This window comes from Ochotona curzoniae, unplaced genomic scaffold (assembly GCF_017591425.1).
Source record: "Ochotona curzoniae isolate NIBS_2020 unplaced genomic scaffold, NIBS_Ocur_1.0 contig_4612, whole genome shotgun sequence".
Lineage (NCBI taxonomy): Eukaryota > Metazoa > Chordata > Mammalia > Lagomorpha > Ochotonidae > Ochotona > Ochotona curzoniae.
The window spans coordinates 14,077,783-14,199,678 of NW_024466343.1; the positions used below are offsets into that span (position 1 = coordinate 14,077,783).

Consider the following 121,896-nt stretch of genomic DNA (forward strand, 5'->3'; position numbering starts at 1 on the left):
CAGTTCAAATCCAGTCAAGATTCTTTCATTGCACGCATATACCGAGCGTAGAGTCCATCCAGCATCTTATTGTCCAGATACATTGAACGGTTTCTGGGGGAGACCATTTCTGGTCTGAAGGCAGAGCTGGCAGAATATCATCCCGGCCAATTAAAAGCTCCAACATAACATCAACAACAATTTACAACATTATGGAGTTCATTGACATGGTATTGAGTAACCAATATATTTAAAAAGGCAGTTTCTTAACCACATCCTGTGACTTCATTGACATTTCAGTTTCAGTTTATAAACAACCGGCTTCTATACACTTTAAAATGGCTATAGGGAACTATTCAGCTGTCTCGTGTCTATTTTCATTTTAATATTTGGCAGTTTATAGTTTTGAGGCATAATTTTTATTGAACTTGGCAGATTTTAGGGTAGTCCAAACTGGCTTATAACTCTAACAAGGCATATGTTAACAGTTGAGGTGCAGAACAGTTTTAGGAGGGGTGTGCAGAGAAATCTCCAATGCTTTAGTGGGGAGTAACTTACCTTCATGTCCTGCCTAGTAATGTATATGTGAGTCCACGCTGTTTCCTGTCTGGATCCAAGCTTTCCTCGTTGTTCTCTATCTATCTATTCTAATTTTTAAATTTTATTTTATTTTATTTTATTTGGGGGGGGGTCCAGAGCGACCCTGATGGTCCTTGCAGGAGGGCGGGGGGTTCCAAAGTTGGAGCTAAGTAAGGACCAGAGAAAGCTCCTCTCCCAAGTCCTGAAGGAAGTTTACTGTTCTGTTTCTGCAGACCACTCAGGGCTCCTGGCTGTTGTTCTGATGACCTTGGATCCTGCGAGGAAGGATTTGGGCTTCTTCCATCCCATGTGGTAGATCCAAATGGGAGTGGATGACCTCAGAGTTCTTGACCTCTGAAAGCAGTCCAATTCCCTGTGGTCTTCTTGGCAGTTGGGATACAGTCCTTGGTGCCCGTACTGATGGTCCTTGGTGAGGATCTGGGAGTCACCAGGGTTAGGATACAAGCCTCCTCCTGTCCTCTTGTAGAGCTTTGTTTTTACTACAGTGTTCATTTTACTAAATTTTATGCTGTCTCTAGGAAATGAGGTTAGGCCCCCACTGAGTCTACCAAGTCACCGCTATCCCAGCCAGGTTGTGATCACCGAGTTTAGGAGTAGCTCTTTCTGGTGAGGTAGAAGCAGCCGCAGTGGCAGAAAAGTGTGTCCTTGGCTGTACCCGCCCTTCCCCTCCCATTGTAGGATGTGTGAAAGGAGCAGAGGGGTATGGCAGAAGCTGAGCTGCAGCCCACTTCTCGGCCGCCTCCAGGACCGTGACTCTCATTGGGGTCCTCTCTGCCAGGAATATCAATGCCTTTTTTGGTCCAAGACCCAGCTTGCATGCTGTAACACTTTCCTTTAGTCTCCTCTGGTGAGTGACATCCTGTCTTCCTAGTCTTCCACCCCCCTTAGCACCTTGGTAGAGCACAGCTCAGCTTTGTCTGAGGAACTCTCAAGTAGCACATGCAGGACATTTCCTCGTGATCAGTGATGGCAAAGGAAATTGTTCCACCTCCTGTCACTGGGGGGAGCACTTTCAGAAAGCTTAGTTGCAGTTAGGGTTTGGATGTGGCTGTCCCAGCAAAAGTTCCTGTGTTGGAAGGTTGATCCCCAAGGTAATAGATGGTATTGAGGCAGCAGACTCTTTAGAAGCCAGAGCCTTATGGGAAATGAGTAGGTCATGGAGGCATCATCCCTACAAGGGATTTATGCCTGTCTGAAGTGTGACTGGATTGGTTCTTGGAAGCACCAGTAGTGAGGCCACTCCATGTGCTTGATCCCTTCTGCATGTAGCTGAGTCACTTCCAGCGTCTCCACTATGTAGTGGCGTCACTAGGCACTAGGCGGTCTGAGCATCCCAAACACCAAATCATGAACCAAATGGATGTTCTACTTTACAAGTTACTCAGGTATCCCCAGAATCCCTCAGGGAGCAGGATCCTAGCATCACACAATGGACTGTGCACCCTACCCCATTTTGTACCATCTGATGTGCCAACCTTGGTAGCTGTTGTTTGAGATCTGGCGAGAGCTGGCTCTCTAGACCGTGCACTGTACCAGGTATCTACACCAGGCAGGATGTTTCATGTTGCTGTGCTCTATTTTGCTGGCCATAAAATGATAGGTCTGAATTCGATGACTTTTAAGACCCTATCCTGCTTTGAAATCCTTACAAGCTTCAAATTCCTTTCCAGAAGTTCCCTGCTAGGGTGGCCAGACCAGCTGCAGTCTCATTGATGGATCTCTTGTGCCACCTAGAGGCTACCTCAGAGGTTGCTTTCTGCCTAAAATGCTGCCAATTCAATTGGAGCAGAACAAAGTCAAAGTGCGGCCAGCCCTTTCTTTGCAGGAGGGAAACCAACTGCCAGACCTGATCTGGGAAGAGAGCAGGCTTAGCTCACTTCCCAAGAAGAAGTGCTGTGTGAGCACACACCAAAGGCCTTGGTGAGGGTGCCATGTGGACACAAAGCCAGACTTCTGGAGTCAAGTAAGATGACCCAGAGTTGTGCTCGGGTTTCTGGTTGCATGCTCATCTTTCACACGCTAGAACCTCATGCTTTCAGCTGTTCCCCGCATTTGCATTCCGTAAGCGTGCATGAAGCAAGAGAGCCAGGAGGACTTTTTGGGTCTCGTGTCGACCTGGAACAGCCCTTCATCATAGAGGAGATCATGATAGGATTCCTGGCCCTAATAGGGCTTCTGCAGCCAGCTCTACCCTCAGAGTTGGAATCATCTGAGCTGCAATGCATTTGTGGAACGTTGCATTGACGCCCAGTTCCTCCTCACCACCTCTCCTGGTGCTGCTGTCCACTGGGGTAGGAAGTCCCATGTCTTTTACTTTCTTTGTCTATGTCCTGGTGAAACAAAAGCAGTCAGTGAGATTACTACCCACGGGATAGACCAGAAAAATCAGGTTTAAAAACTAGGTGAGGTGACTCTTAGGTATGCAAACAGGGAGTGGTAAAGGTACAATAGAGGGAGGGAGATCTGGGAATGTGCTTTTACAGTCTCAGTGGGGAGCTATCGGGTCATTAGTTTTCTGCTGCAAATGCCACTGAAAACCATTTATTACCTGTGCATTAATCGTAGTGTAGGTTTTGTTCTTGCCAAGTAGACAGTGTAGTGAGTAAATAGGAGAGGCCCTGGGCTGGGAACCAGGGACCATGCACTCTTGTTCGACAATGCCACTGCCAAGCTAGATGCCTTAGAGTCATCACACTGACCCCTCCTGGGGTTTCTTCCTTCCCAGAAGCCCATGTACAGGGGATCCTCAAAAAGTTCATGGAAAATGTGTATTCTACAGAAACAATGTGTGCATTTAAAATGATTTTTTTTTTTTGCACCAGAGTGAACCATCTCTCAATTCTTTTTTTTTTTTTTTTTTCCTTCCTAATGGTTTCCTCATATACAAGGAAAAGGCATTTTTGATTTTGGATGTTCAGTTCTTTCGCTTTGGATCTAACCACATAAAATGATTAAGCAGGGGTATATTTGTCAAATAAGTATTCGCCTGGCAAGTCCAGATTTTTGGGGGGTCGTTTATTGCTGTTTTGATTTTTAGCTCCTTTGTTCCTTCCTCCCCTCCCCCAATTCTTTTTTTCTGAATAATCTTGTCTCTTCTTGGCATAGAATTCCACTCTCAGGCAACAAATCCCTTTTGGCAAAGCAATGGCAAATAGACTTCATCCTAAGTGCTCTCTCCATTCAGTGAGCTGTGCTGTGGGAAGCTTTGTATTGAAGCTGCTAGGATCATGTGCTGAGGTTCTGTGGAGGAGGAATTGATTAGTCATGTCTGTCCTGGGCAGGGGCTGCCTCTATGACAGCCTCAGAACTGGACTGTCTCAGCGAAGGAAAGCAGGCCAGGTGTAAAGGCTCAGAGCTGCCCAGAACAGCAGGGATGGAAATCCAGGCCTCTTCCTCAAGCACAGCTGCCTCCGGCTTGACTGTTTCCCTCTCTGGTGCAATGGCAGCTGTACACCCAGGAGATGCTTTCTGAAGATCCCAGTGAGACAATGACAGCAGGCTCTTAGCTGGCCCTCTTGGCCATCATGTCTACTCACTGGTGAAGTTCTCCCTTTCTGAACAATGGAACACCTTTGCATCTGCAGGAGACTGAGCAAGCAACGTCAAAAAATGCAGCACATGCTCATGCCCCTACTAAAAGCACACCTTTTCCCCCACTGGTCAGATTTCTAAGACATGTCCTGCTGGACTGACAAGTGGCAACAATAGCAGAACGGAGGTGAGGGGAAACCCCAGGCTGCGGGTGAGCATAAGCCAGGGGGACAGGACACAGAATGAGCCTTGATAGGGTCTGGCCCAGCCATTGGCAAAGGCACTTTACCAGTGAGGCCAGCCGCCAGGGGCTGGGGTGGGGGAAACTCCCGGCCAGGTGGAACCGCTGTTTTGTGAAAGCACATTCTGTGCCTGCAGGCTGGCAGCAAGCACCTAGCCTGGCAGCTGCCCCTGATCACGCACTGTGGCCCTTGAAGCTTTCTCATGGGCACCTAGAGCTTCTGCCCCAAGTCAGATGCTGGATGCCTGAGCTGTGTGTTCCTGCCAAGTAGCTTGCCCCAGGCAGGCCCTCTATCTTCCTGTCCTTTCCCTTGGGGGCTGTGCAGCTGCACTGAGAATGGGCAGCAGGGAGGGTGTTGGGAGGGTGCTGATCAGAAGGAAGGGGCCTGGAGCCTGCATGCTCATTTTGGTTTCCAGTGGGAAAAAAAAAAATGCACCCTTCTTAGAAGGGCCAGGGGGAAACAAGAGATGTGGAACACACACTGCCAGGGTCCTCCCTTGAGTCATGTTGGCTGCACACCTGCCACACCACAAGGAAATCCTAGGCCTGTTTTTGACTTGGTGAGGGGGCATCCTCCACCAGTACATGCCTGCCTCCCCCCGCAGGTCTTTCAGGAGTGAGGAACAACATGCCCTGGCTCAGAGCAGTCAGGTGTGGAGCTCTGGATCCCAGGGCCTTGCTAGCTTCTGGAGCCTTCTGCCATGCAGTCAGTGGCCCAGGGAATGACTCCCCCACTCTGCTATAGTCCTTGCTCCAGCCGTGAGGATCTTGTGCAGGATCCATCCTACTCCTGACCAACTAAGTCACAGCTTTTGAAAGTCCTGCCTTGAATGCACCAAGTCACTCTTATGATAAAAGGAACCCGACTGGTATTCACACTCCCAGACACTATGCCTTTCTCCCATAAGATTGCTATTTTCTTTGTTCCTGTCACTATATGTTCCTCTAATCAGGAAACACCCAGAGGCTGAAAGTCTGCAAAATATGGGCTGTGTTTATAAAACAGTCCACACTATGAGCGTGATGGGCATCTTGAGAGATACCCACTGTGAAGAGTGAACTAACTGTAAACCAACCTAGACTAGGGACCATGTCTCTGCTGCTAATGACTCCATGGAGGATCCTATGGGAGAGCAGGGGATGGGTTTGGGATTCTTGACTCACCTGCTTCGTGACACAAAAGGCTATAGTCAGACTCATCATGCATTTCTCTGCATTTTATTAAAAAAGAAAAGGAAGGGGCTGTTCTTTTGCACAAATATAGTCCCTCCCTGGCACAGCAGGAAGGTTCTCAGCACAGAACAAGGTGGTTGCATTCAGCAAGAGAATCTTTAGCTTCTGCTATGCTGCCGGCTCTTGGCCAGGCTCAGAGATTCCAGGGAGACCCCAAGAAACCTTCAGAAATGAGAAAAAGAGGCCACAGTGACACAGGTGCATGCAAGGCATCTGCAGCACAGGGTGCAGGCGAAATGCACCTGGCACAGAAACCCCTGGCACAGAGGTGACATGGAAGAGGCGGAAAACCTCCCAACAGCTGGAGTTGTTTGGAAAGGAATGCTCACCCCAGAGCACTTACGTAGACGCTCAGATCTGCTTGCCAGGCTTCCAGACCAGTGGTCATGGTCATCTGCTGGTGCAGTGATGGGCTGAGTCCTCCAGACCCCCAGGAGACTAGAAGGACAATAGGCCATCGCTGTCCTAGTTTTGCATGGTGGGAGCTCTATTTGCACAGATGAGAGTACAGACACTTGGAAGGCTTGACCGTTCCTTTTGGACTGCAACCCTGCCCAGGAAACCCCAAAGAGAGGTTTTCTCCAACTAGAGCTTGGATATTCTACGAAACATTCCAAGTGGGGGGTGGGGAGGTAGGGGAGGATGGCGGGGAGGAGAAAGGCAAAAGAGAAACAACCCATCCATGTCCAGAAACCTGAATGCTGCCCAAGAAAGCCAGGCAGGGAGGCCATAGACTTGTAATTTTATCTTGGGATGGGGAAGGAAAAACATTTCCGCAGCTGATGTCTGAGATGACCCTGACACATCATCATGACAGTTCGAACTCTCTCTATCCCTAAATGCATGATTTGGGAGATTAAAACTCTTACCCATTGCCTGCACTCAAAAGCTTAGCCAGCAGTCACTTTCCTGGTTATCCTCTACATCATGAATGTTAACTTGGAAACAATATCTGCAACACAAATGAAAACTCATTGCTCATAACCAAAGGCCAGTTCAACTTCATATTGCCTATTTCACTGCTAACCAGGGATCCAGAGAGATAAGATTCTCACAGGAGTTAGTACAACACAATTAAGTCCTTCAGAATTCATATAGCAGGCTTTCATTTTTTTTTTTTTTTTTTGCTATTTGTTATTTTACTTCTATTTATTTTTTTAAAAAGATTTATTTATTTTTATTGGAAAGGAAGATATACAGAGATGAGAGACAGAGAGGAAGATCCTCCATCTGATGGTTCACTCCCCAAGCGGCCGCAACGGCTGGAGCTGAGCCAATCCAAAACCAGGAGCTCTTCCGGGTCTCCCACACAGGTGCAGGGTCCCAAGGCTTTGGGCTGTCCTCAACTGCTTTCCCAGGCCACAAGCAGGGAGCTGGATAGAAAGCAGGGCTGCCAGGATTAGAACCAGCACCCATATGGGATCCCGGTGGATGCAAAGCAAGGATCTTAACCACTACACTATTGCGCTGGGCCCATTTCTATTTATTTTTAACTCTTGCTCAATTTCTCTGATCTAGCCAGGCTTTGGGACACCAATACACCTGCTCATTACAGCCTCAGCAAGTACTTGGATTCCATAAGCCTTGCATTTTGGGAAAATTTCCATGCCCTTCAGTTATACCTTTGAGACAATCTCCACTGGTGTGCCTGGATGTGGTACTGTGTGCTCCAGTCCCTGTGGCTCAGGCCCCTCGAGGCACAGGATCCCCTGGAGTGTGCAAACCCAGGGGGTCGTGGAGAAGCAGGGTCGCAGTGTCCAGTGCTCACTGAGCCTCAGTTCCTCTGGTTCCTGCTAGACACCAGTGGGACAGAGGCAGCTGTCAACCGCAACTATTGCATCTCTATCCATCAGGTGTGACCCCAGCAAGGTATGTGTGGGCAGGGGCTGTGATATGGGAAACACAGCCCACTACACCTTATGGTAACCAGTTAGAGCAAGGAAGAAAATTCCCTTTTGCTTTTACTTACTGAAAATCATGAGACAAGCCACTAGTTGCCATTAAAAAATAATTGCCGAGTTTAAATGCAATGAACTTTCCATTACAACCAGTTAATTTTAAGATTGCCTTTGTTCTTGAGAAAACTGTGCTACCCTATCCTAGAGCCAGAGCAGGAGGCAGAAGGGGTGAAGCCTGATGGGCCCAGGAGCTCCTCCGGGTGTCACTTGAAGCTATAGCTTCTTCACAAAAAAAAAAAAAAAAATTGCTGCTGAACCTTAGATTCTCTGGGGCCTTGAGTGGTGGCTGCTATGAACTTCAGAATGGTAGGTTAGGCTGGGCATGGATGGCTTCTATGAACTTCAGAATGGTAGGTTAGGCTGGGCATGGATGGCTCAGGGCCCTCAGACACTGTGCTGGTGGGGCTGAAGTTCAAGGCCTGTCTTTGATAGACACCTGCTCCTGTGACTGAGGTGCGACTTCCAACTGTGCCACTACTTGGAATCACAGTGCTTACTTGCTGCCTCCCAGACGCCAGACATAGCTCTTAGCACCAAAAATCCAGCAGTAACCACAATCCAGTTGCTGTTATGTTAGGGGCATCTGATTTCATGGGAGAGGATGGGCAATAAAGGAACAAACACAGGAATCTATCTTTTAGGCCCTGGGAAGCCTAAAAGTGGGTATGAACTGCTCAGGCCAGACGGGTATAATGAGGAACAGGAGCGAGCTGCGGAGTAGCCTGGGGCAAAGCACTTCAGATGGAGCATCAGACGGAGGAATTTGGTCGACAATGGGGTACTCCAGAACCCAGTTGCACTTGTTGTGCCTTGAGTCCCCTTGTGTGATTCTGACAAATACAGTTGCCTAGGATTGTCACCCAGCATGTTCTCTCATTTTGCAGATGACGAAGCAAGACTTGCCTGGTTTACCTCCGATGATATCATAAGGCAGTGGCAGAGCAGGCCTGACATCTGAGTGACACACCCCTGCTGCCTCACTCCAACCCCTGCTTGTGCCTGTGCAGAGGACAGAAGGTGTTTGAGGCTGGGTTTCTTCCTGGAGACTTGGGCTTGTGAGGGAAACCCTCCCTTTGGCTATTGTTTGCTCACTTATTGGGAAGTGCTGGCCACACAAAGCTGTTATGTGGGAGCTTGCAGCTTCTCTGCTTTATGTGGTCATTATCAGGAATGCTCACAAATGCCAGTTAAGCCTTCAGCTTTATTTCATAATTGTCTGGGGGTGGGAAGGAGATGCCACAAGCATTGTAGAGCTGTTTCAAGAACCTGGGTTCTGGGCCTGACACAGGTTAGTTTGCCCCACTTTTAGGCTGGCCCTGGTGGTGAGTGCTTTATCCAGCACAACTATGTTGGCATAGCCTGGCATGGTGGAGGGAACAGTCAGCTTCCACTGTCACAGAGTCAGAAAAAAACCAAGCTGCATGATCCCACATTAGCAGGCCAACGCCCCATATTTTCAGTTGACAGTGGGAAACACGTGCCCTTCTCAGAGCCCCAACTGCATCTTCCTGATGCGGACCCTGGCTGGTGGCTGCCAGACAGCAGTTTGGCTCACTGTGGACTGTCCTCTGACGGCCTCCAGGAAGCAAAGCAAGGCCACCAAAGGACAGGCCAACAGGTAGAAGCAGCTCTCAATGCACTCTGAATGAAGATCAGTGGGAGCCACCTCACAAACACACACTGAACCCTATTCAGTGCAGAGCTAGGCACAGCAGCTGAAATACAAATGCCATCTCAGCATGGGTAGGTGAAGAAACTGTTCCATGCACCCCCCAACACACACACATCAGAATATAATTTAGCCTTTAAAATAGTTATGGTCATTTGCCACAGTATGGATAAAGAACACAGTATGGAGGATTTTATGCTAAGTGAAATAAAATAAATAAAGAAATAAAAGATACTATATAAAAATATTATTTCATCTTACTTGCATATAGAACCTAAAAAAAAAAAAAAGCTGAGGGGATAGCATTGGGGCAGAGTGGGTTAAGTTGATGTTTGGGACACTGACATCCCACATCAGAATACTAATTTGAGTCCCAGCTGCACTTCTGACCCAGCGTCCTGTCAATATGCCAGGGAGGGCAGTGGAGAATGATCCACGTATTTGGGTCACTGCAGCCCATGTGGGAGACCCAGATGAAATTCTAGACTCCGAAGAAAAAAAAAAAAAAGAAATTCTAGACTCCGGCTTTGCCCTGGCCCACCCTTGACTGTTGCAGCTATTTAGGGAATGAACTAGTGGATGGAAGAACTCTATTTTTCTCTGTATCTTCCTCTCTCTGTATCTCTTTGCCTTTCAAATAAGTAAGTACATCTTTGTAAATAAGTAAATAAAGTTGAATAAATAGAGGGTTTGTATGAGACATGGACAGTAAATCAAAGGTACACACCTACAGCCATGTAGGCAGACGTCTGGTAGGCTAGAGAGAAAAAAATGTACTTTGGAAGGACTGTGCTTGCATTGTCTATTGCCAATTTGCTGTGAGATAGATTTTAGGTATTGGTGCCATCGGTGCCAGCTAGGAAAGGTAGGAAAGGTGATGTCATGTTAATTTCCTTCCCTGTGATAATTGTTACACTATGCATGTTAAAACATCCCCTTGTGTCCTTGAAATCTGTATATAAAAATATAAATTTTAAAATGTGACATCTGGATGAAAAGCAAAAACAATCCAAGATACTAATGTTTCCATCATTACTGCTTGCTTAAGGGATGGATGCAGAACTCTTAGAGTTCAGAAAGTGGCTGTGCCACTTCTTCACTGTGTGATCTTAGGAGATTTAATTGCACTCTCTGCGTCTTCATTTCACCTATGTAAAATGAGGATAATAACACCAACACACACCCCAAGGTTACTGGAAGGTTGAAGGAACAAATGTATGCACACACAGCATTTAAACCAAAGTCAGAGGGATGAAGCAACATTTAAGTGTTGGCTATTATTATAAGGGAAGGGCCACATAAATGCTGATGCTTGATATTTGCTTATTTAGAAAGAAAATAGGGAGAAACAAAGAGAAACAAAGGTAAAAAGTAACAACACATACTGCAGTAGCTTGCCAGCTGAAAGTGTCCAGTTCGGGACATAAAAATGGAAAAGGCATCCCTGTGAAAAAAGTGTGCCCTGTGAAAGCAGCTCCCAGACTAAGTTCACATGTGGTTGCTCTTGGCTGGGTGCAGATTATAGTGCGGCTGCCCCTGCTTGCCAGGCACGGAGAACGGAAGGAGAGCTGAGAGCAAGCCATGCTGTCGTTAATTAATGTCTCAAGGGCTGTAGTAATCAGGAGGTTCCTTAATGTGCCTTTGCCTGCTGATTCTTCAGAGAATGATTAGTAAGTGTGAATGAGGCACACTTGGACATATTAGAAACAATTCAGTCTTGAAGTGCGGGATGAGGGGCTGATGGGGATGCGTGGCAGTCTCTAAGGAACAGAAGGAGCTCACCAGGGTGTCTTCAATCACACTGAGGAGTGATTCCAACTCCACGGGGCCAGGACTCCCAGTGGCTTTTCTAAATATTATCCTTTGGACCTAGACCCAGTTCTTCATCTCTAGGCTACACTGTTTAAATGAAGATATAAGCCATCCATATTTATATTGCTCCCAGTAGGGAGCATGATCCTGCAGGGGAAATTCCAGGGATCCCAAGCTGGGCTGAGCCTGTTCCAAAGTCAGGCTGCATTGAGGCAGGAGAGGTTTCCCCTTACCTGGGGCCCAGCTGCTGGCCTAGGTGGCAGCAGGGCACTGAGCAGTCTCTATGACTTCTTCAAGGCCACCCACTGTCAGGGTTGCAGGTGTCATCCTTGACTCTAAAAGCAAGCTGCTTCAGTTGCTGTGCAGTCAGTTTTAGAGGGCCCCATTTTTCCTTGGCTGCTCCAGGTAAATTTGAGTTCAGCTTAGAGTAGTGCCTCGCCAGGCAATGGGCCATGTGATTTTTTTTTTAAAGATTTATTTTTATTATTTTTTCATTGGAAAGGCAGATATACAGAGAGGAGAGACAGAGAGGAAGACCCTCCGTCCGAGGATTCACTCCCCAAGTGAGCGCAACGGGCCGATACTATGCCGATCCGAAGCCAGGAGCCTCCTCCGGGTCTCCCACGAGGGTGCAGGTTCCCAAAGCTTTGGGCCGTCCTCGACTGCCTTCCCAGGCCACAGGCAGGGAGCTGGAAGGGAAGCGGGGCTGCCGGGATTAGAACCAGCGCCCATATGGGACCCCGGGCGAGGACCTTTAACCACTTGCGCCACCGCGCCGGGCCCCTGGGCCATGTGATTTTGCGGACTTTTATGCCACCTGTTTGTCACAGTTACTCCACTCATTACCCAAAACGGCTGTGGTATCTTGAGCTTTGCCTCAGACATTCGTCCTTCCATTTCCTCATCCTCCTCTTTGGTCCACTTAGGTCTGTCTCGCTTACTCATGTTACCTTCCTCCACAAGAGGGAGGGGCCAGGCCTGGTTCATGTCTACCCTCTGCACTAGGAACTACCCTAGTAACCTCGGAAGTGGGTCCAGAGGAGGCAAAGGAGCATCTCAGCAGAGGAGACTAGCAAATACTCGGTGTTCTCCATCCCTTCTCCCCAGGGAAACAAAGCTTAAGGGATTGAACACATTGTTGCCCTAGACCCTCAAATGGGTCCTCAACCCATTTGCTCTTCAGTTCAGCTCCACAGATATCTGAGGAGCACCTGCTATTTGCACCATATCAGGTCCTGGGAAGACAAAACGAGTAAACTGTGTCTTTACAGTAGCAAGACATGCTTGGAAGCAAATTCCAAATACATGAGAGTACGAGGAGGACATGTAGCCCAAGCAAGCCTTTCTGGAGGTGCTGAGGGCGAAGACTGGTCTGCAAGGACACAAGGTGATGTATCCCAAGGGGGCAGGGGTACATACTTGGCAAGCTTCTTCAATTGACACAAGAAGAAGGCAGCAGGCCAGTTAGTGCAACCCAAAACTTAACCAGGGTGAGTTGGATCTAGACCGCAGACCTGAGGTGTCCTGGCAGGGTCTGGGAAGATGGGGTGACATCTTACATGCTTGCTCTTCTTCCCCAGGATGTCTCCTGAGAAATGTAAAGAGCTGAGCATGGAGGTCAGCTGGCCTTTCAAGGAGATGCTGCTCAGCCCTCTGGCAGCTAAATTACTCCTATTTAAAATAAATTTGCTACCTGGATGACTAATCTTGAGCTACTTGATCAAAAGTTTGTAAGGTAAATGGTGAGCTTTTGTCCATGGTTAGGATGTTAGTTGGAGAGTTCATATCCCATGTTCAGTGCCTAGGGTTAAGTCCCAGCTACACTTCCAAATGCAGTTCCTTGCTAATTTGTACTCTCAGAAGTAGCAGGTGATGGACCAGGCACTTGGGTCGCATGGGAAATCTGGGTTGAGCTCCTACTCCTGGTTTTGGCTTAGCCCAGTCTTGCTATCTCAAGCAGCATTAGCCTAGTGAATAGTGTGGATCAAAGTTCACACTGTCTCACTCTTTATTTCTGTCGCTCTGCCTCTCACTAGTTAATTCAAGTTTTAAAAATATATAGAGTGAATATTTCAGGCTCAACATTTGTTCCAAGTCTGTAAATAGAACTCCTTGATTTGGTTGGAGTACTTTCTCCTCTACTGAATCACTTCTGTAAACAACAGTTAGTTCCTAACACCTATGCTTAACCCTACCATGCACTGTTACAGTCAGAACCACACACCTGTACATTGTAGTTCCTGCTCCCATTTGTATACTTATGGGCCAACAGCACAATATGACAGCCTCTATAAGCTTCCCACATGCAACAAGCAACATGTTTCAGCACAGAAAAGAATCCTCAATTCCAGGCTGCAGCACACATTCAGTCAAGGCCGAAATTCAAAGGAATGTTACTACAATGTTTCCTAATATATCCCTCACTCTTTATGATTTTTTACTACATTTGAGTGATTTTTTTTTCAATGATCAAATGAAATAAAGAGGGCAATGCAAAAAAAAAAAAAAGTTCTTCCTGAAGCAAGGCTTGAGTAATGCTGCCTATGTTTATTGTCATTAACAGGAACAGTTGTGCTAAAGATTGAAGGGGGATGATAGAAATGCATCTCCATGGATAAATGAGTCTGGTGACTTTTGATGTTGGTTACTTTGGTCTTATTTAGCACATGCATTGATCTTCCATGTTTTGAGTTTATGTCTTGTTCGCCTCATTAGAGTGCAGAGATTCTGAAAGCAGGCTCTTTGATTTCTGCTTTTATATCTGCCATAGAATCTGCTACCATCCCTGGCATGCAACTGAAGCTCAGTAAATAGATTCAGAAATAGAAAGACTAAACTCAAGCAGAGCTCTGTCAACAAGTACTGAAGTACTCATCACAATGTCACCCCAATACTGGGCAAGTGACTGTCTGCTCCTCGGTCTTGTTTTTCACTCCATCCTTTCTTCCCAGCTCAGCAAAACTTTCGAGTTTAAAGTGAGGTTTCACAGGATAGGGAAAAAAAGTCAAAGGACCATGGACTGTGCTGTCTGACTCGGTCGTACACCCTAGCTTCTCTTTGTGTCTTTCCCTCACACAGTACAGTGGCCCAGGAAATCTCAGCCTACTTCCCCAGATGGCTTATTGTGCTGAGATGCAATCAACTTCTCAAAGTTCAGGCAAAGCACAAGGAAAAGCAACCCCTTCTTAAGTATCATTGGGCAACAAGTTAGAGCAGGCTGACTTGGCTCCATTCTCTCTTTCAAATAACAAAGCTGTTCAGTCTGGTGAGAGAAATCAATCTGCAATCCCTAAACCATTCCAGCAGCCCAGACAGTTGCCAACCGGACAGTCCATTTCAAACAATCAATTAGTATGAGTACTCCTAGTTGCTTTGGGCAGATCCAGGCACCTCTCTCTTGCAAGTTCTCAATGGGCACACTGGCCTGCATGGAAAAGAAAGTTGCTTCACTTTCTGTGGCATTGGTCCACTCCAAGGAATAAAGTTGTTTGCTCTCAGAACTTGGCTTATGCTGACTTTCCAGCTAAAAAATAATGCAAAGTTAATGAAATCATCTGTTAGGTAAAGCCAAGTGCCCATTTTGCCCCTTTTCAAAGCATATCAGTCAACCAGTTTTAGAAGCAAGCTAGAATTTTACTACTAGACAAAGACAGTAATTATTTCAATTAGCAGTTGTATTGAATACAGCTTTATTAAACACAGGTAATGAGGAATAAAGATATTGAACCCAGGCCAATGAGTCTTCTTCATACTCTAGCCAAGGCAGCAGTAAACAGCAGATTCAGCTGTGGAGCGCTAGGTTTTCTCCCCAAGTGAACTGAGTCACCATCCATCACTCACTGCCTGATGAAGACACAGCTCAGCTCTGCACATGGCACAGACATGAGGCTAACAATATCTGATCCACACTTGACTGAATGCTACTTTGGTGCAGAGTGACCCATATGGAAAATGGAAAATTGTGAGTCTGTTAAATCAGAGAAACAATAACTTAAAGACACTTTCAGCTCCATTGCAGAAAAACAAAAGGACATTCTAAGGATTCAGATTGTGCTTATTCAGTACCTTATCAGACTGCTCTTTTTATTTTGCATAAAGGTGTTTCTGGAACAGGAGTGGGGGGAGAGAAAGCAAGAGGAATGGCCTCTGTGTTCTGGAAAGATTTTAACCAAACTGGGCTAGTAGAACAGAATAGACTAAAGCAGCTAAGCATTTTTTTTTTTTTTTGGCACATTTAGCACATCTGAAGTTTCTGCTTTGATTAGTGCCTCTGTGTTATCTGAAAAGTCTATCACTAACTGACAATACTTCAAGGAGTAATTGACAAATCTATGATCAGAGTGAGAGTTTTAGCTTGTTTTTCTAAGTAATTGATCAGGCAGTCAAAAAATTTTAGTGAAGTTATGACGACTTTGAAAAGCATGATTAACGAGCTTCGCATGAAGGAATTCTATAGAGCTCTGCTCACTTCTTACATTTATGAAAGCTGACAATGAATGAGTAGACCAAATCTCAACAGGTTTTAAAGAATCAGCACCACAAGACCACATCACAATTAAGTGAAAATTATCGTTTTAAATCCTGCTACATTTCAACACTTCTTACTTAAACGAATCCAGAGAGGGACAGTGCGTTAAGATGCCATCTGGGATGTCTAGTTTTCATATAGGAGTGTCTTGGAGTAAGGCCTGCCTGTACTTCCAGTCCAGCTCCCTGCTGATACACTCAGGGACTGTTAGATGATGGCTGAAGTACTTGGGTCCCAGCCACCCATGTCGGAAACCTGGATGGATTATCTAGCTCCTGGATTTGACCTGGCTCAGCTGTGGCTATTGTGGTCAACTGGAGAATGAACCGGGAGATGAAAGTTTTTTTTTTCTCTTTCTGCCTTTTAAATGAATAAATAAATACTCTTTAGGAGCTTTCAAGTTGAGAGGAGAGAATGAAGAGTGTTTGCTTACATGGTACAGGGTTCTACTTGGCTGATGGAAACTTGTTGGAACCAGATAGAAGTTGCAGTGGCACAACAATGTGAATATAGTAAATGACCCTGGACTGTGTTCTTTACTATAGTTAACTTTTTAAAAATATATATATATAATTTTTAAAAGATTTATTTATTTATTGGAAAGTCAGATATACAGAGAGGAGGAGAGACAGAGAGGAAGATCTTCCATCTGATGATTCACTCCCCAAGTGAGTGCAATGGTCAATGCTATGTCGATCCAAAGCCAGGATCCAGGAACTTCTTCCAGGTCTCCCACACAGATGCAGGGTCCCAAGGCCATCCTCGACTGCTTTCCCAGGCCACAGGCAGGGAGCTGGATGGGAAGTAGAGCTGCCGGGATTAGAACCGGTGCCCATATGGTGTGATCAAGGTGAGGATTTTAGCCACTAGGCCATGCTGCCGGGCCCTCCTATAGTTAACTTTATATTATCTGATTTCACATTAGTAAAAAAGTGTTCCTATGTCTGTGTTTAGATCCTAATGTATGAGCACTTGGGTGTGCATGGTTTGTGAAACTTTCAAGCTCTACAGTTAGAACACAGGCACTTTGGGTATTACATGTGTACATGCTTATATTTTCTATAGGATATCTCATAAAGAGTAGGATTAGAAAACACATCATTTATTCACTCAGAAATCAAGAAGAAAGCCTAGTGTAAAGTATAAAAACTGAGGACCTAGAATGCCAACCGCATTCAAGGTGTGCAAGAGGCCATGCATTCGTTCAGACCATGGGATCATCAGGTGGGCAATCAGTGGTGACCGAGGGTGGCACAGCTTCTCCACAGTACAGAAAAACTTACAGCTGAAAATGTTTTGCTTGGAAAAAATAAAGGGTTAAGATTGAGAAACTAAGCATCAAATCTAAGAAAAAAGAAAACAACTGACTTCACAAAGAAAGCAGAAAGGAAATTACAGCCTTGAATTAGAGACAGAGTTGACAGATACAATAGGACGCCCAAGAAAGCCAAAAATGGACTTTTCAAAGAGACTCTCTTCTGAAAAGCTTGAAAAAAGTTGAAAATATATTTGTAACATACGCATATTATTATTACTCAATAAAAGGAATAAATAAGGAGACCACAGAAAGATAACAGAAGTATAAGACATTATGCCAATAAATTTTAAAATATGCTGCATTAAATGAACAACTTCACTGGAAAATTCCATTAAAATACTGAACAAATAGAAAGCCTGCATAACAAATAGTAAAAGTCACTCCCCACAAAATAGCATAGCCTTACTTTTATTTGTGAGTATTGTAAGTTTCATTGGTGAGTTCTTCAGGTTATAGTCTTAGATTGTAATCAGTCTGTTAAGAAAAGCAGAATTCATGGGATGTAATCATGGAAGTTACTAGTTTTGTCTTCTATCCCTTTAAATCTTCCTCTGCTGTAGCAAGACCCTTGACTTTATGGCTATGGCTATAGTTGAGTAACGGAAGTAGTTATATTTGCTTTTATAAACAAACTCAGACTCAAAAATGCAAATGCCCAGGGTATCATCATTAGCCAGGCTTTCTCTCCACACTACCTCCTCCCTGCCACACCCTAAGGTCTATTGAGGGTTAACCACCTATCTGGGAGAAGGAAACGGAGTTGGAGTCTTGGCTTGTTCTCTCACCGTCTCAACCACTTCTCTGTACTAGTTGAGTGTCTCTCAAGCAGCAGAAAAGCTAAATAACCTGAGTTATCCGAGAAAGAATTTAATGTAAAGAATGATCAACTAAAGATAAAGCTGCTAGGACCCAGCGTGATGATTCACTTGACTAATCCTCCCCATTTTAAGTGCTGGGATCCCTTATGGACACCAGTTCATGACCCAGCTGCTTCACTTCCCGTCCTTCCCTGCTTATGACCTGGGAAAACAATAGAGGGTAAGGCCTTGGGACCCTGCACCCGCATGGGAAACCCCATAGAAGCTCCTGGCTTCGGATGGGCTCAGCTCTATCCGTTGCTGCCACTTGGGGAGTAAGCCAATGGATACAAGATGTTTCTGACTCTCTTTCTGTAAAATTGCCTTTCTAACAATAAATAAATAAATAAATCTTAGGGAAAAAAAGATAAAATCTGCTAACAAGGGTACTGAAGAAGTAAGAGGAGCCATCTAAGGTATCATCAATTGATATCAACCACTATCCCCAACGCTGGGGGAATAAAAGGAATCAATTAGAATCTTGCAAACCAAACAAACAAACAAACACATTGGCAAGGGATTTTTCAGAGCCGATATCCTGACCCATGATGAACAGGTGATGCTTGAGGAGTTGGCCTAGAGGCTGAGAGACAGACCATGTAGCAATGTTTCAGGATGAAGGAGGGGATGGAGTGAGCTGGATCCTGCCAGTTTGGCAGAGAACACAACTGCACCAGACACTGCTCTGCTGGGAACTGCCAGTAGAGCATGAAGCTGAGCACTGGGCAAAACATGGGAGCCATGAACAGACAGGAAGTCACCAGTAGGGAACAGCTGGCAAAGTAGTAGTTCAACTTTTGCTCTAGCTTCACAGTGTGGGGACTGAGAAGGGAGATTTGGAGCTGAGAGACAATCCCTTCATGGCTGAGTCAGTCCTTATCTGCCCACCACTGTTTCTGACGCTCTCCATGTTTGGGATATGGGGTAGGAGAGGGAGCAGAAAGTCTTGACCTAACCAGTACTGCTATGAAAGGGCCCTGTCCTCTGTGGATGGGCCAGGTATATGTAGTGGAATATTTCACTCCTGGGGAGCTTTTATGTGTACTTGGGCACGTATTTCTTACCTAATCCCTGCTGATTTCCTTTGATCTGGATGAATGCACTGTATTGTGGAAGTTGCTTATTCACCACTCCTTAGTGCCAAGGAAAGCAGCATCCACCTCCAGACTTCCCCTATAATGAAACCTGTTTACTACTCCCAACTGACCCAAGTCTATTTGAGTTAATCTAAGGTGACCCTGTGCCAGCTCTTTTGTGTGTACCTGCCTATACATGAGTCAAGGAGACACTTTCTTTGCCTAGCCAAATTTGGGGACTACAAGCTGACTCAAGCCCAGTAGCACCTTTCTTTTATTCCATTACCAAAGTGATCAGCCATCCCCTATCTTTGCCTCCGGTGTCCTTCGAGGAGCCCTGAGTGGGGCCCTGGACCTGTCATATTCTTGCTGTAGAGGACCATGCCCAAGACCTCCACACCCCCTCACAGGTGGCCTAATTTATATCAGGAGTATTTCCCACAGAAATCCTTAAAACTCCTCTAAAGTCCACTCTCTCTAGCCATTTGTATGACTGGGAGCATAAACAATTGTTAGCATCAAGGGAGGGCTTCTTGGATATTTCCTTTAAATGGCCATTTTTTTTCCCCTTTTCTTTTAATATTCAACTGATTCTTTATAAGATGTCAAGATAAAATACCAAAAATAGCAGTCTTTCAAACACATACAATGGATATTCATAGGCAAGAACAAAGAAAGTTGGTCCTCCTTCAAAACAAATGAAATTATCTCCAAATAGATCATTTAAAAATTCCTATGTGTAAGACCTAAAACTATAGAATTCTCAGAAGAAAATTTAGGAGTAAGTTTTGTGACCTTGACTTATGCAGCTGTTTCTAATATAGCACACCAAACACATAAATATTGGTGTGTAATACTCCTGAGGTGGGTTTTTAATCTTCGTTACTAAGAGGTCCACAACTTCTATCAGAGTAACTAGATTTCATTCAATGGTTCCAGTTCCTGATTCCAGCTATTCTGTTCATTCAGATCCTGGAAAGTAGTAGCACTGGTTCAACTGTTTCTTCCAGTTACAGGGGAGACATGGATTGCAAACAGCAACTCCATGCATCAGCTGCAGTTCATCTTTGACCACCACAAACATCTGGGAAGAAACCAGCAGATTTAAGTTTGTTCTCTCTCTCTTCCACTTTGTGTACCTGTGTACATGTGTGTCTGCCTCTCAAATAAATAAATCAATGATCTATATTATCTAAAGAATAAACTTCTGTATTAATAAACCAAATAACCCAATTAAAATAAAAATGCATTTAAATAGATATTTTTCCAAATCAATTGTATAAATATTAGTAGTCATTAGAGATAGTGAAAATTCTCAGCCCAGAATAACCTACCCAGCAACGCTTTCCTTTGGTTTTGAAAATGAAATGAAATTCTTCCACAGTAAAGGAAAGCTCAAATTCACCTCTTCCAGACCTGCCCTATAAATTATATTTGAAGATGTTTTATTGATTAAAAAAGGAATAGTACCTACAAAATATCCAAAAGAAACAATAGAAGAAGACTAAATCAAACAATGAACAATCATTGCTAAAATGACACGACTAAATTACTACCTATCGGTATTAACCCTGCAATGTAAATGGCTTAAACTCGTCAACCAAGCATGGTAGATTAGCAGACTGGATTAAAACAACTGCATCTAATTGTTATTTTTAAATGGCTATCATGACCTAGCCTCTCACTTTGGAAGTTTGTGTCTTTCAAATCTTGGTGCTTTGATTGCAACTTAATTTTGTATCCTGTTAATCCTAGACACAAATTCTTTCCATTCATGATGAATTGATATAATTATCTTAAAGTGAAACAGTTCCAAAAAGAAAATATTAAGAGTATTTTTTTAGATTTATTTATTTATTTATTTGTTGGGGAGATAGATAGATAGATACACACACAGAGAAAGAGATATAGAAAGATCTACCATTCACTGATTCACTCCCCAAGTGGCTGCGTGGCTGCGTGGCTGCAATGGACAAAACTGAGCCAAACTGCAGTCAGGAGCCAGGAGCTTCTTCCAGGTCTCCCACAGGGGAGCAGGGTCCCAAGGCTTTGGGCCATCCCCTACTGCTTTCCCAGGTTACAAGTAGGGAGCTGGATGGGAAGTTAAGCAACTGGGTAATGAACTGGTGCCCACATGGGATCCTGGTGTGTGCAAGGGGAGGATTCAGCCACTAAGCTATCACGCTGGGCCCCTAATTTTTATTTATATATCAAGTTGTAAAAATTCTAAGCAAGCTATTTTTTTTTTACTTAAAAAATGGTACGAAGGGAAAAATTTCATGTATTTCATATATTTGGTTTCAATAGCATATACTTCTCACCCACCCTCCTTCCTTTCATTCTCACTCTTTCTCCATTTTTATTTTTAAGATATTTATGAGATTTTGAGTTTTCTTCATAACCATAGTTTAATCCTTCATTAAACATGATATTCAACAAGTGGTAACTAGAAAAAATTACACTGTTTCTTCGGAGTATCAACAAGAGCCTTAAGCAATAATAAAATCTTAAAACCTCATATACTGTTTTTTTATACTCTGTATATTACCGCAAATCAGGGAAAACATGATATTTTGTTCTTTTTTATGTCCAAGTAGTCCTCCAATGTGTGTATATGTCAGAATTTTTTGACCCAGTCAACAGGTGATGGACATTTGAACATCTGGACATCCGGATTAATTCCATATCTTAGCTCTTAGCTTTTATGAGTTGAGCTAATACAAACATTGGGATAGAAATGAACCTTTTTTTTTGACAGAATTTCATTTTGGTAAATTCCCAGGAGTAGGATGACTGAATCACCTGGTAGATCCATTTTCGAGGAATCTTCATACTGTCTTCCCTAACAGTTGTACTAGTTTACATTGCCACCAACAGTATATTGGGGTATCTTTTTCCTCGTATTCTGGCAGCATTTCTTATTGTATTTGTAAATTTCTGAATGACAGTCGTTCTAAGTGGGGTGAAGTGAAACCTCGTCATGTTTTTTGTTTGTATTTTCTGATAGCTAGTACTTTGGCCATCTTCTGCTGCTCTCCCCAGTACATTGGTAGGGAGCTGGATCAGAAGTGGAGCAGCAGGTTTTTGAAGTGGTCTTTGTATGGGGATGTTGGCACTGCTGGCTGTGGATTTACCCGTACACCACAGAGCCAGTCCCAGAACATATCGTTCTTAAGGGTGAGATTTTAAAACAGTCCCTTTAAAACCAGAAACAATTTAAAGGAGTTCAATATCATCACAGTTTTCAAAGGAAAATATAATATTTAAAAATTTAAAAACTAACTAAATAATAAGACTGGCATATAAATAGAGGGCATATAATAGAATAAAAACTGTTAAATAGATTAATAAATAAAGGGCATATAAAAAGAAAAGGAAGGGATAAAATAGTCATTATTACTAAATTATATTATTGCCTAAGAATAATATTCAAAGGAGTTGAAAGTCAAAATACTAGAACTAAGAAGCATTTAGCAAGATGGTTAGGTATACAAAAACCAATTATATTTCCAAGTAGCAATCATAAAAATCATAGTAATACAATGCTTAAAGACACTGTTACAATATATGCATTAAGCTATGAATAAAATAAAGCCAACACCTTTATAAGGAAAAGAAATTCATTGAAAGCAGTAAAGCAGACCTGAGCTAATGGAGAGATATACTATGTTCACTGGTAGATAGATAGATTCTGATTCAAAAATATATCAAGTCTGCCCAAATACAATGAAATTCCGATCGATATCCCTGTAATTCCTCATGCACCTTGCTGATATGATTCCAAATTTACTTGGAACTGAATGATACAATCAATTCATAAAATATTTTGAAATGGATTAGTATACACCACATCTCCCATGCCTCACAGGAATATGTCTAGAAAAGCTTTTGTACATGAGCCCAGGTGACAAGCTCTGGGTAGCAGTATTTGTGTTAGCAACAAATTGAACACAACCCAAGTGGGCCAAGTGTACACCAACAATATAATGGATAAGTCAGTTGTCACCTATTCCTAAACACCTGTAGCAATGAAAGTAAATCCATCATATAATTAAACTAAGATACAGAATGATGAGAAGAAGATAATACACAAAATACGATATCTTCATTATCTTAGCAAACAAGCATGGAAAGTCATACTTTATTTAGTGACACATGTAAAAGTGGCTAAACTATCAACAACAGCAAAGGGATGCTAAAGTCAACCTTTAGGTTATGGGTATCTGTCAGGGAGGGGCCATGAGCTGTCTGACTGTCAGGATCTCACAGGCAAGGCTGTCATAAAACACAGGAGGCTAAGACAGCTTTGATTTAAAATAGCAAAGACATTTTTAGCATAGTTATGTCCTAGACACTGCATAAGATATACTTACACTACACGATTATTCATTTTATATCTGAATTTCAAAGTTAGCTTGGCATCCTTTTTCTGTTGTTGTTTATTTTTGCTTAAATTTGGCAGCCCCACTTGGAATGTAAGTGATACTTACACTGTTCTATTTCACTCAACTGGGTAGTAGATCCATGACTGCTCATTGTCCTATTTTATTTAAAGAAAAAAATTAAAACAATACTCCTTGTAATTTAATTTTGTAAAACCAAAGATACCGCTGCCAAAATTAAAGAAGTAAAAATAAGCAGTAGCTGTGGGTGTGGCTGGGGTATTGAGAGCTGGGCCTCCCTTACCATCCGGGATATGTCAAATCGGTCATAACTTAGATTTCTTCTTTACTTGCCCTCTCTGGGCTCTGATGATGATAACTCCCCGACTCCGCAATGGAATAGCTGTTGTTGGCATCATCTAGATCAGATATCCTACCATCTACCTTGCACAGTGTCTGGAAATGTGGAGCATTACACCATGTGGGGCTTCAAACTCAAACTTCCAACCTATAAAAATTAGGCTTTTTATTTTGTTTTTGTTGTTGTTGTCGTAGTTGTTTTTCTGTTATATTTTTTTGGAAAGATTTCATTTTCATTAGAAAGCCAGATTTACAGAGAGAAGACGAGACAGAGAGGAAGATTTTTCATCCAAAGGTTCACTCCTCTAATGGTCACAACAGCCAGAACTGACCTGATCCAAAGCCAGGAGCCAGGGGCCAGGAGCTTCTTCTGGGTCTCCCTTATGGGTGCAGGGTCTCAAGGCTTCACACCATTCTCTGCTGCTTTCCCAGGTCATCAGCAGGGAGCTAAAAGGGAAGTGGAGCAGCCAGGACAGGAACCAGGTGGGCCACTGGAGCCACTTGGGGAGTGAACCAGTGGATGGAAGATCTTTCTCTCTGTATCTCCTTCTCCTTGTAAATCTGACTTTCCAATAAAATAAATAAATGTTAAAAAAAAAAGAGCGCCCCAGGAGGGGTGAGCATATCTATTTGGCCCACTATTGTATTTCTAGCATTTGATCCAGAGACTGGCACAACAAACTGTACTCAATAAATGCTGTAGATGAAGTATATGCTCCATTCAGTCTGCTGAATAAAGCAAACAGTAGAGGTAGCATTAAAACTCTTATCAGATTCATTGGAAGGGAGAATTAAAGTCCCATCAGGACACAGATTTTTAAGGTTAAGGCACCATTTATGATACCCTCATCCCTAATCCAGTTTGAGTTCCAGCTACTCCACATCCAACCCAGATGCCTGCTCATGTACATCTTTGAAGGCAAGTCAGGCACATGGATTCCTGTCACCTGCATGTGAGATCTGAAAGGTATTTTAGACTCCTAGCTCTCTCTGGCCTAGTGATGGCTGCTGCTGCCGTTTGTGGAGTGAACCAGTGAAGGGAAGATCTCTGTTTGAGTGTTTTCACGTATGTCTGCCTCAATATAAAGTGTGGATTTATAAAATTCCCAGGCTTATGCCCATGACTTCAAAGATTGAATTTCAGCCTTAAGTGGTAGGTACTATTATTATATTATTTTACAGATGAGAAAACTCAGAGGAGAGCAAGACATGGCCAGGGGTTTAAGGGGAGAGACAAATAATGTTGTGAGGGTTATGTCATATTTGCATTACACTATTTTGACATTTTTGTAAAGTATCATGGGGATAGAATATGTCACTTGAGATGCTGTCCCTAACCACCTACAGCTGTGTAACAACATTACCACTCTATCAGTAGCTGAAAACATCAACAACATCATTTCTCACAGTTCTCTTGTGTTGGGAGTCCAGACATGTTGAGCTGAACCCTGGGCTTCAGAGTCTTGCAAGTTGTGATCAAAGTATGAGCCAGGACTGGACTCTCACTTTTCAGCTTGCCTGGGGAAGGATAGGCTATCAAGGTCATTTGACTTGTTGATTGCACTCACTTCCTTGTGGGTGGTGAGCTGAGGTGTCCACCTCCTTCAGGCCAGCAGCTGTTGACTGTCCTTACTTCCCTGTGTGTTGTATCTCCAATATGGCAGGCAGCTCCTTCACAGCCTGCAAGGAAAGGGTCTCATGACAAAATGGGTACTGCAGTCTCATGCAGCACGATCCAGAAGGCACATCCTATCACCTTCACAATAGTGTGCTTGCTGAAATAGTCACAGATGCACACCTCAGAGACAAAGGGTCTGACCAACCAGCCAACTTGCAGGCAGTTGTGAACATTAGCCACTGCAGGCTGGCATTGGAAAATACAGGCTGCAAGGGATGGGGGAAGAAAGTCCTAAACACAGAAACGTTTACCACTTCAAAATAACCGTTCTGTGGCTTTCTCCATTGGGGCAGAGTCGATTCCCCCAATGAAATAAAAGAAACTGAGAAAAAAAAAATCAAAGGCTTGCCCAACTGAACCTCACAGTGGCTTCCCTGTCTCAGGGCAAGGGGTGGGGAACAAACAGAAGTCAAGCTTTGATGGAATTCTTGTTATCTGCTCAGTCACTAGAGGCCTTTGGTCCTGGTGTTCTTGCACTGGGACTCAGAACAAAGGCACTGAGCAGCGCGGTTCACAGCCTTCCACTGCTCTGCCTGCAGCAGCCAGCCCCTACACTGTCGTGACCCTGACTCCATCTGCTCACCACTTCCCCCATCTTGAAGGCTACAATGATCAGAGTTTCCTTTGTGTTGCTTCTATGAAATGTGAGATTTTTGGTGTCCTCAAGTGGTTTTGAATATAGTAAAAACTATGTAGAGGTAGTTTAAATATTAATATTCAAGTTATTAAAGTTGCATATCAAGAAAAGGAATTTCTCCTAAAGCTTTTAATGTAAGCATCAATCTTATTCACTCTATATTGCATAAACATACATACATATATTTTAAACAATTCTGTCATATTTTTAGAAACTATTCTAAGGGCCTTTGAATGTGGGTATATATGCATGCATGTAACTATATATACATAAAATACTATATGTATACTGTGAGGCTAGAAAATCCCTTAAGTTTTCTGAGTTGCACTCTTGCCTATATGTTAGAGATGAAGTCACTCCAACTTACTTTATTGGATTGTGATAGGCTACAGTTTACGTCTGGTCTGTCCTCAGAGATTCATCTGTTAGGTTCCCCAGGTCATGGCGTTGAGTAAGGAACATTCAACAGATGAGCCTGGAGGGATATAATCAGGTCACTACAAGAAACAATGTAGTTCTCATGGAACCACAGTTCATTCCTGATAGAAGGTTTCTCTATCAGCCACATTGCCCTTCCTCCAGTTTGCCCTTAATTTCCTGTCTCACCCCCTGATTGGCACTTTCCTCATATGCTTCAACCTCAAGTGGTGGTATCTTTTGTGCAGACTTCTGAATAGAAGCCAACAATATGTTCTTGAATCTCCAGAGCTGTGAGTTACATAAGCCTCTTTATGAAGTACCCATCCTCAGTTATTATGTTTTTTAATGCAATGGACTAATACCTGAGGACTTCAAGAAGTGGTGTGCCGTGAAAGTTTCCTAGAGTGCCTGGTTTATAAAAAGCACCTGGATTTATGATGGAACTGTGACATGACAGATTAAGCCTCTATCTGTGGTGCCAGCATTTTATATGGGCACTGGTTCAAGTCCCAACTGCTCTATTTCTGATCTGCCACTGCTAATGTGCCTGGGAAAGCAATGGAGGATGGCCCAACTTCTAGGACTTCTGTACCCACAGAGAGGAGCCTGAACAAGCCCTTGGCTCCTGACTTCAGATCGCCCACTTTTGGTTGTTGTGGCCATTTGGCCATTTGGGGAGTGAACCAATGGGTGAAACATTTCTCTCTTCGTCTTTTCTCTCTATGCCTCTGTAACTTGGTCTTTCAAATAAACAAGCCCTTTTTTTTTTTTTAAAAGCACCTGTATTAAGAATCTAGAATCTGTGTCTACTAATTACTCAGAAGACTGTCTTATTCTCATACTCTATTGTTTGGGACTACATGGGCACAGTTTGCATAAAGAAACACAGCATTGTGCATTTTTAAATGTTAAAATATAATTACATGTTCTTACCACACACATAAACATGGACATGTTCAGTACTTTACCAATATGGCCCCATTGGTATACATACAAGCATATCAAAAGGAACATACTAAATATGTAATTTCTGTATATCAATTAAGAAAATTTCAAAAAGTTAATGCAATATGCAATATCTTTTAATCAGTTTTGCCCCAAATCTTTTAAGCATCTGTATATATCTTCTTTTTTTAAGATTTATTTATTTTTATTGCAAAGTCAGATATACACAGAGGAGAGACAGAGAGGAAGATCTTCTGTCTAATGATTCACTCCCCAAGTGAGCACAACGGCCGATGCTATGCCAATCCGAAACCAGGAGCCAGGAACTTCTTCCAGGTTTCCCATGTGGGTGAAGGATCCCAAAGGCTTGGGCCATCCTCGACTGCTTTCCCAGGCCACAAGCAGGGAGCTGGATGGGAAATGGAGCTGCCGGGATTAGAACGGCACCTATATGGGATCCTGGCATATTCAAAGTGAGGACTTTAGCTGCTAGGCCACGGCACCTGGTCCTGTATATATCTTTTTAAAAAAGATTTATTTTATTCTTATTGGAAAGTCAAATACACTGAGAGGAGAGAGAGGAAGCTCTTCCAGCCAGTGATTCACTCCCCAAGCAGCTTTAATGGCAGAAGCTGAGCCAATCCGAAGCCAGGAGCACAGAGCCTCTTTTGGGTCTCCCATGAGGGTGCAGGATTCCAAGGCTTTGGGCCATCCTCAACTGCCTTTCCAGGCCACAAGCAGGGAGCTGTATAGAAAGCAGGGCTGCTGGGACATGAACCGGTGGCCATACGGGTTCCCAGCATGTGCAAGGTGAGGACTTTAGCCTCTAGGCTACCAAGCTGAAGCCCCATATGTATCTTTTTCAGGAATATTTCCACTAATAAAAGCCTCCTCCTCATACTTTTCACATCTTTGTTTTTATTTATAAATAAAATACATACAATATTTATGAGCACTTACCATCTATCAGGCAGTATTCTAAGTGAGGTAGATCTCTGAACAAAATGGGCAACAATGGAGTTTAAGTACTATGGAGTGGAGTATTTTAGAAGCTTTAAATTAGCACTAGAGGGCCCAGTGGTGTGGCCTAGCGGCTAAAGTCCTCACCTTGAATGCCACGATCCCATTTGGGCACCGGTTCTAATCCCAGCAGCTCCACTTCCCATCCAGCTCCCTGCCTGTGGCCTGAGAAAGCAGTCGAGGATGGCCCAAGCCTTTGGGACCCTGCACCCGTGTGGGAGACCTGGAAGAAATTCCTGGCTCCTGGCTTTGGATCGGCATAGCATCGGCCGTTGTGCTCACTTGGGGAGTGAATCATCGGATGGAAGATCTTCCTCTCTGTCTCTCCTCCTCTCTGTATATCTGACTTTCCAATAAATAAATAAATCTTTAAAAAAAATTAGCACTAGGAAAAAAGCATGTAGCTGGGATAGTGAATTGCAGAACTAGTCGTGTGATATTGCCATTTAAATAGAAGTGTTTAGGTTTTGAAGGAGACATTTGAGTGGAGCCTTGAAGGAGGTGGGGGAGTGAGCTGCATAGAGATATATATCCAGAGAGACAGTACTTCAGGCACAGAACCTTCAGTGCAATGACCTTGAGGTAGGAACAACCCTGACATGTTCAAGGACAAGCAAAAAGACAATGTAACTCTGGTGTGGATGAGGGCGGGAGCAGAAGAGGGAGAGAGGTGACAGAGCCAGATCATGAAGGTCATTGACTTCTCTTGAATAATATAATAGGCCATTATAAGGTTGCAGGGCAAAGGAATAGTGTGATAGGATTTTAATTTTACAAGGACCACTCTGGGTGAAGAACAGTAGACTGTAGAAATGGGAGGGTAGATACTGAAAAAACAGCCAGAGGGTATGTAGGAATCCACACAAGAGATTAAAGCGGCAGGGGAGGTGGAAAAAAGTGGTCAAGTTCTGTTTACATCAAAAGGAGGTGGGGCAACTTGTTGACAAACTGGATGTGGGATGTGTGAAGAGAACTGAAAGAAGATGAAAGCCTGAAAACCTGAAACACTGTTTAACCATCAGCTGAGATGGGTAGGGCTGTGAGTGAAGTAGGTGGGAGGATGCATACTAGACATTAAAGCAGAATTTTCCAGCTCAATTAGAATTTGAGAGAGTCTTGCCTTTAGATATAGTTTGGGAATTGCCAGTATATGCATGATATTTAAAGCCATATCATATCTTATGATCAATGAGAGGATAGGTACAAAAATGAATTATTGAGGTGGAGCCTTCCAACATTTAGAAACCAGTGGGGGAAAAGCAAAAAGAGGCCTGGAAGAGACTACCAAGAGATTGTGGCTCAAGGAAGCCAAGCAGTAGAACTCCATGGGGCTGGAGTCTGCCTTCCACTCTCTGGGCATACCCTCCATGTGGTGACAGTGAGTCCTTTAGCAGTATAGTGGCGCCTGTGACAATACTCCCAGTCACTCCAACTATCCCTTGAGCTCAATGTGTTTTGCCTTTCTGCATAGATTTCTGAGCAGAATCAAATGGGTTTTGATTATTTCAAGATGAAAGATGGAAATAAAAGTAAAAAATTAAAAAAATATGTTCCAAGATAGCAACAATAATTTTTAGAATTAGCACAGTGGTGAGAGTGCTGCTTGGAACATATGCACTTTGTATTGCAGTGCCTCAGTTTAAGCTCCAGCTCTGCTTCTGATTTCATCTTCCTGCTAATTCTTATCTTGGGCACTAGTAAAGCTCAATTGGTTGGGCCCTTGACACTCATGAGAGGGACTCAGTTTGAATCTTGGCCTTCACCTATCCCATCCATGAATGTTGCAGGCATTTGGGGAATGAACCAATGGTTGGAAATCTTTTCTCTCTTACTCTCTATCTCTTTCTATCCACCTTTCAAATAAAAAGAAAACAAATAAAAGAAGAATGTATTTCTCTCTATATAATCTACATTAAAAATGCATAACACATTGAAGTGCCCTAAGATTTTAGGAAGACTCTGGTTTGCTCCATGGCAATAATGAATTTTATATTCTAGCCTGTATGTCCTACAAAGACAATCCAAGTCGGTGATAGTCACACAAACCTGATGGGAGGCTCAGTCATGTATTTTAGACAGTGCTGCAGTCAACAAGTAGGTATCCCAATTTTTGTCTCATGAAGAGCTACTGAAAGAGCTTTAGTCACTGGTGTGAGCTCTTTTGAGTTCAGGATCCATTTCATTTCTCAGAATCTTTTGTAGTGCCTAGCACACTGTCTGGCCCGGGATGGGTACTAAAGAAACATTTGCTCAATGAATCATTTAATAGTATACGTTGCTTTAATGAATGCCTTGAAATAAGACTTTTTTTAAATATGAAAAGTTTAAAATTTTTATTGACATGTACTTCCTGTGCATTTTACGAAATACAGTATAATGTTTTAATGCATATATAATGTGTAAATTGACCAATTGGACATTTGTTTTTTTCTCTTCCTTACTTTTTCTTTATATTTGTAGTCAACCAACTTTTCTCCTCACTTATTTGGTATGTAAAAAATAAAATATTTGTTTATTTGGCATGTAAAAGTAAAATACTTTTTTTTGACAGAAAGTGAAACTCAGATAAACAAATTATACCTAGAAGCTCCTTTTGCGTTGAATTTATTTTGTGTTTTTAGGTTGGATCACGCAAAAACTCGAAAGAGAATTTCCCAAGGACAGGCAATGTACTCTTTAACTTATTTGAGCCATAGGTATTTCCACAAGAGTAACCAAAGAGCAGGGAATTAGAATGTTCTATCCAGCAGAGCAGCAGTACTGTTGAGAATATATGCTTGTTTACTTTGCAAACACTGCTCCCTCCCAGCACTTTTGATACAATTTAAAGAATTATTATTTAATATACTATTAAAGTAAAAGAAAAACTCTATAAGAAAGCAAGAAAAATCAATGTCATCACTGGGCATATTGCACACGTGAGAAGCTGTATCTCTGTGCCCAAGAGGCACAAAATAGGAATTACTCTGCAAACCAATCACAAGGGCCATTTCCAAGAACAGCCACCTTATTGGATGTGTAATCAACTGTCTACCTAGGGCCTCTTTTGGCAGAGGAAGCAGGAGAGATAAAGAATCATTTTGTCAGCATGCTCTAGTTTTTCATATGATTCTTAGCTGTCTCCAGAATTTTTTTTCAGCACTCAGACAGACAGCTATAAAATTGATTAGCTTGAAAGCCAAATAAAATAAAACACAGTTGCCCACTTTATCACTTAATACGAGCTATTTATTATGAGCAGTGCTGTGCTGGGATATCGACCCTGAGATTAAAGCTGGAGAAATATAGATTCTGTGATTCTGTGGACACATAAAGCTCCCACAGCATGATGACAGATGATCTTGAGCTTATTCTCAAAGGACTTCCTTTTTCTTTTCTTTTTTACCTGCATGGAGCTCAACAACTATCTTTCATTTACTTTTCTGGAGTAATGAATTGTCCAAACCTGAGAACATGTACCTAGCAGTTCTGTAATGTAACTTCTTAGGCCTTCAGCGTTTTGGCTGCCACTCTGTTGCCTGGCCTCTGAGGATAGATCTCTCCCAATTCTTTCAGTGGTTGGTTGGCTGGTTTGTTGAGTTCACTGTTTGTTTTTTTTTTTTTTTGTTTCTTCATTTATTATAATCCTTCTGGCCATGAGGCATGCTTCTTCCTGAACTTTTCCTATATTCATTGTGTGTTTCGCCTTTTTTCTATAGTTGGAAAGTCCTCTTGAATGTACAAAAATCAAAAATCCTGCTCGCAAGGAAAGTGCCATGGCACAGTGCTGGTATCCCATATTGGAGTACCAGTTCCAATCCAGGATTCTCTGCTTACAGTTCAGCTCCCTGTTCATGCAGCTGGGAACCAGCAGAAGATGGCCCACATAGTTGGATCTCTTCCCCGCATGTGAGAGGCCAGGATGGAGCCCCTGTTTCCTAGCTCCAAGCTTGCTCAGCCCAGACCACTGTGGCCATTTGTGGAGTGAACTAACAGATGGAAGATCTCCTTCTCTCTATGGTTCTCCCTCTCTCTGTCACTCTGCCTTTTGAATAAATACAATGAAACTCAAAAAAGAAAAAAAGAAAAAGAGAAAATTTTACTCCTATTCTAATGCATAGCTAAAGTGTCACATTTGCCACAAAATCTTAACCCATTAAGTTCTAAGTTTTCAGTTCTATGACTATTTTGATAATATAAAATTTATTTCAAAGTTATCATATGTGGTATATTTATTGTTCAATTTAAATCTTTGCAGGTGTCATATTTACAACAATGGGACACAATGAATTTAAGTAAAACATTTCTGAGTAAACTGGTTTTGTATTCAAATCCCAGGTTTGCCACTTCTTAGCTATGGAAATATGGTCAACACACTTTCACTCACATGATAATCCATGGCATGGCCCAATCCCCTATGATTCTGATTTAATTGGTGAAGTTCAGACATTACCTGACAAATCAATTAAACTTTCTCTCACATGGTAACCACAGCCATGCAGTTTTCTATGCTGGAAGGAAACTCTGGGCTTTCCTGCAGGGTCACATCTTCAATCCATGCCCACCATCTTCACTGTGTGGCAGTTCTACTAAATGTACTAAATGTACTCACTGCCTACGATTTCTCACCTTTTCCCACTCTCAGATCTCAACCTTATCATCAGTACCTCCTGTGCTCACTCATGGCTAAGAGGAAAGCAGCAGACACACTCCCACATGCACTTTCAACTCCCACTCCCTGACGCACACCCTATCTTCCCTCCTGTCACTATGGATGGAATGTCCTGATTTGGATCAAAGATCTGACCATTCCACCTAGACCCTGGGGCCCATTCCTTTCAGCAATTGTCAGCTCTCTGCCACCTTATCATTTATTCCATGTCTCCTGCATCATTCTCACCATGATCTAATAGGCAGTTTAAAAATCTCATCATAAAATAAATCCCTTTCTTGATCTCATATGCCTTCAAATCATTGCCCCATTTATAATGTCCTTCAAAAAATAGCCTGAAGAAATAATCTCTTAAGGGTCAGTGCTGAGGTACAGCAGATTAAGCCATTGCCTGCAGTGCCAGCATCCCACAAGGGTCAGTGCTGAGGTACAGCAGATTAAGCCATTGCCTGCAGTGCCAGCATCCCACAAGGGTACCAGCTCAGGACTTCGATGCTCCACTTCCAATCCAGCTCCCTCTTAATGTGCCTGGGAAAGCAACAGAAGATGACCCAAGTTGTTGGACCCCTCAACCCCTCAGGAGAGACTTGAATGAAGCTCCTGGCCTCTCACTTTAGCATGGCCCAGTTTGACCATTGTGGCCCTCTTTCTTTCTGTAACACTCTTCCTCTCTGTAACTCCATTAAAATAAATAAATAAAATCTTAAAAAACCAGTATCTTGCCCTCAGTGTCTCCCATTTTATCGCTTCATTTTCCCTTGACTATCTTCTAATCAGGATTTGATCCTTACTTACTTCTCCACTAAAGCAGCTTTATCAATCACCTCCAAGACCAAGTCAGCAGGGGAACTTGAAGCCTCACCTTGCAGTATCTGACGCAGTGCTGACTCCAGGGATCTTTCTATCCCCTTGCCTCCTCCCTCTCTGCTCCTTAAGTGACTTCTGTTTTCTCTGACATCAAACATTGAGAATCTTCTTGGGTCTGTACTCATCCCTGTTGGCACGTAGTTGTACTCACTGTCCCAGTGACTTATCTAATCTCATGGCTTCAACTACTGCCCATATATGGGTGACTGTGAGATTGACACCCCATTTGTATCTCCTCCCTGAGTTCCACAGTTGTTGACTTGCCTGCCTTCTCAATATTTCCACCTAGTTGTGTCTCTGCAGCACATATAAAACTAAATTACATGTGTTTCTGTTGCACATATAAAGCTAAGTTCCCTATTCCTATTCGCCTTCTCATCTGCTACCTCTACCATCTTCTTTGTCTCTACAAGAAGCATTTCCAGGGTTTAGATTCAACCTCCTAAAGTTATTCTTGAATATCAAAAATAATAACTACATATATATACTGTTCAATACTGTTCTAAGCTCTTTACCTGTAACTTGCTTAATTTGCACAAAAACAAATGAGGTAGAAGTAGCTCTGTCCCTGTTTTATAGATAAAAAGGAAACAGAGAAACTTGCCCAAAGTTTATAGTGAGTATGTAGACAAGCGAAGAGGTAAAACTGAGCACTTTGGCTCCAATGTCTATGTGCTTAACTCTAGTATGATTCTTCCATTCTGTGCTTGAACACTTAGATTGTTAGAAATGTCCAGTTGATATTTGTCATTATTTTTAACTTTTTATTTCAGAGTAGTTTGACATTTACAAAACAAAAACTGCAGAGATGTACAGAGTCCCCATCTGCATCTACACCCTCTGCACACACATCCTTCCAGATCTTAGAACAATTTCTCTAGCATATATTCTTGGAAGCTGAATTATCCAAAAAAATACACTATCATGTATTGGTTTCAGGGAACTGTTTTAAGAACACTGAAATCTCTCGTTATGTATAATCCTTGGGAAATCCTCTCTCATTCTCTTTCTGAATAGAGAAAATGAAAGCAAGAACTTGGATTAATTTAATTCTTGAGTTAGTCACTAATGTATTTTAAGTATCTACTTAATCTTGTAGTCTTAATTTCCCAATTTGTAAAAGATGATCCCTATATTATAGTTTCCTCAAGAAATACATGAATCATATCCTCACTGCTATTGAAAGAAAAAAAATTAGTGTCACTTTTGCCCCAAATCATAAACTCTGAAACTTAGATCTATGACTGTTCCCTTCTACAAAGGGTTGGCCCATCACATCTTTTAAGATCATAGAACACTTGGGCCCGGCGCGGTGGCGCAAGTGGTTAAGTCCTCGCCTTGCACGCCCGGGATCCCATATGGGCGCCGGTTCTAATCCCGGCAGCCCGGCTTCCCTTCCAGCTCCCTGCCTGTGGCCTGGGAAAGCAGTCGAGGACGGCCCAAAGCTTTGGGACCCTGCACCCGCGTGAGAGACCCAGAAGAGGCTCCTGGCTTCGGATCGGCATAGTATCGACCCGTTGTGGCTCACTTGGGGAGTGAATCATCGGATGGAAGATCTTCCTCTCTGTATCTCCTCTCTGTATATCCGCCTTTCCAATAAAAAATAATAAAAATAAATCTTTAAAAAAAAAAAAGATCATAGAACACTGCAGTATTTGAAAAATAAGAAAATAAAGAAGACTTTATTTCTCTTCCTTATTTGAAAGTACAGAGACAGACATCTCCCATACTCTGGTCCATGCCCCCAATAGCCAGGGCTTAGGCCAGACTGAAGTCAAGAGCCAAGAATTTTTTTTTTTTTTTTTGATGATGCTTACATAGTTGGTTAGGGTGGTAAGAGTCCAGCATCGGGGAAAAATGGATGAGACCAATGTTTCAACATTTTATTTTCTTTTTTCCTGTATCTGGAGGAAGAGGAGAGATAAGGGGAGAAGCCACACCCAACTTCTCAATTGCTCCAGCACCCAGGGGTGGGGAACAGCCATCCAGTGTCATCCCAAGGTCACCAATGTGGAGCAGGCTCCAAGGGCTCTGCTCAAGTGGCTTCAATAGCTCTGAAATGCTGTCGATCTTGCAGGTGCAAGGACAAGGAAATCCTTCCAAGGTCCACTGGCTGACACATTCCACCTTTGAGTTTCCTTTTGCTCAGACATTTGTTGTCATGCCTCACTGGGGTAGTTGGTACATTTGCTTTGCCCTCCCTTCTTTGCCATGGCACCAGGTGTCCTCTGCAGGCTTCAACAGTCTGACATGTCCTCCATGTGCCTCTGTGCATCCCATTCACTGCTCCATCAAAGCCACTGAGGAGGCCCAGTTTTGACACATGTACTCCATTGTCAGACCACAGGCTCTGCCACAATCTTCATGGTTGGAGTTATGAATCAAGCGGTTTAGTTAGAGGGTCCCTCAAAATAACTCTCATCTGAGGTGACCTCAGACCTATTGTGTTGTGTGTGCACCCACCTGTATGAGTTCCAGTTCATTCTGTCACCCACATCAGTCTATGTCCACACTGGTAATTGCAATTGCTGCTTCAGATCTACATCCAGCCCCATTTCTTTTGCAAACCAGTGGGTGCTGTGGCCCAGCATAACCCTGCCCTCCACACCGTTGGTCCTCATGTAATCTGTGGGGAGCTGAGGCCTAGTCAGAGCAACCCCCAATAATCCCCCAATAAATGGGGGCATTGGGCTGGCTCCCAGCCCTGGTTTCTGTGCTTGCCAGCATGTACAGCCATTTAAATGACTGCATGTCCAAATTTGACAACTACTTTCGTCCACATTTGTTTTGAGATCTTATGTGACTTACCCCCTGGAAACTTGAAGGAAAGTTTATATTTTGACATATTTGTCATAGTTGTACAATAATTATAACCACAAATATTTTATTTTTTAGTGTTCTACTTCCCAACTTTGATGTGACAGTTTTGGATAATGAGCAGCTGATAATAAATGAGCTGTGCTATTATGTTCTTTTTAGTTTCAGTCTTTGGCAGATTCCTATTCAATAGTTAGGATCTTTCACATGGCAAGTACCACGTTTTGAATAATTTTTAGGCTTTACTGCAGAACTAGTTATAATATCTTTTCCTTCGGTAAAGAAAATCTAATATGTCTGGAAAAGAAAGGAAGAAAGTTCCAGAAGCTAAGAAGCTTTCTCTCCCCTCCCCTTTCTTTTTCTTTTCTCCGTAGGCTGGCTTGTGTACCAGTCTGATTCGTTACTGATCTGTTGTCCACTTTCTCTTGCATCTGGAAGGCTGGAAGCCTTGGAACTTTATTTCCCTGAACACAAAGCCTGGAAATATCCTGAACCAGAAGGGCAGCAGAAGCCATGCTCTTCCTTTAGAAGCAGAGTTAAAATTTGAGGTTTGGCTGTGGCCTTTCGGTGTCTTTCCGCAAATGACTGACCTCAGGGGGCAGTTTCCAGAGGTTCCTGACCTGTGTGCCAATGATTGGCTAAAAGTTAACTGCAAACCTGAAACCTAATTGCGGGCTTCCTTTCTCTTGCTCTCTCTGACTTTCCAACTGCTTTATGAGCTTCTAATTGCCTGTTTAAAAAACCTTCCTGCCTCAAATACCCAGAATAGTTTCTGCTCTTTTGACTGAAGACTAACTGATGTGTTCCATCTGCTAAACTCACATAAACTTATGGTCAAGAAAGCACATAAGTAAAGCAAAATAAAATCATTTAGATGCCCAGTAGCAGATCCCCAACTCATAAATTACAAAATGGCTTAACCCCTAAAGTAGCCCATTTTAATGATTTCATTTTCTTCCAACATGTGTTGGAGAATTCTACTATCAAATATGATATTCCAGAGGCCAAATATAATAGGTGAACCAATATCATTGATGTTCTAATGTGATACTTGGTAGTGGCAGCAGTAGGATTCACATGTCCATCCTGTTTTCAGTTCCCTTATTTGGTTTTTGTGTACATGTTTGATTTATGATTTTGATGATTCTTCTGAGAGAAGAAGCGCTTATTGGTTTTGTTTTTGGTGGGTTGGTGAGAGGGCAAAGTCCCTGTAACATAGGAAATGTTTAAAAGATTAATGTGTGATTTTCTATTTGCCTTGAGGAAGGAAACAGAAGCTCATATGTTTCATAGTCAAGCTACCTGTGGCAAAGATAAGCAGGCCATCAAGCCTGTTAGCATCTCCACAAAGGTTAGCAGGTGGGCCATGTTCCCAAAGTGCTTTCCCCTCTATATGGAAGCTGGATTTATGATCACACATTTCACAGTTGCCTACGACACAGATTTTAGGTTATTTCCCTAAGCAATTCTTATTCTAAAACTTCTGCAATAAATGAAAACAGAACCATATTTCTTTGAAATTCCTGTGCAATGAGTGAAAGTCAAGTAATCATGACTTCTGATTCTGAAGAACCTAGGTGTTCTTTGCTTTTGTGATTTCTGCCTTGCTTGCTTGGCTGGGAGCTGTGTGAACTCCAGGGCTGACATTCTGTCTGTACATGATACTTGGCAGGTCACGGGGGCAGAGCACTCCTGAGGAAGGAGACCCCTGGTGTGCTTGTTAGATAAGTTCCTCAATGTCCTATAACCCATCAGTTTGTACTTTTTGAAAGTTGCGAAGCCTGCCAACTTGCTCTTTTTGAAAGTTAACAGATAAACTGATCAATCATGACTGCATAATTATATGGAATTGGCCTGAAATGTATAAAACCCTTGTGCTGTTGAACCTCAGCCCGCCCCCCCACCCCCCGCCCGCTTTATTTTCTGGATCTGCTGCTCATTCTGCTGCAGCTTTTCCTGCTTGGGCCACCTTGGAGGTGGCTGCTGCTGTTGTTTCCCTGTCCTGCTGGGTTGGGAGGCTAGGTTAGTTTGAATAAACCGCCTTTATGCATTTGCATTGACTTCAGATGCCTGATGATTTTTCTGGGGATCAAAAAATCTGGGCACAACAATTTCTTCTAGAGTTATTTGGAAGATGATGTGTGAAATCAGAATTTTAGAGCTGGACAATTTTTTAAGGATCATTTAATTTCAGCCTCTCATTCAGAAGATAAGCAATCATGTCTAGACTTTCATAGAAGCCAGAATCCAGATATTTAGACTTAACTTCTTTTAAAAAATATATACTTGGTTATTTATCTATTCGAAAGGCAGAGTAATAAAGAGGGAGAGGCAGAGGCAGAGAGAGAGAGAAAGTCTTCCATCTGATGTTTCCCTCCCCAAATGACCCCAGTGGCCAGGACTGGGCCAGGATGAGGCTAAGAACTGGTTGCTTCAACTGAGTCTTCAATGGGGTTGCAGTACTTGGGCCATCTTATGCTGCCTTCTCAGGCTCATTAGCAGGAAGCTGCATTAGAAATGGAGTAGCTATGACTTGGGCCGACTTTCATATGGGATGCTGCTACTCTGGAAGATGGCTTTGCAAGCTATGCTACAGGGCTGGCCCCAGTTCAGCACTTTCTTTAACATGCTTGTCATGTGCTTTTTTTTTTTTTAAAGATTTATTTTTATTATTTTTTATTGGAAAGGCGGATATACAGAGAGGAGAGACAGAGAGGAAGATCTTCCATCCGATGATTCACTCCCCAAGTGAGCCGCAACGGGCCGATACTATGCCGATCCGAAGCCAGGAGCCTCTTCCGGGTCTCCCACGCGGGTGCAGGTTCCCAAAGCTTTGGGCCGTCCTCAACTGCTTTCCCAGGCCACAGGCAGGGAGCTGGAAGGGAAGCCGGGCTGCCGGGATTAGAACCGGCGCCCATATGGGATCCCGGGCGTGCAAGGCGAGGACTTAACCACTTGCGCCACCGCGCCGGGCCCATGTGCTTTTGAGGGTGGTGACCTACACATTTCTACTTGTGCCAGAATGGAGACTTTGACAGAGTTTTCTGGCAGATTAATTATCCAACAGAGTCAAGTGTCTTGATGAATGGTTACAACTTCATAAACTGCAACATTGTCTCATAGATCCTCTCCTCTTACTTGAATAGATCTTATTATTATCGTACAATGTGCAAAGTACAGATCGATTCTGTGAAAATTTGAATGATAGAAAGTTGAGATAATAATTACAGAAATACATATTGTTTCACTGAATAAAACAAAAGCAAAACAAAACAAACACCATGCCATTCTCCCCAAAACTTACAGGAGATGCAAATTTCAAAACTGACTGGCCTAGTGGATAGCAAACCATGTTTGTTTGTGGACTGCCATGTACAGGTGCTATAGTGTAACATGGTGAGGTGTGGCTTACACTTTTATTGGTGTGCTTTGCAACCTCTACTTGTGATTTCATTGACTGCTGTGCCATCATTGCAATAGACCCTTTCAGCTCAGAAGGTATAGATAAGATCCTCTGAGCCCCTAATAAGTACCATCACTACTTCACTGTTAATTTTAGAAAGAGCACACTTTAAAAGCACTGGAAATATGGTATACAGATAAAGCATAGCTTAATGGCAAGAAGAAAGAAGGGGGCGAGAGAGAGAGAGAGGAGAGAGAGAAAGCAGAAAGAAAGAAAAAGAGAGAGAGAAATAAAGACAGAAATAAAGAAAGAAAAAAAAGGAAGGAAGGAAGGAAGGAAGGAAGAAAGAAAGAAAGAAAGAAAGAAAGAAAGAAAGAAAGAAAGAAAGAACGAACGAAAGGAAGGAAGGATACCCAATCCCACAACAGCACCCATTCTAAAATCTGTGAGACATTAGTTTTAAAATTAAATGATGTGTTCAAGGACAGCACCCTTGACATAAAATGCAACATGTCTTCCTTAAAATCTTAAAAATCTGCCATGTCTTAAGTGATTCTAACCCTAACTCCTAACATTGCATAAAGCCCAGTGGTTTCCCAATTTAATTCCGTATTAGTGGTCTACCGGAGTGACGGAGATCTGATAGTCCTTACAGAATGAGGTCTATTTTTGTGTTAATAATTCTTCACGATGCATGCCTGATGTATCATGTTGGCTAATGTTTGGTTATGTTTACTTTAGGCTCTAACAAGGACCAAGTTCATGGATAACTCACCTTCCCAAGTATATTCCCAGGGTATACTCCGTTATATCCATTCAGCTAATCAAAAAGGAGACCAAATAATCTTACTGCTTCTCTTCCAGAAGGCTGAGATCTGAGCACCAAGAAGCACAAAGCACATTCCACCTACAAAAGCAGCAAGTGTCCTGGAGTGTGCGTGGGCCATGCTGCAAATGAGTGAAGTCCCTGCTCTGCCTCAGACTGCTGTTGCTAATTCTATGAAAACCTGATCCCAGGCTATCATCTTATGTAAGCATATGCTCCCAGTGCCAATGATGCCAGAGAACCAACACTTCTACACTTGGACTTGTAGTGTTATATGCAGCATCCAAGTGCTGATTCTGAGGGAAATTAGAATTTGTTGGAGGCTTGCATTCATTTTATGGTTTATAATTGCTTTTGTTTAGAACAAACACAAATGCAGGCAGGGTTGTGTCATAATCACTTCTGTTTTACGGTTTCTAAAGACAGAAAATTGGTTCCAAGTCTACTACCCACAAGGAAAAAAAAAAAACACCCAGAAATGGTGAAAATCTATTTTGTCCAAATTTTTTTTTCCAAATAAACAGTTGTCATGGAGACCAAACTTCTCTCACCAAAACTGACTAATCAGAACACCGGAGACAAATCTAAGAAGAAATTTAAATCTTACTTGGAAAGGGAGCAGCTCATTTCTTCAGTCAAGGCTGCTCTGGCAAGGTTTGGAGGGAATTTTCAGTATCGCCATAGTTGTGACTTGCAGATAAGCTTGGGATTCCAGAATCTGAGCAGGAATACTCTTTGCTTCTCCACACCAATCTTGGGCTCTCCTTCCCACCCCTTCCCACAGCTGGGTTTGTGATGTGTTTTCAGAGAGTCATGACACCCAGGGTACTTGTGATATTCCAAACATATTTTGCACCACCACAGAGACTTGTGCGTGCATACAAACAGAAGCAATATGTTTCTTCCTTGAGTTTCCACACTCTGGATCCTCTCCAGACACCATTCTGAACACGACACTCTGCTGTATGGTGCTAAAAATGATTCTTTCCTCAAAATAAAACCTTTAAAGATCCCTGAGGTTGCTATTTGGGGAGTGCAATTCAACTTCAATTCTCCACCCTTTGGCCAGCTATAATTCAAGATGCTTCCATAAAACACGGAAGTACACTTTTACTTTTTGCTTCATGGCAAATCTGACTTTTCTTCTGCAATAGAAATATATGCTGTAGTTACCACTATATATATATATATATATATATATATATATTCACTTAGAAAATACACAAAACAATAAGTGCTTCAATAAGACAGACACATTTTTTTAAAATTTTATTTTACAGGTAGGTTTTTTTATATAAGCTTCAGAGAGATCATTGGCTACACAGTGTGTGAAATCAATACCTTCAAATCATACATCTCTCTACTTTGGGCCATTCTATCTAAAAGCATGGCTTCTCAAATGTTCTTATTACAAGTAGTTCTTGCACATAAGTGTTACATCACAATAGCAAAAATGTAAACCTCTTTTGCAAACTACATAAATACTATAATATATGCCTTAGTCTTATTTTAAACCAGAATTATCCTCTAAATGCTTTCTATAGCAAACTTTGGTCAGTAGCTTACAGAAGAGTAAAACAGTTTTCTTCTTGTCCGTTTGCCTTTCATGTTGCCTTCTTAAGTCTTTGAAGGAGAAGAATTCCAAATGGAAACAGCATCAAAATTATGCCCGTGAGTAAGGCAAGTAAAAGAAATATCTAGATAACTTTAGGCAAAATATGAGCAGTGAGAAGCTTCCATATACACAGTCTGCCCAGCAACCAGTGATATGAAGGTAACTGCAAACAAAGCTTAAGTTAATTCACTTTTGAAGCTCTTTGCAAGGGATCCAGCCTTCTCCTCCTCATACTTTTGTGTCTGCTTTCAGAGATTCAAATGAAATGCCTGTTTCAAAGAACCACCTCTTTCTCCTTTTCTTTTTGAGCACAACAGGTCATTCCTTTAGCTATTGTCCTCAGTAGGGATATCTAGGTAGCCAGCAAATTCACTTCACTAACTCAGCCCTTGGAGCTTTTAAACATGAAGATAGGTTGTATAAACACAAACACACACACAAACATGCATCTGCACACATATGCACCTGGTGGGGAACACACCAAGCCTGTTTCCCTTCAAATGATGCTTTTTAACATTTGCACTCATTTGTTGTTATTTTAAGGCAGCCTTTTCCCTCTGAATGTTCTTGTGGTTAGAAATCAAGTTGAATCCAGGTCCTTAACTAATCTATTATTCTTAGGTTCCTATTGAATACCTAATTACTGGCCACAAAATTTTTTTGAAAGGAAAAAAACTATTGCCCAAGCATGTCTAAAAAGTTCAAATGCATACACAAAGAACTACAGAGGCTCTCCAAGAAGCTGCCTAAGGTGGTTCAAGTAACATTATTTATCATTTATTTTGGCCTGGGTCCTTGAATAACACCCTCCTGGAACACACAAAGGACAGCTGTGTGGAGGCAGCAAACCCAGGGTGTTGGCGGGGTTGAATGCTCCAAGAGTTCCTGGGACGAACAGAAATCCACTGCACCTGTTCTCAAGACTCACTGTGACTCCATTTACTGCCCATGGTTTTAAATCATGTAAGACAATATGCATTTTTGGTTTTTAACAAGGAGCGGTGATGAATCCAGGCCTCAAATAACAGCGGCCATGGGCTCTGGCAGAGACAGGTGACGGCCTGGGTGGGTGGAGGAGGCATCTGCAGCAGCCTAGGAGCTGCAGCTCTTATTGCACACTGTGCCTTGGCTAATACTGTCTTCTATGTATTGGCTGCCTGTGTCACTCTTGCTGAGCACGGTGGAGGGCACACGGGAGGGGCGCCTCTCCGGGTTGTTCTCCTGGCAGAAGCAGCAGATCATTTTCTTCATGGTGCTGTACATGTCCTCATCTTTGTACGAGTAGATAACAGGGTTCATGACAGAGTTAAGCAGCGCCAGCAGCAGGAACCACCTTTTCACATGCTGCACGCCACACTGTGTGCAGTTAAGGCCATCCAGAAGCAGCACCACCAGGCCCGGCGTCCAGCACACCACAAATGCCCCTGTGGGGAAAGAAGAGGAAACAACAGGTGCTCAGATCCCAAGCTGCTTATTCAGCTTTTGGTCAGCAGCATCCAGGGACTGTAAGAATTTGTTATGGCAACTGTAAAGCAAACTCCCAAGCAATTCTGATCTTGTGGGGACAAACAGCCAGGAAGCTCCTTGACCATCAGCCATGTCCTATTTCCGTTTCTGATCTGTTGAGGAGCACTGTATATCCTCCCTTCTCTGGCTGTTCACTGAACCAAGCTGGGTGGTAGTTGCAGTCACTATCTACGTTTGACAAGTAAGAAAACTGTGGCTCAATTCCACAGTGACAATGGGGAGGACTCTGTCTCCAGGGCTTATACACAGCGCAACATCTTTATAGAGCAGATCTCACATTCTGTTCTTTTCCATATCAGATTTTTCTTAGCGTTTTCCTAAAAAAAAAAAAAAAAACAGACACACTGTGTCTACTGCATTCTCCTAATGTTTTAAACTAAACTACCTACTCAGAAATATTTTACATGCATTCATGTTGATGTTTAGGAAGCACCACATCCTTTTTGACATATTCTCATGCTGTTCCAGACTGAATTTTCGTTTTCGTACGAAATAAGTATTTCATCATAGGAGAGCTAGAAACATGCTTTTTAAAATTCTGCAACTGAATGTGGATAGTTAAGTCTCTTCTGAATCTCCAGGCAGTGGGTCATGCTTACCTCTGACCTGTATGACAGTTTTCTCCTAACATATGGGTCAGATGCTCAATACTTTCTGGCTCAGCTGCTATAACCTCTGATAACATTCACAGTGAAACTCTGTGCAGTGCTTACTCCAGGCTAGCATCTGGTGTCAGTTCCTCCCCCTCACTATATTATACAGCACCATTCTAGGGAGTTTGGCACAATTATTCTCCCCAAGAACAAAATGAGGCACAAGAGAATGGCATTAACTTTCCATGGCCAAACAGTTCTGAAGGGAATTCCTCATTTTGAACACAGGCAATCTTGTAATCTTTCTTTTCTTTTCTTTTTCTTTTTTTTTTTTTTTTTTGACAATCTTGACATAATTAGGGCAAAAAAGTTCAAGCACTACAATAAGATGGGAAGACAATTAGTTCCACATTGTTTCCTTAATATATCTGATATAAAAGGAGATTTTAAGGGCGAAGCCCCACCCAGACTCCCATCCACCCCAGGTGCCAGATGTGGGGCATGCTCCGAAGGTCTTGCTCAAGTGGTTTTGATAGTTCAACAGTTCTGAATTGTTGCCACTCTCAAAACTCCAAGCACAATGCAGTCGTTGGAGAATCCACTGATTGACATAGTCCATCACATAGTCTCTGTTTGCCCAGTATTTTCATTGCCAATATATAGCTGAGGTGGTTGATTGACTTGTTCTGTCTTGTCATTTGAGCCTGAAAGCTCGATTGGGGGGATCCCCAAAGAAACTTTGTCTGAGGTGTTCCCAGATTAGATTCTTGTATGTACTAGCAAGCACAGGACCCGGCACAGTCCATCGCCCTGATAAGCTGGTGGTTGCAGTTGCTGGGTTGGTTCTGTTTCCAGCCCTATCTTCCACTGGAACCAATGGGCGTTTGCAGTCCAGCCTGATTCTGCCCAGCACATAATCGGCCCTCACATAAACCACTGGCAGCTGCAGCCCAGCTGGAGCGACCCACAATAAACCCCAACCAGGCCCGCCCCCTACCCTGGTTTGCCAGTATGTGTGGCAGACTAGTCCAGTCTGTCCCACATCCCCTTCTGCTCTCATACATGTCAATGGGTATTAAAACCTTGTTCCATCTAACCAGCTCAACTATCCAGCCTTTATGGATGTTGTTGGTGTCTCTGTCTATCCACCTCAGCTCCTGTCCTAGATTTTATGCCCTCCCGTGGGGGTGGCAACCCAAGAGGGAGGAGCCCACTATTTCCCTCCCAGGCCACTCCCACTCCCAGATTATGCACTCTCCAGGTGGTTCTGTGGTTTAACTTGACAGAACTAGTCCCCAGTGCCAGCTTCTGCCAACTGATGCTGGAACACAGGCAATCTTTTGCCATGAGCTATGCTCTTGTCCACTATGTGACCCATCTCTGAAGATTACTCATTCAATATGGTTCATGACATTCTTAAAATTTGCTTAGGAGCTATTCTAGGTAGTGAGCAAGGTTGACACCAAGCACTCAGAAAGCTAAAATGATACTGGAAAAGAAAAACTAAGCAAGCAAGTCTATAAACAATAACACCAACTAATTACTCTTAATAATTAGAATAAGTCTTGGGCAGAAATCTTCCAATTTCTTTTCTTTTTCTTTTTTAACTTCAGCAAGACAAGTAAAGAATTTGAGAAAAATGGCGGAAGGCAGGGGAGGAATATGCTTGCCTCCTTATCTGAAATCATTATTTCAGTGGAGAGATTGGAGAGCTGGCATGAACTACTTAAATAAGGCACATCACGCCTCTGAGCACTCCTCTTCTGCCTTAATAAGACAAATATCACAAGCCGATTTTTATGGGGTAGCTGGAAGGATGAGAGGTGCTGGAGGGGGTGCCCAACACTAAATAGTGATTATTCTAGCTTCTTTGTTCCCATTAAAATCAGATGTCTCCAAGGCAGCTGGAGGGCCTGGTTCTCTATTTCACCTTTGCGGCTTACAAAAGACTCCTTTTTCTTTCATCCCATAGTGTTGTTAGTCTAACTGATACATATGGGATGTGAAGATAAGAGATCAGAGATATGAGTCCTCATTCCACAGGGCCTTGCGTTCTGCTCACTCTAAATGAAGGACTGCAAGCTGGCTCTGGGATTTTTCAACATTTGGATCAGAATTCCTTAGTGAGCATGCAATCAGTTTAATGTATTCAAAGCAGGTTTTTGGTTTTGGTTTTAGTTTTCATTGAATGAACAGAATAGCTCCAAGTGCATACTACAGACAAAGGGAAGCTCTGTTTCATGGAAAGTATGTTTTTTTAAAACACATTATATTGCTGTGTGTATTAGATATGAATAAAAGTCTAATTCTTGCTACTGGGCTTAGTCAAGCATTCAGAACACACTAAGTGTGCAGCTCATGTGTGAGGCTCCACCCAGCTCCAACAATAGTAACACTTGGTGCTCCGACTCTTCCCAAAAGGGGGCTACATAAGACAGAAATGCACAAGCCAGACTTCAAATGCTGAAGCTGCCAGCTTTGAAGTGAAGAGTCTTTGCTGTTTGAAATCACATAATTTCAAAGAAATCTGGCTGGAAGTCTTCCAAGGCCTTGTGTTAATGGGAAGGAGCACAAACCTTTATAAATACACACATCTGAATTTAATAAAGTATATAACTTTCAAGCTAACATTACGATGAAAATGCCAATAAAATAAACAAAATCTCAATTAAAAAAAAAAAAGAGGGAGCAACAAGTGAAACGTAGGAAGAAAATGAATGAAAAGTAACTTGACAAAAAAATTAATCCAAATGCATTGATAATAAAAGTCAATGAAAATTAAGGTTTAATTTAAAGGCAGATAAATCTAAGCATATTTGATGCTTAACATTATGTCCTCATGTGGCAAAAATCACAAGTATGAACAAGATGAATATTGTTAGAAAGTTTATGACATGTTCATTTCTGGAGAGAGGGTAGCTAGTTGGGCTCTTAGGAGTTTCTACAGATGTTAATAATGTTCTACTCAACCAAGTGGTGAGTATACAAATATTCTTTGTAATGTTTCTATTCTCTTATGTGTTTTTCATTAAATCCTACATTTAATTTTGTTTAACATATTATATACACACTCCAATCAATAAAAATAATAGCACATTACCAATATATTTTCCTAAAATGCCACAACCATTAATTTAAATAGGATTTTTAAAATCATAAAAGCATTATTCTCTAACATGAAACTCTGATTTGGATTAGTCAGAGCACCTAAATATTCTAAACAAATCTTCAAATAGATAAACCATTTATCATCATGAAATAATTCATATTTTTTACTTCTGTGTCTAATTATAAAAGATAAACCATTCAGTTAATACCTGACAGCTTTTACTGAGTTATGATTATGTATCAGGCAATAACAATTTAAATAAATGAATCTATTAAATGTTCATATCAACCCTTGGAAACAGGTACTAATACTTCCCTCCTTTTAAACTTGAGGGAACTGAGGCCCAGAGAAATTGGGTGATAATCCCAAATTCATGAGGCTGATCAGAGCTTAGGCAGGATTTGAATCCAGACAGCCTGGGTCCACAGCCTGCACTCCTGTCCTCATCCACAGCTGCCCAGCAGGCAGCCACAAAATGAGAGATGGACTTTCTGGACCTTTAAGTCACCATTGTTGGCTTGCTAACAGAAGGATTTTTTGGCAAGAGAAGGAAGGGAGAAGCATGGATTGAGGTAGGTCAACACAAAGAGAGGGAGGGATGTCGGGAGAAAAGTGGGGAGGGGAGGAGGACAGAGGTGGAGAGAGGCAATAAACATATATGCTGGCCACTGGATAAGAAGAAGCACAGGCACCTTCTCCCTTGTCCTCATTCTGCTTCCTGCGGCTGTAAAGGGCAAGTCATCTGGGACAGAAGAGCCCCACCCCCAGAAACATGGCTGCTCTGACCCCTCCACCCAGAAGCTAGGCTCTCTCTCCAAACACAACTTAAAACAGCTGCACAGGGTGTCTAGCTGTTCATCCGTGAGGCTTTCTTGTTCTATGTCAGCAGCTACCTAAGAGGCACATGAGAACATTTAAAAGGAGAAGAAAATATGAAGAATGATTTTGGCCCTAGAAGTCTGTAACCTTGCAGAAGTTTTTGAGTATATGGATGGAACGTGTATACATGTGTATGTGTGTAAGTCTGAAACATGTATAAGTCAGCCCCCTATTTAATTTCGATAAACTGTAGAAAAACTAAAAGGTTATTTATTTATGTATTTATTTATTTTTAGTGTTTAATTTCCATATTCAGACTATGACTGCTGGGAGCCAGTAGCATTCAGACACCAGGTCACACCCAAGGCCCAAATCACTTTTTAAAACTGTAGGTAGTAATAAATGGGCTTGGGGGGCAGCATACAGGCATAGCAAGGTAATTTTCTGCTTGCAGCATCCCCTTTTAGCTGCTCTGCTTCAATTGAGCTCTTTGCTAATGGCCTAGGAAAGCAGAGAAGGATGGCTCAAGTCCTTGGGGCCCATGCACCGTCTTGGGAGATCTGGAGGAAGCTCCGGGCTCTAGGCTCCCTTCTTCAGATGTGATCACTGTGTGACATGTAGGGAATGAACCACTGGATGGAAGATCTTTATTTGTCCTTCTCTTTATCAATCTGCCTTTCAGATAAAAATAACTAAATCTAAAAAAATAGGAGGGAGCCCAACGGTATCTAGGAACCAAGAGAATAAATTAGGTTTGATTGCCCTGGAGAAAAAAAAAAGGTCAAAGAAAGTCAGATATTAACTGTCTCCAAAAACCTGAAGGGCATCACATGGTGAGATGCAACACAGACTCAACTTGGGTCATTGCTGCAGGTCCCCTGAACAAGCCACAAAGCACAAGAAGTCAGGGCTAGACTGTAAGTCCTTTCGTTGAGAAGATGAAAGCCTTGAAGAGAGGAGTCTGTTGTCCAGCAGATTCAGGGCCTCTCTTGACCAGGCACTTCCCTTTGCCTGGACTATACCAAGAAAAACAAAGAGAAGAGGGCTGTATCCTAAAGCCAAGAGAAACCTTAGTGTGGTTTGAGCTCTGACCACATAAAACATTCCCAACTTCCATCGAATGACAAGTTTCAACTCCTTAGGAAAGTCACATAAAATTGAATGATTTTTCCAGATTCAATATGGGAATAAGATGGTATGTCTAAGTACTAATTACAACAAATTCTAAGAGGTTGGTTCCCAAATTTGGCTGCCCACTTAAATTGCTATGGGAGATTTTTAATAGTGCAGATTCTGATTGGGCTCCACATTAGACCCACCAAATCTCTAGGGTGGGATGCAGAAATCTGTAGGAATAGAGGTTCCCTAGGCAATTATTATACACAATTAATTTTGAGAACTATTTGTACTGAGCCAAAATGGTTTCATCAAGCTGATTCCAGCAACAAAATCATAGACTGTATGACACGGCAAAAAGCAAGGGAAGAAATTGGGGCAAAATTCCTTCAAATAGAAGCATAAGCATTTCCAGAGATCAGTATCTTCAATTTGTATTTCAACAAATATTTGGGCTTATAACATATAAAATATATGGTATCTCAAAAAGTTCATGATTTAAAAATACTTTAAAAACTAAGCATGGATTTTGATAAGTTTTATACTGTAATAAATTTGTCTTTCATTTTACATAAACTTTTTAGGAAGACTTATGTATGTTTGGATTTGAAAGGCACAGTTACAGAGAGAGGCAGATCTACCATTTGTCGGTTTACTTCCAAAATGGCTGCAACAGTCAGGGCTGGGCCATAAGGAAGAGCCTGGAATTCGACCTGTGTTTCCCATGTGGGTGCAGGGTCCCAAGTAGTTGGACTACCATCTGCTGCACACTAGCACACTATTAGGGAGCTGAATCGGAAGTAGTGCTGCTGGGAGCTGAACCTGTTTCCATGCAGGATGCTGGCATTGTAGGCAGCAGCTTATGCTGCTATGCCACAACTGCTGACTCCTTTCTATAAAGTTGCTGAGGAATCCTCATACTTTTCCCAACACTAGCAGCAAAACCACTCCATAGACCAGGCAGGCACAGTCCTCTTTCAGGCCTTTGTTAAGTCTCTGGTTTGCCCTGCCAGGTATGCTTTCCTACCTGTTAGTTCAAGGTCTGCGTTTCTAAGTTTAGTCATTTTCCACTTCCTTCACCGGATCTCTCCCATTCTCCAACCCAGAGGAACAGGTTCCCTCCCAATTCCCTGCCTTTCAGGGATTGTCAGGGATAGAACCTGGGCATGATGATTATGTATTGTCACAGAAGATTTCAGCTCAAGAGACACTCAGTTGAACTGAGTATTGAAAGTCAGGAATGACAATGCAGAGATGACACACAGCATGATGTACTTGAAGAATTCCAAATGATGGGCCCAGCGCGATAGCCTAAAGGCTAAAGTCCTCACCTTGCATTCACTGGGATTCTACATGGGCACTGGTTCATGTCCTGTCTGTTCCACTTCTATTCTAGTTCCCTGCTTGTGGCCCGAGAAAGCAGTTGGGCATAGCTCCAGGCCTTGGGACCCTGCACCTGCATGGGAGAGCCCAGGAAGTTTCTGGCTCCTGACTTCAGATCAGTTCAGCTCTGGCCATTGTGGCCACTTGGGGGGTGAATCCAGTACACATGATATCTTCCTCTGTGTATCTCCTTCTCTCTGTATAGCTGCCTTCCCAACTGCCTTTCCAAGAGGGATGAATAAATTAAAAAAAAAAATTTTTTTTCGTATGGTTCAGGATGGTTTTAACCCGAAAGGCAACTAAGAAAAGAAATAGGAACATAGGGCCAGATTCAGAAAGAACTTGTGTGAAATGCTCAAGAGTTTGTATTGATGCATAGACACCACGGGCCTTTTTCAAGCAGGAGTTCATTCAAAGAATTTAGTCTGAATGCCCTCAGGCACCCATGCTACATGCTTTCAAGCATCTACAATGATAAGAAATATGTACTGCTCTTCAAAAGATTAAGAATATTTTTCTATATTCCATGGTTCATAGAGAAACACTAATGAGAAAGGTTAGATCAAAGGATTTTCAGACTCAGTAGCAGCTCAGTGGTTTGTGACATCCATTTAGTGGGTTTGTAACTAGCAACTTAAAAAGTGTGAAATAGAACAGAAAACATCAGAGTGTATCAAGTATGGTTTGAAAGTTATTTCAGTTACACACAAAAACGTGTGTACTGCTCTGCGATTCAGAAAACAGGCATTTCTTTTGTGGGTTTCAAATTTTAAAACAAGAAGATAGAAATTGACTTTTATAGATCTGTGGTTTTTAAACCATTTTTTTTTTAAGTAAAGAAAAATTTTCCTCTTGTCAGACTTCAAAATCAGAGCTTCTCTGACTTTAAAAAGTTCTGCATTGAAGAATTTGCTGGTATTTTTGTACTTCAAAACTCCTACCATTCATAAACACGCATACACTGAAGCACTAGCCAGTGTCAAGGAACACCACTAACAACTCCACCAATCACACTTCAAAAGCTACTTTGAAAACAGAGTACTTATTTGAAGAATTTTGATTAATGATATGGATAAATCTTATATGGTTGGCCTCTGGCATCAAGGGGAATTAGTTCCAGGAACTCCTATAGATATCAAAATTTACAGATCTTCAAATCTCTTATATAAAATGGTATAGGCAAATCCTCCTGTATATTTCCAATTGTCTCTACAAAGTGAAAAAAAAATCATTATACTATATTGTTTGGAAGTATAGCAGTGCAATTTTTTATCTGTTCAGGACAGAAACAGCCATTTTAGGCTTAACTGCACGATACACATCAACAGCAACATGATTATTTTTCAAGGGTTTCTGATTCTTGGTTGAATCCATGGCTGAGATACTAGGATAGGATGGACCAACTGTATTTCCTTTTAAAAAGAAAATTCTCTCTGTTTCAAACGGCAGAAAGAAAGAGAGGAAAAAGCTGAAGAGAGAGAGATCTTACATCTGTTAGTTCACTTCCCCAACACCCCGGAACAGCGAGAGTTAATCCAGGCTGAATCCAGGAGCTTGGAACTCAATCCGAGTCTTCCATATCAGTGGCAAAGACCAAACTACTTGAGCCATCACCACTGGCTTCTCGCAGAAAGCTAGCTTGGAAATGGAGAAGCTGGGACTTAAACGATGTGCTGTGATGTGGTATGCAGGCATCACAAGCAGTGCCTAAAGTGCTGCATCAAACACCCACCAGCTTCCCTCCGCCTCCTCCCACCACTGTATTTAATAAAGCAAAGCTTCACCTGAGTATTCAGGTGGAAAGCAGGCATGTGAAGTAAAAGCTTGCTGCAACTGATTCAAAACCATATGGATGCCTGCTTAAAACTCAGGTTTCTGGCCCTCACCTAATCTGCCAAATGAGATACCAAGGAAGGTGTGATCTGAAAAACACCAGTTTTAACCAGTTTCCTGGGGGAAAGCATCTTAAAATTTGAGAACGACTGGTTTAGGTGGGAAGACTCGCCTGAAGGCTGGCTAAAATCCACAGAAGCTGGTCAAGACCACAAAAGCAGTGGGGTGTGGAGACGGAAAGAAGTAGGTAGGTCTAGGGGCTGAGGAGGATGAGTGCTGGTCTAGGTAGTAAGGGGACAGCAAAGAATCCATGCAGGCTGTGTAGCATGCGGCTGGGATAACCGGGTAAGAGAGGCAGAGGGGGCATGTTTCACAAGGCAGTGTTTGTACGTACTGGTCACTTGGAGCATCTAGAACCCCTTCTTTCAGAGATGTGTAGAAAGCAGCCAGGAACAACCAGAAACATGGCTGTCAGCTCCAAGTTGGAATGTGAACTTGGGGCTCAGAAGCAGCAGGTGGCAAGTGCAGGCATATGTTCTTCCATGATTGAATAAGTGTCCATCCACCATGCGCCAACTATTAAGAGTGGATGTCTTCATAATAATTTCCTTCTATCTTCAATTTTTAAGATACATGTATTTTTTATTTTGATAAATTTTTATTTTATTTTAGTATCTGGCTAATAATACTCACTTGTCATTTAATTAGACTACAGATTGAGCTTTCCTCTAGTAATTAAAGTAATTTGAGCGTTATACTAAAAAAAAAATCAATGACAAAAATCCAATGTTAATTTTGAAAGTAAAGTGAATCATATGCTAGAATATTCTTTTGCAATCTTGAAATAATACTTTAATTACCACATTTAGTCAGAAACACCAAATTAAGGAATGTCTAACATTTTGGAAGGAGGATACAAGTTCAAATGAAAATACTGGTGACAAGAAAAAAGATCTTTGAAAATTCTTAACTCATATTATGTTTAGATAATTTATAATCACTGCTCATCTCAAATTGGAAATTTATAAAGCACCTCAGGCAATGCCCTGGCTGCTACTTCCTGTCCACATCCTAGGAAGCCGGAAGCGTAACACGCTCTGTGGGAGACATGCACTAACTGGAATGTGTTGAAGACAGTTCATGGGCAGGCTTGTTGTGCAGTGCATCAGGTGCAGCTCCGGATGCCCACATCCCATGCTCGAGGGCCTGGTTTGAAACCCCGCCCTTGCTTTCAATCTAGCTGCCTGCTTATGGGCATTGTAGGTTCTGGCACTTGGGTCCCTGCTACCTACGTGAGAGACATATATGTACTTGCAGGCTCTTGACTTCCACATGCCCTTAGCCCTAGCTGTTGTGGGAATTTGGGCAGTAAACCAGCAAATGGAAGATCTTCCTCCATGTGTCTGACTTCCAACTAAAATGAAAATAATTAATTAACAAGAGAGCTAAGCATAACTGGGGTCTGGGTTATAAACAGGACATGCAGGAAGCTGGGGCCACAAGCTGAACGAATATTCCAGCTCTTCAGGGCCTTCAGGGCCCATGCTTTCCTGTTCCATCTAGTCAGTCTTTTTTTTTTTTTTTAAGATTTATTTATTTATTTATATTGGAAAGTAAGATATTTAGAGAGGAGAGACAGACAGGAAGATCTTCTGTCTGCTGATTCATTCCCCAAGTGACCGCAACAACTGGAGCTAAGCCGATCCGAAACTAGGAGCCTGGAACTTCTCCTGGGTCTTCCACACAAGTGCAGGGTCCCAAGGCTTTGGGTTGTCCTCAACTGCTTTCCCAGGCCACAAGCAAGGAACTGGGTGGAAAGCATGGCCACTGGGACATGAACTGATGGTTATATGGGATCCCGGCATATGCAAGGTGAGGACTTTAGCCTCTAGGCTATCGCACCAGGCCCCCATATAGTCAGTATCATGGAATTAACAAACAAAACCCCCGGTATGTGAGTGACACACAAATAAGACATCCATAAAAATAAAAACAACTTATCATACAATAGTCTCACCTTGGCACATGAACTAAGTTAATCAAACAAAAGCATATATTTAAATCTGTTCACTGTTATTCCTTGTTTTTAGTCCAGGAAAAGGCAACACGCTGAAGGCAATAATACAAAGCTAGGAAGCCATGGGGCTGCCTGACTTACTAAAACAGAAAATTACAACTCTACATAAAAGTTAAGTTGCAGACCTCATCTTAGGGCAGCGTTTTACTTGAAAGAGAATTTGAAAAGTAAAATTTCAAACTCTATTTTGGGGTGGAAGCCTTATAATATTTGTCTCACTTTAGTACAATATTCAGGTGAAATGCATCTATGTGTTAAATAACTTCAACAACTTAAAAACTAGACTTCCAGATGTGGCATGCATTTAGATTTATGTTATATACCCACAGCGTTTTGTAAAAATATGTATTTATTTATTTATTTATTTATGGACAGAGAGAGAGAGAGAAAGGGAGAGAAGAAGGGAAGGGTGGGGAGGGAGAAGAGAGAGAAAGAGGAACGACAGAGGAGTTTCATTTGATGGTTTACACCCTAAATGGCCACAATGGCCAAGGCTGGCCAAAAGCAGGAGTTAGGAACTCCATTTGGGTGTCTCATCCAGCTCAGAAGCCCAAGGCCTTAGGGCATCTTCTGCTGCTATTCCAGGTACATTAGCAGGGAACTGGCTCAGAATGGAGCAGCCATAACTGAAACCAGCACATATAGTGGATGCTGGCACTGCAGCCGGTGGTTTAACTCAATGTACCATAATGCCTAGTGCTTTACTTATAACATTTTAGAAGCCCAATGATTCAGAAAACACATTATCACATACATGGAAGGAATGAAAAGATATAGTTTTGGTAAGTCTGAATTATTCATACTGCAAAAAACAAGAAAACACAAAGATATTTCTAATAGGTGATGAGCAGCGAAATACACTGCAAATGACTCAGTTAACAGCACTGTCACCACTGCTGAATCCTCTGACTCTAACAACTGGTTTTAGACACTTGTTTTAAATTTGTGGTCAGTGTAGGAAAGTTGGAAATGTTGATGCAAGAAGCTGTGAGATGAAATTTACAGCAAAGGCATACCAGCTCGAACCACAGACTATACCTAATTCTAGTGTTTAACTCCAGGCAATAGCTGAAAATCATAAACTATATAAGAAAACACCATCTCCACCTCCAGATTCCACTTCAAGCATCACGTGCATTGACCAACAAGGCCTTACTCCCTCACTATTATACCAGGGGCCTTTTGGCATCTAAGAAAAGGTGAGGTCAGCCGTGTGTTCAGGCAAAGGAACAGTTATCTGCTCACTAGAGTCTCAGAAACTGACAGGTCACAACTAGCCTGCCCAAGGATCTGAAATTCTTCCAGCTGCAGACATGACTTTGGATGAACAAGGCCTTTGTTGCACCTCATAGGGAAGCACCCACCTATTAAGCTGCAGGTACGTAATATTTTATCACATTAACCACCACTAGCACAGAACAGGGCCCTGAGGGAAGTTAAAAGGGCTCTCTTTCTTGTAGCTGATATTTTTTTGAAAACACTGAAGCAGAGGCCACTGCACAGGAAAATCAACTGGAAGAGGAAACAAGACTCTCAAGGCACGGGTGATAGAAAATGCTGTTCTGAGCTCACAGCAAAGGGGCTGGAAGCCAGGCGAGCTGGAGCTGGGGGCTGAAATCATGCTGCCTTCCAGAGAGATGAGCCTGGAAGAACTCCAGTATGGTATGGCTCAGTCCTGACACAGGGCTACCACTTCTCAGTGTGCTGACACAGCTGTCATCACCAATCACCCACAATCACTATTTGCTTCAGAGCCCCGTTACAACCCAGTCCTGTCCAGCCCGGTTCTCCAGACAGCCTCCAGCAATCCAACGGAATTTATCCTGGAGAGGAAACCCATTTATTGCCCCCATTCAAAGCGGGGGTGGGGGGGTGGGGGAGAGCACAGGCCTGAAATCAAACAGACCCTGAGTTGAAATCCGGCTTACAGCCACAGGTAAGTCATGTGCCCTTTCTGGGATTCCCCTGAGCTACAAAAGGAGCATGTCAGGATGACTCCATGGGAATTCTGTGAGAATTTAATGAGATAAAATGTGGAGAAGGTCCAACACAGAAAACACTCAGAAAACATTATTTTTGACTGCCCAGAGGTGTTGGGTATCTCCCCCTGATGTGCTTTTTAAGTAATTTATGAGCAGATCTGGAAAGTGCCTCAGGGGCCGTTATGTGCCAATAGTACTGCTAGTAACTTTTTTGCTGCTATCACGAAATACCACAGACTGAGTAATTATAAATAGCAGGAATGTCTTGACTCATGGGTCTAAAGGCTGGAAAGTCCAAAGTCATGTACACCAGTATCCAGTGACTTCTATGTTGTGCATAACATTACAAAAGAGCACATGAGGAGGCACAAGATGGAGGTGGGTGGCTTGCTCATAACAAATCCACTCGAGATAAGCAATCCAAATCCCAGGATGATGACATTTTTCAATTCATGAGGGCACAGCCCTCAGGGCCACATTGCTTCTTAAAGGCTCATGTCTTATCTCACACCAAATCCCAGGACATTCACACCAAATCCCAGGTGTACTCACAAGCAGTTACACTCCCTCCATTTCTATATTCTTGTTTCCACATTATTAGACTGACATCCTTAGGAGACATACATCCTTTGTTTTATTTTATTTTATCTTACTTTACATATTTTTTTAAGATTTATTTTTATTATTTTTTTATTGGAAAGGCGAATATACAGAGAGGAGAGACAGAGAGGAAGCTCTTCCGTCCGATGATTCACTCCCTAAGTGAGCGCAACGGCTTTGCTATGCCGATCCGAAGCCAGGAGCCTCTTCCAGGTCTCCCACGCAGGTGCAGGGTTCCAAAGCTTTGGGCTGTCCTTGACTGCTTTCCCGGGCCACAGGCAGGGAGCTGGAAGGGAAGCGGGGCTGCCAGGATAGAACCGGTGCCCATATGGGATCCCGGGCGTGCAAGGCAAGGCCCTTAACCACTTGCGCCACCGCACTGGGCCCACTTTACATGTTTTTTTTAGAAGATTTATTTATTTTTCTTGGAAAGGCAGAATTACAAAAAGAGAAGAGAGGAAGAAAGAGAATCTTTCATACACTGGTTTATTCCCCAAATGGCTGCAATGGCCAGAGTTGGACTGGTCCAAAGCCAGGAGCCTCCTTCTGCTGGGTCTCACATAAGGGGTAGGGTCTCAAGGATTTGAGCCATCCTCTGTTGTTTCCCCAGGCCATAAGCAGGGAAATGGATCAGAAGTGGAGGACCCAGGACCCAAAATGGTGCCACATAGGATGCCAGTGCCTGCTATGCCACCGTGCCAGCCCCAACAGATCCCTTTTTTATCTTACTCAACTGGGAATTTCCAGTACTTATCCAGGGGCTAAGTAGATACTTAATGCTTATTAAAAAGTAAGGGTTCTTTATTCAAGTCTAAAACCTAGAAAAGAGTATGATTTAAAAAGTACGATTCTATTTCTCTGCTCTCAGTCTTATCACCTATCATTAATGGGCTGGACAAGAATGACCTGTTTGGCTCTTTCAGACTCTTATTTGATAATATGGGTCTTGTTCACAGTTTCCTTTAATCGTAGTCAATACACAGTCCAAGTAACAGAGAAGAAAGGTAAAAATGGATGCTTTGTTTAGTGTCAGGTTAGAGAATTTTGTGGTAAAATTTAAGATGCATGTTATGATCCCAAAAGAAACTGGGATCTTAACTGGGCACTCAGAATGCTTTTGAAATTCAGAATTTGTTCAACTTGCATACAGTGAGCAAGTGTTAAGCATTAGCCATGTGCTTTATCACCAGCACTAACAAGGAGATGGATGAGTAAACGGTTACCATGCAGGCACAAACAAGATGCCATAAGTGTATACTGACTCATCCTCTCCAAGAGTTAGAATGAATGTCCCCTGAAGGGTCACCATGGTTTGAGGTTTGTTTTTGTTTTTTAAATTGAAAGGCAGAGAGACTGATAGCGAGAGAAAGCCCCTATCTGCTGATTCATACCCCAAATGCCTGCAAATTGGCTAGGGTTGAACTTGGCTAAAGCACAAAACAGAATCTAATCCAAGTCTCCTACATAGGTGTCAGAAACAGTTACTTGAATCATGATCACTGCCATCCAGGGTCTCCATTTGCAGGAAGCTGGAGGCGGGAACTGGTTATCAATCTCAGGTACCCAATGTTGGATGTAGGTGTCTTAAATCTAGACCAGCCTCATGCCCTGGATTAAGTTTTTAAGTGGACACAAGTAATAGGAATAACTCTGGTCATACGTTACGGATAAAGGTCACATAAGCGGGCTGCCTGAATTGCTGCTCTTGCCCCCAAGACTGGACTTTTTCTTTTTGTTCTGCTATCTTGCTATTAATGGCTGCGCAATATTTATAAGATACGTCTGTTAAAAGCACACCATTAAATAAATGATTTCAAGGTTTTATAATAAAGTGGCTTCTAACTCAAAGGAGTTTCAGAAGACAAGGTCAGGCTGTCCTTGTCATTAGATAAGTAGGCAACCCCTCAGAGTCCCATCTCTCCCTATTGCAGGTACTCAGAAGCATCTGAATGAGCAATATTCTAAAGTTACAAGTTGATAGACTATTTACTAACAGAACCCTACAAGACATTTGAAGGAAGTGAAAACCAACATGTAGAACTTTTATGGGCATTTCACCATCTGTGTAAGGGCTCACAAGTGTGCACTGCAGCACCCCAGGGAATAAAACTCAGAGAATGATACTGATGTCCTTTGGAGTTGTTCAGTGTGGATACCCTGCCAGCAGTAACATCACTACTTGATAGCCCAGGAAGCCTTCATAAATATATCTTTTAAAAGCCAACAGAGATTATTTTTAGATAGTCTGATTAGTAGCTATTAACTCACTTAAACCAACACTTGTTACTTGTGATGAAGACTTTATTAGCAAAATTCAGCAAGACCTACAGTAAAGCTTCTAGGTTCAAAATACTCTACTGCAGATGGCAGATCTCTCTTTCTGTCACTCCTTCTCACTGGAGTTCTGCCTTTCCAAAAATAAATAAATAGATAAATAAATAAATAAATATAAATAAAGCAAGCCCTTCAGTGAGTATCATGGGATTGTAAGATTCTTTCTAGTTGAGGCTCTTTTTAAAGATTAAAAGTTCTAGGTTTTTTTTTTTAACTGTAAGATTTCAACACCCCCCCTCCCCCCCCAGCAATCTAGGAATTTGGCACTCATCATAATGGCTCAGTGACTAAATCCTTGCCTTGCATGTGCCAGGATCCCATATGGGTGCCAGTTCATGTCCCAGCTGCTCCACTTCCCATCTCGCTCCCTATTTATGGCTTGGGAAAGCACTAGAGGATGACTCAGAGACTTGGGACCCTGCACCCATGTGGGAGATCCAAAAGAAGCTCCTGGCTCCAGGCTCCTGGTTTCAGATCAGCTCATCTCTGGCTGTTGCAATCACTTGGGGAGTAAACCAGCAGACAGAAATTTCCTCTCTGTATCTCCCTCTCTCTGTAAATCTGCCTTTCTTATAAAAAAAATTTTTTTAAATAAATCTAGGAATTTTATGATACAGCAAACAGCCCTAAAAGGGTTAGAATAAAAATAAAAATGGGTTGAGAGGGCATCTGGCCCTGTGGTTTAGATGCCACTTCGGATACCTACATGCCATACTGGGGTACTAGGTTTAAGTATTGGCTCTGCTTTCAATTCTGGCTCCTGTTACTGCTTATCCTGGAAGGTAGCAAGATAGCCTAAATACATGGAAGAACTAGATTGTGTTTCCAGTTCCTGGCTTTAGTCTGGTTTAGCTCTGGGTTTTGTAGGCATCTGGGAAATGAACCAGCAGATGGAAAATGTCTCTCTCTCTCTCAATCTGTGTGTGTGTGTGTGTGTGTGTGTGTGTGTGTGTGTGTGTGTGTGTATGTGTGTATGTCTCCTTCTCCCTGACATTGAAATAATATGAAAAATAAATTTCAAAAGAAAATATAGGATCTGTGCATTGTGGCAGCCCACTGGCTGCAATGCTGGCATCCTAGGTGGGTGCTGGTTTAAGTCTTAGCTGCTCTTCTTTCAGTCTAACTCCATGATAATGTGCCCAGGAAATAAGATGAGGATGGCTCAAGTATTAGGATCCACTTGGGAGACCAGGATGAAGTTCTTGCCTCCTGGTTTCTTCCTGGCTGAGCCCTGGTATTGCAGCCATTCTGGGGGAGTGAATCATTGGATGGAAGATCTCTCTGTGTCCCTCTTCCTCTCTCTCTCTGTCACTCTACCTTTCAAATAAATAAAAATAAATTTTAAAATCGGTCATACCATTAAAAATTGCTTAATAAGCTATGATTCATCCAAAGACATCCTAAGAAACTACTGGAAATAATAATAATATTGATATGAAAGATGTTTGTGACAGATTAGAAAAACTGGATTATAAAACACTATACTTAGTATGATTCTATTATGATTAAGTTGATTATTAACTAATATGGTGATTAACAACTAGAGCATATATTCTTTTGTGTGCTTTAAAAAGATCCCTAAAACAGATAATAATCCTAGAAGACATAATTTCTATGCAGCATGAACCAAACGACTTTTACATTCATATCTTTCACTATTTTCTTACTTTATTGTGAGAATGTATTTGCTTTAAATATTATACCCTTACTAAAACTATTTCTATTTCTATTTCCACTTTTGTAACAAATATATTTTGATGAACTACAGTTAATTTCAAAAGATGCCACAGGAGCAATACTACAACTTGAGAAACTAGAAGTTGTCAGTTTCCTCTCCTAGTTTTACTCATTTTGTTACAGTTAGTTTACTAAATATAGGAAGGTGCCCAGTAAGAATTTTAAGTCATTAAGTGGTAAACTCATGCTATAAAAAATTAACTCTGTAAATGTGTAATTTTTATCAAAATGCCAATTTTTTTTTCTAATGGCTTTACACTATAGTCACAAAAATCCAAAATGTAAAGAAAGAGAAGCATGTTGACCTGTGTTCTGAGCACAAAGTCACAAATGGTGATACCTTCCTCAAGAGCACAACAATGGCTAGTTCTCATCTGAACCACAGGGACTTGGCCATGTGGAGACTAGCACAGTGTATCAAGAAATGTAGGACTCTAGATTCTTTCATTTATCTACCATCAGAGGATGAAGGGTCATTTAAGCCCCTTAATCATCTTTTAAATAGAAGCAGTCCCTCCTTTCCTTAGGAAATGGACCCTCCTGATCATACTTTTGCCATTCTCTATTTTTGTTTTTGAATTTGTTTATTTGAGTGACAAACACATACACACACAGAGAGTGAGCGTGCAAGAGAGAAACAGAGACATAGTCACGAGGAGATAGAAAGATTTTCCATCTGCTTTAATCCCTAAATGCCATAATAGAGGAGACTAAAGCCAAGATAAAGCTGAAATCAGGAACTTAATCCAGCCCTCCCATGTAGTTGGAAAGAAATCTATTACTTGAGCCATTGCTTGCCACCTCCTAGGGTGCATACTAGGAAGATGATGCAATCAGAAGCTGGAGAGGAAATCAAACCTAGGCACAGGCATCTCAAACAGTGACTTAACCACTAGACCAAATACTCCTTTGCCTTTTCCCCAAGACTGTGTCACCACTATAAGCAAAAGTATCCCTAGAAGGGGGAGTATTACTAGGGAGCTACCCTTCACTTGCTCTTGGTAAGAAAGATCCACAGCCACCCGTGGCCAGTTGTCTCTATGGCTCTAACAAGCTGTGTTGCATGTCCTACCTACCATCCCCCGCTTCATATGGCTGCTTCTAACATACTGAGAGCTTAGAGTGCAAATAACCAAATTTGGTAAGATTTGCAGCTAAATGAATTCGAAAGAGTTTTGAAGAACGACATTAGCAATAAAGCACATGGAAAGGCTTTGACACAATAATCTGTGTTGAGAAGACATGGTCCACCATGTGCACAGGCAATTTTTTACAGATTATTTTACAGATCCTACAGATACAAAGACATCAAGAAAACAGAATTCATATCCATATGAGCCAATTTTAATAATTCACTTTGTTCCATGAAAGATAGAAAACTACCTCACTACCATCATGACTAAAATCAAATCAAAACAAAAACCCAACTAAACCAGAAAAGGTCACCAAGCAAAATCATTCATATCCCAGTTTCCAAGTTCCATCTGAGATCTGGTCACTGGCAGCAGAACACAGGGGAACACTTTGAGCTTCTTTTTTGCGTTATTCCAAGCCCACACAGTGACTGTGAGTGACGCAAGAGCAGCAGACACAGATTTAGAGAGAGTCTATTGTGAGTACACCCTACGAATTCTTCACCACCCAACTTCTCCAGTAACTCATTTTACTTCCTAAAATTTATGTTACAAAAAAAAGAGAATGTAAATATATATATAATAAACCCTAAACACACACACATATATGTGTGTGTGTGTATATATATATATATTTATATATATATTTATATATTTATATATATATTATATTAATTAATTATATATTATAATATATATTATAATATATTAATTATATTATTATATTAATATATATAATATATATATAAATATATAAACAGGTTAGAATTGGCCAGGTTAGAATTCAGAGCACTATTCAAATTTTATATATATTTTATATATATTTTATAATATAATATATTTTATAATATATTTTATAATTTTATATATATTTATATATATATTTATATATTTATATATTATATATATTTATATATATATTATATATATATATATATTATATATATGTATATATATTTATATATATATATACATATATATATATATAAACAGGTTAGAATTGGCCAGGTTAGAATTCAGAGCACTATTCAAATTTTGTCGAGTATCTTTTACGTATTGGTTATTATATCTAATTTTCTTTAAGACTACAGCAATTGTTATTGACCACCTATGTTCTCTAAAGATTTTGTTTTATTTTGTAACAAACAAAGCAATGCTAGTAATGCACACTCTTCAACTCTAAACACTTGATCTTAGCCAAACTCTAAGAATCAATTACTGATTAACCTTTTAACTGGCAGCATCGAAAGCCATAAGAGATATGGACTTGACTTCTTAACACTTCTTATTTCTTTAAATCCTCTGCTATTCTACTGCCTAAGTGGCCTATTTTTTCTCACATCCTTGTTAATTCACTGTTCTTCATCATCTCCTTTTCCTCAGGGATTCTGTTTGTATCCTATTTCTGATGGCAACTTCACCTAGCCTAGTAATTCTTTCAAATTTAAATATCACTCACCTGATTCCACTCTTTGGATACTGCACACAACACTACTGTCCAATTCTGCCATGCTTCCTCCAATCAACATTTGGATGCAACATCCAATCAGCCTACAAGAAGGTAATGCCACTTGTTTGGGAAATGAATAAGCAAGACAGATATAATTTCTTTCCCAGTTTCAGGCTTCATTAGCTCCTTCACTCAGAATTTAGGCCCAGAATTGCCTCTGGGAGAGTCCTTCCATTGGGCCATCAAAGCAGTGACTAGCTCATTTATTCCCTGAAATATTATAATGCTTGATTTCCTTGTATCACTCTCTGCAATCAATTTCCTATAAATTGATAAACTGTTTGAAAGATTTATCAACTGTCATTGTCCCAACCTGGAATGAGGCTTGAAATCAGGGACTTACTTCTTTCCCATTCCTTAGAGAGGGGCCCAAAGAAAGGATGTTCAATAAATGCCCCATAGGATTCCCATGCTCAGGCAATCTGGGAATTACTGTATCGTATATAAAACCTGATCTTTAATTCTCTGACCTCCCAAAGAGAAAAACTGCTCAGATAGTCTCTGCTTAAAGAGGAAAGATTTTCAATACTGATACATTGTAGATGCTCCTCTGAAGTGTAACTTTGTAATAATGAATGGCGAAAACCTAAAGGGACTTAGAGAAAACTATTATCATTTTGGCTCAGGTTCAAGAAAAGTATCGGTAAGGCACAATCTGGCTAGTGACTTACTGTAATGAACAAATGTGCCTCCAGACAAAGGCAAGAACTTACTACTAGCTGAAAATATTTTCTTAGCTTGTACTGAACAACTTTTTAAAGTTTCATAAAAGGAATACAATGGAAGACTTACGCAAATAGTAAGGACAAAAGCAGAGGTGGCAGATGATGGTAAAGGACATAAATAGAAAGGGGAAGGGAAGGAAGACCAGACACGGCAAGGGCTACAAGCCAATGCCATGGAGATGATCTGGAAATGAGGAAAAAGAGGGGTTGTTCTTCGAGGTTAGCCCTCAGCCAAAGTCATCAGACAGAGATATTACAGGTCAATATATGCCAAAACTTTACTATATCTGAAGGAAATACCATCTCAGGAGCCTATCCAAAGTCAGGAGCCAGGAGATTCTTCTTGGTCTGCCATGTAGGTACAGGTCCCCAAGGCTTCAGGCTATCTGGTACTGCTTTACCAGGCCACAAGCAGGGAGCTGTATGGGAAGCAGAGCAGCTGGGACATCAACCTTTGCCTCCCAGTGCTTGAAAGGGGAGGATTAATAAATTGCGCTTTTGTGCTTTCACTAAGAAGTAGCTTTCTAAATCACACAAATACAGAAGCAGAGAAAGATAACTCAAAGTGTAAAGGGGCCTTTCTTTAAATTAAAGATTGTCTATTTAGGCCTAAGATGTGGAGCAAATCAAGGCCATAATTCAACTAAAGAGTCTGACAAAAATCATCTCACTTAAATTGTGGAATAGAAGACCCCATGACACTCAAACAGAAAGCTCATCTTATTGTTCCTTAGACTTCACCTCTCCACCTGCTAGGAAGAAAATGTTAAAACTCCCTCTTTCAAAATTTTTCGTTTTCATCTCCTGAATCATTTGTGTTTACTACTGTATACAATGAGTAATTTGGTATTTTTAGCTTATGATGAAGATATACATAAAGATTTACTATTTAGATAAACTTGGGTAATACCCTCTAAGCCATGTTTCATCATCTGTAAAACAGACAAGGAATCCTCACTCCTCCCCCACTAGGGTGTTGAAAATGGAATTAGAGCATGGAAATAAACCCTTCCATGCAGTGTCTAGCGTCACATCTTCATCATGCTCCTGGCTCTAATCCGTGACTTGTTATTATTCCAGAAAAGGCCTATTATAGTCTGATATTTGGAAACGCCTAACAGTGTTGATCAGAGGGAAACTATGATGCACTTTTAATAGCTTGACTCTAAAGCCACACTACTGGGTTTAAACCCCAGATCTACCACTTCCTTTTATGTAAACTTGTGCTAAGTTTATTTTACATATTTATTCTCCCTGTACCTTAACGATCTTACCTGCCATGGGAGAATAATAACCCTATCCAGCAGGGAAACAATATTGTGTTGTGATAAGCTAAGCCACTGCCTACAAAACTGGCATCATACAGAGATGCCAGTTATGAGACTCAGTTGTTTCATTCCTGATTCAGCTCCCTACTAATGGCCCTGGAGAAGTAAAGGGAGATGGCTAAGTCCTGTACCCATGAGGGACACCTAGGCTCTTGCCTTCAGCCTAGGATAGCCCAAGCCCCAGCCATTGTGGTCTTATGTGAATGATTTGGCAGATGGAAGAGATCTCTCTCTTCTTTTTCCTCTCCACCTCTGTCTCCCTCTGTCTGGCAAATAAATAAATATATTTAAAAGAAGAATGCCCATCTGCTGGAGTGGTTGTAAGGAGTATGCATATATAAACTTACATATTATGGATGTGCTTAAATATTTTATATATTTATAAAATATATTTTTATACATTATATAATACTTTTTAATAATAATTAAACAGATAGATACACACAAACATAGAGTGCTCTTCTATTCACTGGCTCATTCCCCAAATGCACACTAAGGCATGGTCTGGACAAGGGACCAGATCCCAGAGTCAGGAACTCAAGCCAGGTCTCCTATACTGGTTGCAGAGAAACAACTACTTGTACCATCACCACTGTCTCAAGGATCTGTCTTAGCAGGAAGCCAGAATCGGGAGTCAGTTCCAGGAACTGAACACAGGCATGACCACTGGGTTAAATGCCTGTTCTCAACAGATTTCTTTATCAAAATAGGTTGCCCAAGGTGGGGCTTGAACTCACAATCTAGGGATTAAGAGTCTTATCTCTACTAACTGAGCTGGTGGGGCAGGTTCCATTGACTTCCTATACAGAAAAATCCACAGCATTGCTTGACACAGGGAGACTCTGAGTTAGCTATTCTTGTTGCTGTTGTCACTCTCCAGTTATAGAGATGATTAGGATCAAACAGAATAGTCTAGGAAGAGGTAAGAAAAACATTGAGAAAATAGAGCTGTTTGCAATACACACACTAACTGTGGTTTTCCGAATAACCCCAGAGGCGAAGCAGCTTTATAAAATAAATGTAGTCATTTAGAACATAGCTCTACAGATGGAACTACATGAAAATGATATATGAGTGGCAGAATTAGCAATATTGAGACCTTCAAGTTCGGCATTTCTCTTACGCTAGCACCAGTAATGCTTTTTATTTTCATGTCATTTTCTCAACTAAACAATATGAAAGTTCAAGAAGTTCATGGAAACTGTATTTTGTAAAAACTGCAGAGATTATAAAGTGTTTGGCATACATATAAAGTCAATTTCTATTAACATCTGAAATACTCTGGTATGTGTTTCAAAGACTGGGACTAATTTTAGTTTTATATATATACATATATATATTAGCTTCCCAACTATTAGAATCAAAAGCATATGTTGAGCACTTAATATTTATTTATGAGTTATCAAATATAAAGAAATTAATGGCCCAAAGACACATTTAGATGTTTTCCCAGGTTAAAGAGGTCATTTTAATTCAAACAGCAGTTTTACCTCTAGTTAACTGTATCAGAGACAAGAGCAAATGGGAAGAGAGTTAGAATGGTGGTGACATTCTCACAAGCTGAAACTTCAGTTATGCAGATTCTATGGGGTCAATAGTGATTAAACTGAGGTTTTGATCATGAGTCATCTTGTTTGCTTGTCAGTTCTCATTTGCCCAGTCAGAGAAATGGGATTTCAGAGGCCCTTTCACAAGATCATTTGGCTTAAGCAGATGATACATAGCTGTGCAATTCAAGGACTAATATTTATACTCAAGTCAAATGAGATCAAATCATCTTCCCATACTTATAAAATCTTATCAGTACATCAATAAAACTTGTTTGTTTTGTTTTGTTCGTAGAATCGACTCTGAGACTTGTAAGAACCCTGGAGGTGACCTATCTATCTCAACTTGCAAAGGAATCCATTACATAACATCACACCAAGGTCTATCTTACATCTACCTCACAGCTACAACAAAGAGCAGCTCACCACTCTCCACTTGGCAGCCAACTTCATTGAAAAATAGCTCTAGCTTTCAGAGAAAAGGCTTTAGATAATGCATTTATGTATTCTTTCTGTAATTTCTGTCTTTCGTCCTAGTTTCCCCAGGCAGTAATTCTTTGAAATGCTTTAACTGCCATCTCCCCCTTTGTTTTCTTCTTTGGTGGCACTTCTCTGATTCTTTCATTTTTTCAAAAACCCCAGTCCCACATCTCAGTGTGCTGATTATATCTATAAAGTTCTTAAATTCTGATGCCTGAGCTGTCCTAAGATGTCAGTAGGCTTTATATATATCCACAGGAAGCAAAAATTTCTTCCCCAATCCTGGATTCTACATATCCAATTCATGAGTCTACAATCACAGTCCTCTTTCAAATGAACACTAGGCATGTTTGCCCCTACACCACAGCACTCTAATTAATAAAAATCCTTGGGCTTTTATTGTCCTTTGATATTCATTGTTAAGGAAGTTTCATTCCCTTTTTATTTCTGGATAGTTGTGATGTATATATATGTACATGTGTTACCTAAGCAACAAATCTATGCCTATAAAGCATATTGGTGCTTTTTCAGAGTTGCATTTTACTATGCTGATACCTGGTGAAATATGGATCTTTTAATATATCATTATTCTCCCACTTTTTGCCATTTATGTATTGAGTTACTTACAGCAATGTTTGTACGTCTGTCCTAAGTCACTGCTGTTTTGCTCAGGTTATACAGTCCAAGTGCAGAACAGAGTTAGTCTTGACATTCTTGCTAGGTGCATATCATTCATGTCTAGGTATTAATCTTTAGGTGCAATCTTTTTACTACTCTCCTGAGTATTCCATCACTATGCTCACCAGGATATTACATCCAGTCATCTGTACCATTCACACCCACACTGTCTATAGCACCCTCTAGATCTGCCTGACTAGCAACCATATCACAAAATGTAATTGGGTTGGTTTTAAAAAAAATGTATGGGGTGCCTTACAAACAACACTTCTTTTTATATTTAAAAATCAATTCTCCAATTTTGCTGAGTATGTAAGATTGTTAAACTAATCAGGTCATCAATATAAATTCAAGCCTTATTTTCTGATATCATGCAAACTTGCTTATATTTATAAAATATTTAAAAGTCTGTAAAGGTAGACAGCAAATGAAGTTTAAACTTCTCATGGATGAAACTACTGCACACATTTTTTTCACATGCAGTGTATGAACACTAACCTTTCATTTCAATCAACTGCAACAACTTATTTAGAATTGAATTTAGAAAATTAGAAAAAAAATCTAAAACCATAATGCTCAAAAGTAATGGTAATTTCTGTGCGATATGTCTAACAGCTTCCCTTTATAGATAAGGAAACTGATACACAAATGGATTAGACAGACGATATCTGTAAGCGATAATGAAAACTCATCTTTCCTGAGAATTAAAAGTCCTATGTTCCTAAGAAACAAAAGAAGCTTATAAAGACAACAGTCCCACTTCATATGAGCATAATACTTTCATTATTTAGAGAAAAGCAGGATTCCCTCGGCCAAGTCCACACAGTCAGCAGCCATGCTTCATTACAGGTTCTTAGCAAATTTGGGGGCTAGCAAGAAGAACCAGGAGTCCTTTCACATTCCAGGAGAAAACATGACAATGACAATACTGATAGATCAACAGGAGATTATTCCAAATAATAGTTAGGCAGGAGTTTTAAAATTATTATTATCAAGCAAAAAATATGGTCTATCAGCAAGGTCTTTATTACATCCAATGTTACACACATACACAAATGACATTTCCATCAGATGGTTGCTACTGAAAAGGAGGGTCAAAATACTAGTATGGTAAAAAGAGTAAGAAACAAGAGAATGAGAAACAGCAAGGCTGCAACAGTCTGTTCAGACTGTGATTAAACTTAATTTTTCTGTTATATGACTTGCATTATGGCAACATCAAAGGGGATATGATTTCCACTTCTACGTAGAAATCAACATTCTTATTTGCTCAAAAACAAGAATGAAAAGAATGTTACTTGGATCTGGAAAAAAATAATGTAACTCAGAAATGCTGCCTTACAATGCACATCATTCAGGGGTGTAGCCAAGTGTCAACCTGTGGTGCCAGCACCCCATATGGATGTCAGTTTGTGTCCTGGCTATTCCACTTCCAATTCAATTCCATGTTTATGACCTGGAAGAATAACAGAGAAAGGCTCAAGTCATTGGGCCCCTAAATCTACACGGGAGATAGGGAAGAAGCTCTTGGCTTTGCATGAGCTCAACACCAGCCATTGTGGACCTTTGGGGAATGAACAAGCAGATGAAAGATTCTCTCTCAATCTGTGTGTGTGTGTGTGTGTGTGTGTGTGTGTGTGTGTATCTCCTATCTGAAACTTTTCCTTTCAAATAAAAATAAGTATCTTTTATTTAAAGAGAGAGAGAGAATACACAACACTCAGTACTGACATTTACTTATAAAATATCCTCCTGTAGGGATTCAACCCAATGAGTTTTAGGTGCCCTAACTGATATAACAAAATGGAAATCCATAGCAAAGCACAGGTTTAGCACATGCTGCAGCATGAAGAATCAAACCACCTCCAGGAAATAAAAGATGTGCTCACTCTTTACTGACACAGCCCTAGCAGCTAGCAAAAAAGCAGGAGATTTCTAGGAACCAAAGGGAAGGATCACTGTTGCCAAAAGCTCTGTGTCAACGGTCTGGTCATCAGTGTCTCTATGTGAACACTAAGAAACTGGGTTCCTGAACCCAAGCAGATTCACTCAGAAAGTACACTCTTGCACTGTATGAATATAGTCTACCATCTCTTTCAGGTACCTTTTTCAGTGATTTCAGAATCTCCTCATACGTGGATTACATGTGCAGAGTTACAATAAACAGTATCACTGCCTTCCTAGTTGTCCAGCTCAGAAATTTGGGTGTTGGGTCCAGCATAGTGGCCCTGAGGCTAAATCTTCACCCTGCATGCATCAGGATCCCATATGGGTGCTGGTTCTTGTCCTGGCTACTCCACTACCCATCCAGCACCCAGCTTATAGCCTAGGAAAGCAGTAGAAAATGGCCCAAAGCCTTGGGACCCTGCACCCATGAGGAAGAGCTAGAAGAAGCTCCTGGCTTCAAATCGGCTCAGTTTTGCCCATTGCATCCACTTGGGGAGTGGAAGATCTTTCTCTCTGTCTCTCCTTCTCTCTGTAAATCTGCCTTTCCAGTAAAAATTCTTAAATAAATAAATAGAAATTGGGTGTCTTCTTTGCTTTCTTCCTCTTCTTCTATATCTTCCCATCCCCCATTGGGTAAACATCATTAGTGCTGTTGGTTCTGTGTTCTTACCATTTTTCTAATCTAATTATTCATGCTTTCCAATTGTCCTATCACTTTTACAGTGGTTATCAGACTACCATCATCTCCTGAATGGATTCATTTAGTAACTTTACAAACAGACTTTCTGCCTCCAGTATTATCTGTTCTGTACATTCTGCACAATGAGGTCCATGATCATTATTATTCGAAAATCTGACATTGCTCCCTTTCTGTTTAAAACAAGCCTTCTGATGGAAGGTATTTAGTCCAGTGATTAAGCTGATCTAGGGCAATCTCACCTCTTATTGTAGTACCTCCATTTGCTATCCTGTCCTGGATCCTAAGTTTAGCCTTCCTCCCAGGATCTGTATCAGTTGGGCCACTGCCACCCATGTGGTATGCCTGGGTTGAGTTTCTGACTGTTGGCTTTGGCCTATCCCAGTTCTGGTCATTGCAGACATTTCAGGGATATCTCACCGTCTGTCTGCCTCTCAAATAAATAAAAATTGAGAAAGAGAGAGAGAGAAAGAAAGAGAAAGTCTTCTGTAAAAGGCTAGAAGTCCACAGCCCGATAGGCCTTCATGAACTCAGGCCAGCCTCCTTACTCCTCTGTTGCCTTTTGGGCAGTGAACTGGTGGATCTCAAGATCTGTCTTTCTTCTCTCCATAAATCTGATCTGCCTTTCCAATAAAAATAAATAGATCTTTTTAAAATAAATAAGTAAAACACTTGCATCCACTTTTATCCTGATAAAAAGAATACATTTCACCGGTCAGCTTATTCATAGCACTCAAAAATGATCCTTTCAAAAAATAATCTGTTGAAGTAATTGTGAGCAAGCACATTTTTTGTTATGTAGGTAAATGAGGCTAGATTTGGGAGTTCCTTTTGGGAACAGAAGATAATAACAACAGACTAATGTTTGAATTTCAAGCTCAATATCACATTTGGCATGGATTTCAAAGTCTTCCAGGGGTGTTGTTTTGTTCACAAGGAGGTTTTTCTTGTTTGAGCCCTCTTGCATAAGACTCTTGGAGTAGAGCAGAGAAAAAAAATAGATTCCTTAACATGTTGAAACATGAAGGAAGTTATGTGCAAGAAGCAAAAATCACCCCATAAGTGATGCTTCGGTCTCCATAAGCATTTCTAGCTGGGCAATTTTATCTTATCCATAAAAGTTGAGACTTAAAAGGATGCAGAGCAAGTGATGAAGAGAAAGCAAGCTGCTATCTGATCCTCCTGCTGCTAAAAGTCAGTCAAGTGGGGTGAGTCACAGCCCAGGTGCCTGTGGAGCCAGTGGCCTACAAGACAGTCTAACTCCTGTCTTTGAGCTCACATTTCAAACTGCCTTTTTTCTTTCACCTCATTCACTTTTCCCCTCCACACAGCTATGTCTCTTTCTTCTGCTGTGAAAGTTCCCGAGTAAGGGTGATGACCTGTCCTTAGACACAGGGGAAACTTTCCAGACCTGATGTGTGGACAGTTCTCTCCCTGACTGTCCTCTGGCCAACTACATTTTCAATAATGAGTTCTTTTCCAAAGAACTTATCAAAGCACGTATAATAATCTACCAAGAAAGGAAGCAGAAAGGACAGTCAGTCAGGGCACTTATCTAGACTTTTCCATGCTGGAGGTGCAGACGTCTGTCAAACACCTGTCTAAATTTCAACAAATGGCAGTGTTGTGGCTGGGAGACAGGTTACGTGAAATGTTACTTCTCTTTTCCAGATGCTGGCAGAGACTTTCTGGCTAGAGGCTAAAATGCTGGCTTCTAGTGGTTAATTCCTACTCTAGATAAATAGCATCCTTCTTGCAAAGACATGTGCAGTCCACAATTTCATTTGCCTGGATGGTATTCTACATAGAAAGGAACTAGCTCAATTATCTTCCTTCAGGAAATCGAAAGTCAGGGCAGCTTTGGGGTTACTTCTGGACCTGCCCAAATGGCTCTTTTCTCAAGTTTTCACAGTTGCTGTTGCTGGTTTTACCCACACGGGGCTTTCTCCAGGTTGGTGCGAGGAAGTGGTGCTCACTTTTCACAAGTGGGCCTCTATTCAAGGGTTATTCAAGGGTCACAACAGCAGAGAGAAATCTTCTGAGACCATGTGGCCTAAAGCAGCTTCCTCTTCTCCACTGGGTCTCTTGCACCCTTGTCCTTTTCCTTGCTTTATATATCATCAGAAGTCTTAATTGTACTTGACATTATATGTCCTAATTTCCGTGTTTATGGTTCACCCACTCCAGAATGCAAGCCCTTGAAGGCAGAGCTTCATCTTGTTTATCACACTACTCTGGGGCCTAAACAAGACCCGTTGTAACAACCCTTAATAAATGTTATTTGAATGAACAAACAGGAATGGAAGCCAAATATCTCAATTTCTAGCTTCACAGATGCTCACTCCTACCAGTTTTAACTGACTCCTCTATATTTCCTGCCCTCGGTATACTGACAGGAGCTGGTGGAAGCATAGTTCTTCCTTCCAGATGGGTTGTGCTGAACCAGACACATTTCATTGAATGGTATGTGAATTATATAAACCTGGTGTTGACGGAAAGCACAAGAATTGTTTCACTGTTTGTAGATGTATAAAATGATACAAACCTGGAAAATATTTAGAAATATCTACCATGTTTTAAATAGGATGTCTCCTGACCTGGTAATCCTCAAATAATATAGTTCATAAAAACAGTTCCAAGAATGCTCAGATATGGATTTTCCAAATTGCTCAGTGCAGTGTTATTTGGCAAAAAAAAAAAAAAAAAGTCAGAATTAGCTGATAAAATACCAAACACTCAGTGTGGAATACAGTGTAACATTATATGTCACTGAAGAGAACTACATCTATTTTTATATAATGACATAAAAATTACTACATTGTGAAGCATGAAAAGGTAGCTAGGAAGCCATCATGACTACTAAGAATGCAGTTCTGCATAAAATCATTTCTTTGTATATGTGAGGAGCACACACACACGTGTTCTTTTATTAACTGCAAGGAAAGCACCTGCAAGGGTGTCCTGAATGATCAACCATGGTTCAGAAATCTCTAAACACATCTGAAGGGGGACTTCCACTTTCTAAATCATAAATTTTGTGATGTGTACATCTTAACAACAAACAAGTCACTCTCACAATAACAAAACATAAAAATGTTAAACTTCATTTCAATTCTGGAGAAAAAGCTCTTCAATATTTATAAAACTTTAATTCCTGGGTTCTAGCCTCAAGGTTCAGATGAACAAATATGGCCATTTCTGGGCTGGGAACACTTGTCTGTCTACCACTCTGGATGACCAAAATCAAAGCCACAGGAAGAATTTTTTTAAATTTCTTCTTAAAAAGATTTGTTTATTTTTCTTGGAAAGGTAGATTAGCAGACAGAAGGAGAAAGAGAGAAAAAAAAAAGATCTGTCCACTACTTCATTCCCCAAGTGGCTACAACATCCGGACAGAAACCAATCTGAAGCCAAGAGCCAGAAAGTTTTTCTGAGTCTTGGATGCAAGTGCAGGGTCCCAAGGCTTTGGGCCATCTTTGACTGCTTTCCCAGGTGACAGGCAGGGAGCTGGATGGGAAGTGGAGCATCCAGGACATGAACCAACACCCATATGGGATCTCAGTGCCTACAAGGTGAGGATTTAGGCACTGAGTCACCATGCCTGGCCCTAAAATTCTAAATATTTGACTTTAATTTTTTATTAGTAATAATTATGCATATTTCTGGACCACAATGCTACATTTTCAAAGGTGTGCAATGTTTACTGATCAAATCAGGGCAATCAACATTTCCCTTGTTTGATACTATTTTATGAATACCAGTGCCTTGGAGAATCCTACTTGCTCTCATAATACAACACCTAACAGTTACTGTGAACCATCATCACTCAACCATGCCTAACTTTTTAATTTTCTTTCTTTTTTTTTTTTTTATCAAACTCTGATTTGGTGCCTGATGTACAAATCCTACTTTCACCACCAATGTTGCTGTAATCATTATTTTGTGTTCAAATTGAAGTTTTAATTTCCAATACAATAGAAACTAGAACATTTTTCTGTTGGGTTATTTCACTTAACATATGTCCTTTGAGAATCATTTTAAGTCATTATTAGATCTCAAGAGGTCAACGTGTTTTAGCATCTTGTATCAGCATATTCAGTTTACACCTAAGAATACCTTTGATTTTCATGGAGGAGGTAACTAGGGCATAGAGAAATAAATTGTTGTTCCCAGAAAGCAGGATTGGAATCAAATACTTTACTTAAATCTTGCTCTGTCTTCCATAACTTTCCAGAGGGAAGGTAGATGAAAAATGACTTTGTACTATAAATCCATCCAAGATAAAAAGTGCCTAAAATCATGATTCGAAGCAGTAGTAGTAGGCACCCTTTGAACCATAACATAAAATAAAATATATGCTTATCACAGCAAGATCGTTGGTTCATAGTTCCCCAAAAGCAAAGCAACTAATCCTTGTAACTTTGCTCACATCATATGATTTTATATAGCTTAACAATTTTGGAAAATTTCTTCAGAATATTCAAGTTTTGTTTTTAAAGAAGAGAAAATGTCAACTGTCATTAAATGAACATGCCTGCAACTGAAGAGAAAATAAGACCTTTAGAAAAAAAAAGCAGTGAAACCACCAAACTGAAAAGCCTCCTTTTCCACCAGAAGTTTCTGAAGGTTGTCCATCATACACAAACAAGCACACAAAACAGAGAACCAGTGCCACACAGCCACAACAGTTTTTGCTTTAAATGAGAGAACACTTTTCTAAATAAGATGAGTGGGCTCCAAGTTCCTCCGTTTTGGGCCAATAGTAAATTTGAGCCAACATTGGCCAACTTCTGATAAACTCCTAGCACCACGGGTTCAGTAGAATAATACAAACAATAAAATAGTGGGTTTACTGGTCACAAAATGTTGACAAAAGACTTTTCAGACCAATCTGCCTCTGTTTAAACAAGAGTCATTTTAAAGATGCTGCAGTAATACAAAGGCATCTTAGAGAATGACCAATCACACTGCCCAATGAAGGTCTAACAGATGCTGCTTCATTGAATTTCCTCAAAGGTTTCAGTCCTTATTATTGGCCCTAAAAACAATTCTGTAGAACCCCACTGAGTTTTTAATTTTACAGTGCTGCAGTGACCACTTCCTGTGTCCTATATAGCCATCCTAGAGACGTGCTACTCAAAAAAACAGCGAACCTTTTGTGGTCAAGTCAATTCTTGAAGTCCCTTCCCCCTTCTCATTTATACCTACTTTCAGTTGTCTGCTCTTCTTTCTGGCTTCTCTGTATGAAACATTCTCTAAAACACTTTGAGGCAGGACTTTAGCCTCTGGCTTCTCAAGAGTGCAATAATACTGGAAGTACAGTTTGCTTGTCCCTCTAAGGTCAGTGAAAAGTTCCCTGGTGTTAAGAGGCTGAGTAATATTATTTTCTCCTTCAGACTACACCATTAAATTATTTTTATTACTCACAAAGGCATTATTTGTGTCAGAGCAAATGGGATATGACACTAATTCAGACAAGCTAATTTCAATCTAACAAAATAGTTTATTCCTAATACCTAAAGGAACAAGACAATGGCAAAAATTTAAGGCTTGTTATGATACACAAGGGGTCTTTGGATCATACATGGAAATAACATATTATGAAAAAATTATGTGTGCATTCCAGAAAGTTTTAATACAAAAATAAGTGTATCTTTTTATTCCATTTTCCATAAACTTTCCGAAGAACCCGCATGAAGAACGGAAGAAATAACATTTTAAAAATTGATCTTTCCAAAGCAGAGGAGGATGTACACGAACACTTATTATGCTGAGACCAGCACAGAACAATCAATGGAAACAAACACTACCCTTCTTGAACTGCCAGTAGACTTAAAGTAGAGGAGTTAGCACAAATGTGGAACAGTCCAGTCACTCCACACATTAGCATTACGTTCCTGCAGGGCCTCCTATACACCCTTCTGAGAATCCGCTACACAACAGTGAAGAGACACAGTTTCAGCTGCTGAGATGCACACAGATTCAGTGAGAGCCTGCAGAACACAACACAGATTGCTGTGCCACCCTGGCATCCTGAGAAGAGCCCCAGATTCCAGCAGGAAGTACTCAGCTTCACTCGTCAGTTTGCCAGTTTGTCTGTAGCCACAGTGGGTCATCAAAGCAGAAATCCCAGGAACTCTGCTGCATTAGTTACACAGAAATAAACAGCACACACTGAGAGAGCCCAGAGTCTCCCATCCTTGGATCAAGCAGTGTGGTCCAAGTCAGATGGTTAAATCTGACAACTAGCACAACAGGGTCTCAGATAAGTCCATAAATAGTGTGCCTTATAAATCCAGACATAATAAAAGCAGGTCTGACTCCATGTAATCCATCTTTCACATGCCATAGTACTGACATATCACCTGTGGTCATTTCCTAACAACCATGAAATCCCAGAGCGAGAACAGATTCAACGTGCCTTCAGGGTAGAGGTATGGCTGATGGTTGGTAGACTGCTTAAGACCTAGTAGGTGGTGGTTATAATGCAAGGAAATATAAATAATTTAGAAATTCCTTTTGTTGAGAAAACACAAAGAATAAAGTAGGCTAAGCACTGAGAAGTAGAAGCTCTGGGGTTCATGAAAACAAACATTCTTATTAGGTGCCTAATGACAGATATATTTCATTAAGGCAAGAAGTTGGGCTGTACTAGAAGTGGCAAAACTAGACGTTCAGAGCTCTGGCCACAGCTCTAGCAAACACATGAATGTGGCTAATTTTCTCAACAGATATTGATTCTTCAGAGTAAGGGATCTTTCCTTCATGTACTCCACAGAGTTCACAGTAATAACTTGGTGAAAAGGGAAAGGGTGGCTGGGCTGGAGGGACAGTGTTAGAGTTGCAGCAAAGGGCTTCTCACATGTGCTGCCCTAACCAGCACTTTATGGGTTTTCTGCCCTTTACCCGATATTCCATGTTGATTTCTAGCTCCAGAATAGGCTGTAACTCCAGCAAACACATATTACTCGTGATCCCCACCCAGCCTGCTCTGCCTTAACATACACTGGGTGCAGCAATCCTCACTTAAAATTTTCAAAATACAAATAATGCTAACATGAAATTTGGTAGGATGCTACTATGGTATTTAATTAGCCTGGTGCTGTGACACTGGAGTAACATAGTAACCATTTTCTACTTTGGCAGAAGCCAAGACACTGTAAGAGGGCATTCCTGAGCTCTGAAACTCTAACCCTTATGGGCAGCTGGATGTTGTCAGGAAGGCTGGATATATTTGAGTAATAGGGAGTGTGTGTGCCTTGGCTGCTCTCTGGTCTCAGACCTCTGCACTCTCCTCTTCTCCCTGTGTCTCCATTCTGGCCTGACTCTTCTTTGTCCTCCTTCTTAGGTGGGCCAACTGATTTCCAACATGACTCTTACAGGCAAGACCATCACCCTGGAGACTGAGCCTTTGGATACCACAGACAAATATCCAGAATGTCAAAATCCAGAATAAGGAAGGAATTCCTCCTGATCAACGAATACTGATCTTTACCGGCAAGCAACTGGAAGATGGACAAACTTTATCTGATTACCACATTCAAAAGGAGTCCATTTTATAGCATGGGTTGAGACTTCATGGTGGTATCAAGAAAAGGAATAGATAGAGAACAACAAGGAAAGCTTAGAACCAGACAGGAAATGGTCAGCATGGATCCACATATACCTTACTAGGTTGGACACAAAGATTAGTTACTCCTCACTAAGGTATTGAAGATTTCTCTGCACTCCCCTCCCTAAAACTGTTCTGCACCTCAGCTGTTGACATATGCCTTGATAGAGCTATAAGCCAGTTTAGACTACCGTAAAATCTGCCAAGTTCAGCAAAATTATGCTTCAACACTATAAACTGCTAAATACTAAAATGAAAATAGACACGAGACAGCTGAATAGTACCCTATAGCCATTTTAAGGTGTATAGCAGCCGGTTCTATGTATAAACTAAAATTGAAATGTCAATGAAGTAGTCACAGGATGTGGTTAAGAACCTGCATTTTTTTTTAACATATTGGTTACTCAATACCATGTGAATTAATCCCATAATGTTGTAAACTGTTGTTGATGCTGTGTTGGGGCTTTCAATTGATCGAGATGATATTCTGCCAGCTCTACCTTCAGACCAGAAATGGACTCCCCAAGAAACTGTTGAATTTATCTGGACAATAAGATGCTGGACTCCATGCTTGATATATGTTTGCAAAGAAAGAATCTTGACTGAATTTGAACTGTAATACTGCAACAAGTTGGAGGAATCCACAATGGGAGAAGGACACAGGGAGAGGTTGGGGGAATCCCAGAGCCTATGAAACAGTGTCACATAATGCAACATAATTAATAAAATAAAAAAAAGAAAAGCATAAGAGAAAGAAGGCTAAGCTTCTTTTTACCCAGTGTGGTAGCCTAGTGGCTAAATCCTTGCCTTGTATCTACTGAAATCCCACATGGGTGCCTGTTTGTATCCTGGCTGCTCCACTTCCCACCAGGTTCCCTGATTGTAGCCTGGGAAAGCAGTAGAGGAAGGCACAAAGTCTTGGGACCCTGCACCCGCATAGAAGACCTGGAAGAAGTTACTCGCTCCTGGGCTCAGATTAGCTCCAGCTGTTGTGGCTTACTGGGGAGTGAACCAATGGATGGAAGATCTTATACTCTATCTCATTCTCTCTGTGTTTCTGCTTTTCCAACAAAAAGTAAAAAAGATAAGTCTTAAAAAAATTTTTTTTAAAGTTAAGCTGGCTGTCCTGAAGCACTGCAAAGTGGACAAGGATGGTAAAATCAGCTACCAGCATCACAAGTGCCCTTCTGATGAATGTGGTGCTGCAGGATTGTTCATGGCCAGCCACTCTGACAGGCCTTACTGAGGCAAGTGCTGTTTTACTGCTTCAACAAACCAGAAGACAAGCAATTGTGTATGAGGAGTCAATAGAAATGATAACCCACCCCCCACAAAAAGAAGAAGAAGGGAGGGAAAGGAGAGAGGGGAAGAGAGAAAGAGAAAGAACAAAGGAAAAGAAAAGAGAAGAGAAGAGAAGAGAAGAGAAGAGAAGAGAAGAGAAGAGAAGAGAAGAGAAGAGAAGAGAAGAGAAGAGGAAAATATCTGAGTAACAGTGGTTCTCCCCGACCTGTTTCCCAGAAAGGTCAAACTACAGAGTTGTTTCTGCAACTTGCACTTAGAAAATATTTAGTAAGTGTTGCAGCTGAGGAGGATTTCAAGTTTTAGGTGAAAGAAAAGCCAAAAAACAGGTTTTGAAGAAAGAAGAGTGAGAGAGGAATAAAAGAAGTGAAGGGCATTTATTGTAACTAAACTGAAAGTGAATATGGAAGAAAGAAGGAAAAAATCAGAAAAGTGATTAAGCTGGAAACAAGGACAATGATGTGGAACAGGGATTTTCAAACTGACCACAAAGGAAGGCACCTAAAACAAGGAAAAGTAAAAAAATTAAACCTCCCTTCAGAAACAAAAACCCCAGCCAGACTTGAGATCGTAAACAGCCACTTATGGCAAACACAAGATAGAGGCTTCTTGAAGAGATGGAAGGAGATAATGTGAAAAGCAGGAATGAAATATCACACACAATGAATTCTGTTTATTATTAATATTTGAAGCTGCCTTCCTCCTAACATCAGATCAAGGTCATCGTAAGCCTCATTCCTCTTTAGAATGGCAGAGATAAATCCAACAGAATTGTTGGGGCAGAGACTGAGTGCACTCACTCATTTAGTACTCCCCGTGAAACAAATGCCTCCCTCCTCTCAACTGCCTTTGTAATGTCATGAAGCACCCAGGGAAACTGTCTGCAACCAGGGTGCCCTTGACTGATTAGCTACTCAAGACAAGTGTGCAGACAGCCCTGGATTCTAAGCACTAAGTACCAGTGACTCTGAGCAGAATTAGTCATTCTTTGCTACGACTCTTCTGCCTATCTGCAAGGTAGTCCCTTCCGGCCAACAATCTGTGCATTTCATTCAGCATTTCTTAAGGTAAAGCTTAAGAAATTAAACATATTTTAAATTTTCAGATATTTGACTAATAATGCGTACAAAGTAACAAACAGCGAAAGTAGGTTTCTGGATCATAGAAGGAGCTACAAGCCCATGGATGCTGGAAATAAATGTCTTGGAATTTCTATGGACTCGTTAACTTTTCTTGCCTCCTCGTGTGTGTGTGTGTGTGTGTGTGTGTGTGTGTGTGTGTGTGTACTGCCACATGTGTGATCATCAGATCACCTAGCCAAGGCAGAAATTATAGGGCGAGGGTAGTATTTAGGAACTAATGCAATCACTGAGCTTTGTAGTTCTTTGTGATAATTGTGTATCAGCTTTACTGTTTAGTAACAGAACCAGGCTACTTGCCAGCTGTTGAGCAGTCTCTGCAAGAAATACCCAATTAGCTTCCTCCTGGCTATTCGTCCATATAGCGGAGCTGACCATCATAATGACACCATTGTAGCTCTCTAGTCCCCATCTCCCGGGTACTCAGGGACAGTTTGCTTAAATACAGGGCACACAAGGCAAGGTTCTTCAAACTAAGGCTTAAGCAGAGCATCTAATATTCACCCAGTACTTACCACCTACCACATACAATACTGGTTGCTTTATGTGTGTTATCTCATTAATCCTCTAAACTTCACCATGTCAAAGCAGCAGTATTATCTTTTTAGTATAGAGAAAATAAGTCATAGAGAGTTTGGACAAATTTCTCAAGGCTCCACAACCTGGGAGCAAAAAAGCCACTATGCAAACCTCACTCCTTCCCCGACTCGAGGCTCTCTGCTGACTATAGGCTCTAATAAGCACAAAGTTGAAGAATATAGAGTTGACAATCAGTAGGAGATTCCTAAGCTTCCTTAGTACATTACAAAACTTTTACAACAAATCAAGAGTCATGTATGTGCTGAACAACAATGTGACTTTCTAGAAAAAATTTAGCTACATATCAACGATGCAAGTTATAATCCTATGACTTGGGTTCATATCATTGTAGCTCTTACAGTAAGATATAAACTGGGTACAAAGAATGGAGTCTTGGAGCTACTCCAATCTCAGCTTTGTACTGAAGTCAGACAAGAATTAAAATCTCCTTGAGTCTCTGTTTCCTCACCTGGCAATAATAACACAGCCTCTCTCCTATGGTTGCAATGAAACAGACCAACAAACCCAGCAAAATGCCATGCACTCAAAACCACTGGCAGTACACATAAATATTCACTATCAACATTTTTACCAGCCCAACTCTATAGCCAAAATACCTCATTCTTGTTGTTAGGTTATTATTTATAGTATCATTATCTTTTTTAGGTATTTGAACCAGATATCTTGACTTTAAATCACATCCAGGCAGCTGCTCTCAGGGGTCAATAGAAGAACATTCTGAACTTGTTATAGGAAATACTCAAGAAATACTTATTTGTTTTTTCCTTCCCAAGACACAATTATAACTTCTTCTTCTGAGACCTCATTTTCGCATATATGGCCACCTAGTCTATGTTCCAGCCAGTTTGAAGATGCCAAAAGCCAAGCTGGAAGTAAGGAAATCTGAGTCCTCCTTTAGTTCCAGTATTTCCCTAAAACTCAGTGTCAATATCTACTCATTCTATGATAGTATCTAGAAGAATGTGTCACACAGGCAACTACATGTGAGATACACAAAGAAAGACAAACAATAAACAGAGGCATATAAACAATGAAGCAAGTGGATTGGGTATAGACAAGATTGCAAGGCAGCCCAAAGGAGCTAGTCATCAGATTACCCACGTAGGGAAAGAAAGAGTGTATTGAAGTCAATCCCTGAGCTGCGTCATCTAAGATAAATGGAAGTTTCTAAGGAACAACGAGGGAAAAAGTGTCCTAACACATGCAGAGGCTTAGAGAGCCAAAAGGAAACATGAAGTAATTTATTATAATTTGAGCAGGGTGTATTTAGAGGAGTGAAAACAAAAGAGAATAATAAAATCACCCCTACTTACTTTGCAGGATTTCCACAAGACTAAGTGAAAACAATCTCTTTGAATATGGAAAAAGACATGGCATTCAGAAATATAATGTATAATTTTGAGTAATACTCTAGGAAGGCTCTTTACAGTACTTACTTTTTATCTACTTCCTCTTAGCAAGAAAGCCCAGGTATTTTTTTTTTACCTGCTACCAATTTGTCTCTTTACTCTCTCCTGAGAGAAGAGGGAAAGTGAGAAACAAAGTGGACAGGAAGGAGGAAGAAGTGAGAAGAAAAATCTTTAGCTCCTCATTCAAATTACCATAACCTTTTTCAAGGTCCCTTAACAACAATAATTTTCATATTTTAAGAGTTTAGTCTTTACTAGTCAGAAAAAGAACTTTGACCCTAAAACCATGGCTTTCCAATGTTCTTGATGGTAACCCAAATTAAGAAATGCATTTTGTATCATTTAAATACAGTATACACACATATGTACAAAAAGCTGTGTTCAGTACAATATACATACGTACATACAAAAAAGTAAGTATGAAACAATACTCACATATAGTCAATGCAACATGCTCTAACACTTTTTTTGTGATTTTTTTAATGTGTTGGTTCCAATCTCACTATAACATTTCTGCCTTCTCCACAGTTCCATTTTCCATAATTTCAGTTACCTATAATCAACTGCAGTTCAAAAATACTAAATGGTAAATTCCAGAAATAAACAATTTATATGTTTTAAATTATATGGTGTTTTGCATAGCATGATGAAAGCTTGTGCTATCCTGTTCTGGCCAACACTGTATATACTACCTGCTGAGTATTCATCTGGGTTAACAGATGGACTGCTGTGGGGTAATAGGACTTGCATTCAAGTAATCTTTATTTTACTTCATCATGACTCCCACAGAGTGATGCTGGCAAGTCAGACACTCCAAAGAGAATCTGTAGAGGTTTCTTTTCAGTAAAAAGGTAGAGATGTTTGACTTAATTAAAAAAAAATCATACTGAAGTTGCTAAGATTTGCAGTAAGTTATTATAATTAATCTTTCACTGTGACTAAATCATAAATTAAATTTTACCATAGGTATGCATCTATAGTAAAAGCATAGTACATAGGTTTGATATGATGCATGGTTTCTGGCACATTCTAGATATTGAAATGCAACTCTCATAGATAAGTGGTGGTGGGGGTGGTAGGCAACAATAGTGAAATACAGCCCATAGTTTGAAAAAATACCCTGAAAGATACAAAGGTTTATGGAATACTTCAAAAGTTAGGTTGCAAATCCTTCCACCTCTTCTGTTCTTTTGTATTTTAAGTCATTGCAAAAGAGCAGAAAGCCCAGCTCATTTTCCAGGAAACAACGAAGCACCACTGCGCACTCTGTTCACAGGTGTGTTGACAACAAATGACAGGTTTCCTCTCGGTTTCTTGTGTGTCAAGTGGCTTTAGCTAATCACTTGTTGACAAGCAGGATTTCAAAAGTCAGAATCTTGGTGCCCATTGGAAAGTAGGTTCATATCACATGTCTCCAATGTCTTCAGTGAGAACATTGACTAAGCACCTTCTTTTACATCAGCGGCTCCATCCCACATGACAACTGACAAGGGAACAAGCATTCCGCCTTGAGGCTGCAAGGATGAACAAGCTGCCTAAATGCCCTCCCAATCCCACACCAATTTAAATCTCACACTACAGTCACACCACCACCTCCTCAAGGGGAAAAGGCCTGTTCTCCATCCAGCTTTGTGTAGTTTTGTGTTCAACTGCAATCCTGATGCATGGGGAAATGCAAAGGCCACAGATCTATCCTCCAAACTGGAAAGCCAACCAAACTTTCATGGATCATAGTTGAGCTGTTTTCTACTGCACCATTTAAGCATCTTTGCTCCTTGGCCCTTTCTTATGGTGCTGCATACCATTAGATAGTTCTTTCACCACATTTCTGATTCTGCTGTTTCTCCTTCTTAGAATGCACTTCCTCTTATGCACACAAGCCCACTTCCCTATTACATTCCAAGCCTTCTAAGCACTTTCCCCCAATAGCCACAGCCCTGACCGTCCCTTCTTCCTGCTCTGAAATAAGAGTTCACTGAATTCACTTGTCTCTTAGATGCTATTTAACCGACATTTAATATACCCTCTTCATTAACTTTCTAATATGCATAAAATATTATTTGTAATAAATGACAACTTAATCTCAAACTTTTCCTACAAGATATGTATCAAGGAATTCTTGGAAAGGCTTAGCAGTCTATCACCAAGGTATTTAAATAACATAGTCATTAAACAAAGTAGTGCTTAGCCATTTACTACTATATACTCAGAACCAGCAATTTCAGTGACAACACATGGCCACACTGTTTATTCTAATATACTAGCATTTGGAAGATGCTTATTTTAGATACAAAATTCTTACATACTTTAGATATGTAATATAGATAAGGGCTTTCTCCATGGCAAGACACTATGGTAAGTACTCACAAGGAAAGAGACTTCTTAAATTTCTAAAATATTGATTTATTTGAGAGAGAACCAGAGTGAGCTCCTACCTTTTGGCTTACTTCCCACAAGCCTGTAGGGAGTGGGAACAAACTTGGGATCCAGGAACTCTATCCAGGTCTCCCACTTGGTGACAGGGATCTAAGTCCCTGGCCCATAACCTGCCTTCACAGGGGGAACATTAGCAGGAAGGCAGGTATGACGACTGATGGCTTAATTATTGCACCAAATACTGTTTCATGTGCTATGATCCAGAATCAGTTCTTAGAACTGAGTTGACTAATGCTTCATAATTTTTTTCTCTCTCCTTCAATCTTTTTTCTCTCAGTCACACACACATACTTCTTTTTGTTCCTCCCTTTGGGCACAAGTTAAGCATTACTTATTCTTCAGATGAGGAACTTCAACCCAGAAAACATGAGGGGAAAAATAGTCATGGAGAAGATAAAGGAGTTGGGGCTAAAATGCAAATCTGTTATATAAAGAAATCAGGAGCTTGATGTCTTAGAAACCTAATTCCACGCCACTCCAGTTTCATTTCCTTAGTCTTCCAACTTCCTGTCTCTAACAGGAGCCCCATCTCACCACGGAGGAACTTCTCCAAGTCCCTGACACCAAACTGTCTTCCCACTGTTAACCAATTCCCCAATGTTGTTTCACTTCAATCCTATGACTTCTCTTATCCACCAGATAATCTCATTGCTTATTCCTGTTTCTCTCCTACTCAGTGTCACACCTGCCAGAATCGCATAGCTTCTGTGTTTTAAAACAGTTCTACAACTGTTCCAGGTAAAGTTACACATGAAGCTAATCACCATGACTACGTACCAACAAGCACATCAGCCTTTGCTAACTCATGCTGTATACTTGATATGCTTGAAAAGGAAAATGCTCCCTTTAAGCAGGCAGGTGGAGGTAGGCATGTGGTGCAGCAATAAAGACACCACTTTGAAATACCTACATCCCACATCACATTGCCTGGGTTCGAGCACAGCTCTACTCTCAACTGGGATTTCCTGCTAACATGTACCTAGGAAGGCAGCACAGAATAGCTCAAATATTAGTTCCCTGCCCCTCATGTGGGAGACCTGCATTGAGTTCCTGGCTCCCAGCTTGGGCCTGGACCAGTACAGGCCACAGCGGATATTTGTGGAGCAAAACCAATGATGGGAGTGCATTTGTGTTCCTTCTATCTTTGTTTTTCTTTCCCTTCTAAATAGTTTTTTTTTTAATTGTATAAATAGTGGTGAAATGGAGCTCTCATTTTCTTGTTCTCGTCTGACTCTTCTCAGAGTACAAAAGGAGAACGAAGGTGATATAAGCAGAAAACAAGATGAAAAGGAGATCTGTAACATGTCCATGTAAATGAAAATCTGCTCAAGTGTGGTGCAACAGATGTGAACTCTGGAAGCCAACTGTGCCCTGAGTGCTCCTGTGGCACTAACGTCAGTGTGGCTTTGGACATGCTGTTCCTACTCCACATCTAGTTCTTCTTTTGGTGAGTAGACATGATAGTAACACCTGTATCACAAGGTGGTCATGAAGATTAAATAAGTTAATACTTTTTAAACATTTCGGATCATGCTAGAAAATACTCTGATCAAGTGCTACATAATGTTTTCTAGACAAACTTTCAAGTTTGTGTTGTGGTGATCTGCAAATCTTACAGCAGCCTCAAGACCTGGAGGTACTATGATGGTTTCTGTTTCACATCACTACACACTACCCACTGATGTGTATTGTTGCCCAAGAATTCAGTGTGCAGTTCCTTCACTTTGGGACTTGATGGAATTGTAGTCATAAGCCTCTCTCAGCAACAGTCCCCTACTATGGCAGCTACCACAGCAGGTTAGAAATGAGAAATGACCTCAGTGCCTTGGAACATAAGGCTTGTGAAGGCACAACACATCATGTTTGCTACAGATCACAAGTTATATGTATAATGCAGGACTGGGATTGAGGCAGGAGGCACAGACAGACCGCCAGCCATGGAGAAAACAAAGTAGCAGGAAATTCTACAAATAAACAGGACCAGCAGTGTAACACAAAACTCTCAGAGCTATTCTAACCCAGTCTTGAAGCTTTACCTCTCTGCCTTAATGTTACACCAACCAAGCTCCTAGAAATGTTCACCTTTATTCTTTCCAAAGTCATCAAAAAACCACCATTTTGCCAACCCAGTAAGACTTTTTTATTAGCTTCCTCTCTAAGGAGTATTAATACCACTAAGGCTCAGCATCGCTGATCTAACATCCAAAGCTTTTTGAGGACTGCTGTTGATTCTCAAATGGCTTTGGAGTTTGGATTTTTGAATTAGGAATATTCGGCCAGTAAAGTCTATGCCAATATTCCAAAATCTATAAACTCCAATAAAATATTTCTGGTTCCATGGGTTTTTGCTGAGGGACATTTAACCTCTGTATCCTGTTTATCCTTCCCCTGACTGCTTCTCTTTTGTTTGTTTTAGATGTTGAGGCCATCAATTATAACCTAAGGGGCTTCAAGCACCTTCTGGTCTAAGGCAAAATTCTCCCTCCAGTGACTCTCAAATGTGCATTATCAGACCCAATCTTGAGCCCAGCCAGATTCCAGCTGCCTACACAACAGGATTGGCACTAGGTATCTAAATGCAGTTTGTGCAAAACCAATTCCAGATCACTTCCTCAAAGTTCCTCCACTTCACTCATTTCCATCGGAATTAGTGATATTTCTCCATCTTGCTTCCACCTCTCACTGTCCCTATACCTTATGATGATTAAGTCCTACCTTGAAAACACACCCAGCGTCTGACCATCACCTGCAACTGCCCTCTGGGCACTTACGTCTCCTGGATACTGAAATAGCCTCATGAGCAATTCTCTGCTACTTCCCTTGCCTTACTATGACATTTTCTTCAAACAGAAGCCACTGAGATACCATCACAATATAAAACAGACCATGCAGTTCTTCTGTTCAAACACTTTCAGGAGGTTCACATTTCAGTCAGAAAAGTCGAAGCTACATGTCAGCCCTGTGGCTCCACAGCCACCCCCTAGCTACTCCCAAGGCCTTTGGCCTGACCTTCTTGTGCTTTCTCCAGGCTCCTTCCACACCAGCCACACTGTCCTTCCTTCTGTTCAAGGCCCTTGTACTCACATATCTTGTTATCTGGAACACTTTCCCTCAGAGGCTCTTCCACCTTTACAAATCTGCTGAAAAGCTGGTGAGCCTTACCTGTACCTGTACTTTTCTTTAACAAATGCAAACATTACTGGCTTAATGAATATTTCCATCTCCTAATTTATTCTTCTTCATATGATTCATTTTATCAATTTTATTTATTTTGTCTTCCCCCATTGGAGTATAAGCCCCAGGCCAATAGCTATTGAGGTCTATTCTTGTTTATTTTGCTGCATTTTTACTACCTAGTAAGGGTTTTTACACAGCAGAAGCTCAATAAAGACTTATTAACTACTTACTAACTACTCATTTGGTTCCTCTTACCTAAGACAGTCATCACTGTCTTCATTAGCTTCATGGGTGTTCTCCGGCGACTGATGGAACCGCTTGTATGTGGTGATAAGACGTTGGTTTTCCTCTTGACATACATGTAGATCCGTAGGTACACCACGACCATGATGAAGAATGCCATTAGGTTAGACACAGCCCAGAAAATGAGGTAACTCCTGCTATAAATAGGAGCCAGGGAAGAGCATGTAGAGATGTCACAGAGGCAATTCCAGCCCAACGTGGGGACTGCTCCCATGAAGATGGCGATAGCCCAGACAAGCAAAATGAGCAGTGTCACCCTCTTATTGGTCAGGTTGCTGTGAATCCGCATCCTCATGATTGACATGTGTCTTTCAACAGCAATCATCAGCAAATTGGTCAGGGAGGCAGTCAAGCTAGAATCCAGGAGGCCCTGGCGGAGAAACCAGCGGTTGACAGTCAATGTTTTTGAAACTGGGCCTGTATTAAACATCAGGAAGACATAGGCAATTCCAGCAAAGAAATCTGCAGCAGCTAAGTTAGCCAACAGGTAGTAGAAAGGGAAATGGAACTTTCGGTTTTTGATCACGGCTGCGATGACCAGAGAATTAGAAAAAAAAATAAACAGGCAGAAAAACGACCCAACACATAAAACAATCAAAAGCTTGGTTCCTGTCCAGTCATCTGCAGTGTCACTGTTGCTCCTGTTATAAAAAAAGTCCATCCGCTTATCGTAATGACATTCATTCATTGTGGTGAAGAATCGAACATCCTAGAAAGAAAGTTAAAGAAACAAATATCACTCTTTGAATCACTCACTAAACCACCAACTGTTAACCCCTTCTTCAAGCTAACTGCTCATTGTCCTTCAGACCTTAGAGTAAAAGTTTCTTTTTCAGGGATGCTCACCTCGGACTTCCTGCCTCAGGTTCAGCTTACATTTCATTTGTTCTGCAAGCCAGACTGCAAGCTCAATAAGGAAGACTGAGAATCTTTCCGTTGTTCTGACAGAATCTAACTGCCTGCTTGCTTCTTAACAGGTAAGTACTGACTAAGGGAATGAGTTACCATGGGAGCATCAACAAACTGAATGCATTGAGACTAAAGATATCCACTTTATATTGGTAACAACTGTAAGAACAAAGCATTTTGTGCATTTTTTGTAATTTTATATTTATGGATTGTAGTCATTAATCAAGGACAGGTTGGTGATTCTGCTGAAGATAATGGAGACTGAATTAGTCTTCACATGACCAAATAGTTTCCAAGAGCTCAATTTCCCACCACTTCTTATTCCACTCCTGATCCTGCTTTTACCATCCTTTGCTTTCAAGATGCAATTATAGCATTCCCTTATTAAGCATGTGATGTAGGGATGGAAACTTTGCTCTCAAAACATCTTCCTTACCTTTTTATTCACGGCCTGCTTATCATCTCCTAATCCAAACTGTTCCACTGAGAATCTTTAAGGAATTTTCCGACTCAATGACTTCAAGTCAGTTTCTTTCCCTGGAACTTTCCAACATAGCAGCTGGTAGAGGATCATGGAGAGTGCGAGACTGAGAGCTGGATCTTAGCAGACATCCACCCTAATGTGGTTATGTGGTTATGAGAGCAGGCTTGCCAAGTAAGGGCAAATCTTTGGGTCACATGTCTGAAATGAAACCCCAAACTGGAGTAACAGGCAGACAGGGAAGATACTTATCTGAGAGATAAGCCAAAATCTCTCCGATCACAAAACTGAGGAACTCTGGCCAAGGAAGGGTTGGGCGAGAGTTCTGTGGAAGTCCACCTGCCTACACTTCAAAGCAAAAACCAAGTGTTTGACAAAATAGTGGTCTAGCCATGGCCAGGAAGGTTCCTATCACAAGATTCCAAGGTTTAACTCCAGGATTCTAACTTTTAGGTAGAATAATTATGGGTTCCCCCTCAAGTAACAAAATTATAGCTTAGTTGCTGGGAAACAAGAAACCTAGTATGTTCTGGAGCTGAGAAGTCCACTGATGGGAATTAAGTAGCTCTCACAGTGAAATATTAGCACTCATTAACAGCTTTTAAAGTTCTAGCAAATGCTGAAACCCAATATCACATCCACAGCCAGGGTAAGTAGCTCAGATCACACTTTTAAGTAGCACAAAACATAAATGTATCTGAGAGTTATTTCTTTTTAATTTGTATTTTAATGGTTTAATGCTACTTTTAAATGGATCATATACTTGTTTCTCTGACATACCTAATGGAAAAATATTACTTGTATAAGTTTAAAATAAATAAACTTGGAGTTGTGGCAAGAGACAAATGGTATCTGTGCCTTTTAAACACAGGAGAGAGCCTCAATATCTTTTTAAATTTTCATTCTAGTTGAGAGGCACACAGACAGATATTCCATTCATTAGTTTGATATTTATAATAAGTTAGTCAAAGGTAATTTAACTTTTAAATAGAGCTGGGTCAGGCCAAACAGAGGAGCTCAGAATTCCATCTAGGTCTTCCACTTGGATAGCAGGGACACAGTATCTAAGCCACCACCTATCCGAAGCAGAACCCAAGTGTTCTAATATGGGATATGGGCATCCCAAGTGGCATGTCAGTTGTTGCGCCAAACACATATACCAGGACTCAATTTTAATAATGACAAAACAAAAATAACTCTCTCTGGAAACCATTCAGCAATATTTATCTGCAAATACCAAATGGCTTCATATAATGGACCATATAATGGACCAGATAACTATAATTTCCCCAAGAAAGCTATAGATAATACGCTTAATAGTTTTATAATATCCACTTTACAAACATATGACTTTGCCTAATTAATCCATAAATGTCAGAATTAATGTTGCTTCCAGTAAATTTACATTTATAAGCACAGCTATAATCTTGTACATTAGTCTTTGCAAACTTGGCCAATTATTTCTTCAGAAATAATAAATGGTTTCTAATATATCTTTTCAAAGTATGCTTGAGGAATATTATATTTCTAATCCCAGAAGCAGCAAATAACAGTTAAATTGAAGAAACTAAATTTGGAAGTTTGATTTAAATATCCAAGGAGAAAACTCAGTTTTCAATCATGTTAAAAGAATGCAGAAATCCTAGACAAAGAATCATGATTGACGCTCTGAATATGTCTGCCCCTTCTAAATGCATATTGAAGTCTAATTCCCATTAGTGATAGTACTAATAAGTGAACTCCCTTCAGAGACATTAGGTCATGTGAGCTCTGCCTTCACAGATAGCATTTACCTCCTTCTGCTCCAGGAGGCAAAAAGGCAATACAGGGGCCATACTGGAAGCACAGATGGAGTTCTCACCAGACACCAAATCTGCCAACACCTTGAGCTTGGATTTCCCAGCCAATCAAATTGTGACCAAAAAATTCCTTCTGTTCATAAATTAACCTAGTCTCAGCTATTTTTGTTATAGTGGCAGGGACAGACTAAGACAAAGCACAAAAAGTTTTATGATTTCATTATTATGTGTTCCTTCACTAAAAACAGTATATTTTAATATGTTATATAAAATAAACATATTTCCTATTTAAAAGTTAAATTACCCTTGACTAGCTTATTATAAATATCAAGGTTAATATGTCAGGGCTGGCATTGAGGCATAACAGGTAAAGCTGCCACCTACAATTGCTGGCATCCCTTATGGGTGCCAGTTTGTGGTCTGGCTATTCCACTTTTGATCCAGATCCCAAATAATGGCCTGGAAAAAGCAGTGGAAGATGGCCCAAGTGGTTAGATCCCTGCTGTCAACAGAGGAGACCCAGGTAAATCTCCTGGGTCCTGGTTTTGATCTGGTTCTGTCTTGGTCACTTGAGAAGCGAATCAGTGAATGCAAAATCTCTCTGTCTTACCTTCTATCCATAATTCTGTATTTCAAATGAATAAATATGCAAATCAATCTTTTCAAAAAATAAAGATATTAGTTTAAGTTACTACATCTGATCTTAGCCTAAAGGCCAAGAAGCAACTGGAATAAAGATATTACCAAAAAAAAAAGTCATAAATTTTTCTCCATTTTTGTTGGAAAGGATTTTACATATTTTGTTTTTACAATTGGTAGAATCTTTAATTACATGATGCACTAAAACCTCAATGAGTTGTACTTCAAAAATTTTAAAATTCAACTTTTCCCTGTCAAAACCAAAATGATACATCCTTACACATTCCTTAGCAAATAGTATCCTAAGACTGAGCTATGTTGTTGTTGTATTACAAAGTTCAGACACTCAAGGAAAACTATGATTCAGCCATTAAACAGCTCCCTTGCTCAGCCCTGGACCCAGACTCTACTTTGGGGACAGACAATAAGGACAAAAAATATTCATAGGGAATTAGTACAAAAATTTCTATAGAAGGAAGTATTATGTAGCAAATAAAAAGCATGTTTACCATGAAGTTGTGGGGAGACAAGAAAAACCAATCAGTAGGCTGGTTAAAATGGATTATTATCTATATTAATGTACAAATGTATGTGTGAGACTCTTTTAAGGAATAAGAAAAGCAAAAAAAAATCTCAACAAGTAAATAATTAATTATAAATAATGGAACTGTGGTTCTTCAAAATTCCTTCTACTTTTTCTGTCTCACAATTCTGTTTCTCACATATAATAAGTAAACAAGCTATCTGAAAAGCACACATCATACCTAATGCATTTTAGCTTTACTCAAGTACATCCCTGAAAAATAAAAACGCTCAAAAGAAAGGCCTCAAAGATTTACATATGTTTATTTAATCTCACCAGTACAATGCATTGTAGATTTTTTTTTTTTTACTGATTCTAGAAAGCATGTCCTAGTGCCATCACCTCAGAGCTCCAAAAGTGTGTAACTGGAGGTTTTATGAATGAGTATTTTTTTTCATCCACCATATGCTACAAACCTCATCAGCAGTCCCTGGAACAGATTAATACACATCATCCTGTGTTTTTAACTGGAATTGACCAAATCTTGAGCAAGCATGTAGCAAATGACTATCATCCCCTGAGCTCAAATGTGACTCTGTGATTTTAAACAAATTATTTCTTAAGTGCTAGCCTCAACATCCTTGCACCAAGACACTCTGACTTACTTGCAGTAGCCCCACAGCTCTCATTTGCAGAGCAGCTTAGGTTTATGCGTTCCTTGTCCATCTCCCAGCACTAGACCATTCCACTCCAGCATCCAGGGACCTTATCCACTCACCTCTATGGAGTCAGTTAGTGTTCAATAAACAGACAAGGGTCCTACACTATTTCCCTCCACCTTCCAAACTCTCAGGTGCCTTTGTTGGCTTATACATCAAACACCAACTACAACAACTGCAATCCACCACGAACCAGCTCTATGTTTAGGTAAGTTAATGAATGTCTCCATTTTATTAATAATATTTTTATCACTTCTATTTGAGGGCTTATTCTGCTAAGAATTTGACATGGATTATCTAATATAATAGATACTGTTATTATTACCATTTTGCAGATTTGGAAACTAAAGTATCCTTGGTGTAGGTGATATAGCTAGCAAGTAGACTCTCAATTCTATTCAGGCAGAATCTATAGCCTCCTGCTTAACTTTAACATTATGCTTTTTCTTCATGGCCAAATGAAACACCCAGGAAAACCAAGAATTATGGTTACATTTACAGGAACTATAGAATTACCAAAATGGATGATCTGATCAAAATACACTGAAAGACTGCCTTTCAGCTTAAAAAGACATTTTGCCTTTGGTTTCGTTTGCTTTTCTTTTTGACTTGCCCTAGGAAGTGCAGATAAGGCAATTTTCAGGAGCAAAATTGTTAATCTTAACTACTACCAAATCTGTAACCGTTTTTCATTTGTTTTTATACTAAAGATTTAGAGGATTTGATAGTTCTGACCCAGAAACAAAAGATGCTAAACTTTGGAGTGATTACCACAGCCTCAAACTTCAGTAATTTAAGACTTCATAAAATGATGGTTTACAAAGTCTATATGTGGACTCTAAATGAAAACTTCATGAGCAAAGCTTTCATTTAGACTCTCCCAAACTTGCTTCCCTAAAAAATGTCCAGCCAGCTTGGAATGTGGAAACAATTATGAAAATTAAGACATTTGAAAACCACTCCAGCAGCTTTTATTTCTGGCTCTGTCTTGCGAGACAAGTTGCTGGGCTGCCTTTTTTCACTGGCTTTCACACTCTGCTCCTCTTCCTCCCAACAGGATACATGGAAGACAGGGGCAGTTGACACTGCGTGTATTTTCTCTTCCTTCAGTCCATACATGTGGCTCAGTCTACTCTGTTCTGGAAACCCCATCCACACGGGAACTGAACATTAGATTATTGGGCACCTGCTGCGGCCAACCCAACATAGGCAATCACATTTGTTTGTTGAATTCCTTTTTGTCTTTCATGTTAATGGCAAATTAGCATGGGATATTTAATGGGATATTTAAGTTCATACAAGTCCCATGGATCCTTTTAGCTACTAGTGTGAAGGCCTTTGCATTGTCCCTTCTGCCCAGCACCCTCAGCCCAGATACCCACAGTGCTTAGTTCTTTACCCTATTCCTGCTCCACTGTCAATTCTTGGAGATTCCTTCCCCATACCCCGTTTTTCTTTCTACCTACTGTTCATTCGGGAGCATGTTCTTGAGCCTCTACATGGCTTGCATAATTTTTAGCTTCTTTTGCTTTATTTTATTAAACCTTTTTTAATAGAAAGTTAGATATACAGAGAGGAGAAGAGACAGAGGAAGATCCTCTGGCAGCAGCCACAGTGGCCGGAGTTGCACCGATCCAAAGCTAGGCACCCGAGGCCTCTTCTGGGTCCCTTATGGGTACAGGGTCCCAAGGTTTTGGATTGTCCTCAACTGCTTTTCCAGGCCACAAGCAGGGAGCTGGATGGGAAGTAGGATCATCAAGATTAGAACTGGCACCCATATCGGATCCTAGCACTTGCAAGGCGAGGACTTTAGCCACGAGGCTGCCGTGCCAGGCCTTATTAAACCTTTTTTTATTTTTAAGATTTATTTTATTTTTATTGGAAAGTCAGATACACAGAAGGGTGGAGAGACAGAGAGGAAGATCCTCTGTCCATTGATTCACTGCCCAAGTGGCCACAACGGCTGTAGCTGTGCCAATCAGAAGCCAGGAGCCCAGAGCCTCTTTCAGGTCTCCCATACAGAAACAGGGTTCTAAGGCTTTAAGACATCCTCCATTGCTTTCCCAGGTCACAGGTAGGAAGCTGGATGGAAAGTATGGCTGCTGGGATTAGAACCTGCACCCACATTGGATCCTGGCGATGCAAGGCAAGAACTTTAGCCTTTAGGCTACCGTGCCAGGCCCTAATACTTTATTTTTCACAATACATTTCCTTAGGCTCAGGCATTTCCCCTTCCATCCTCTCTTACCCACTGTTTCTCACTGTTTTCACCTATGTTGTAACAATAGCATCACACTCTTTAAAACTGTATTGCATGTAAGTCATTTACCCCGCTCTATTTTTTTCTCGATCATAGTTGCCACACCTGGTACCACCTACTTGGTGATAAGGCCTCTCTCCATAACTAGAAGCCTTGCTTAATAAGGCAGACACTATGTGTTATTATAACCCACTCCTAGGGACAATGCCTAGCATACAGTAGGTACTCGGTAAATGTTTGTTAAATGTGGAACAAAACGAAACATTTCTTGGCACCCACACCCGCATATCCCCTACCCTATGCAAACCAACAATTATTACTTTCTCCTTCTGCTGCACACTCTCTAATTTTCACTTCACAACTCTTTCATTTTCCTGGAGAGACTTGGCTCCAAGCCCTGTGGATCAGGAGGTGTGATGATTGGCGTCTGCTATCCTTGGAAAGTGGTTGAAGACAGCAGACAGTCAGGGTGGTCTGAAGGGCAATCCCACAATAACGACCTCTCCACAGAGAATACAGGTATTCCAAACTAACCCCAAAAGGAGGGAGGCTGGTGCTATGGGGTAATACCAAGTTAAACTGATGCTTGAGACACCAGCATCCCATATCTAATGTGGGTTTCAGCTCCACCTGCTCTGCTTCAAATTAGCTCCCTGTTAATGCAGTGGGGAAGACAGGGCATGATGGCCCAAGCATATGCTCCCCTGTCAGACTTATAGGAACCCTGGATGGAGTTCAGCCTGGCCCAGCTCCAGCTGCTTATAACCATCTGCAGAGCAAACTAGTGGATCAAAGATCTCTGTCCTTCTCCCTCTTTCTGCTACTCCACCTTCCAACACAATTAAATGAATTTTTTAAAAAAAGATGCAGAGAGTAGGGGTGGAGGAAGCCAACGATATAGCAATAAGAGTAACAAAATAAATAAAGTGGTATCAATTGCAGTCCAAAATATAAAACATATATCCATAGTTTATACTGAAATAAGCAAATGATTAAGTCAAAATAACAGATGGCAAAAACAGAAATATCTATCTCAGGCAGGAATTTCAAATCAATTATACAGCTCTTGCATTCCAAAGGAGAGGCAAGACAACTCTGTTGACTCATGTGTGAAGGGGAGTGGTGACTTCCTTACAAAGAGTACAATACAGCTGTGCAGAGGAAAGGAGAAAAGTGACATTTTGGTGGAGAAATGACAAACTGTGGTTCAGGTGAATAGTGGTGCCCAGCATCGAAAAAGGTAAGTCAGATTGCTCATTTCTAATCTTGATATGATGTGTTAAGTTCCTCTGTGAGCTTCCTCCTGAGAACCTAATCATGACTATAAAAGAAAAAAAAAAAAGCCCAAATGGTGGAACTTCTACAACATTCATCACCGGCACTCCTCAAAACTGTCAAGGTAATCAAAAAAAGGAAAATTTGATAAACTACCATGGCCAAGAGGTGCCTCAGGTGACCTAACAACTGAACATGATGTGTATCCTGGTTGGAACAGCAAAGACATTGAGTAACAAAGAGAGAAATCTATATAAAGTTTGGACTTCAGGGCCTGGCAAGATATCCTAGTGGCTTAAGTCCTTGCCTTGCATGCAGCAGGATTCCATATGAGTGCCAGTTCATGGCCTGGCTCCTCTTCCCATTCAACTCTCTGCTTGTGACCCAGGAAAGCAGTCGAGGACAATCCAAAACCTTAAGACAGTGTATGCACTTGGAAGACCAGAAGAAGCTCCTGGCTTCTAGATTTGGATCGGCTCAGCTCTGACTATTACAGCCATTTGAGTAATGAACTAGTGGATAGTAAATCTTTCTCTCTGTCTCTCCTTTTCTAAGTCTGCCTTTCCAATAAATAGATAAATAAATAAACTAAATCTTTAAAAAAAGAAAACTTCATTGTAACAAATATAACACATTAATGTCAGAATTAAGAGCAGATATTGTATGAGGGGGAATATAATCTATTCTGGCTGCTCAACTTTTCTATAAATAGAAAACTTTTCCATAAATCAATATGAAAAGCATTCTGTAAAAAAAAAGGAGGAGGAAGTTACAGATTACTACACTACAATAATTTCAAAATAAAGCCCTGGTGATTCATAAGCAGTTACTTTACCCTTGCTATGATAAATTAAACAGGGGAGTGGCAATTTGTGCTTGAGTAGATGTGCTTAAATTTTTAAATGGATGTTGTATAGAGTATTAAAAGTCTGATATTCTTGGATAAAGTTAATATGTTTACTTTAGGGGTGCTTATTAAGGGCAGGGCTGCTACAAATATGTTTCCTTATCTTACTGTATTGTTTCTCTTGAGAAAATTAAACCTTGAATGTTTTTAAAATTTTGTTACTAGCTTCCTGTTTAAAATTAATTATTTATTCATATGTTATTTATTCATCTGATAGGCAGAGGGACAGAGGTGAAGACAGAGCTAGAGAGAGTTCCCATTTCCTGGATCTGCCCCTAGTACTTACAAGCACTAAGGCTGGGCCTGGGCTGCAGTCAAGGTAGTCAACCCAAGCCTCCTAAGTAACTGGGGCGTCAGTGCTGTCTCTTAGGGTCTGCAATGACAGAAAGCTACAGCCAGCAGCTGAGCAAGGAATGGAACCCAAGCATTCCTGTCATGTTTTAACCACTAGGCCAAACACCCACTCCATGACTGCTCTGTTTCTTAGGAACAAATCTCAGGCTCATACACCTAAAATCATTCTGAACTAGCTCCTCCAGTCAGGAGGCAGCAGCCTAGAGGAGAAGCCAGCAAAGATGGAGTGTACATGGGAAAATATCTGCCGCAAGCAAGAATCCTAAATGTTCGAAGTCATCTTTAGCTCAAATATGATGGTATGCAAGGGAAAATGCAGCCTGAGTTTACCAGAATAAGCAGGTCACTGTGTCAGAGCAAGCTTATGAGTCTTTCGGGCAGGGGGAAAAGCTTGTAGCGTGTCAGCTAGCTCACCTACTGCCTTCTCTCCACAGCAAGGGGGTGGATACAGAAGTCTGTAGTGTACACACAGCTCTTATCCTAGGACATGTTTAATAAACAACTATAATCAAAGGTATTGTTCCCCAGATGTTCTTCATAGTCAAAGACTGTCTTAAGCCTCTTGATTAAACAGGAAGAAACACATGAAAACACATAAAGCTAAAGTTAATTGGTGACACATGAATTTTATGTGATGGGCAGATTCCTAAGCTTAGTTTACTCAAACACAATCTCTTAAATTGTTTGCTTTATTTATTAAAAAGTTTTACCTTTTAAAACTCATCAAGTTACAAAGATGGCACACATTTTGTCCCTTAACCCTCACAAAAGTAAAGGTGCTCATCAAAATGCATAAAATCAATACTCTTTTTAAAATGTATTTATGTATTATTTTTAATTCAAAGTCAGATTTACAAAAAGGAGAGGCAGAGAAAAGATCCTTTTTCCACTGGTTCACTCCCTAAGTGGCTTCAACTACCAGAGATGAGCCAATTCCAAGCCAGGAATCAGGAGCTTCTGCGTCTCTCACACAGATGCAGGGTCCCAAGCTTTGGGCCATCCTCGACTGCATTCCCAGGCCACAAGCAGGAAGCTGGAAGGGAAGTGGAGCAGCCAAGACATGAACTGAAGCTCATATGGGATCCTGGCGCATACAAGGCAAGGACTTTAGCCACTAGACTACCATGCTGGGGCCAAAATTAACATTCTTTATATATAATTCTGTGTCTCTATAAAATAGCAAATAATCTGTAGGCCATTGTGCAATCCCACTTCAGCACCTTCACTGTCTAAATAAGTCAAATGCCAAAATGTGACATGTGGACATTCATAGCTGAAGGATACTCGGTTATCTGCAAAGGCAGATTCTGAGCAATTTCAAATGGCTTGCTTATATAAGGTGACCTTCCATGAGAAGAAAGTTCTATGTCTTTACATGGTAGAGTTCACAATCTACATAATGGGGCTCCAAAGTGTCCCTCTTGATCTAGCCATGGTACTGCCTGCCTTGCTCACTGCACCCCATGACACATCCCCACTTCCAGTTCTGAGAAGGACAGTCTTGCTGTACACTGTTTGTGACCTGCAGTGACAACTTCTTCCTTCTGGAGATCACATCTTCCTGAGTTGGAGCCAGACTGAGTTCTCAAAATATACATGGAAAACAAAATATTGTTTTCAAAGCAAACTCAAAACAAGGAATCAATGACTCTAATGGAGAGCACTGCTGTGCTTAACACATAATCTGAGGGAGCCTCCTGCAAGAATTCTTCATTTTGATCAAGAAGTAGAACTCTTCACCTCTTCCCAACTTGTTTGCTTCCCTCCCCAGCTCCATGTTTGCCTGGCAGTGGCAACTAACCATATAAAAGGCATCTGAACCAGTGGCATCTTCTGAGTCCATCAGTTGCTACTCTGGCATCCCACCCTACCCTTCTCCATTTGCTCAGCATCTTTGTTGGAATGGCCCTTGTGGACAGCATCAGCAAGCTCCCTTGCTTTCCAACATCTGCCATTAAGAGGCAACAAGAACAGATGGGGAGCTGGTTGGGATATTCCTAGCCCCAGTCCCTTTCTTCCAGGATGCTGTGGGTTGGCTAGGCTAGACACTTCTGGCAAGTAGCCTCACTCCTCTCTTTCCTGAACTTTCTGGTTGAATAGTGTTAACTGCTCCTTGTTGTTGCCATCAGGGAGACATTGCTTGCATTAATTCTCCCCTCACTATATTAATAGTCCCCTCACCCCATCACTACCTTGACTGTATCATGAGTTTTAAAATAGTTGTAATATAATAGCAACTTTATTACAAAAGTTAAAATATGTGTAAGTCTTTCAGAATGAGCTATAATAAATACCACAGCACTAAGAGCGGGGGAAAGGAAATAAATCATATTCTCAATGGCACAAATATCACAATTCTCTGGATGCCCTAAAAGTCCCCTCATGCACACCAAAACCTTAGAAAAGTTATCTGTACCTAGTGATTCGATACATGAGAAATTTACTCGTGGGTTAGACAAAACAGGAATGACTACACTGGATTCCAGCATACTGGAGACTAATTCACAAAACTGTTCTTCCACATAATCTAAGACTGCTTCTTAATCTATCTGTATTCTCAGTCATGCATACTGCGGAAAGCACGTAACAGCAGATTAGCCAGAGATTTTGTAATCCATACAACTGGAACTTTCATACACCTATACATGGATTCTCCTAAAGCGGCATTTCACCTATAAGACTGACTCAGACACTTGGGGAGGGGCAGCCTGACAGAGCCCTGTCTGAGCTTCCTGTGTGTCATCCTTTGCCACCAAAGAATAAGCTGCTTAAGGGCGAGAACAATTTCCTACTCATGTTTCTGAATCCAATGCCCTGTACAGTGGCATGGAGTAGAAGTGCAGTGAGTGGTTTATTCAATGTGTTAGATTTAGCTGGTTTGTTGGAAGAAAAGGACAGAAACCTGATTACATTATATGTTGTGTGATAGTTGGCTGATAAAGGAGTGGGAATAAACTATAGGTCATTCTTTTAAAAAGATATTTCATAAATAGTTGGTGCTTTTCCTATGACATTCAGCATGCTTTTTTACGTACATATTTGGTTTAACATAGTTTCTGCTAGGATGTTCTTCAAAGAACAAGCAGAATCTAGCTTGCAACAGGCACAACGTTTTTAAATATGCTCAGTTTTATCACATACTCCCAAGTTTCTTGTCTCCGGTACCCACTTTCCACTACTTTGTGGGAGCTGACAGTGGTTATTCCCTTCCTGAAACTTCCTCCCTCAGTCTTTGTGACTGCACCTTCCAGTTCTCCTCCCACAGTCCTCAGAGTTCCTGTCCTTGTTCCTCCACAGCCTTGACATGGATAGATTCCCTTCATGCCCTCCTTTCCCTTTTAGCTCTATTCTACCAAGCTCACCATTGCTTAAGTTATTGTCTCTTGTGGCTAAGTCCTCAACAATGACCTCAATCCCAGACACCTCTCACACTCCCTGCTTCATGCAAGGCTCCCACTCTCCTGTCAGAAGCCCAAGTGCCTTGATGATAAACAAGAAGTAAGCTGCCATGAGAAAAGCATGGAGGCTCTTTAGACCTCTCATCTTCCCTTATCCCAGCTGCTGGAGACAAAGGAATAAAGCTGGAGCATTAAATGAGAGGGTTTTAACTTCAAGGGCAAACTTGATGGGGACTGCAGGCGTTACCAGTTGTTGGACAATTGGGAGGATGTGTTGAAATCAGAAAACCTATATCTAGCTTACTCTGGTACAATCTATGGGCTTTGATAATGATAACATTTTAAATTAATTTATTGGATTGAGAAATCAATTACTTTCTTGATTGAATTGAGAGGCAGAGAGATGGGGGGAGCAAAGCATGGAGGAAAGGAGAGAGAACAAGTCTTTTCATGCAGTTTCACTCCCCAATTTCCCAAAACAGGTAGGACTGATCCAGGTCAAGACCAGGAGCTTCAGAGTCCATCCACGCCCCCTGCAGGGATCACAAGGAAACCACTACTTGAGGCATCCTCTGGATTCACATTAACAGGAGTCTAGAACTGGGAGTAGAGCCAGAAATCAAACGCAGGTATTCTGATACTAGATGCGGGCATCAAAGCCAGTGTTTCAACAGCTACGTCAATATCCTCTGCTAGGATTTTCTGTTCTCCTTCTCTCCAGCATTTTGTTTGGATTCAGGGTAGACACTCGGAGCTGCTTCCCTGATACTCCTGTGTATCCTATTACAGTCTTCCCTGACTTTATGTTTGAGCCTGGCTAAGTAGCCTGGGAACAAATAGCCTATGGACTTTAACTTAGTGCCAACATCAGGAATTTGATTTCTGGACATTCTCCTAACAGTGATTTTCATCCTCTTCTCCCTTGGATGGCCTATTACTAATCTCACCACAACACTAGCCTCCAAACTTTAGGTTTCATTGTAGAACCAGATCCTAGTCTCCAATTCTAAGAAGTCCTATTTTGCTTGGGATGACACTGAACTCATAACTCTTAACGTATCTGCGTATAATTATACCTTCTGACTTCTTTTAGAGTTATTTATTTTTATTCTTATTTAACTTTATACTCTACAAAACAGACTGGTAGATCAACCTTTCCCTTTCTTATAGTATAACATACTTGTAGTCGGATACCTCACTTGGCAGCTTCCTTTCAGGTAGGGTGGCTCCATGACTAGGTACTGGCCAAGGAAAATGCTCACAAATGAAATGTGCCATGACCAGGGGCGTTTCAGACATCAAGTATGCACCTTCCATTCTCGCTCCCCTTCCTGCAAGTTGTGGTACAAACACGTCAGTGACTCCACTCTGAACATTTGGATTACAGTAAAGCCCAAGGAAACAAATATCAAAGTAGTTTTGCTCTAGCTTCCATCAATGAGGGAAAAAGTTCAGAAGCTGCAAATAAACACTTAGAAATGTTTCTGGAAACTTGAAATTACTGTGAGGTGCAAAAGAGTTTGCCTCTGAACAGAATATAAACAGAATTTTGTCTTTGACACAAACAAGACATAATTTCTCTATTAGAAGTAAAGAAAACCAGCATCTGGCCAAAAGAGAGTGAGGAGCACTACCTCAGCAGGTGGACAAGACGAAGGGAAGCCCTCCAAAGTTGGGACTGCTAACATAAAAGATAAATAAGCTGACTCCTTCAAGTCTTTGCATGGAGAACTCATTCTTCTATATGAGGGAATGGTAAAGAACATAAACATAAGCATGTGTTGAGCTAGTTCTTGAGGCTTTTAGCAAGGTAGTATAAGCAAGACATAAGCTCATGCAAAAACGCTGAACTTATAAAAGAAAAAAAAAAGTGAACAGCAATAGACAATGTCTGGAAACTGGGAACCTTGAAGGACCAGAAAAGTTAACTGTTGCTGTTCTCTCTCCCCTTTGCTATTCCTCTACCACCACTCCAGCCCCCGAGCCACAAAGAGTAGAAACTGCTATTTTCATATTCAGCTCCTCCCAAAGACTTTCAACAACACGCGATCATTGAGCAAAAGGCAGGCCTGCAGTAAAGGTCAGAATACAACTGTGTCTTCCCAGCCATGGCCAAGTTTCAGAGGACCTCAAAGGATATGCCACACAATTGTAAACAGGAAGAGAGATGATACAGGTGCAGAGGCTAGCAAGCAAGGCTTGCTCGGGAACATAATCCACAACAGGCCCTGGCCGTGGTCCCTGGCATGTAGAACTGACTGGAATCCGAGAAAAAAAAAAACCTATGAAGTTGTTTAGAACTTGTATCACCAGGGAAGCCACAGCTTGGCCGAAAAATGCCCATTCCTTTTCAAATACAGTCCAACATCCACTCCTGAGATGCCAACAGTGGACCAAAAACAAGGAAGGACTTCCAGGGCACAGTAAGAATCGGGGCCTCTGCGAGGCTTCTTTGAGAGAGCAAAAGTAGGGATCAGCCACAGAACTTACTCCACCCCGAGAACAGCCACATCTGAAGAATTCCAGCCCAGCAGGGCTTTGTCAGCTCAAGGCACCTGTGACAACTACAGGTCTTCAGCACTTCTAAATGGGAGCTGTTATTGTGGTTTTCCTGTGGATGTTGCTCAGTCAGAAGAGAGAAAGCAAAGCACATTTTAGCACGGATATTTAAGACAGAGATTAGAGAAGGGAAAGACAGAGGTGTGGAGTTCTGGGACAGCCCACACCCTCAGGGCAAACACGAAGCACTGTTACACACAGGAGGGGTAGGATGGGAGGGCACAGGAATGGGGGTTGGAGGCCATAGGTCGGCTTGTAACCTTCAGTAGCAGCTCTAATCCAGTGCATGGCTGACCTGACCAGCACTTCTGCCTTCTTCCTTAAAAATAGCATAATGGCTACAACAACTGTAGACAGTTGCTGAAAAGATTAAATAAAACTAATGCTTGTAACACAGTACACAGGAAGCATTAGATAAATGTTAGAACACACTTCTCAAGAAGGTTAAATGACTCAACATTTCTAGAAAGTTCAGTGAAATAAACAACCAGCCTCCTGAAAGATGAACTCTACATGCTCTAATATCTCAATTTAACAACAACAACAAAAAAATAATAACAACACCACCTTAAATCTTCATTATGATAACTACCAAGAAAGAAACGCCTTGCCTGAACGTGGGGTTGGTGCCTCTGTGAGTACGTTTCTGACAGTGCTCGAAACAAAGGATGGAGATACAAGTAGGAAAGAGTAAGGAAGGAGAGAGGGCAGCAGAGTATGATAGGAGACAAAGGATTTGGATTGGGGTTAGACCATGCCCTCATAGCTAAGGTCACACTTGATGGTGAAAACTAACAGCCTTTCCTCGACTTCTAATCAACACAGCACTGAAGTCCCAGGCACAGTAATGCGGCAAGAAAAAGAAATAAAAGGCATCCAAGTAGAAAACAAAGAAAGAAAATTATCTCTGTCACCAGGTGACATGACCTTATACCTAGAAGACAGGGACAATCTGCTTCCCCAAGAAAACCTATTAAAAAAATAAATTAATTTAGTAGCGCTGCAGGACAAAAAAAAAAAAAAGACTACAAAAAAATCAGTTGCATTTCTATATATGACCAATGAACAACCAGAATAAAAATTAAGAAAATAATAATAATGTTTACAACAGATTTTTCTAAAAGCTGAAGAATGAACTTAATCAAAGAAACAAAATACTTATATACCAATTTACCAATTTTTTTTAGTGTGTGACGCAAGATTTATTTGAGAGAGAGGTCTCCTGTCATAGTGACAGGAGGGGGCTGCAAGAGAGGAAAAACCTGAGAAAATCTGAGAAAAGAGAGAACTCCTGCTGTAGTGACAAGAGGATCTCCAAGGAAGGAAAGATCCAAGGAAATGGTAGAAGTGGTGTCATTTAAGCAGCATCCCAAGGGAGGAGAACAAAATGAATCACTGGAAGGGCAGAAAAGAAAGAAAGAAAAAAGGGTAGGGGACTCATTAACCCTAGGCAACAACATCTGGCACTTTGCTCAGGACCAAAATTAAAACACTGACACAAACAATTTTCAAAAAACACAAAGAGACCAACATTGTGGCACAGTGAGTTAAACTTCGACTTGCAACACTGGCATCCCATATCAGAACACAAGTCCCAGTTTCTTCACTTTCATTCAAACTCCCTGCTAAATCACCTGGGAAAACAAGCCTAATTACTTGGGTCTCTGCCACTCACATGGCACACCCGGTTGTAATCCTGGCTCCAGGCTATGGCCTGACTCAACCCTGCCTGTTGTGGCCCATTTGGGGAGTAAACTAGTGAATGAAACATTTCTTTCCCTCCCTGTCTTCCTTCCTTCCTGTCTCCCCCTGACTTTAAATCTCCTTCCCTTTCTAGCAATTTCTTAAGAGAGTACAAATATATTTAAAGAGCTCACATTCATGAATCAAAAACTTAATTCTGTTAATATTCTCACATTATACTAAGCAATTGATAGGTTCAATTAATCTTTGTCAAAATTCCAATATCACTCTGTATAGAAATAGAAAAAAGTACCCTAAAAGTCACAGTGAACAACAAAGCACTCTGAAAAAATAAAGCAATCCTGAGAAAGAATAAAGCTAGAGACCCTATGTTTCCTAATTTCAAACACAAAACCACAGTAATGAAACACAATGGCACGGAGACGGGCATATAAACCAATAGAACATAATTTTAAAGGCCAGAAACAGATCCACCAACTGGGCTTTCAAAAGGGTGCCAAGGCCACTTTAACAAAAGGTGCTGCAGAAACAGAATGTTCATATGTGTAAGGGCATGCCTTTGGAGCTAATCAGCCTGAGTCACAAGTTTTGCTCATCAGCAACTTAATTTCCCTGTGCTGTAATTTTTTTAATCTACAATATAAGAATCATTAGGATGCCTTCTTCCGAAGGCTGTTGGGAGATTCAAATACAGTGCGTATAATAGCCTCCAACACAGAGTATTACTTAATTACAGTTAATATCAATGGGGTCTGGGTCCAGTTTCTTAACTTCTTTGAGCTCCAATTTCCTATGACATAAAAGACAAAATCAAACTTGTCGAGTTACCGGGTAACATAAAGCACGCATTTCACTTTTGGTCCAATGAGCTGTAGGGTGTCTGTTCCCAAGAGTTGGGGAGAAGGACCCCAAGAGATATTATGGGGAGGGGAGACCAAATGAGGAATTTTTTTTTGCCTCAGATGGAGCAGACCACTGGAGTCCAAAGCCAAGACCTTCTCTCCTCCATCAGCATCCTGCTCAGGGTCACTAGCTGATGTTTTTCACTGTCCTTGAAAGCCTTCAGTCCCACAAAAAAACATATAATCAGGGAACAAGGGTGAGCCAGCTGGGTTGACAACCTGATACTTAACATTCTAACTATCTTACTTAGCACACTTCGCCTAGACCACACCAGCAGGAGTAGTCTATCAAAATACATTCAGTGATAGACCACAGAGTGTCTTTCAAAGTGAACTCACATCTCTTCCTGTCTTGACCCTGTGGTGAGATGACCAATGAAACCTTCAACAAAGAAGGCAGCCAGGAGACTGAGTCACCCTGATCATCCCTTACTCTCTCCTGGCACAGGGCCTTTTGACCACACCGACCATTGGAGCCTCTTGCTCATAGCAAATTCCCTGTCCCCAGGAGAAATGATATTTGCAGATGTGCTCTCCCTGATGACAGGAGTGCCTTTTGTAAACATCCATGGATTCTAGAATAGACACAATCTGATTGTGGTTAGTGTCAATAAAGCTTATTAGCTGTATCCATTTTTGGGATTTCTGATCAGGAAGTATGGGAGGTGGGGGAAGTTTGTGTGATCAAATGAGAATGTCAGAATAAAACTCTAAATACATCATAGAAAACAGCAATGATCAGTCAGTTCCCCCATCTCAGAGAAAGAAGAGAAGCAACATGCATGTTACATCTAGTACATTGAACAACATAGCATAACATCTTCTCCTTAAGCACTGTGGCTAACCCCTCATGGATCAATGATTTGTGCATGTGGCTCAACAGGTTAAGCAACCTTTTGAAACATCCACATCTTATAGTGGACTCCTGGCTACTCTACTTCTGATTCAGCTTCTGGCTAAAGCGTCCTGAGAGGCAGAAGGTGATGGTTCATATGCTTCTGTCCTTGCCATCTGTGTGTGACACCTGGATGCAGTGTCACTCTGTCATTCAAGTAATGTGAAAATAAATAAATATTTTGAAAAGGAAATAGCGTGAAAACCCTCAGAACAGTTGTAAGCAATACATGGATCTTGAACATTGCTACCATTCCTTTCCATTTCTTTCTGAGGAATGTTTCTGCAAATCGAACACAAGTTATACACATGTAATGGACAAACTTTGCTTATGCTGTTTGATGGATTCAACGCAATCACTAATTCTTCTCATCCTTGTCCTGTTAACATGATATGTCAGATAAGCAGTGTACAAGACCTGTGTAAATATTCAAAATGCACTTAGGAAGCTTTTACTCTAGAGTAGTGGGTATCCAAGCAGGACTAATTCCCTATTTTTCTCAGTGGTAGCTGGTAATACCTAGAACTGTTTGTGACAGTCAAGACTGGGAGGTAGGAGAAAGAGGGAGAGGAGAAGGGTACAGAATAACTCTGTTGCACAGTGAGTTAAGCTGCCATGAGCAATACCAACATCCCATAGGGGCAATGGTCCCAGTCATGATTGCTCCCTTTGATCCAGTACCCTCCTAATGAAACTTGCAAGGTAGCAGAAGGCTGAAGTCTTTGGGGTCTCTGTCACCCATGTGGTAGATTCAAATGGACTTCCAGGATCCTGGTTTCAGCCTACCCCAATCCCAGTGGTTGCAGCCATTTGGGTTGTGAATCAGTGCATGGAAGATCTCTGTCTCTCTCTCTCTGTGTAACTCTGCCTGTCAAACAAATAAATATTTTTTTAAAGCTTTATTTTTACTATTTTTTTATTGGAAAGATGGATATACAGAGAGGAGAGACAGAGAGGAAGATCTTCCATCCGATCATTCACTCCCCAAGTGAGCACAATGGCCGGTACTGCGCCACCGATCCAAAGCCAGGAGCCTCTTCCGGGTTTCCCACATGGGTGCAGGGTCCCAAAGCTTTGGGCCGTCCTCGACTGCTTTCCCGGGCCACAGGCAGGGAGCTGGAAGGGAAGTGGGGCTGCCGGGATAGAACCGGCAGCCATATGGGATCCCGGGCGTGCAAGGCGAGGACCTTAACCACTGTGCCACCACGCTGGGCCCAAACAAATAAATCTTAACAAAAAAAGACTTACGGGTACTACTGGCATCTACAGGGTGGAGGCCGGGGATGCTGCTGCACATGTGACAGTGCCCAGGACATTCCTTCATAATAAAGCCAAACCATCAACAGTGCCAGTAATGAGAAATTTGGCTGTAGAGTTTTAAGATGAGACACTGAAGGATAATAGAGGATTGAATGTGGTACAAACTGTAGGAGAGATAAAAGTGAAGTATTACAGATTGACAGCATTTAAACAAGTGAATAATACTCTAAATTGACAAAGATGTAGGGAAAGTGGATACTCCTCTATTATATTGGTGAGAATGTAAACTGATAAAGTTGTTTCAGAGAACAACATATAATTCTGTGTTCATTTTCCTTTCATTCCTGTCTTCTTTTTTTCTTATCCTTCTCTTCTCTTCCCAGGACAAAGCATTGAGAATGCATTGGTTTTATAACGGGCTCTTTGCGGTTATGAGCTATTGCTTAGAAACCATCTACAACAGTGAGCTGGAAGGACTGACTGGAGCTAATAATGCAGCTGCACAAAAGCACAGACCAACAAGCCCAGTAGCCAGGGACAAGAGGCAGTGGAAAAGGATGGGGACACAGAGGAGGCAGCATGACCTTCACAGCTGGGAGTTTAGCAAATAAGTAAAAATACTGAAGATACTATGAGTCATGTTTCGAAATGTCACAGAAGGGAAGTACAGATAAAATAAAGGGGAACGATTAGAAATGTCCTACAGTACTGGAATGAAGCTGTACACATTTAGTGTGAATCCATGATTTTACAGTGCATGAACTAAAACAATATAGAAGTATAAATTTATAAATGTACATGTATGTACATGTGCCAGCTCTATCTTCTGGGAGAGTCAGAAGCAATGGTACCTTAGTAACAAGAGGCATATCCACTTCTGTATCTGGAAGTCTGTATACCAATCTCATGTTGTACATTATATCTCTAGATTTATCCATTTTATATTACCTGCAACTTTCAGTATCTATCTTCCCATCCCTCTACCTTCCTCCATGTACAACATGATGGCTACAGTTAATAATCTTGCATTACATAATTTTCATTTGTCAAGACAGTAGATTCCAGCAATTCTTATTACACACACACAAATACTCACACAAAAAAAATGACTGGGTGAGGTGTATATTAATTTGCTTGATTACAGAAATTACATAATTATATATAGGCATATCAAGTTATATAAATCAAAATATCATGTTGTATACCTTCAATGGACATAATTTTTAAGAAGAAAAATGATACTCTGAACATAAAGGGACTCAGTAAATCAGGGAAAAAATGAGATGAGCAGGGAACATGTCACAGAATCCAAAAAAGTGTTCACTGAGTAACAGGAATGTGTTGAAAGGACATGAGAACCAGCTCCAGGATGCCCCACTGGTCAGACAGAGGACAATTTGAGCATCAGAATGAATAATGGTAAGTAGAAGATTTCAACTTATTGACTACAAAAGAAATCCTTGAACATTTCCCAATATATAAGTGACTACACACAAAAAGAGAAAGGTAGATCTTCCTTGGAGTAGAATGCCAAGTAATAAATTTAGAAGGACTAACGGAAACAAAGAACCAGCACTGGAAACCTTCACTGAGGTGGCTGATTCAGGGAGAAGTCATCACGAATATTGAGTCTGTAGGTAGAGGTTTAATGAGGAACAGGCTATTAACACATCTTCACCAACACCAGTAACTTTCAAAGCAAAAAGTGGTGAATTTATGGTAGGGAGATCTGGCAGATATCAACACAATGAGGTAATCCAGGTCAGCATCCCAGTAGTGGGATGAGTTGCAACATGTACTTTTTATTGTAGGAATCTGAGAACAGTTCAGTTTCTGTCCTGTTCCTTCCAAGAACACACACCCTGTGCCTGCACTTGGTCCCCGAGGAACCGCTCAACAGATCGAGGCTGACAGCCATCCTATAGAATGTAAGATCTCTAACATCTGAATGCCGCAAAAAGCTGTAGGAACGGACAAGGCAGAACACTATTTCAGAAGTGACACAACAATTAAATCTAACAGAAATCCAAGACAATGAGGTCAGAGAGACAGTTGGGGGACAATTGATAAACTGCGAATGGGATTCTTGGATTGAACAGTATTGTGCCCATGTCTTGATTTGGTGAATTGCATACTGGCTATACAGAGAGAGAAAGGGCCTTTTTCTTTAAGGTTTACTTGTTTATTTGAAAGGCAGTTACAGACAGAATGAAAGACAGAATGTAAAAAATCTTCCATCCTCTGCTTTATTCTCCAGATGAGCACAGGAGCCAGGAACTTCACCTGGCTCTTCAAGTGATTAGCAGTGACTCAAGCACTCAGGTCATCCTTCCCTGCTCTTCCCAGGCCATTTGAAGGTACCTAGATAGGAAGAAGAGCAGCCGGAACTTGAACTGCCACAAAGCTGGCTCCAGGCCCTGGTTGCTTTTTTAAAAGATCCATTTAAATATTCGCTTTTATTTGAAAGACAAATTTACAGAGAGGTGGACACACACATATACATACACATAGAGAGAGGGAGAAAGAGATCTTTCAACCACTGGTTCATTCCCCAAACAGTTGCCACATCTGGAGCTAATCCAATACAAAGCCAAGAGCCAGGAGTTTCTTGTGGGTCTCTCACATGGGTGAAGGGGATCAAGGGCTTGACTCATCCTCCACTTATTTTCCAACCTATAAGCAAGAAGCTAGATCAGAAGTGGAGCAGCTGGGACCTGGACCGATGCCCATATGAGATGCTGGCACTTCAGGCAGAGGATCAGGCTGCTGAGCTACCACACTGGCGTGCCTGGTTTATAAATGCTGAAATGTTTAAGCATGATAGAAAATAATATCTGCAACATGTTTACAAAAGATTCAGAGTAAATACTAGTGATCCTATGTGACATACATATATAAATACTTTATATTTAAATGATACCACATATACACATATATATGTGAAACATATCAAAAAGTCTATAGAAAAAATAAATGTACATGTGTAATTGTGTATGTGTTTTTAGGAGAGGAGAGAGAAATACAGGGAAGCATTTTGCTTCTAACGCCATAGGGACAGAAAACAAAAATAAAGCTTCTTTTCTGTTTACCAGACCCATATGATAGTTTTTGCCCATGAAAGAGATGATATACCAAAAATTAAGCAAGACAGGGGACACACATGATTCCTGGATGTTCCTGTGGAAAGATTCTATTTCTAACCCTTTGCTTTGGTCGTCAATAACTAGCTACCGCTAGTGTCTCTGAACCTGAACTCTGGATTGCCAACTCTGCTTTGGGAATAAATGTCTCTGACTGACTCCATTGCCCACCTTTGACTTACCTGGCCCGAGTCTGGCTGAGGCAGCTCCAGAATTTCTACAGAGGATGGGTTTGAGGGCAGCCTGGCTTAAAAAGCGAGACCAGGAGCTTGCCCTAGAGCGTCAGTTACTATGAAAGCACACTCTTTTTGTTTAGACTGCATATTTACTTTGAAGGCTTCTGGGCAAACTAGTGTACTTGTGGAGGGACTAAGGTGATCTCTGACTCAGTACTGCCACTTGCCAAGCCACCCTTGATAATACCACTGAATCTGCACATGGCTGACCTCCAAGCTTCTACATGGTAGAAGCTCCAAGAATAATGACTCAATGTAGATTGAATTCTAGCTAGCTGATGAGTAAAAAGAGAGCTGGATGGACGTTCTCAGAAAAGGGTGAGGCAGGCTACTCTCCAGAGTGACACACAGCCCAATCCAGCCTGGAGGACATGAATGATTCACATCTGGAGAGGTGAGACAAGGTTCAGTGGACTGGGGCAATATCACGGCCTATTGGGCTGGGGGCAGTTCTTGACTACAGGCACACAGGGCCTGAGGCTAGCAGTCAGTGGCTTCAGAGGCCAGAAAGCAAGGGAAGAGGAGTAAAGAAGAGACCGTCCCAAAGGGTAGTGAGATGGGGTGGGGAACAGGTACATCCTTACTCCCAAAGGACACTACACTTCTGACTCACCAGATCAGAGGACAACACATGACTTCCTGACCAGATAAAACATCTACATGAATTGTGTTTCAAAGGTGTAGGAGAGGCCTGAGTCCATTTGCACTTTGCAGACTGAACCTTAGGAACCCAAGTTAGCAAGAAGACACCAGGCAGTAAGAGCAGTACAGGTGCACCCCAATCTAATGATTGATGGTGGCTGCTTCTACCCTCCTCCCAATATCCAAAGAAAGTAGCAGACAGTAGCTTTTGTCCACCAAGAACTGATGAGCAGACAGTACAGGTAATTCCAGTGGGAAAGTAAGGTTCCTTGGGACTATGCCCCATAGCTGCATTAATGACTATGCAGTGTTAGGTAATCTCTGTCCTGATGCTAACCTTTCTCTCACATTCCCCACAAGAAAGGAGCAGGAGCTCTAATATAATTTTCTGCTGAAATCAAGTATGAGAACAGAGGACAAGAGAGAGGGTTAAGAAGGGAAAGTAGCCGGGCCTGGCGTGGTGGCGCAGTGGTTAGGGTCCTCGCCTTGCATGCCCGGGACCCCATATGGGCGCCGGTTCTAATCCTGGCAGCCCCGCTTCCCTTCCAGCTCCCTGCTTGTGGCCTGGGGGGGCGGTCGAGGACGGCCCAAGGCTTTGGGACCCTGCACCTGTGTGGGAGACCCGGAAGAGGCTCCTGGCTTTGGATCGGCATAGCATCGACTGTTGCGCTCACTTGGGGAGTGAATGATCGGACGGAAGATCTTCCTCTCTGTATATCCATCTTTCCAATGAAAAAATAATAAAAATAAATCTTTAAAAAAAAAAAAAGAAGGGACAGCAGCCATGCCACTTAGCAATAAGAAACCCACATGGAGATCCTAACATGCCCACAGGGCCGAGGCTCACTGAACTTGCCTGGGACCTCGCACTTACAGAAACTCTAATTTTTTATTCCGGTATTTTCTAAATTCTCTTATTTTGAAAATCTTTACTTAGTTGATTAGGGCACAAAGAGTCAAAGGCTACAAGAAAGTGGGTAAGACCATTGCATCCACATTAATACTATTTTTTTCTGTATCTAGGGCAAGCGGAGAGAGAAAGGGAGAAGCCCCACCCAGCCTCACACCCATCCCAGGTCCCTCACATGGGGCATGCTCCGAGGGTCCTGCTCAAGCAATTTTGATAGTTCAACAGTTCTGAATTGCTACCAATCTTGCCATTCCAAGCATGATGAAATCTCTTCAGAATCCACTAGCTGACATAGTCTCTTTACGGTTGGGGTTCTGAAATCAGCAGTTCAGTTGCAGGGATCCCCAAAGAAACTTCATCTGGGCTGATCCCAGACCTTTTTTTTAATATGAGTTTGCCAGTACAGGGTCTGACACAGTCTGTCACCCCAATCAGTTTACGCATATGCTGTGACTGCAAATGAAGGGTCATTTCTGTTTATAGTCCTGTCTTTCACACAACCAATGGGTGTTGCAGTCAAGCATGATTCTGTCCACTTCACACTAGGCCTTCATGTAAACCAGTGGGAGCCTCAGCCTAGTAAGGGCAACTCCCCATAACTCCCACCAGGCCTGCCCCCTAACCTGCTTCCCATAATTACCAGTATGTACTGCAAACTTGTTCAGTCTGTCCCACATCCCATTTAGCTCTTACACATATCACTGGACACTGAAGCCTAGCTCAGCCTAACCTGCCCTACTATGCAGCCCACACACATGCTGGCAGGTGCCATTCTGTCTAGACACCCCTGCCCCAGGCCTGGTTTTCATGCTCTCCAGTGGGAGCGGTAACCCAAGAGGGAGGTGCCCACTAGTTCCCTCCTAGGTCACTCCCACTTCTGGATTATGCATTCTCCAAGTGGTTCTGCAGCTTGATTTGACAGAATTAGCCCCCAGTGCCAGCATCAGCAAAGCCCAAAAACTCTACCCTTACCCACTCTGATTTATGCTTGAACCAGTAGGAACAGACAGCCCAGCCTGGCTTTTCCCTGATCTAGCTCACATGAGGCCCACAGGTGTTGTAGCCCTGCCTGGTCTGGTCTGCCCCATCTCAATTCACGTTCTCCAGTGGGAGTGGTTGTCCAGCAGCGGAGCCCTCCACATTCCTCTTACCAGCTTTGCCTCCTCCCTCCCTGGTTCTCATGTGTGGTGATTGGGTGCTGATGCCCAGTCTGGCATGGCCTGCCTCGCCTCTACTTTTGCCAGTGGGTGTTGTAGCCTGGCCTGGCCTGGCCCAGCCCAATTCCAGCTGATGCTGATGAGGGTTACAAATTAGCCCAGCCCAGCAGGCACCCAGTCCCAGCTGTAATGTGTACTGGTATCTGTTGCACCCGAACCTGGCCTGACCCACACTCAGTTCTGGTGCTCAGATTTGTCAGTGGGTGATGTGAACAGGTTCAGACTGGTCTGCTCTCAGCCTACGCCAAATGTATGCTGCTGAATACCTTTCCTTGGTCTGCTCTGGGCTGTTCCCTTTTGTGGCTCTTGTGCTCACCTGCAGGGACTATGTCCCAACAGAGGAGTTTCCCAAACTCCTCCATCAGAATCTCTCCCATTGCCAGATCTTGTGCATACTGGTGGGTCCATGGGCCAGCCCTACTTAGTCCACCTCCTGTCGTTACAGAAACAGTGGCCTTTCAACATGACGTGTGCTCCAGCTTGATTTCTGATCTTCCTTGTGAGTTAAGGTTTGCTCGGGCCTGCCCAGTCTGCCCCCTTCCAGTTGCAGCCCGGCCCACCCCACATCCTGTTTTAGGATGCACATTCTGATGCTGCTGCCTTGACCTGCCCAGTCTGTTGTTAGTTCCTTTACTTGTGAGTGATGGCAGGTTCCATAGTCACACCTAGATCAGCCCATCCCTACTCCAACTCTTGAGCTAACCAGCAGGTCTTGTATTTCCACAGAGTTGGGCCCATAATTCCCCCACAGAATCTATCCTCAGACCTGGTTCTCTCAAGTGCTAGTTAGTTCCTGACCATACTAAGTGAGAACGTTCACTGTTCCACCATTCAGTCAGGTATTGTTGCCTAGCCCTGCCATACCGGTCCCCAACCATAGCTTTGGTATGGAGTGGTGTGAGGCAGTCTGAGATGCTCTAAGCTAATAGCCCATCTCATGATTCCCATGTGGGCTGGTGAATCAGTCTGGCCCAAATAGATCTTACGAACTCTCCCCTCAAGCTACCAGGTCTCAGTCTCCACACTTGCCAGCAAGTTCTATGACCCCATGGCTGGAAGCCACAAAGGATTCATCTCTTATACTTACACTGGCCTTATCCATGGATGTCCCTAGGCAGCAATTATATACCCTAAAAACCCTAGAGCTTGCCACCAGGCGGCCAGCAGCCTGAGGCTGCTACCAAAAGGTGCACTGGCTGCCCAAAGCTTAGGACTCGGTCACCGTGTAGTAGCAGTGACTTTGGCCTGACTCCAAAGCATTGGGGCCCGGCCTTGCTCAGTCCCTCCCCCACAGCAGCCATGCTGTGGGGGGCCCCCTTCACTCCAGCCTCATGGCCAAACACTGCCAGATTCTACTTGCCACAAGATGGTGGCAGCAGGGTGGAGCCAAAGGTCTAATCCAGAACCTGAGAACCCTCATGATGTACTTACCCTGAGGGAAGAAGTCTCTCAGGCCTGGGAAAGCCTAGGATTCACTCGCTGTGTGGCAGCAGTGACCTTGGCCTGAATCCCAACATTGTAGTCCGGCCTGGCTCAGGCACCCCGCAGCTGCCATGCTGCAAAAAGCTCCTTTCACCCCAGCACCCCATCCAAACACCTAATTCCAATGTTTAAGTGGCCCTTCAAAAGGAACAACATTTTCCCACATATTTGATTTAATGGGAACCCAGGCAGGGAAGTGAAAAAGGAATGATCTGCATTGCATAAATGCAAAAATAAATTCATGGATGGCAAATAATATACGGCAAGTTGCAGAAGCTAAACAAAATTGGAGGCTGGAAATTTGGCTTTGCAGTTAAATCATTTTCTGGGATGGCCACATACCATGTGAAAGAACTTGAATCCAGTCCCAGATACTTTGCTTCCCATCCAGCTTCCTGTGAAAATTCACAGAGAAGCATTTGATGGTTCAAGTGCTTAGGTCTCTGCTTCCTGCATGGAAGACCTGAATGGAGTTCCTGGCTCCTACTTTCATCCTGATATTCAGCACTGGATGTTGTAGACTTTGGGGAGTGAACTAGTGGAGAAAAGGCCTCTCTCCATCCGTCTTTTTGTATCTCTGTCCATGTCTGTCTTTGAAATAAAACATTTTTTTTTTCAAATGGGGCTAGCATTAGAACTCAAATCCGAGCAACCCAAGTACTTCTAGCCCCTCACTTATAAAAGTACAAACTCCATGTACCTGTGTAGACTGCTCTCCACGCTCACCCGCACTTTTCTCATTCACAGTCTGAATAAGTTCCAGAGGGGCTGTGCCCCCATATGTCCATACAGAATTCAGAGACAATGGAGCATCACGGACAAAAAGGAGGGGCCTTAATACATGGAGAAGGAATAAAGGAGGGAGCCTAGGGTAAGAATCAGAAAGGGGGAATACATGTAGGAAAAGTGTGCATACTGTCTGTAAGCAGCCTTATGCTTGGGACCCATCTGTACAGTCTTGCTGACTGACAGCCATGTTTCAACACTTTCTCCCGAGGCAGAAAAGGCAAACAGCAGGTAAGCCCAACAGAGACTCTGCAAGGAGCTTTCCCTTTCTTTTTTAGGGAGTGTCTATAATCCCCATTTTTACAGATGAAGAAAGCAGGGCTCAGAGTGGGGTAAAGTTATACAATGTGTCCGAGGCTACACTATGAAAGGCCTGCAGGAACAAAGGGTGATCTGACTGCTGGGTCCTGTTTTTGCCTTTGCCCTGCATTAATAATGCCTGGCCTCTACCATTTTAGAAGCCTGCAATCAGACTGAAGCATCGTGATGGGTATAATCACAGGTCAGGAAACACTTGAACTAAGGTGTACTCCACGGAGAATGGCTAATGGGTAATGTGAGTTATAGTAATTCCCATTTCAGTGAGGGTGATTCCCATTGCCCCAGCCCAAAGAAATAAGAGGCTGGGTTTAAGATAGGGGGATTGCTGCCCCTCTGCAGGAAGCTAGGAAACCCAAAGTGACAACTGCTGGCCTTAAAGAGTATGTACATGTGACTTTGACACTCTGTGCCTCTGGGGCTGCCTGGCTACAGGACTGTGGGTATGCACCCCTGTGTGTGGGTTTTTAAACAAAATTTTTTTAATGAAGAGAGACATTTAAGTAATTGTCAGGTTTCACATGGTTCTGATGAACATAAAACTGTCACATACTGGAATGTTTTCATTCATTTTCCTTCATAGAAAATGTATGTAGATCTGTTCTAGCAATCATCTTACAAAACAGCCATATACCTAAGCTATATCCAAGTTGACAAAGACTGGGTATTTGCTGCATGCAAGCTGCCAGACTTTTTAAAAGGGTGCCACCTGAAATTAAGTTAAAGCTACACACTTTTGAATTCTAAAGGCAATAAATAATAAACTTTTGCCCAAGTGGCTTATTTCATTAATTAGTGGGTGATAGCAGCCCGTGAGTAGCCTAGAAGGTTGGATGTCCATGTCCTTCTATGACACCAGGTCCATACGAGTGAAGCTCACGTCACCTGCGCAACTCTTGTGAGCAGAGTTTGCATGCTGGACTTCTGGGAATGGCCCGGTTTGTTTAGCACGCATGATGCTGACAGAGCCAGGTTTGCATGTATCTAACCGTTACCCTTCTGGTTGAGAAAGAGGAAAATTTGATTCACCAGGCTCTGGCTGCCATACACCATCAGATGTAAGGTCTCATTAGGAAGCAGGGTTCACAGCCACTGATCCAAGCAGAAGTTCATCAAACATGGGGCCTGGCATGGAACACCTGCTGAATTGTACAGAAGGGACTGCTTGGGACAGTCACTTTCTCTGGGACTTAAGCAAAAACAAGGAGGAACCCAGAGAGATTGAGTAGCCCTTTCCTTCCCAAGTGAATTCCAGCAGGTTGGGGGGGAGGGGGAGGAGGATTGCGGGACGTTGCAAAGATCAGTAACAACCGGAGGAGAAACATTTCCTGAAAAGGATTTAGTTAAAAATCACCCTACCAACACTTTTCAGGGCCGTTTCAATGATTACTTTAATAAGACCAAATTGTTTCTGAGAGTCACACTCACTCCTCAAAACTACATGCTTGAGAAAATTCTAAGCCATTCCGGGTAGCTGTAACTAGCTATGAGAAAGCAATAAAGTAACATTATGATGAACAAAGCACTTCTATCCGCCGGCGCTGAGGGGGTGGAGGGGGACTCCTCAGTCACCTCAGCATGGTTCCGATGGTGTGACTCCTGCGTTAGTAATTAACGATTTCGACCATCTTTAAATGCCTGCGCTTGGTTCACCTCCTTCCCGACACGGGCATGCCATCGTTCCGCGAGAAACTGGAAGACCCAGACATGTCACCTCCCGGGGGTCTCTGGAGAATCCCCTCTCCCAATCGCCACGACCACAGCAAGACCCAGTCTGGCCGAGAGAAGCACCTGTGGGGCCGCGCTCTGGAGCCGCTGCGCCCAGCCCACCGGCCGGCTCCCGGCCGAGGCGCACGCGGCCCTCAGCCCGCCTCTCGGCTGCTTACTGCTCGGACGAGTGAAGGTGGGAACGGGCTCGATTCCCGCCCGCCGAATCCTGACCCTGGACGGCCGACTGGGCTCGAAGCCCAAGCTGAAAACCAGGGCAACCCTACCGTACTCCCCGAAAAGTCACGACCCTGGACCAGCGAAGTTCCGCGCGCCCCGACTGCCCGCGGCTCCCGAATCCTCCCCGCGCCCGACACTCACCGCTCACGCCTGCCCGCGCCGCCGAGCCTCGGAGCGGGGGGCCCTGCGGCTGCCGCATGCCCTCCGGGCCGAGCGCGACTGAGCGACCGGGCGCCGGTCAGGTGCCGGCCCGGAGCAGAGAGCAGCGGAGGACGCGGCGCACGGGCGGCCGGCCGGCGGGCACCTCCTCTCCAGGAGCCACTGCGACGCGCCCGGAGCCTGAAGAAAAGTTTGGAGGAATCAGGGAGGGGCGGAGGGGCCGCGCCCCTGCCGGGCCCCGCCTCGCCTGGCCCTGCCCCGCGCGTCCGCACGTTCCCACGGGAGAGCGCCCCCACGGCCCGGGCCGCGGCCCCCTCCCGCAGGCGCGCTCCTACCAGGGGGTGTCCCCACCCAAGAGGGGCAGGGTCCCCACAAAGGACCGCGGGCACTCTTGACAGAGCCAAGTGGAGTCCCCGCTGTCCTCACCGGTGGTCTATGGGGTCCTGCAGCCCACGCCCACCACCTGTGGGAGCAGCTTCCCTCTCAGGCCCATACCAAAGAGTCCTGTGCTGGAAGCCCAAAGTTTCTCCAGAGTGTCCTGGTAGATCAGGCCTAGAGCCTTTTCTAGGCACCATTTTAGGTCAACGGTAGGCAAAATATGTTCAAGTTTCTTGTAAGAGGCTACTTGTCCTCTCTGGGCAAAATAGTTCTGGATACCTTGTTTTTCAAAGCTGAAATATAAAACTTCCACGGATCCACCTTTGGTAAAGAATAGGTGAAGCAAACGTCATGAAAGCTTTGTTCACTCTACTCTGCAAAGCTAAAACAGGGCTCAGCGGCCCCCAGTGCTGGGTTCACCTGGTCAGTGCCCAAGAAGGAAGTACCATGAGGCAAAAATTACTTCATTTATGCTTTGTTGTGCATTCAGTGTTGATATTGAGGGCCGGGGACTAGGTATTACATGACCTAGCAGTTAAGAGGT

The 121,896-nt window shown here is 41.8% G+C and overlaps 1 protein-coding gene across 2 annotated transcripts; it reads right to left on the reverse strand.

Moving 5' to 3' along the window:
* Positions 1 to 43,481: 43,481 nt before the first annotated feature.
* On the reverse strand, positions 43,482 to 121,155 carry LPAR3 (lysophosphatidic acid receptor 3). 2 transcript variants are annotated; one of them, XM_040987235.1, is made up of 3 exons: positions 120,957 to 121,155; positions 89,506 to 90,262; positions 43,482 to 43,847 (listed from the first exon to the last, which is right to left on the reverse strand). In XM_040987235.1, the coding sequence occupies exons 2-3, from the start codon at positions 90,239 to 90,241 to the stop codon at positions 43,516 to 43,518; spliced, it is 1,068 nt and encodes a 355-aa protein (XP_040843169.1). In that variant the 5' UTR covers positions 90,242 to 90,262; positions 120,957 to 121,155; the 3' UTR covers positions 43,482 to 43,515. The 2 variants fall into 2 exon arrangements, with proteins under 2 accessions (XP_040843169.1, XP_040843170.1); XM_040987236.1 differs by lacking the exon at positions 120,957 to 121,155 and having other exon boundaries at positions 43,484 to 43,847; positions 89,506 to 90,282.
* Between the last annotated feature and the right edge of the window lie 741 nt (positions 121,156 to 121,896).

Excerpts from the sequence above, each read along its gene's own strand:
- LPAR3 (XM_040987235.1), bottom strand. The coding sequence starts at position 90,241 with ATGAATGAATGTCATTACGATAAGCGGATGGACTTTTTTTATAACAGG. Across the intron at positions 43,848-89,505 it reads GACAGTGATGACTGTCTTAG|GGGCATTTGTGGTGTGCTGG; the intron begins GTAAGAGGAACC and ends CTTTCCCCACAG.